The sequence below is a fragment of the Castanea sativa genome, chromosome 2, assembly GCF_040712315.1.
Source record: "Castanea sativa cultivar Marrone di Chiusa Pesio chromosome 2, ASM4071231v1".
Lineage (NCBI taxonomy): Eukaryota > Viridiplantae > Streptophyta > Magnoliopsida > Fagales > Fagaceae > Castanea > Castanea sativa.
The window spans coordinates 42,290,962-42,435,140 of record NC_134014.1 but is presented as its reverse complement, the minus strand read 5'-3'; the positions used below and the strand labels follow the sequence as shown (position 1 = coordinate 42,435,140).

General features: G+C 36.7%; 10 protein-coding genes and 1 long non-coding RNA gene across 14 annotated transcripts in view; 7 read left to right on the top strand and 4 right to left on the bottom strand.

Annotated features, from left to right (window-relative positions):
* The window catches only part of LOC142625364 (serine--tRNA ligase-like), a 2,783-nt gene extending 1,068 nt beyond the window's left edge, over positions 1-1,715 (top strand). Inside the window, exons 3-7 of the mRNA XM_075799041.1 lie at positions 159-354; positions 648-751; positions 831-1,014; positions 1,372-1,488; positions 1,608-1,715. Coding sequence (XP_075655156.1) covers positions 159-354; positions 648-751; positions 831-1,014; positions 1,372-1,488; positions 1,608-1,715 — 709 coding nt within the window. The remainder of the gene's footprint in view (positions 1-158; positions 355-647; positions 752-830; positions 1,015-1,371; positions 1,489-1,607) is intronic.
* A 4,574-nt stretch (positions 1,716-6,289) lies between these two features.
* LOC142624541 (uncharacterized) lies at positions 6,290-7,593 on the top strand. 2 transcript variants are annotated; one of them, XM_075798139.1, is made up of 4 exons: positions 6,290-6,644; positions 6,756-6,854; positions 6,946-7,166; positions 7,253-7,593. In XM_075798139.1, exons 1-3 carry the CDS (start codon positions 6,405-6,407, stop codon positions 7,147-7,149), a joined length of 543 nt encoding a protein of 180 aa, XP_075654254.1. In that variant the 5' UTR covers positions 6,290-6,404; the 3' UTR covers positions 7,150-7,166; positions 7,253-7,593. The 2 variants fall into 2 exon arrangements, with proteins under 2 accessions (XP_075654254.1, XP_075654255.1); XM_075798140.1 differs by having other exon boundaries at positions 6,295-6,644; positions 6,946-7,095.
* Positions 7,594-9,366: 1,773 nt separating this feature from the next.
* LOC142623993 (uncharacterized) lies at positions 9,367-21,688 on the bottom strand. The gene is made up of 5 exons (XR_012842260.1): positions 21,506-21,688; positions 21,196-21,336; positions 10,616-10,667; positions 9,922-9,968; positions 9,367-9,704 (listed from the first exon to the last, which is right to left on the bottom strand). It is a non-coding gene; the product is annotated as an uncharacterized LOC142623993 (long non-coding RNA).
* A 4,821-nt stretch (positions 21,689-26,509) lies between these two features.
* On the bottom strand, positions 26,510-26,875 carry LOC142625363 (MFP1 attachment factor 1-like). The gene has a single exon (XM_075799040.1). The coding sequence runs from the start codon at positions 26,873-26,875 to the stop codon at positions 26,510-26,512; it is 366 nt and encodes a 121-aa protein (XP_075655155.1).
* A 7,248-nt stretch (positions 26,876-34,123) lies between these two features.
* LOC142624611 (WD40 repeat-containing protein HOS15) lies at positions 34,124-45,649 on the top strand. Of its 2 annotated transcripts, none has more exons than XR_012842357.1 (14): positions 34,124-34,455; positions 35,449-35,594; positions 35,711-36,071; positions 36,180-36,274; positions 36,368-36,414; positions 37,002-37,149; positions 38,023-38,086; positions 40,747-40,905; positions 41,002-41,123; positions 41,502-41,576; positions 43,040-43,093; positions 43,181-43,278; positions 44,901-44,975; positions 45,073-45,649. XR_012842357.1 is itself a non-coding variant. In XM_075798258.1 (14 exons), exons 1-14 carry the CDS (start codon positions 34,395-34,397, stop codon positions 45,290-45,292), a joined length of 1,701 nt encoding a protein of 566 aa, XP_075654373.1. In that variant the 5' UTR covers positions 34,124-34,394; the 3' UTR covers positions 45,293-45,649. The 2 variants fall into 2 exon arrangements, 1 of the variants encoding a protein (XP_075654373.1); XM_075798258.1 differs by having other exon boundaries at positions 43,205-43,278.
* A 533-nt stretch (positions 45,650-46,182) lies between these two features.
* Positions 46,183-49,587, top strand: LOC142626149 (protein NONRESPONDING TO OXYLIPINS 2, mitochondrial-like). The gene is made up of 3 exons (XM_075799935.1): positions 46,183-47,140; positions 47,222-47,340; positions 49,254-49,587. The coding sequence occupies exons 1-3, from the start codon at positions 46,986-46,988 to the stop codon at positions 49,259-49,261; spliced, it is 282 nt and encodes a 93-aa protein (XP_075656050.1). The 5' UTR covers positions 46,183-46,985; the 3' UTR covers positions 49,262-49,587.
* A 435-nt stretch (positions 49,588-50,022) lies between these two features.
* Positions 50,023-53,027, bottom strand: LOC142625362 (uncharacterized). Its single transcript, XM_075799039.1, has 2 exons — positions 52,440-53,027; positions 50,023-50,145 (listed from the first exon to the last, which is right to left on the bottom strand). Exons 1-2 carry the CDS (start codon positions 53,025-53,027, stop codon positions 50,023-50,025), a joined length of 711 nt encoding a protein of 236 aa, XP_075655154.1.
* An 8,150-nt stretch (positions 53,028-61,177) lies between these two features.
* Positions 61,178-62,117, top strand: LOC142626159 (zinc finger protein 7-like). Its single transcript, XM_075799947.1, has one exon. The coding sequence runs from the start codon at positions 61,421-61,423 to the stop codon at positions 61,997-61,999; it is 579 nt and encodes a 192-aa protein (XP_075656062.1). The 5' UTR covers positions 61,178-61,420; the 3' UTR covers positions 62,000-62,117.
* A 23,490-nt stretch (positions 62,118-85,607) lies between these two features.
* LOC142626473 (putative indole-3-acetic acid-amido synthetase GH3.1) lies at positions 85,608-88,078 on the top strand. The gene is made up of 3 exons (XM_075800301.1): positions 85,608-86,056; positions 86,166-86,267; positions 86,361-88,078. The coding sequence occupies exons 1-3, from the start codon at positions 85,722-85,724 to the stop codon at positions 87,733-87,735; spliced, it is 1,812 nt and encodes a 603-aa protein (XP_075656416.1). The 5' UTR covers positions 85,608-85,721; the 3' UTR covers positions 87,736-88,078.
* A 14,621-nt stretch (positions 88,079-102,699) lies between these two features.
* LOC142623898 (E3 ubiquitin-protein ligase APD2-like) lies at positions 102,700-105,009 on the top strand. Of its 2 annotated transcripts, none has more exons than XM_075797380.1 (5): positions 102,700-103,039; positions 103,698-103,833; positions 103,929-103,998; positions 104,124-104,448; positions 104,534-105,009. In XM_075797380.1, exons 2-5 carry the CDS (start codon positions 103,750-103,752, stop codon positions 104,610-104,612), a joined length of 558 nt encoding a protein of 185 aa, XP_075653495.1. In that variant the 5' UTR covers positions 102,700-103,039; positions 103,698-103,749; the 3' UTR covers positions 104,613-105,009. The 2 variants fall into 2 exon arrangements, with proteins under 2 accessions (XP_075653495.1, XP_075653496.1); XM_075797381.1 differs by having other exon boundaries at positions 102,872-103,028.
* Positions 105,010-115,818: 10,809 nt separating this feature from the next.
* On the bottom strand, positions 115,819-118,365 carry LOC142625361 (uncharacterized). Its single transcript, XM_075799038.1, has 3 exons — positions 118,174-118,365; positions 117,142-117,948; positions 115,819-117,060 (listed from the first exon to the last, which is right to left on the bottom strand). Exons 1-3 carry the CDS (start codon positions 118,363-118,365, stop codon positions 115,819-115,821), a joined length of 2,241 nt encoding a protein of 746 aa, XP_075655153.1.
* Positions 118,366-144,179: the final 25,814 nt, after the last annotated feature.

The window sequence follows — 144,179 nt, the reverse complement described above, 5'->3', positions numbered from 1 at the left end:
TTATTGTCCTTTCACTTCTACTGCTTGTATTTATTACTCCTTTGTAGACAAATTGCTAGGCTTTGTATCACTAAAACAATCTCAACAGATATATGCTTGTATTAGCTCAAGATGATGTTAATTTGGTTTAATTACTATCCCCAATATGCGTGAACTATAGGTGCCCATATAGCAGGAGGCAGAGGCTTCTATTTGAAAGGAGATGGCGTGTGTCTTAATCAAGCTCTTATTAACTTTGGTCTTGATTTTTTGGAGAAAAGGGGACATACATTATTGCATACTCCATTCTTCATGAGAAAAGAGGTCATGGTTAGGTGTGCTCAATTAGCACAATTTGATGAAGAGCTTTACAAGGTAATATTTTTAAATTGTTGAAAATATTCCCTTGTCTTTCTTTCTTTGACTTTTTGGTTTCTAGCAAATTTTTTTTTGCTTTTCTTCTTTCTCTGTTCTTGTTTTAACTTTTGTGACCTCTTATGTACTTTTTACGCACTCTTTTTTAATGGTAGTAATTATCAAGAAAATAAAATGGGTGAGAAAGTGTGGGAACCTGGGAGGGTCTGACATCATAAAATCTTCATTCAATTTCTTTTCCTACATCTTGTGTACAGGTACATGAGCTAACTGAAGTGGTTGTCATTTAATAGGTAACAGGTGAGGGAGATGACAAATATCTGATTGCTACTGCTGAACAGCCGCTTTGTGCGTATCATTTGGAAGATTGGATCCATCCTTCTGAGCTACCAATAAGGTTGTAATATTCTTCCTGAAGCTTGTTCCTATGACTAGAAAGTAGCCTTTTGCTCATAAATAATTCAATTTTTCCCTAGGTATGCTGGATATTTGTCTTGCTTCCGTAAAAAGGCTGGTGCACATGGTCGAGATACTCTGGGAATATTCAGAGTTCATCAGTTTGAGAAGGTGGAGCAGTTTTGTATTACCAGCCCTGATAATGATGAATCTTGGGCCATGCATGAGGAAATGATCAAAAACTCTGAAGATTTCTACAAGATGGTGTGTTGAATTTTCCTTTCATCATTTTTAATTTCCTTATGTTTTAAGACTCCTTGAGTAGGATATTAATGAGGAGGTTAGCTTTGTGCATGCCACATGATATCGGTGATTCAAGGACAATTTTTGATCGTCAATATCTATATCTTTCCAAGTTAAGAATGCGGATATGTTTGTGTATTTTGCATAGAAATTTGTGTTTAAGTCAAGACATAGTGGTATACTTTGTGTATTGGTGGACTCTTTTCCTCTCCGCATTTCATGTAGGAGAAACATGAGGTCCTATAGATGAATCTAATTTAATTTAATTTTCCTCCTGCTTTTCGCTCTCTGAATATAATTTAATTTTCCATGTTTCAGCTAAACCTCCCCTATCAAGTTGTTTCTATCGTTTCTGGTGCTCTGAATGATGTAGCTTCAAAGAATCTTTCATGTGGATTCATATGCATGGCTAAGAGAAGCCAAACTTGCAAATCAGTAATTTCCATTCCTTCTTTCATTGTCAGTCCAATATAACAATTTAATCTATCATATATTTTTATTTTTTTTACTCTAGTGTTTCGCATCAACCAGCTGATGGTTTGTGGTATTCACAGGGCTCTTACACTCTCAAGATGACACTGGAGGATGGTAACAATCAACTGTTGACCTGCATTAGCTTCAAATTCAGTATCAGCTTTGGATCTTCTGCGTCTGATAGTTGAATACCTTGCTCATGTTTGCGGTGTTGCAATGTGGTGTTGATTAGAAAATGACTTGTGGCCATGAAGCTACAAGGTATCCAGTTTTCTCATCCTCATAAGCCTTGTCAGAGTCAAAATCATACTGTTCCTCCCTGCTCCCACAATGGATGTCAAAATATATTGGTCCAAGATACAGTGAACTCTCTTATTTGTATGCTTAATAGGGACATTTCCCAGACAGAGAGGTCAGATAGTGAAGATGTCAGTGGATTGGTCGAAGAATGGCCTTCTAAGAAAGACATAGGCCATATGTTTGAGTTTATAGCATGTTATGTTGCATGTGAAAGAGCTAATGTCTCAAAAAGTGTCCTGAGTCAGATTTTAGAATACTTGACATCACAAAATAATTTTCCAACTAGTGTTTCCTCTCATCACATAACTTCAACAAGAAGGGAGAAGCAGGGGCTTGCCCTTCTAGATTTTATATGGTTTGTGGTTTGAAATTTTGTTCAATTGTTGATCTCACTTTTTTTTTAGTTTGCTTAAAACAAGTGAGGGAAAGGGTGATTCAAATCTAGGTTCTCCTCGTAAAAGAGACCGAGCATATTCATTGAGCCACAAAGCTCTTGGTTGATAATCTCACATTTGGTTAAATTTCCATGATGACATCAATGAGTTATCTGCGGGGTGTTTGGGTTATAGAGACTAGTTACAAAGATTTTATTTTTTACTTTTATAATTTGTAAACTCCTTATATAGTATAAATTGCCTTAAGCGGCCCGCAATGGTTTTTCTTTTGGAGATGTTTTTTCTACTTTATCATTTGGTGCATTGCCAATTGGTGGTTAATAATCACAATCTTGCGGAAGACAAAATTGAGATAAATTGATAATTAATCAATAATTTCGGTGGATTTTCAACTAAAGGATCTAAAAAGATTTCAACCATGAATTTAAAATATGGGATAAATATTGCCACCAGTCATTTCAAATCAATTGTTGTCAAATAGGGAAGTTTATTGATATGCTAAGGTTAAAATTTGTATCTTATTTAAAATTTACAAGAAAAAGAAAAAGAAAAAAAAGAAACAAAAGCAGAGAGTTAAGGCGTGACGTGTAGGAAATTATTTGATTTGAGAAAAAAAGCTCGGTGGTTTAGTTGTTTCAAATGTTAGATCTGTTCAGTGGGGCTCATGGAACCTTTGGAAGTGGAATGCCAAAGGATGATCAGAGTCTTTGATGACAATGGAGATGGACGAATTGATTTCAAAGAATTTTTCAAAGAATTTAAATAATGACATTCAGTATTACGTTAGAAAAGCGAGTTTTACTCACGGAATATTGAGTTTAGACCATAATTTTCACCAAGCACTTATAATTCTTGCAAACACTAATACAAGTACATCTTTTCGTAACATACCAACAACGAACAACAGGGAAAAAATGAGCAAGTGATTTCCTATAAACTTAGCCAAAAGTAATGAACAATTCATCTTTAGATTTGCAAAAGGTGCACGTACAATAGGATCATTTGCCCTCATGATCAACAACATTTTGTATTGCACAAAACGTGTAGACATCAACAACAACGTTGAATGTTCGTAGGTAGAAATTTTTGGAAGTCATCATTGCTTGAATCTGAGAAGTCTGAAATGTCACTTTCATCATCTAACGCAGTAATTTCATTAATAGACTTCATGGCTCGCTCTTGCGCCTTCCCCTTTAGATGCTTCCTAGCTTTTTGGACTGCATGAAAACGGTCTAACCGCCTTTGCATTTGATTGTTCTCTTGTTCAAGGCGAGCAAGTATGTTGGCAGGCTCATCTCTAGGTAACTCGGCTGAGCGTGCCTTAGGAACTCGTAACCCGTGCCATCGACAATACACCTCCAACTCACACCTCTTCTCGTATAGGGTTGACCATGGTGGTTCTGCTACGGTGAACTCCATTGCGGTGGTATCTGTACTTAGTTTTGTAGGTTTGCCGACCATGATGTGGCCAACGCTTCCAAGACTCTCGTACGTGTATATTGGCATGTTAACGAAATCTCTCTTCTTTCCAACCCATTTCCCTCCATAGTGGTCTGTGTATGTTTGTAGTTGTTGATCTGCTGGAACTTGTGATAATTCATTTGTTGAAGTAGATTGAAACTTGTTTCTACGTGTACGAGATGATGTTGAGGCGTTGCGACTCATAGCTTACTCAACCTACAAAGTTAGTGGTGTAGGAATAAGAAAAGAATTGTGGTACATTTATAACCTCATTCCACTGTGTATTCAATAATAAAATTTAACATATTCGGGCTTGTCATGTCAATACGAGTGGAAAACCACGATACGAATTTTTTGTTCAAATGTTCCCAATGTCATAGTGAGATTCTCTTATTCTGGGCGATAGTTGCGGTGTATCGCCATGACTATTCAGTGAACAGTATTCATGTGAAGAGTATTTAGCATGCTTGTGTTTCATCCGACATGAACTTGACAAGACAATACCGAGTTGTGTTAAATGCATCATAAACTTTTCAGGGGTCTTCTGCATCCTTGAAAACAATGCATTGCAAAATGATGCAGATCTGTGTATTGACGTGAGTGTGAATGATATGACTAGATAGGGTTCAACAGTGCCGAGCTATTGAGCAGCACATGTAGCACTATGAATATCAGTGTAGCAATGGTGGACAGCTGACCCCCAAACTCGAGAATTTGTTTTAATAAATTTAGATTTTGAATAAGGGCTCTCAACCTAAACTTGTTGTCTCCAATTATATATGTAAGTACACAAAGATGGATCGAAACTGACCAAAATGGAACAAAGTGGACTGAATGGACCAAATTAGACCAAATCAGACCAAATTAGACCATCATCATCATCTCCATCGGCATGAACATCATCATCCTCTACATGTGTAGAATACTCATATTGAGCATCCGGAATCGCAACTTGTAACTATGTCTTTCTTTCCTCAAAAGTTGTAACTATATCGACAAATGCCCATGGGATTGCCTCTTGGTGAAGGAGTGGAAAAGAAAATTAGAATACATTCACTTTAGGGATGCATAGATACTTTTAGGTATTTCTTTGTAAATGCAGACTGAATTCCAATGACCAATCTAATTCAATCATTTTTCTGTAATTTGTGCAATTGAGTACTTTTTTTTCAATGGGTGCAGCGGAAGTTGTGCACACAGCATTTTTTTATTCAATGGATGAAAGGTGAATACAACAATTTTTTACTTAAATGGATGGAAGGCTAATTAGACTGGCCTAAAGAAACTGCGAAGTTGCCAACTAGCAGTAAAAACTAAAAACAAAGCCATTCTATAGATACAACTTTGGATATCTTCCTTGGAAATATCAGGATCATTCTTTTGTTCACTGGATGCTTTTCTGTTGTACCTCCAGTGATGATATAAAAAAAACATTTGGTTGTAGTGGTAGATGTTTTGAGCTTAGTAAACGTTTGGTTGTCCTTTTTTTTTTCCATCATTGTCATGGAGACTTATGGTTTGGCTCCTCATTTTTTTAATAGATTTGTTTTTATCCGGTTAAAAAAAGGTGCATGACCCAAGAACCTCGGGCCAATCCAGATTAGTACTCGCGCTTCAAAAACTCGGGTACTTTTCACAGTACTCAAGCACATGAAGCTCGAGTCTTACTCGGGCATAACCCACAGCAGTTCCAGTGTCAATCCAGATTGGTAACTGAGTTTCCTAAACTCGGGTACCAGATCGTACAGTACTCGAGTTCTTCAAACTCGAGTACTTGGGGACATGTTTTTAACATTGATATTCCACGCTGGCATGCCACGGTGGAAGTGTAAAATTCAGTACTCGAGTTTGGTGAACTCGAGTACTGGAAAAAGTGGTACATCCCCAATTAGTTCCGAAACAGTGGTTTCTGCCTAAATTTTTTTAGAAATGGTGGTATTGGGCCGATTTGGCCGCAATTCTAGCCTAAGAACAGCATGATACTGCCATTTTTATTTTTTATGAACAAAAAGAGTAGGAGGGATTGACTAGAGTAGCTTTCTTACCTAGGTGTTACCATAGTAAAATCATACCCGCTAGATCCAAGCTTGCAAGCAAGGAAACCAATGAGCTATAATTGTTATTCTAACCCCATTAGAGCACTAGTGGGTATTGAACCACGGCGTGGAGTTTTTTTTCAAGTGCCTTCTTTTGCGAGATTTAAACCTGGACGCAACATGATACCGCCTTATTCTGACCCATGTCATGAAAATTCATGAAATTGACAAGGATTTGACCAGGGATTAACGAATGTACCTTGATTGATTTCCCCAGCACAAAAAAAAATGGAATAGCTGATGAGGGATAACCTGACGATCTTCTCTTTTTTTTTTTTTTTTTTAATTTGCCATTCTATGAGCTTTTCGGCCCAATATAGTCAATCACACAATGTGATAGAGCTAGTCAAGTGAGCTGTAAGCCCAAACTAGAGCTCAAATTCACATCCTAAAGGCATCGGCTGGTTACTCATTTCAAGCCCACAACACGCCTGTATTTCATTTTTTAATCTACTTCTAGAGAGCACCACTCCTGTACAACTCCAGGCACACGGTTTTTACGTGGCCCCTAGTTTTCAATGTCCTCCCACTTTATATAGTTCCCAGCAGACTCTCTCCATCAACGGAGAGAGTGAGAGGAGTACCATCATAGAATAAAACAAGACCAGACAAAGTAAAACTCACAATGGTGGGGCAGTATACGGTGACTAAACCAAGCCGCAGCGATGAGGTGTTGGATGTAGATCAACAATTGAGAATTGCAAATGAGATCAAAGCTCAGTTCGAGTCCATCGCCCCCAAGCGTCCTGTCAAGCCCAACAGAAGTGAACCTGACTCGTCAACACCAACCCCAGTGGAGTGCACAGCCGTAGACCAAAACATTCCTGAGCTTAACAAGTTCCAGGCCCTTCAATCGCAATCTCACGTCTGTCACATGCTGCACTTAGATTTAACTTTCTTTTGTGTGTGTGTGTTGGTTGTTTCTTGGATTTGTGGTTCTTGTAATTGGACTCTCTGACTGTTGTAAGATCAACAGGTTATGCTTTCGGCAGAGGGAGTTACTGGGGCACAAGAAGAGTATGTGGAGACCCAGTACTACAACGAGTTGCACTCAATCGATAAACAGCATCACACGGTTACATATCAATTTAATCATATATATGTTTCGGTTTTGAATTTTTGAATTTTTGTTTTAAATTTGGCTTTTTATTTCTTTTTTTGAACAGACTGGGAATGGGTTTATAAGGGTGGTGGGAGAAGTAGGTGAAGGTGGATATGATATTCAGTTGCAAGAAGGAACAGGTGGGATGGCGCACACAGGCTTTAGAAGCAATCCTGCGACAAACGATTGGGTACCAAATATTGATGAAGATCAGGTACTGGGTGTTCCATATTTAGAATCTCATAGAGGAAGAGGATTTATAACATAATAATCAAGAAATAACTGGTACATTCTTCTGGTCTTAGAGTTTTCCATCTTCGTATTTTCTTTCATTAAGTAACTATTTTGTTTTGTTGGTTTGATGATCACAGGGCTTTGTCTCCTCAAAGCCAAATCGGAGCGAGAGTTCTTAGATCTGCTGGGGAAAAGGCTTTGAGAAAGCGACTTGTACCTAATTTCCATCGACTCTGATCTGTAAAATTGGATAAAGATCGGATAAGGATGTGTTAGGTGGAACCGAGGAACATTAAAAATTTCCAGTATTGGCTTTTGAATCATTGCAAGCAACGACTTCTGCATTGTTCTTATCCTTACCTCAAAAAAAAAAAAAAAAAAAAAAAAAAAGTTGTTCTTATCCAACTGCACTGTACCAATGTGAAATTTAATAGTAATTAATTCAATGATCTTGGCTTTCGTCATTGTTAAAGACCAATAGCTGTTTGCTAAATATTCAGCAAATTTTTTTATTTTTTCAATGTGGTTGTCAGAGAACAAACAACAATAGAGAGAGAGAGAGAGACATTTCTCAAATCAGGTTGATTGTATGGTTCAGCAGCAATAGAAATTTTATGATGAGACAACCTATTTAAGTCCCAGTGAATCAGTGATCCCAACTGGAATATTCTGCAAAAAAAAGTGACCCCAATTGGAATGGTCATTAGACTCATTACTTATTGTGGGCGAGCATTTTCAATACTAGCAAAGAAGCAAACATCATGGCTGCAATCCAATTGCTAATCAGACTCCTTATTCGTTTTTACGATAGTGGCGAAAATCACGAACCACTGACAAAGGTGTTAATCTCTAAATTTGCAAGACATGAGAGGAATTGAGAGGTCGAGCTGTGCAGCCAGCCAACCTTATTAGGAGATTGTAGAAATTCCGATCTTCTGATGATATATTCAATTGGGACATTAACCCTAAGGCACACATTAAAGGGTTGTTTGGTAGAGTAGTTTGAAAAATGTTGATAGTAGTTTTTTGAAATGCGTCTGAATAAAAAAGTATGTGAAAATGTGTGTAATCAATCTTATTTAAAATGTAAAAATGTGAGTTTGAGATGTAGTACCAAACAAACTCTAAGTTATTTATTTTTAGAAATATTTTTTCAAAAATTGAAAAAATTATTAATGTTTTTTCAATTTTCAGAAAATAAAAAATAATTTTAAAAATAAATGGGTTCATTTTCAAGGAAAAAAACACTTCATTCCTAACAAAACTAAAGGTTCTTCAGGGACTACCCTTATTCAGGTGGCAAATAGGCGGGTTGAGTTATAAATGGGTTAGGTGTGTAATTACTCATTTATCTATTTATGATCCGTTTATATATAAATTAATTATCTATTACCTGCTCAACCCAATTAATTAGTAACCCCACCTATTTAACCCAATAATACCTCTAAAATTAATTGAATACCCTATTAATTTCCAAAATTACCAAAATACCCTTAAATACTCAAAACAACCCAAATACCCCCCTATACTTTCAAAATTACCAATATACCCTTATACATCCAAAATATTGTCCATATGGGTTTATTTCTTTGTTGACAAACTGTATTTGAATCCAAGCAGTACAAAGTGGTTTTGTAGCCAGCTTTGAACTATATAGTATATACAGAATGAAAATAATTCAAGCACAAAGCTGCATGCAGACCTTGATCATATGTACTGAATATGTTATCTAACTCAACATGCAATCTTTCCTCCACCAAAATAAAGGTATATAAACTAAAACCAATAACAAAAAACAAAAAAAAAAAGGACAAAAGTTAGAAAAAAAAAAAAAAAAAAAAAAAAGAGAATGAGTCTTGCTAGTTAGCCAATTAGAAGAAAAAAAAATGCAAATTCTAAACAGACTTTAACCAACCTCAAATATATGAAATAAAATCAGTAAATTAACTATAAACCCAAGTACATAAGCATGAAGAGGGGTTCCAATTACAGTAAAAACCAGATCTTTATCTCACAAAACCAAAGCTTTGGGTAGAAACCCAACACAAATCCAACAGCAGAAAATGACCCAGGTGAAAAAAACAAGAATAGAAGGTAAAGTGATGCAAAACCCATGAAGAAAAACTATGATTGCTATAATGGTTCTTATCCAAAGATGAAGTCATGGAAGGCAAATAGTGATAATTGCAGAGTCATCACCAGAAACATCAGAGTATCAAGAGAAATTCTCATTTTTGCCATAGACTTAATATAGCTAAAATATTTTTTCCAATTCAACAAATTTCTAAATATCATTCTTCTGTTCAGATTAAAGAAGGAATAAGGATGGTTTCAAAACATATCAGAGCACCAATTTTAAGTACCAAGGCTGCAATTACAACTAGGACATGTAAAAAATTGCAGAGTAATCAGCAGAAACAATTTTTTCAATTGCATTCCCCACTGAACCATCCCAAATTTAATGAACCAACAACTGCCTAAAATAAAACTAGGGCTTCCAAGCAATCAAAAACAAAAGATTAAGGCAAGCAGGGATTGGCACCATCCTTTATGTCCCATGCTTTCCGAAGTACTTAAGCTTTAGCAAATCTGCAAACCAATGTGAATAAATTTAGTCTCACCTAACACACTCAAAAAAAATAAAAAAAGACATGTAAAAAATTGCAGAGTCATCAGCAGAAACAACTTTTTCAATTGCATTCCCCACTGAACCATCCCAACTTTCATGAACCAACAACTGCCTAAAATAAAATTAGGGCTTCCAAGCAATCAAAAACAAAAGAGTAAGGCAAGCAAGGATTAGCACCATGCTTTATGTCCCATGCTTTCCGAAGTACTTAAGCTTTAGCAAATCTGCATACCAAGGTGAATAAATTTAGTCTCACCTAACACTCAAATAAAATCAAAAAAGACATGCGAGCACAGGACAGAACAACAGACCACCTCTCTCCCACTTAGTCGCTTCCATCTTAGGTTCAATTACTTTAAAATTGTTGGCAAAAAATTTGACATGGACTTATGCCATATACAAAATTAAAAAGGATTCAAACAAATATGCTGTCTAAGTCATTAATCCCACTTATCAACTATCTCACTACCCAAGTTGGCTTATCTCATGCAAGATACTATATTTCAGTAGTTTCATGATTTACAGCAAATCCTAACATTTTCCAGCAATTTAACAAGTATAAAAAATGAATAGGAAATTATATATGCGAGCAAAAATCAAAATCCTGCTATTAGGACATTGAAATATACAATTTGACTTATTGCTTAGGACCAATAAATCAGCTTTTTGCATCCTGTACAGATTGCAGAAGTTCATTCTCATTTTTCTTTGAACGAAGCTTAAGAGACTAATACTTGTAAGTTGAAACATAAACTTTGCATAGATTGTCATTTTGCTAGATAATTCAACAGAATAATATTTGATACAAACTAATCTTCAATTTAGAACAGTTTCTTCAAAATTGTGACACTAGACTTGTAAAACCACTCACCTACTTAGCAAATGTCAAGAACCACAGGTCCACAGCTATCATGGTCTGATGACTACAACACAGAACTTACAATTAGGGAACCAAAAATGCATCATATCATCAGGCATTTAATTAGAAATATATTAAAAACAACAAATAGTCCCAAAAAAAAAAATTACTTGGCATTTAATTAAACCCCATCATTATATGTAATGTGTCCAAAAATGCATAAATGTTCAAAATCCTCCACAAGGTGCTCATCATCATGATCAGGTATAACTAGCAAAGTAAAAAACTAGTAATATTTCAAAATCATTCCACACTTCAGAAGTCCTACCCCTACTTCTTTTGCTACCACTTGAAACTATTTGTTCAAATTCATCCATCCCCTCGGTTACAGACATGGTTCACCTTAAAAGATAAGACAATAATGATGATGCCGAAAAAATCACCAGTGAGTTGCAAGCACTCCTCAAACCAAAGCAATACCTGCGAAAAGAAAATAGAGAACCTAAAAGAGAGCACCGGTGTGGTGCCGGCCAAAAACCCTCCGAAGGTCAAGTTAGAATCTTATTTCTTCAACCCTAGAATGCCAGAGTTAAGAATATTGTGCGTACCTTAGAATCTAGGGTTTCTGGGGTATTTATATTGGGTAGAATTGCCTTTCCCTTTGGGATACAACTTCCTTATCAAGTTCCTTTCCATATAAGAGTTTTCTCAATCGTGTGCCGCAAGAAGTCCAAGTATACACGCTTGCGTGAAGATAAAGCAAAAGTCGATTTAAACATATCAAATGACTGGCAACCTGAGATCTGCAATTAATTCATATATGACGGATACTCAGCAAAATCGAACCGTCATATCGCATCGTCTACGGTGTCGATCCGTCTACATATTATCCGTCCCTTCAAGTTCAACAGAAAGACCCGTCTCCTATTTTTATCCCCTTCAGTTGCCCCCTTCAGTCCTTGGATCCGTCTTTGAAATCTGACAAATTCGTGGACTGACTCAAAGCAATGTATTGAGATGGGACGGTCTTCATGTACCATGACGGATCGACACGTGGACTGCATTTCTGGCGTAGGACACGTGGTCCTTGTGGATTGGCTGTTCCCCCAAAACAAGGCATCGCTTCGTATTTCGTGCCCTTCATTCTATAAAAGCCAGCCATTTCTCCCTTCATTTTCTCTTCCTATCAAAAATTTGTGAGCAGAACGCAACCGTCATAGCTATCGTGCCTTCTTGTCGTTCAGCAGATCTATCCGTCGTTCCTCGCTAGAAGCCATCTCGATTCGGTATGTACTCCAAACCTTTCTCCGTCTTTCTTTTTATTTCATTGTTTTACAAATATGTGCTTTCTCTAGATCCGTCGGTGTCTTAGGTTATACCGTCATAAATGTAGGTAATGTCTAGTGCGTCAAGTAACCAGTCGTTTGTCCGCGAGAGGGCGGGCTACGATGAAAGGTTCCCGTCAGGTCCAGGAGATCCTGACACTTCAAGTGAAGAGAGGAATCCATCCAGTACCTCTTCTTCCCTTGATGGTGGTCTGGAGACGGAGAGTTCAGAGTCGTCCAGTAGTAGCTTAGACGGTGTGGATCCCCCCGTCCAGTCAGTGATTGGCCCAGATGGCCTTAGAGAGTTCATCATGCTGCCTCTTTGGACGGTAAATGACTTTAGGTCATCTATGACTGAATCTCATCTCAACACACTTAGGACCAAGTATCAAATACCAGATAACATCCGTCTACGTCTTCCCGAAAAATCCGAAAAATGTTACTATAGAGGGGTAGACAGTGTTGGGATCTACGAGCAAGCCTTAAAGGCGGGCTCGATTTCCCTTAAGTTCTCTCCACTGTCGTCTCTTCGCACCTTGGCCTCGTCTGTCACTCCAAATCTCCCCAAATGCCCGGAGGGTGTTTATTGGGGTAGAAGTTTTATAGCGGGCAATGTCCGACGGCCCGAAGGTCGACGGTGGAAGAATTCTTCCACCGTTATCGTCTAGCAGATCGTCAAGTCAAAGGGGATGTATAGCTTCTTGCCAAGAAGCCCATTCGAGGCTCGTTAGTGATACTCCGTACTCAATAGAGACTGGAAGAGTCGTTACTTCTTTTTGGAAGGGGACGAATGGATGTGTCGTCCAGGGGATAGAACTTACATGCCCGTCGACACTACATGGGGCATAATGCCTCCGTCGGGTATGCATTCCTTTTGTTTCCGTCCAGTTGATCTTTGAAAGTTTGTTGATTCTTTAAAATATAACCGTCTTTTGTTGCAGCTCGGGACCGTCCACAAGTTGACTTAGAGCAGTGGAGTTTTTTGGAGAAAATTTTTAACAAGACGAAACTGCAAAAGAAGACTTGGGCTCAACTCGTCACCCTTGATACTCTACATTGGTATTGTGACGGACCCGGACCTTCATCCGCCGCCCGTCAATACGATAACAGGGTCCGAAAACGTATGTTCGTCGAAACTCTATCCATCTTCCTTAAGTGTATATATATATATATATATATATATATATATATATATATATATATATATATTTTACCCTTGCCTTTCTCATCCGTCTTTGATTTACAAAGATGGACGCCGCCAAGAGGAGAGCCTTCATTAAACAATAGGCCATAAAGAAAAAACAGGAGGTGGGTCAATCAAAGGGGACGGTCCCACTTGTACCGTCAAAGCGAACTCAAGAAAAAACGGACCGTCCTCCAAATAAGCAAAAGACCACGCCTGAACCTGTCGTGGCATTGGAGGCAGGGAAATCGCCCGTCAAGCATGGAAAGGGCAAAGGCTTGATGAAGGGTCCAGTACCCACCGGGGAGAAACCACCCGTTCTCTTTCGGGAGGATTCAAATTGCGCCCTTGAGAAGCTATCGTCTATCCTGACGGCCGATGACTACGAGGACCTCGGCAATCATGCGATAGAGGCGATGGGAGAGACGGGCCTTTTCACCATTGCATAGGTAATTTTAAATCCATCTTCTGGTTTCGTCAAGTTCTTTTTATCCGTCATTAAGATGGCGTTTGTATTCCCAGGCAATGCTGATGATGAAAGGGTTATTTGGCCGTTGTCTCAATCACGAAACAACCATGGACCGTCTAAGGAAGAAGAACAAGACGATGGAGGATGAGCTTCATGACCTGAAGACCCATAAGATCAATATGGACAGAAAGCTCAAATGCTCGAAGCAGGTCAGGGGTGAGGTTGAAAAGGAGAATGAGCAATTGCGCCAGATTTTGAAAGACAAGGAGAAGGAGCTGACGGACACAAAAGCAAAACTCCAGGATGCAAAAGAGATAGCCGTCCAGGAGTATCGCGACTCCGACCTCCTTCTGGCGGAGCTTGGGAGCTCCTTTGCTGATGGATTCGACGACGCCATCCGTCAGGTTAAGTCGTCGTATCCTGATCTGGACGTATCCCATATCTCGATTGAAGCTCAAGGGCAAACACTTGCACAGTCCGTCCGTTCAGAAAGCACAGACGAAGTGTTTGCCGTCACTGCTCCAGCCGACGGGGATGAAGCTCTTCCTCCAAGTCAACCAAACGACGGCCAGATGATTGAGAACCCTTCTCCAAAGAATTAGTTTTTTTTTTTTTAAAGAATTCTTACAGTTGTAAGCAAACTTGTTGAACCGTCGTTTGTACTCGTACAATTTAACTTGTTTAATCTTTATTTGCCTATTGACTTGCTCATTATCCGTCGCACATTATATGCATATTTTATCTTAGTTAGACAACCCGTCTGCTGTGAAGAATTGTGTATGTCCGTCCTTTCTTTGGACTTTTCTTTCAGATGTATTTTTCGAGACCCGTCCACTTTGTGGACTTTAAAGTTTTCATTGTTTGCGACGGTCCGTCCACATTGTGGACTTAGTGGGATTCATCCTTTGGATGATCCGTCCACTTTTGTGGACTGGTAGGGTTTCATCTTTTTGTGATCCGTCCAATTTGTGGACTTGTAGGGTTTCATCCGAACTGTCCACTTTTAGGACTCGTAGAATTTTCATCCGTTGAATGAATCATCCACTTTTTGGACTCGTAGAATTTTCATCCGTTGGATGATTCGTCCACTTTGTGGACTAGTAGGATTTTTATCCGTCCACTTTGTGGACTTGGAGAATTTTCATCCTTTGGATGATCCGTCCACTTTGTGGACTAGTATAATTTTTTCATCCTTTGGATGATCCGTCCACCTTGGACTTGTAGGTTTTCATCCCTTTGGGATGGTCCGTCCACTTTGTGGATCAGTAGAATTTTCATCCTTTGGATGATCCGTCCACTTTGTGGACTTGTAGGTTTTCATCCATTTTGGATGGTCCGTCCACTTTGGGGATTAGTAGAATTTTCATCCTTTGGATGATCCGTCCACTTTGTGGACTTGTAGATTTTCATCCCTTTGGGAAGATCCATCTACTTTGCGGATCAGTAGAATTTTTAACACCATGCATATAAAAATTCCTCTCACTATATCAGTTCAACAGACGAAATTGTTTATGGAAAAAACTTGGGTTCTAGTAAGTAAAAACTATGAATGTTTAAAATTAAACTGAAAATAAGGTGGTAGACATTGTCTTATGACTGCCGCACTACTGGTAGTACTTCCTTAGGTGCTCCGTGTTCCAGGGATGGCCCAACTTTCTTCCGTCTAACGTCTCCAAGTAGTACGTTCCTTTCCTATGCCATGAGATAATTCTGTATAGGCCTTCCCAGTTAGGACCCAGCTTTCCATGGGATGCATCCTTCGTCGCGCCAAGCACTTTTCGTAATACCAGATCTCCCACCTTGAAGTCCCAGTGCCGAACCTTGGAGTTGTAGTGTTTTGCCATCATGTCCTGGTACCGCGCCAATCTCTGTGCTGTTGCTGCCCTGACCTCATCCATAAGGTCAAGCTCTAGACGCAACGCTTCATTATTCTTGCTATCGTCATAGCTTTCCACGCGGTAGCTCGTTAGTCCCACTTCTGCCGGTATGAGAGCCTCAGTACCATACGCCAATCAAAATGGTGTCTCTCCTGTTGGCGTTCTTGCTGTTGTTCGGTACGTCCACAGAACACTTAGTAGTACGTCCGGCCATATACCCTTTGCCCCCTCGAGCCGAGTCTTGATAATCTTTAACAAGGACCGGTTCGTGACCTCAACTTGTCCGTTGGCCTGTGGGTGGGCGGGTGACGAGTAGTGATTTTTGATTCCTAGCTGAGAACAAAAGTCCCGGAATGCATCGTTGTCGAATTGCTTCCCGTTGTCTGAAACGAGCACTCTTGGAATCCCATATCGGCAAATTATACTTCTCCATACAAAGCTGCGAATGTTTTTCTCCGTGATAGTAGCAAGAGCTTCTGCTTCCACCCACTTGGTGAAGTAGTCAATACCAACCACTAAAAACTTCAGTTGTCTTGCTGCTATTGGAAATGGACCCATGATGTCCAATCCCCATTGTGTGAACGACCACGGAGCCGTCATAGGTGTGAGCTCCTCCGTTGGCCGTCTAATGAGATTACCAAACCGTTGACACTTATCGCAGGCTCTAACGTACACATGGGCATCCTTTTGCATTGTCGGCCAGTAATATCCTGTTCGGTAGCTTGTGCACCGTAGACCTTGATCCCGAGTGGTTTCCACAAATTCCTTCATGAACTTCCCTCATCACGTAGCCGCCTTCCTCACGGCCAAGGCATCTTAGATATGGTCGGGAGAACCCCTCTTTGTAACAGTATGTCTTTAATCGTGATGAATCGGGCACTTTAACCTTCAATTTCCTTGCATCTTCTTTGCTATCTCAAGTGTACTTGCCGTTCTTGAGGTACGTCAGATTGAGTCGTCCAATGCCTTGGTGCCTACTTCCTGCATTCGAACATTATCTAATAGCGATGAATGTTGGACGAAGGACAATACCTGTTCTGGGGTGATCATAGGTTCGGCTGAAGCAGCCTTTGCGAGTCGGTCTGCCTCTTGGTTCTCTTCTCTTGGGATCTAAGCTATCGTGAATTGGAGGTCACTCATTCGACCCTTTACTTCTCCGAGGTACCTTCTCATTCGTTCATTCCTACAATCATAGCCCCCATTAACTTGACTGGCTACGATTTGAGAATCGGAGTAGACTACCGCCTTCCTGGCCCCAGCCGCTATCGCAAGCTCCAACCCTGCCACCAGTGCCTCATACTCTGCTTCGTTATTTGTAGTGGGGAACTCCAGACGGATCATGCACTCAATCTTATCTCCTTCCGGGGTGTGGAGTACGACCCCGATTCCTCCCGCATGCTTATTAGAGGATCCGTCTATGTGAATTCTCCATGTGGGCGTCTCTTCTGCCCTCTACTCCTCAGGTGTAGTGAATTCCGCGATGAAGTCTGCCAGTACTTGTCCTTTCACAGCCGTTCGTGGCTGGTATTGGATATCGTAATCACTCAGCTCGATGGCCCATAAAGCCATCCGTCCAGCAGTTTCAGGATTGTTCATTGCTCTCCACAACGGCTGATCTGTCAGGACTTTTATGGTATGTGCTTGAAAATAGGGCTTGAGTTTTCGAGCTGCAGTTACAAGAGCGAAAACGAGTTTCTCCATCCATGGGTATCTCTCCTCTGCGCCTCTTAGCGCCCGGCTGATGAAGTACACTAGCTTTTGTATCTTCCCTTCCTCTCTGATGAGAGCTGCACTTACCGCTGTTGATGAGACGGCAAGGTACATGAACAATTCCTCCCCCGGCATGGACGGGCTAAGCAATGGCGGGGCAGAGAGATATGCCTTCAACTCTTCAAATGCCCTTTGGCATTCATCTGTCCACTCGAAAGATCTCCTTAGCGTTCTGAAGAAAGGGAGACACTTGCCCGTTGCTCTCGATACGAACCTATTTAAGGCTGCTATCTTCCCTGTCAGGCTTTGCACTTCCTTCACCGTCCTCGGAGGAGATAGCTCCATAATCGCTTTCACTTTTTCTGGGTTGACTTCAATGCCCCACTGGGACACCATGAATCCTAAGAATTTTCCAACAGTAACTCCGAATGCGTATTTGCTTGGATTCAGTTTCATTTTATACGTCCGAAGAGTGTCGAATGTCTCCTGGAGGTCCCTCAGATGATCGGACACCTTTGCGCTTTTCACCAACATATCATCCACGTAGACCTGGACGTTTCTGCCAATTTGGTGCGCGAACATTTTGTTCATTAATCGTTGATACGTGGCTCCCGTGTTCTTGAGCCCGAACGGCATCACCTTGTAGCAAAAAAGCCCTGGCTTGTCACAAATGATGTTTTCTCTTGATCAGCTTTATCCAATTTAATTTGATTATACCCCGAGAAGGCGTCCATGAAGCTCAACAGTTCATGTCTTGTGGTGGAGTCTGCTAAGGTGTCAATGCGCGGGAGTGGGTAACTGTCTTTAGGGCATGCTCTGTTCAGATCCGTGAAGTCAACACACATTCTCCACTTCCCGTTTGATTTCTTGACCATTACCACGTTGGCCAGCCAATCAGGGTAATACACCTCCCTTATGAAGTTTGCTTCTCGTAGCTTCTGTACTTCCTCTGCCACGGCTCGATTCCGTTCGGGGGCGAACACACGCTTCTTTTGTCAAACTGGAGGGAAAGAAGGTGATACGTTCAACTTGTGGACTATGATTGTTGGATCTATTCCCGGCATGTCGTCATGGCTCCATGCAAACACGTCTTGGTTCTCTTTGAGGAATAACATGAGCGCATGTCAGACCGTTTGGTCGACTGAGGTTCCGATCCGGGTGGTTCGGTCGGGCCTCGAATCATCCAGTCGTACCTCCTCCAATTCCTCCACGGGTTCTGCTACTGTTCTCTGTTCCTCGATGTTCATTGCCTGTACATGGTCATCCATCTCCATCATGGCCACGTAACATTCCCGTGCACACCGATTTTCGCCAGCTTCCTCCAACTTCGTGTTCAATGGGAAACTTGATCATCAGATGGTAGGTAGAAGTGACGGCTTCCATGTGTTGAGAGTGGGTCGTCCGAGTATGGCATTATACGCTGAGGAGCAATCAACCACTAGAAAGGAAACATCCTTGGTTATTTGCTGCGGGTAGTCTCCTACTGTCACCGCCAATGTGATGGATCCTAAAGGATGGACCCGGGTTCCTCCAAAGCCAACGAGGGGCGTGCATGTCGGGATCAGGCGCTCTTTAGCAATCCCCATCTGCTGGAACGCGGGGTAGTAAAGGATGTCTGCTGAGCTCCCGTTGTCCACTAGAACTCGGTGGACGTTGAAGTCTCCTACCTGTATACTAACCACAAGCGCGTCGTCATGGGGGTGGTGAAAGCGCCGGGCCTCTTCTTCAGAAAACTCGATACTGGAGCCGTTCCGTCGTGTTCTTTCTAGTGAAGAGCCTGTCGACTGGACACTTTGTACCTTCCGTAAATAGGTCTTTCTGGCCTTTTTAGACGACCTCGTTGAAGTACTGCCCCCTATTATCATCTGTATGTCTGCTACCGGTGGTCTGGGACGTTCGTTTTCTCGTCTAGGATTCTGCTCCTAGGGTTGATCCGTTCTCTCCTTCCTCACGAACCTCTGCAACCTTCCTTGCCTGATAAGGGCTTCGATCTATTGCTTCAGGTCATAACAGTCCGTCGTATCATGGCCGTGGTCACGATGAAAACGGCAGTATCTATCTCTTGGCCTCTTGTTCGGATCTCCCTTCAACTTGCCCGGGAACGTCAAGGTTCCTTCATCTTTGATTTGCATTAACACCTGGTCAATTGGGGCTGTGAGGGGGGTGAAACTTGTAAACCTCCCCGAAGGTGGTTTGGATCTCCGGTCTTCTCGTCGATCTCTGGTTCTTGCCATTTTTCATCCATTATCTGGTTTCGTATCTTCCTTTCTTTCCCTTTTTCTTAGCTTATAGTCGTCTCTGGCCAGCAAGGCATCCTCCGCGTTCATATACTTTGTCGCCCTGTAATATACATCGGACATAGTCTTTGGGTCATTCTTGCATAGAGAGAACAAGAACTTACCCTCTCGTAGCCCGTTCGTGAATGCTGCCACAAGTATCTTGTCATCTACCTCGTCTATCGAGAGGGATTCCTTGTTAAAGCGGGCTATATAAGACCTTAATGTCTCGTCTTCTCGTTGCTTAATACTCTGTATACATGCAATAGACCTCTTGTGTCGATGACTTCCAATAAAGTGTGATACGAACTGTGCGCCTAGTTCCTTAAAAGTGCCGATGGAATTAGGCGTCAGCCTACTGTACCAATCCCTCGCAGGCCCTTTCAAGGTGGTGAGAAAAGCCCTGCACATGATTTCATCGGGTACACCCTGAAGATGTATTAGGGTTCTAAAAGACTCCAGGTGATCCAACGGGTCTTTGGATCCGTCGTAGTTTTCCACATGAGGCATGCGAAACTTTGGAGGAACGGGGCATGAATTCACTAACGCTGTGAAAGGCGAATCCGTTCTATGGACTAGGTCGTCCAGGTTGCTGGATACCCGCCCTCTAAGGGAGTTCATTATCACATCCATGCGTTTCCTCATCTCCTGCATTTCGGCGGCTATGTGAGTTGGCAAAGTGTCTGAAACAGATGGTCGATTGGTTTCTTGTCGCTCGGGTCTAGTTGGAGCGTTACTGCCCTCAGGTCTTTCTGCGTTCCTTCCTTCTGGACTAGCGCCCTCCTGGTCTTCCTCTGGTGCACTTGGGTGTGCGGTCCTTTGTTGCAATTGTTCTTCCAAATCATGATTCTGCTTGGTGAGGCGCTCAACCGCCGCCGCAAGCGTTTGGACCTGCCTCTCTAGAGCTATGGCGTATGGTTCGCCACCTTGGTTGTTGTTTGTTGCCATCGATCGAGTGAGTACCATGCAACTCTTTGTCTCAGGAATAGAGCGAGGCTGAAGTAATCGTAAGATTTTCTATTTCCCACAAACAGCGCCAACTGATGATGCCGAAAAAATCACCAGTGAGTTGCAAGCACTCCTCAAACCAAAGCAATACCTGCGAAAAGAAAATAGAGAACCTAAAAGAGAGCACCGGTGTGGTGCCGGCCAAAAACCCTCCGAATGTCAAGTTAGAATCTTATTTCTTCAACCCTAGAATGCCAGAGTTAAGAATATTGTGCGTACCTTAGAATCTAGGGTTTCTGGGGTATTTATATTGGGTAGAATTGCCTTTCCCTTTGGGATACAACTTCCTTATCAAGTTCCTTTCCATATAGGAGTTTTCTCAATCGTGTGCCGCAAGAAGTCCAAGTATACACGCTTGCGTGAAGATAAAGCAAAAGTCGATTTAAACATATCAAATGATTGGCAACCTGAGATCTGCAATTAATTCATATATAACGGATACTCAGCAAAATCGAACCGTCATATCGCATCGTCTACGGTGTCGATCCGTCTACATATTATCCGTCCCTTCAAGTTCAACGGAAAGACCCGTCTCCTATTTTTATCCCCTTCAAATAAAAATGACAATTTCTACAAATATATATTTCAAATCAACCAAAATCACAAAAGGCAGAAACATAAGTGACAATTTGAACAAAACCCAAAAGGTAAAAGTGGATAGATGCAAATCATCAAACCCCCAGAAAAGAAAAAGACAATAACTTAGAACTCAAAACCCAATTGAGAGAAGGATCTTAATCTTACCTTGAAAATCTTAACGGGTCCAAAGCCACCTTCACTGAGCTTGTGAGTTGTGAAAATCTTTAGTAGCAACTAAGGTCTCAAAGGGAAATAGCTTTTGTTCTTGTTGAGCTATCTTCTCCAAGTCTTTTTCATTGCTTCCCTCTAATCAAACCCAAAAAAAAAAAAAAAATCATGGTCAGCAACAATCACAAAACAATAAAAAAAAAATACAAAAACCCCAAACCCGAAATTTTTTTGTCTCCGAAAACCCCAAACCCAAAATTCTCGAAAACTTTAACTTAGAAATTAACCCAAGAATTGAGTGACTTACCTGAGATCTCTGATGCCTTCAACGACCTTCTACGCCACCGTTAAAGCCCGACCTCAAATCGCTATTCAGGTACCTTCCATCTCTCTCTAGAATTTCCTTATTTTTGTTTGGATACTAAGAAAATCAGAGGGAAAGTGTTTAAGGAGAGTGACACTGAGGGCCGAATGTTTTGGTTTAAGGAGGCTATATTGTTTATTTAAGTTTTAGATTTTAGAAGGGTTTAATGGGTTTATTTAAATTTAAATTTTAGATCGATTTAGTGGTTGTTAGTGTATTTATCTATTTGGACTCATCTAATTAAATAACCAAATAAATTTTTATCCATTTAACTCAAATATTTAAATGAGTTTGGTTAAAACTTATCCAAATAAAGTGAATAATAGATGAATTTATAAATATGGATAAATATTGCCACCCCTAACCCTTATGTACATATTAGATAAAGGTAGTTAGTATCCTTTTTATTTATTTTCTTACAAGAAGTAAAGGAGGGATTGTTTTTCTTGTGGAAGAGACACGACAATACTACTTAACTTTGAGTTCCTCAAGGTTCAAAGGTTGAACTAATACCAAACAGCTGGGATAAGACCATATTTCTTGATCAAATATGTATTCCAAATTGACAATTTTTGTTGTGCGACTCCAACCACATATGGGTTAGCATAATGATCCATTTTCGTTACTCTAAAAGATGTTTTTGCTTCACCAAAAGTCTTATGGCTCAACTAACATTTTCTAGTGTGGAAGACATCTCAGACTTAAATATCCGTACCACCAAGAATTATCAAAAAATGAAAAAGGTAGCTTTGCTTATGTACCATAGTAACTGCTACCCTTTAGAACAAATTTATATGTTTGGCTCCAACAACCTTCATTACAAGTTCGGTTTATCACTCTACCCACAGGAAATAAAGCACTCTACCTACATGAAATAAAAGCCCAAGTGTATCCAAGAGTATCCAAAAATGCTTCAATATGCTCTTATTTTTAATTATAATATATAAAAAATTATAAAAAAAAACTGTTTTTTTTGGTAATTAAAAAAAAAGGAATTCTTTAACAGTAATAAATTAGGAAAACGATTGAATAATGAATAACCTGATGTATTCTAGTTATTAGAGCTAAACGACAACCTCTGTCTTTATGATATGTTCTCCATTCATCAATGCATTCAATTTGTTTAGGCCTTTTTTTTCATGTCTTGTTGTTGTTGTGTATAGCTAGGTGCTTCTGTCTTGATTCCGATTGCTCCTCTTGCTCTCCTTTGGAAACACAAGCATTATGTTCAATATGAAGCCTAGATTGTGGCTGTAGGATGTACTACCTACTACCTTTCCAAACGGTTGGGACTATCCAAACGGTTGGGACTATCCAAATGGTTGAGACCTTTCAAAAGGTTGAATAGTTTAGAGAAAAAGGTGGAAGAATTTATTGCTAATTTGAAGGTGGTCAAAGAAAAGATCATCAGTTTGAGTGATGATGTGGAAGAGACTAAGGGAAGGGTCTTATTATAACTAGCATTTATTAGCAAATAGCAACTGCTAGTGTATCTGCTATCTGGAGCTGGAATTAGAGAGTGATTACAGTGGTTCATGAGAGATCCACCTTTTGAACATGTTATAGCATTCCTTAGGCATTTCATCTAGAGCTGTGTGACCCCCTCCCTGCAAAAGTCATACTAATTAAAATTCCCCTCACTTTCACTTGCAAAACAATTATGGTTGAATAGTAATAGCACTCTTGCCTTTATGTAGCATATGTGAGGTGGTTTGAGAATCCCCTTGTGAATCTGCATTAAAATTCAAACAATCAAAACTTGAAATAGAACTCTACATTGTAAACTACATCAGTATAACTATAGGATAGGCCTACCCTCCAACTTGATCATCTACCAACCATTGACGCCACTCATCAACAATGGACAAATTTAGAGATTTGATCCACAATTGGGTTCCTATGTATGGAATGACCAAACCCCAACAAAACTATTGCACATTAAATCAAAGTTTAAGTGGGATCAACGGGTTATAGTATAAGCAATATACCCTATTACACTCATACCCATTAAAGTCCTAACCTTATTCCTAAATTTCTTTAAAGGGAATTAAACAAGAAAATTTTCCTAGGCAATCCCATAAAGGTGAAAGTATTCATGAAAATAAGCTATATTTATAATTTATGCATGACGCTATTTGCTTATTGCAAATGATCCAACATATGTACCTGATGGTTGCCCTGGTTCGATTAGCCATGGATATGCTACTACAGTTGCCTTGGTCACGGTAGGAGCGTCCACCCTTCCCTTAATCTCTTCCACATCATCACTCAAACTGATGATCTTCTCTTTGACCACCTTCAAATCCACACTAATTTCTTCCACCTTCTTCTCCAAACTATTCAACCTATTGAAAGGTCCCAACCATTTGAATGGTCCCAACCATTTGGATAGTCCCAAGCAATTGGAAAGGTAGTAGGTAGTACATCCTATAGCCACAGTCTGGGCTCCATACTGAACATAATGCTTGTATTTCCAAGGGAGTGCAAGAGGAGCAATCGAAATCAAGACAAAAGCACCTGGCCTATACACAAGAACCTCAAGAAGACATGAAAAAAAAAAAAAGGCCTAAACAAATTGAATGCATTGATGAATGGAGAACATATCAGAAAAACAGAGAAGTTGTCGTTTAGCTCTAATAACTAGAATACATCAGGTTATTCATTATTCAATTGCTTTCCTAATTTATTACTGTTAAAGAATTCCTTTTATTTTAATTACCAAAAAAGAATTTTTTTTATATATAATAATTAAAAATAAGAGCATACTGAAGTATTTTTTTTTACTGTTAAAGAATTCTAGTAACATTGTTTGTATTTTTTGGAAATATATGTGAGTGAAAAAGTGTATGAAAATACATGTAATTTTGTTTAAAAAATGAAAACGTGTATTTAAACACATGTACCAAACGAGTCCTATATTATGGAACAAAAAGTTGAGTAATTGTTGCTAATACAATCTAGTTTAGATGACTCCTCTTTCCATTGTAGGAACAACCTAACAAGATGGAAGATGTGGTTGTGGGTTCAATACTCTACGTGCATGCATAATTACTAATTATAAAAAATAAAATAAAAAACTTACGCACAAGTTGAACCATTGTATTAAGCCATAGGCAATCCTCATTTTTGTTTTTCTTCTTTTTTTAATATGTAAATTTTGGCCTAAGGAGGAGGGAGAAGGGGGAATTCCAACTAGTGATCTTCGCTCCATGAGGCGTAAAGCCATAAAGAAAACAAAGCAACATCAATCCTTGTTTCAATTAATGTTATACACTCCTTGTTTCTCCACAAAATCAATTTAGACATTTAGGATCCATTTGGATACAGCTGAAAATTGAAAACATTATTGGCCTGTTTGGATGTTTAAAAAAGGAGGGGAGTAGAGTAGAGGGAAGGGGAGTAATTCAATTACCTTGTTTTGGAGTTTTTTAAGGAAGGAGGGGGAGGGGTTTGGAGGGGTTTGAAGGGGTTTCAACTACTTCCAACCCCCTCATTTTTAATTCCCCAAAATTGGAGAGATTTGGAGGGAGAGTAGAGCACATAAAATTATTGATAAAGTAAATTACCTAATTTACCCTTATTATATTTATAAAATTACAATGTTAAAAATAAGGGGAATGGCTAATTACTTCCTTCCCCCTTACTAATTATAAAAACATCCAAACAAGGTGGAGGGTAATCATTCTCCTCTACTCTCCTCCCCACTACTCCCCTCCCCTCTACTCCCCTCTACTCTCCTCTACTCTCCTCCTTCTCTAAACTCCCAAACAGGCCATATAGCAAAATAATTTTTAAATGTGTGAATAGTATCGTAGAACATTTTTTTTTTTTTTTATGAATCAAGTGTTTGTGAGTCTCATAAATAATGCGTGAACAGTGCACTCTGTCGGAGAAAATCTGAAACACGTGAACCCATGGAAAAGTCAAATTTTATGGCTTAAAATTTAATTTTTTTTAAAAAAAAAAAAATTGAAACTGAACCCAAACAGATACTTAGCATGTGCTAACAATTTGCATTACTGAAGTATGAACTTCCACCTGGAGTTCCCTTCAAATCAAAACTCATTCAAAGCAAAGAAAGCATCTTCCCCCAACTCCCCTTTTATCCCATCTGCAATTAGTCACTTATTCCATATTTACAACCTAGTACCCCTTAGTTTCTTTCTTTTTTCTTTTTGCTATAAAAGGAAATTACATTGAACCAAACTGGATGACACAAGCTCTGTGGAGGGCAGAGGGACATGGGGTAAGCTTTTTTTAGCTCAAAGGAAAAACTTCAAAGAGAATAAAACAAACAAAACATACAGTGCAGGAAAAGCTCCGGATTGAATGTCCCAGAAACACTTCAACAAAACTCCTCTTTGCCAAAAGATGAGCTACGTTATTATTCTTCCAATGGACCTGGGGTAGGCCTAGCAACCCATAAATGTATCTCTCACAGACCATTTTCCTAGCTCTAAGTGCTGCTTAATTGGCACATCTATTGACCCTCTTCATAGAACATTGTACAATGTCATAATATATCTTTACATCATCAACAATCGACGCAAAATTCCAATCGGAAACAATGTCTTGCTTCATGATGGGATATATAGACATTGTTGCATCTCCATCCATTATGATTCTGTTCCAGTCACTTATCGCACTACATCTATGTTTGTTCCAGAACAAAATAGTTCATTGATCTTCCAGATATATTTAAAAGGTTTAAAAAAATTGTACAGATACTAAATGCTTGCTATCCCTTCATTTTCAAACACACAACTTCAAATTTACAATAAAAATAACCATACAATACAAATCGCGATACTCAAACAACCCGTATCGCATTCTCTTATAAAGCAAAATTATCTACAAGGCCGATCATCGATTCCGCAAACACATAGCATACAAGCATTGCAATCAAAAACCAAGAAGAAATTCAAATCAGATTAAGAAGATTCGGGTTTACTTAACAGAAGGGAGTTCCTCAGTAGTGGCCTGAGCAGCCCTAGATTTGAGCATTTCCAAAGCTCGCTTGCTGATCTCCTTCGCGTACACACTAAGGGTCTCGATTTTTCCGTCCACGTCACCATCGGCGACAGAGGAAACGTCGGCGGCGGAGAATGCCTGGTCTTCAATGATGCGGGCGGCGGAGGAGGCCTCGTCGGCGGGGACGGATTGGTAGAGGTTGGAATTGGAGAGGATGGAATCGGAGGATGATAGGGTTTCGGAGAGGCGGACGATCACGGCGTCGCGGATCCGCTGTGAGGGGGGCCAAATGCTGAAGGAGAATTTTGAGTTTTCGGGTTTGGGTGCTGCAGCGTCTGCCATTTCCCTGGTAGTCAAGCATGTTTGATTTTAGGAAGTATTTTAAAATGTTTATTATCATTATTTTTTTTAATAAAATTAAAATATAATTCATTAAAATTCAAATTATACTTTATTTGGTAATTTTGGTTACTGCATGGGTCTATACTAAGTTTAAGTAGAGACAAAATTAAAGAATAATAAAGTAAAAACATATCTTTTAACTCCATTAAAACATTGCCTACAAAATAGAATTAGCCTTCCACTAACGTACTTATTCAGAAACAAACTTTACGTTTAAATTTTTGTCTTTTTTATTTTTTTAATTGGCTGAAATTTTTTAAAACCCACGTTAAAAAGTTTTTTTTTTAATTTTTTTTTTAGAAATCCACATTAAAAAGTTACTATTTTTTGGGATAAAATTTAATAATTTGCATCGATTATAATTTCAGGTTACTACATTTTTCAATTACAAAAAAACTTAGGGTTGCGCTGAGTGTTATGCGTTTGTACCAAATATTAAAATTATAATTAATGCAAATTATTAAATTTTACCCAAAAAATAAAAGAGCATCTGAGCACACGCGTGAGCACCTACTTAGATGCTAGTTTATTAAATATTTGTTTTTTATAAAAATTGGAACAAAGATGACAACTTTAAACACCGGGTTCCTCTTTGGTCTTCAATTCTCTAATTCTAGTTCAAATAAAGTCACATTCTTCTCTGAGCAACTCTAGGAGGAGGAGGAAAAAAAATATCAAAAGAAATTTAAACATGTAATTTCTTAGGTTTTTTACTTCTATTTAAATCATGTCTTCTTTCTTTTTTCTTTTTTTTAAACATCATATAATATTCAAGTTGTGGCCCATGATTTATTATTTTTAAGAAATTTACTTACCTAAACAATGGCACAGTCCGGAGCCGCCAAGTACTGGATGGAGCCACCGATCTCGATCTCCTCTTTCCTTCTCTTGAACTCTATCTCTCTCCCTTGATTTGTCTCTCCCTCTAGCTCTCTCACTCTCCTCTCCCTCTCAATCTCTCAGGGCCCGTTTGGTACATGTTATTAAAAACTGAAAATTGTTATTTGAAAACATTTGTAAAAACACGTGTGGGTGAAAAAGTATGTAGAAATACGTGTAATATTGTTTAAAAACTGAAAATTATTGTTTGAAAATACAAACCAAACACCACCTCAATCTCTTAATCTCTTTCTCTTTCTCTCAAACTTTCGGTTAGGGATGACATGTCTAGGTTATTTTTTAATTTAAAAATTAATAATATATTAAATATTAAAATAAAGCCAAAACGGCACCGTTTTGGGGCTTAATAGCAGTAAAAAATGTTAGAAAAATATTATGGAGTGAATAAGAAATTGACATCTAATGTGTCTACTTGAACATTATATTGAAGTGGTAAAAATCTTTGAGTCCAACATAGGAAATGATAGAGAATATGAGTTTTGGGTTGGATATTGGATTGGGCTTGAGACATGTCTAGATTGGACCCATTTATCCAATTAATAATAAGGGTATGTTTGGTAACTGTTTTTTCCCCTTATTTTTTGTTTCCAAAAACAATTTTCTATTTTTGAGACTAAAAAACTTATTTGGCAACCCAAAATAGACAGAAAATAAAAACTATTTTCAAAACTCAATTTGTGAAAGAAACTAAAAACATGCAAAATGCTATTTTCAGTAAATGAATCTATCTCATTTAATGAGTTAATATTAGAGTTCAAATCCTAGTAACAACATATTTTAGTATATTATATTTTTTTCTTCCAAAAACTATCTTTTTTATTTCAACTAATAAAACATGTTTTTTTATTTCAAAAATACTAGAAAATTGGTTTTTCTTTATATTTCCCAAAACAAGTTTTTGAAAATAGAAAACAAAAATACAAGAAAACCATTTTTTCTTTAGTTACTTTTTCATTTTCTCATAAAAAAAATTTCAAAATAGTTTGTTAACGTATGCACATAGATAATAGCATATCTTAGTAAAACCCTTTCTAAATTTAGTAATTATCTATTACGTTTTTTTATTATTTATTCCTTAAACTTAATATTTGTATCGAATTAGTGCTTTTGTTCATTTATGTTTATACAGTAATACCCCTTTGGTCTTTGCTGGAGTGAACTTCTAAAATTTAGAAAGAAAATTTTCCTTCAATTCAATTGTAAAACTCGCTTGTGTGATCATTTCACAAGCAATTGAATTTCGCTTAAGCGAAAATTTACAAAATAGGTATTTTTCAACTTATATTATCTTTCATTCTTCCACTTACTTTAAGGAGGTTGCTTGAATTGCAATGCTTGCATGCGAAAGAGGAGTTTGTGGAAGAAGTTCACTAAAGAGAATTCCAAAAGTTATGGGGTTGGAACTTGGAAGGCAAGTGGGTCATTTGGAGCGATTATAATAAAGAGTTTAATTGTACAGGAGTCGAGTCTTGTAAGTAGATCGTTATAATTGTTTTTCCTACAATGAATTTTTTACGACACTGGTCCTCCAAAGTGATTTTTCTATTGAAGATAATTGTTTTTCCAAAGTGGTTTTCCCTTTTGATAACAATTTTTTGTGGGTGCCTCACTTTATTATTATTGCTTTAAGTTTGGTATTTGATGTATATGGCCCAAGTGTAGAATTCAAAATGAACTTGTTGAGTTGAATTTTTTATATTGTTGCATAATTTCTTGAGCTCTAAATAAGACTTTCGACTAGTATACGAGCACTTCTAAAAAAAAAAAAAATAGTATAAGAGCAATTAGAATACATAAAAGGTCTAAAACAAATTTTTTCAAGCATAATTAATCATGACCTGAAAAAAATGTTGGTTTTCAAACATGTACAACAAAATTAGAAGAAGCCAACAAAAAGTTAAAGGTTCTCATTATATTTAAATATAAATATAAACTATTTTTTTCTTTTAAAAGAAAATATAACTATAAATAGATTTTATATATATATATATATATATATATACACATTTACTATCTGTAATCACACCTGTTTATCTAAATCTAAATATAATAATATCTAAAAGTCAAAACATAGCATTTAATGTTATTACGTTCTTGTTGAGCCACACCATTGGCCATGTCACCATTTTTTTAATTGATTTTGATCTAATTCGATTCATTTGGTTCACTTTGGTCTCATTCAGTCTAACTCACTTCATTTCGGCCCACTTTGGTCCATTCTAATTCAGTACACTTACTTAATAATAAGAAAATACATGTTTGGGTTAAGACTTGAAAGTACCTATTTTATATCAAAATTATTAATGTGTGTGTGTGTTTGTGTGTGACAAAAACTGTTATTATTATTTTTAATAGTCTAATTTAATGATTTGTGGTTTAAGCTTTCTTTATGTTTTTCCACCCTTTATTTGATATTAGTATTTTAGTAAATTATACAATTTCAGTGTTTTGATATGATGTAATTTGAAATTGAATAACGATTGACTTTTTTTTTTTTAATAAAGGGATAAAAAATTGAAAATTTATGATATTAAATTCAATATCAATTCTTTGATGAGTTTGATATTGATGTGAAGTAACACCAAATTGTAGCCTTTTAGTTGTCGAAAATCCTTGTTGAATGAAAATGTAATATTCAAGCCTATAAGACATGGAAAGTATGATATCAAAATGTATTGGGTAATTTTTTGACCTATTGGACCAAATTTAGATGTAGGTATAAAATAAATTGTTGAAATAATTAATGAGTTTGCAATACAAATGATAAACTATATAAAAAAAATGATTAATTTTTAATGTTTGTTTTAATTAGTACATATATTTGTATCTCCATATTGGAGTTGCATTATGCAGTTTTATTTTGAGTTTTGAAAGTTCTCTTTTTAATATTTTCGTTGTGTTATGCTCTTCCATTTAGCTTTTTTCAATGTTATTGTTTGTATATTGTTTGTGTTTGTTTTACTTAGTTTCCAATGTAGTTTAAGAGTTATCATAGTTTTCATAATCCACTTACTAAACATATATAGATGTGAAACTATAATTTTGTAGCAAGTTTTGAAGGTATTTTGTAGTAGCACAAAAAATTACTTCCTTATATGTATGATTCAAAAAATTAAAATTTCATTTCATATGGAGATTTTAGATTAAAATGTTAACTAATATCCATTTGTTAGCATTTTTTTTTACTACAAATAATATATGATCATTTTATTCAAATATCAAAACACACATATGCCTGTGATACTAGAAGACCCCACAACAAGGTCAAGTGATAGACTCTTATGGTTTGTTATTAAACACAACTCATAACAAGACATGATCTTTTAGAAGAAAAAATTTGTTGGATAATACTCAAAATAACACTAATGATCATGTTCGAATTGCACACCATTTATGATCATATCATAAAAGCTTAACAAAACATGCATTTCATCTAAATATATTTACTCGTCTTCTATGTAACAATTAGAGATGCAAAAGCAACACATAATCATAAAATATAATGTAGAATATGATTGTGAACTAATTTTTTATGATTTTTGTAAGTGCACAATTGCACCTGGTCCCAAGAACAGTTATGGGCTCAGGCCCAATGAGCCTTAAACAATATGAATTTGTAGAGTGTGGGCTTGAAACCCAGGTTAGAAGCGTGTGAGGATTAAATGACAAACTAAAGATTGCAAGTAATTGGAAACAACAAGGAATATCGTAAATCAGCTTCCTCGGATGTAAACCGAGAGTTGTTCTTATATTATATCTTTCTCTTTGTTTCTTTTTCTTTTTAGGTTACAAAAAGTCCGTCCCCTTTTTCTGTCTTAGATTGCTCTTTAAATACTACTCTTTTGAATATTTTGTACACGTGTTGTCTCACCTCCCCCTTAGCCTAGATATTTCTTTTCTCAGTGCCTTTGAATAGTAACCAGAAGTTTCTCTTCCACTGTTCAGGTGTCACTTCCCCATAAATGCGGCTAGAGTGGTAGGTGCAGGGTCTTTAATGTGGAGGTAGCAGCCTTTATCTTTGACATTTCTTCAACACTGGTGCTTCTGGGCCGTACTAGGGTTCACCCCTTTTAACCATTGGCCTTAACCGTGTCATCCCCTAATCTTTACTATGAACTCCCGAATTCTTCGGTGTTCATCCGAGGGTAAGTTCACCCTCGGCTGGATCCTCGGATCCTCGGCGTATGGGCCGACCCATAGTACTAACAAATTCTAAACCCAAGAGCAGGTCGGCCTTCCTTAACACGGCCCAAAAGGCCCACATTCCCATCAGGATCTTTTTACCCCCCACAATTTTACTTTTAGTTGGTTTTCTATAACCTTATAACCGTATGCAGGTTATTTATTTATTTATTATATAATTTGCTTTTAGAATTCATCATACTACATGCTCAATGGTTAATATATTCACACTTGAGCATTCTACTTTATATGATGGACAAAAATGTTTTAAAATCTCGATTTTGATGAAATTTGGTAGTGGCTAATAATATTTGTATTACTTTAATTTAATTTTAATAAGATATAGATAAACATAACAAATCAAATGAAACTCTCTAATGGCCCATTTGGATTGAGGGAGAAGGAGCGGGAGTATAGTAGAGTAGATTTAGTTCAAAATTAAGTCTATTTTAAATCAACTCTACTCTCCTCCACTCCCTCTCCTTCTCCCCTCTATCTAAACGGGCGTTAAGGTTTTCAAACAATAATGTCAGCATCTGGACATTTATGTAACGGAGATTCCAACCATAACAAAAAAAAAAAAAAAAGCTAATTAAAGAAACAACTAACCACTCGATGTTTTACATTGCCTAGTAAATAGTAAGTAGACACAGAAGCTTTCTAATATCTTTTATATTATTTCAACATGTGATAATAATAAGCTTTAAAATCATACTACTAAATTCACATGACAACTTATTTGCATATAAGACAATGAAATAATAGTCCCTCAAAAAAAAAGAAAAAAGAAGACAATTAGATAATAGATATGAGAGGCAAATTTATGAAATGATTTACATATTTAAACATGGCCAATCAAATCAAACTATCTAAGATTATGTCAGCATCCGCAATCCACATGCTAATTAATAGATGAAGATGGATTTATGTGATGCAGATTTCAATCATAACAAAAAAAATTAAATTAAGTTCAAAGAAACAACTGACCACTCAATATTTTACATTGCTCAGTAAATAGTAAGTAAGCAAAAAAGTTTAATAATATCTTTTATATTATTTCAACAAGTGACGATGATAGGCTTTAAAAGCATACTACTAAATTCATATGGCATCTTATTTGCATGTAATACGCGCGCGCGCACACACACATATATATATATAATATAACTTTTTCATATAATTGCGAAGACAACAAAATAATAGATATGAGAGAAAAATTTATAAGATGATTTACATATTTGAATGCATGAATTTCTCAAAAATTTGAAGTTCCTAATTTTATTTAACTACATATCATTTTGTTTCCATGTCTTTCATAATTTCAACCAAAAATTCACTAATTGGCTTCTTAGAATAGGTAAACCCGTTTAAGTCAAATAGAACTTAGGAGATTGCTATAACTACTGTCCTCTTAAACTTTTAAATGATTCATCTAGGCACATGGAAACTTTTTACTATTAACGTGTGAAGCGCATCTTGCAATGTATAAATTATTCAACGTACCATGACAAATATATATATTTTAAAAAATTTACAGTTGTCTCCACTTTTTGACAAAATTAATTATATATATTTGCATAGAAACACTTAAAGTAGTTAATATGATAAAACAAGGCGGCTAGAAACAAAATCTTTAGTTATGTGAATGAAAGAAGCACCAATTTTTTTTACCAAACAAAAAAAAAAATATTGACACAAAAATTTTTAATTGTCCTACGCGTGAAATTACTCTTATTATTTTTGTTCTTTTAGAAACAATGCGAACAATTATTTTTGTTGTTTTTTGGGCTCCTCTCCCTTATTCGGTCAGAGTGGGGCCTCACACAACTCACCAAGTGAGGCCCATCAATCCTCCGGAACATTGATTCAGGTACGGCATTTCAGCCAACACGATGCCAAATTGCCAATAAGGCAAAAAAGAAAAAAACAATTTGATAGCTCCATAACATTTCTATAATAAATTTAAAGTAATAAATTGTTAATAATGATTATTTTTAAATAAAAAATTAATTTTAGTATTAAATTTAAATTTATTGTAAAAATATTATAAAAATATTATGAATTTAACGTCACTTAAAATTAAAAAAAAAAAAAATCATAACCCGTGAGTTGCTGTGGCCAAGCAGTAACCGTTTGTCACGGGAAAGGAATTGCTAACGTTACGGTGCTTGTTTTTACTCATTATCGACAATCGAATCAATACACTACCCCCCCTTCCCTTCCGTTCACGATTTTTCCAGAACTCCTCCTCCACTCTCCGCCTCCATCCCACTCCTTCGCAAACCAAAAACCCCAATCTCTCTCTCTCTCCAAGTCCGCATGTTTGTTTAAGCTTTGTACCCACAGCCACTGAGCTCAGTGACTCCGCGACGAGACGATGAACTCCATCACTTCCGTCGAATTGAATTACCTCGTCTTTCGTTACCTTCAAGAATCAGGTAATGTTATAGCTCCTCTAAATCTTCTCTTTCTTTTGGTTTATTTTTCTGTTCTCTTCTCCCCAATGTTGATTAGTATTCTAGGGTTTGTATAGGAAGCTGTTCTTAGAAGTATAATAGTTGCAATTTCCGAGCGAGATTTGTGTTTGTTGCTAATATAAGCAGTCTAGGGTTTGATTAGAATGAAGAAAGCTTGCGTTTTGGTAATAACTTTTCCTATTGTCTGGTCGAAGCTTGATCTTTTATGTAGGTTTCAATTTTTATTTTTATTTTTAATAATATAATGTAGCCGTAGGTATTTGCAATAATTGTGTACCAATGGTTGCGTTAGGGTTTTCAGATGCTACGCCTGGCTTTGTGTAGCAGAGTAAAATGTGCGTTAATTCAGCATATTAAATATAGTCTTACTTAGCATCTTCAGAAGGTTCTAGTTTTAGTGATGGATTATGGCCTTTCTTAGAAGAGAAATAATTAGAAATAGACGAAGAAAATGAAGTATGTGCAGCATCCACACATGCTTATAATTTAAATAAAAAACCTGTTTTAATTTAAAAATTAGTTATATTGATTATTAATATGGAGCTGAGCATTATCTCTAAATCAGGCAGGTTTGTGGGACATGCACTTGGTGTTTAAGGTCCCTTGTAATTGTTGGAAACAAAGTTGCCAAAATGGCTTCACTATTTTAAAATAAAAAATACATTTTGTTACCATAATCTTTAATTTTTTTCCAGTAGTAAACGAAAAAATCCTTCAACTTGTTTCCTTCATTCACATAATGAGATTTTTTTTTTGATAGGTAAATGAGAATAAATGAGAATTTTTTTTTATAATTAATTTTCGTATGATTTATTTAGCAGTTTGATGAGACATTATGATTTATTGCAATGCTCTTTTTTTTTTTTTTGGGGGGGGGGGAGCTCTTAATTTTTTGAGCATTCTAAATCCAGTGGAAAATGTATATGCTAACTGCTCCTTGTCATACTCTTTTAGGATTCACACATGCAGCATTTGCTTTAGGATATGAGGCGGGTATCAACAAGTGCCCTATTGATGGCAATTTGGTTCCACCTGGTTCTCTTATAACATTTGTACAAAAAGGACTTCAGTACTTGGAGATGGAAGCAAACTTGAGTAATGTTAGCATGCTTAATTCTTTTGCTTGTCATCTGTCTTCCTGCATGAATTTAACCACTTTTGCTATTCTGCTTATCTCATAATTGAACTCGATCAATGTTTGTTTTAAACTTGTCAGAGTGACACAGACTTGGTTGAAGATTTCTCATTCTTACAACCTTTGGATCTTATCACAAAGGATGTCTATGAACTGCGGAAAATCATAAATGAAAAAAGGAAAAATCTACAGAAGGATAGAGATAAAGATAAAGAGCTCGACAGGGAACATGAAGGAGAACGTGCACGGATAAGAGATAAAGAAAGACATGAAAGGGAGAAAGAACGTGAAAAGGATAAAGAGAGGGCAGAAAAGGAAAAGGAGAGGGCAGAAAAGGATAAGGAGCGAGAAAAGCAACACGAGGATCACACTGACAGAGAAATGGTTACAGATGTTGAGGATAAAGTTATTGTAAAACCTGAAGATAATGGTGTATTTGCAGGTAAGTTTACATTGGCATTGAAAGTATTTCCTCTGTTTTCTTGACCTCTCTTTGTATTATCCTTTATACCAACCATGAAGTACAAAACTCTCTGGATGTGTTTTATAGGACCAGAACCAATGGATATCTCTACAGACTTGACTTCTCAGGCATGTGAAATTCCCAGTTCTGATGTGACAATTTTGGAAGGACATACTTCAGAGGTTTGAACATGTCTCCAATGTTTCTGCACTTTTTTGTCCCCCCTTCGCCCACCTCACTCTATTATTTGATATTTTTTTACTTTCTACCTTCAGGTATGTGCTTGTGCATGGAGTCCAACCGGTTCTCTTCTTGCATCAGGGTAATATTTCTTTGTTGAATAACATACTTCTTGTGTTCGTTCATTGTGTGTATCTATAGCTTAGTTTAAACATCTTATGTATATTCTGTTACATGCATCTTTCATGTCAACTAATTTGATGTGCTTTCATATTGCGATCCTTTTTCGTTATTGCTGCATTTCAGACTTCCTACATCTTAGTCCTTTTGCGTAGTGAATTACAGGTTCCACATTGGATATGATCTTCCAATTGAAGCAAAATCATTACGAAGGGTTACTGAGAATTGCTTTACTTTTTACTGGAGCAAATAGGGTTTTCTAAGGATTTCTTGTGTGATTATATCAGCTTCTGCATTAAGTCATGCTACTGCAGATCATTATATTATTCAGAAGTAGACTTTAGTATAGAAATGAAGTTGAATGCATCATTAATTTTGAATGAAATGATCATCTGTTTTGATTTGGCAACTAAGAATTATAACATATTGCATGTGTTAATTTCATTGTTATTCCTGGAATTTCAGATCAGTTTTTGTTATGGTATGGTAACATTATCTAAGGTTGTGAATTTTAATAGTTTTTGGCCGTATGCCTGATAAAACTTCTAGATCCGGAGATTCAACAGCTCGTATATGGACAATAGTGGATGGTAGCTCGAGATCTACTTCTAATGGTCCTTTGAACGTGCTGGTGCTGAAACATGTTAAGGGTAGAACAAATGAGAAGAGTAAAGATGTCACCACACTTGATTGGAATGTTAGTTTTATCTCACTATTCTGACTTAAGTTCATAATAGCTGCTAATTATGCTCTGGCTGAACCCACACTATTGTTTAGTTATACTATCAAATATATTCTCAAAGTTTGCATGTCATAAGCATGTGCTTTTTTAAAGCTTAGCTTTCAACTTGTTGGCTTTTATTATTCTGTACACTATGGTGCTTTATTTTTAGGGTTGATACTTAGTTTGGATGGGAATTATCTCCTGAGAGCCTTGCTTCTGAAGCATAGAATGAAATAGTCCAATGCTAGAAGAGTGCCTAACTGCCAAGAATTTAGCATGGTCCATGTTGATTTCATGTATATGGAAATGATTTTAATTATAAAAACTTAATTTAGTTATTTCATTATCTGATACATATTATTCATTATGTACTTTTCATTGGAAGTGTTTTGGCTCAACAACAAAAATAGAACCTATGTTATTGCCTCACCATTCTAGATTGTATTATCTGTTTGAAATCATGCTACGGCTGTAATTTCAAAGATTCAGTGCTACTTGTATCAATCAGGCAGGAAAGGACACCCAAAAAGATAATAGAGGTGGCAGCTTTCTTACATACAGCATGAGTTAGTAACATCTTAGGTATTTGGTATTCCACATCAATGTGGAGAGGGAACAGTTCCCTCCTTTTTGTAAATGATAAGAATGTGCATTTGTATATAGCGGTACTTTTGCATTACTAATATATATATATATATATATATATATATATATATATTAATGTACCTCTTGAAAAGGCAAGAAATGCACTTTTGAGATGCTATTTTGATGGTACCAAAGGCTCCTGCTGATGTTGTCACCATTTTGTATGAAAAATTTGTGATACTTTTGCCTGTCCTTAAGCAGGGTGATGGAACACTACTTGCAACAGGTTCGTATGATGGGCAAGCAAGAATTTGGAGTACAAATGGTAAGATGTTAAAGCATGATATGTTTTTAAGTATATGCTTACCATTGAAGTGTGTGTGGTTTTTTTTGGGGGGGAGGGAAAGGATAGTAGGAGGAGTGTGCATTTCATCTGCCATGTTTAAGGTCTTGTCAACTGATACTCAATTCAGTTGAAACCCAAATTACCTTGTCACACGACAATATTGTAGATAAGCACAAGCCATTTAATGACCTATTTAAAGCAAGGATATTTCTTATGTGAAAAAGAAACACTAGGATATTTCTTATGTGACTGACTAGATAAATTCCTTCTGCTTGGTATTCGTCATAAATTGTATTAACCAGTGTAGTCAAAGGACAAAGAGAAAGGTGACCTTAAGGCACCAAGTCCTTGTAGTGCCTGAGGCATGAGGTGCCAAACGGTGCTCACCCAAGGGAAGCAAGGCACCAAATACTAAATATAGTTCCTTGTATGTATTATGTACATTTAATGAACTCAAATAATGTATATCTAATACATTGGAATATGATAATTAAAAGAAGCATAGATAAAAGTAGTCAAATGTGTGCTGCATGAAGAAAAAAGAGAGTAATATAGAATTTTATGAGCATGAAAAGTTCATAATTTGTTGTCTTCAACTATTAGAACTTTCACACACTCTTTAGCTGCTTCAGGGACAAAGTAGGCTATGCACAATTTTGAAAATTTCAAATTGGTTGGAGGCTCAATTCATTGATCTAAGAATAGGCTTTACATTAGCTTATATAGAAAAAAGTTCAGTGAGAGAGAGGGAGAGAAGTATAAAATAATGAGAAACAACATGCTTGGTAGCTGATAGTTGAGGTCCCAAGGCCTAACAAAGGCAAGAGGACAATTGTTTGCTTGGTTTTGCTGTGTTGATTGATGAGTCTCATTTTGTTCTGTTTTGTGACTCTCTCTCTCTCTTTCTAAATGTCTGGTTGTGGCTGCCAGCATAACCCTCACTTACCTACATAAAAGTACAAAACTGCTATATATATAGGCTTAATTTCATTGAAGATCTCACCTTCAAAGCACGGACACCCCAAATCCCTGGCTTTTCCATGTCGGAGATGTGTCAGACACGGACACTTTGGGGACTATTTCATGTGTGTTCTCAATGGATATGGAGGAAAAAATAATTTTTTTATAAAAATAATTTCTTTGATTTTATATATGCATTTGGTTTTGAAAGTTGTTAACTATTTTGAAATTTAAAGTAAACGTAAAATATGGTTGTATGTATATATATTTTACTTAATTTTTGTATCCCCACTGTGTTGTGTCTTAATTTTTCAAAACTTGCCATGTCTTCATGTCCCATATCATGTCGTGTTTGTGCTTGTTATCTCATCTCAAGCACCTTGCAATCATTTGAAGAGAGGAAAGTGCCTCGCTTTGCTTGAGTGTCTGGAGCGCCAGACTTGCCTTTGACTGCACCAGTATTTAAAAAGTTTTTGGCGTCGTTCAGTTCCCCCCCACTCTACTTGGCAATGTTACTGCCACAGTAGTTTGTGCATGAGCTGTGCTGGCACTGATGTTTCTTAACTGTTAGAAGTCTATCAGATACTTGTGCTCACAGCCTCACACACATGCATATATATGTTTATGCTAGAAATCCTGGTCACCAAACTAACTTGCTATTTGCTAAAAGATCAGTATCTCAAAAGGTTGTGAGAGAAGAATGTGGATAGAATAAGTGAATTATGAAAGCATCATGGTGATTTGATTTACACAATGTCGAGTTCCTTGCACAGCTAGGATATGTGGTTAGCGAATTTTCACTAGTTCTTTTTTCTTTGAGTTATTTCTTTTTTTTCTTTTGAGTTTTTTTTTTTTTTTTCTTTGAGTTATTTCTAGTGTGGTTGGAGGAATTTTTGTTTTTAAAAAAAAAAGGATATATGGTTAGGGAATTTTCAATTGAAGTTCTTTTTTCTTAGATTTCTTTTGATTTGTTAAAGAACATTGGGGATGTACTTTTTCCTTTTTCTTCCAATATGTACTTTTTCCTTTTTCTTCCAATATAATATTTTTACTTACCACCCCCCTCCACCAAAAAAAAAAGAAAAAAAGATTCAATATGAGCTTTGGTTATTTTACTCATTCTTGTTGGTTTTTGTGTTTGTTTGAGATAGCATATTTTCATTGGTTTATTTGGCTTAAAAGATAAGCTAGGCAAAAGTACAATTGTACCCTTTTTTTTTTAGGTTGTACATAGTCCAAATAAACTGAATGGCAGATGCATGGGAGAGGCATGGGACTTTTATTCCATTTTCAAAGATCCAGTTTTCTCTTTTACAGTAGGGCAGATGTAGTGTTATTTTTTCCCGTTTTGTTGTGTTGTAAATATTATGTATAATATCTCAAACTGTTATAATTATATGGATATCTCTTTCCCCAAAATATACATGTCCACACATACACACTTACATAACCTAAGCATATAATATCTGCATGTACGGACTAGGCCAAATGTTTATGAAAATTTTTTCCTTGGTTGGTTTGATATCTTTCATGTGTTACCTATCAAAAAAAAAAAAAAAAACTTTCATGTGGTGTGTGTCATATTTATGCGGGAACATTGTATTGTAATTGTATGCTAGTCTTCATTGCATCGCACAAATATATTTGGTGTGCTGATTTTTGTTGTTATCATTGTTCAGGTGAATTAAGGAGTACTCTAAGCAAACATAAAGGACCCATATTCTCTCTAAAGTGGAACAAGAAGGGTGATTATCTTCTTACAGGCAGCTGTGATAAAACTGCAATTGTATGGGATGTGAAGGCAGAGGAATGGAAACAACAATTTGAATTTCATGCAGGTGTTGCATTTGATTGAATGTTAATACTCATCAGTGTTTGTCTTGTGCAATAATTTTCTTTGTTTGGGTTTAAACTTGAATATTTGTATCATTTAGGTCCAACACTTGATGTCGACTGGCGCAACAATGTTTCATTTGCAACAAGTTCCACAGACAATATGATATATGTTTGCAAGATTGGAGAAAACCGCCCTATCAAAACTTTTGCTGGGCATCAGGTTTGTTCCTGAATTCTACTGCTCATATTGCTTCCTAAGTATTGCTTCTGTACTTTTCTATTCATGGCCAACCTTGGGGCTTAGTGTGGATTTTTGCTGGGAATTGCCAGCTCCACCTTTAGGAATGTTTCAGTTTACTCAAAAGTTATACATCGACCCTAAGATTAATCAACTAGCAAATCATGTATTTACCAGCTTAGTGCCTACATTAGTGGTAGTAGTTACTAGAATTGCCTCATTGTGTCTAAATCTGTTCTTTTTGACTATCAAGTAGCGAAACCTGTTGATTTTGATTGGCTTCTGAATGTTTGGAAAGCATTAGATCAAACTGTGTGTAAATTTTTCTTAAAGCTAATTATGAACTTTGTGCGATTTCAGGGTGAAGTTAACTGTGTCAAATGGGATCCAACAGGTTCTTTGTTGGCCTCGTGCTCTGATGATATCACCGCAAAGGTTGTTTATGCTGCTCCTTCCTTTTAGGAAATATGATTTACAGCTTATGTTTTATTTTTATCTTTATAAGTATTTACTGCTTCATCATATAAAAAACAAAAGCACAGGACTTATCAAAAAAAGTACAGAAGGGACCAGAGCACACAGGCAGTGTGCTAGGGGCCAACAAAGAAAACAAAATTATAAAGCAAGAAAATTACAGCTATCAAGTAAATCAGCCAAAGAGTTAAAAGTAAAAACACCCGAGGCATTTGTCCACTCAGATAAAGTCTGGAAGAATAGCAGCTTCAAATGAATAAGTATTCCTTTCCCACCAAATACTCCACATGAGACAATGAGGGAGCATGGCCCAAATCGCTGCATATCTATATTTGTTAAACTTACTTGGCCAGCTTGCTAGAGGATCCACAACCCCATTGGCATAACCCACAGAACGCCAAATAGAGAGCACCAAATTCCACAACTCTCTAGCAACAGGGCAGTGCATAAGTAAATGATCAACAGTCTCCTCATCTCTCTTATACATGCAACACCAATCGATCACCATTACTCTACACTTCCTCAAATTATCACTACTTAAATCCTCCCCAATGCCACAATCCAAAGAAAGAAACTAACCTTCGTAGGTACTTTCAGCTTCCATATAGACTTCCAAGGAAAAGAGAGTTGAGTAGAAGAATGTAAGGCCCTATAAAAGGATCTTACATCAAAAGTCTGCTTGGAGGAGGGAATCCAGCAAAGCTCATCCACTACATTCTTTCTCCTCAGGCCAGAATAGATCAAATCCATAGAGGAGACAACCAATTCCAATTCCCAATCTTGTGCTGGTTTAACAAAACTGACATTCCAATGATAACTATCCTCTAAAAGAGATAACAAGTCTGCCACTGAAGCATCCCTGTTACAAGCAAAGCCATAAAGTTCAGGGAAGTTGTCTTTCAGAGGAAGCCCCCCACACCAAGGGTCATGCCAGAATTTTATAGAAGAGTCATCTCCCACCTTAAAGTTAACAAAATGATAAAAGTGTCACACCTCTTCCTGATCCTCTTCCAAAGACAAACTCCGTCGGGCCCCTGCACAGAATTAGAGCACCAAACCCCCCTGCATCTTATGTTCCATTGACATAGATTTTCACTGTTGGCATTATATACATGTGCATTTGTTTGTGTGTCTGCACTTTTGTCAATGCAAGGGTTGTTTATGGTACTAGTAGTACATTGATTTGCATCTTATGTTCCATTGACATAGATGTTTTAGCATTATGTGTGTGTGTGTGTGCACCATCTTCAACTTGTATTTCAATCTTCAAATTAATTTAACCTGTTTCATACAGTTTAATCACATTTCTTCTTGGCTTATCTTGGTTCTTGTCACTCCAAAATATATATATATTGTTCTGTTGGTTTTTTTCTTTTTGGTGTGTTTTTGTTTTCAATTTCAACTAATATATAGCAATGTTGTAGATATGGAGTATGAAGCAGGAAAAGTTTGTTCATGACTTAAAGGATCATGCTAAGGTACTGTGGAGATTTTGTTTTTCTTTTTAATCTCAATGTGTTTGCCTCCCAGGATATGCACTTCTGATCTGACTGGATTGTTCTCAGAAACATTGAATAATTGTTTTGCAGGAGATATATACTATTAGATGGAGTCCCACTGGACCTGGTACAAGCAATCCTAATCATCAGTTATTGTTGGCAAGGTATATGCTGTTGATTTAATGAGTTTGAATGCCATTAATTTTCATCTACTTTTATGCATTTGCACCGGTTATGTAGTTAATCGATTTGGTAGTTCTGGAATTGCTTTTTTAGTTGATCATTTACTTTTTTATTCCTTGAAAAGTGAATTTAGTATGGATTATGATTATGGATTTGTTCTAGAAAACCTTTTAATGATAACAAAATTTTCATAGCGGCACAGAATTATTAAAAACTTGCAGCCTGTAGGAAAGCTCAATTGATTATATGAGGTGCTGTTACTTTGAATCTTTAGTACTCTTGACTTGTATTATTAGTCTTGACTCATCTTATATTGTTAAAGAAGTTTGTATTTGACATCTTGATATATACAGAACACATTGAACTTTAATTAGTTACATGCAATATTATTAAGAGGTAGAGTACATCAGGAGTTGTTAGGTGAAGCCGCCATTGTGTTGAAAATGTTCCATTGCCATTTGGTCTTCAATGATGGTCAGGTTTATTTTCTGTCTGTAGACTTCATAATTTTTTACTTGGCCCATCTTCAACTCCTGTTTGTAGTGATGGATAACTTTATTGCATTAATATATCATGCTGGTTTCACTATTATCTTTTAACTTTCTTATCAAAAAAATATATCGTGCTGGTCATTGTATTTCTTCACCCCCACCCCCCTTTCATTTTTTGGTTGAGGAGGCTGCTTTTGGGTTAAACAATATATGACTGGTTTAGTTTCACATTTAGTCCTGAACCTTCACCCCATGATTTAAAATGGTCCTCAGGCTTTGAAATGTTTGGTCATTAAAATTCTAAGTTTATGTCTAATGTTCATTGTTGTTAGCTCTTACTGTGATTCTCTCTACTCCAAAACAAAGTATTTGAATAGCCAATCCTTTCTCTTATATGCTGCTATCAAAATCCTTGGGATTTCACTGAACAATCTCTACTCAATCAGCAGGAGTTAACTGCAAGGACTTTTTTGAGACAAACTTTTCTTTTTGATAAGTATTTTTTTGACATAAACTTAAAAATGTAAGGACTAAAATGAAGCATTTCAAAGGATAGGAAATTAGAATGCTGCAACACCCATGAGGGTTGACATGCATACTTCACAAATGATTGATTCTTTTCCAAATATTAGTCCTTGGAGTGACCAGCAATTAACAGAGGGAGAGATTCACTTAAATGAACTAACATAGGCATAAATTCTTCAAAGCTCAAATGCAATTGAAAGATGAAAGTCCAAAGTTTGAACTCACCTTCTGTATAATATCCGTGGGATTGAAGAGTGTATGACTCAGAGGAGAGAAAACCTCAATTACAGCAGTAGATGCATAGAACTGTTTATATTTTAAAGAATTTGAAACATGGGGCAAGGGTTGAGGACTAAATGTGTAACTAAGCTTATATTACTGTGTTAAGATAACTAAGGTTTTGCTATGACAAGATCTGAATAAATTTTTTTGTGCATCATATTGCATGCACACACACACGCGCGCGCGCAAAGACTGTTGAAATATTGTGTTGCAGGACATATTTAGGTCTTCATTCTTATATTTAGGTCTTCATTCTTATTTTACTTATTTCAGTTAAATATTCTGTTGGTTGTGTTTCTATGTAGTGCATCGTTTGACTCAACAGTGAAGCTATGGGACGTGGAACTTGGGAAACTTCTATACAGCTTAAATGGACACAGGTACTGGCCCTTGCTGCTGTCATTGATGTTATTTGAAGGTGATTATCACTGATGAGATGCTTTCGAATTTCACTGATGTCTTATATTGAAACTTCAGGGATCCTGTATATTCTGTTGCATTTAGCCCAAATGGTGAGTATTTGGCCAGTGGATCTCTTGATAAATCCATGCACATCTGGTCATTGAAGGAAAACAAGATTGTCAAAACTTATACAGGCAATGGGGGCATATTTGAAGTTTGCTGGAACAAGGAAGGTGACAAAATTGCTGCATGTTTTGCCAACAATACAGTTTGTGTTTTGGATTTCAGAATGTAAGGTCTTGGAAAATGCTCTACAATTTCCCTGGTTTTCCAAAGCCCTAGGACCTCAGGAATGATAATTAACTTCTTAGTTGGTCTTCAAAGTTTAGTTGTAGAGATGTTACTTTTGATGGGGATGGGTAAAAATGTATTTTGGGTGGGTAGGTTTTGCTTTTTAACCGTAGATCAGGCATTACTCACTTGTGTTGATCGCTTTTGTAATTACATTTACTCAATTATCTGTCAGGCTTATGCTTGGTAGGAGTGAATTGTAAGTTTGTAACCCAATTATGTACAGAATTATTTTAATTGGACCATAATTTATGGTTTCTAGTCTAGCATTTCTTTTTCCAATGATAGTTATTTGGAACGATGTTTGTTACCCAGTTACATTTCGTTTACTATGTTTATTTCAGTTTTTCTTTGCTGAATGTTTATCTTTTCAGTTGATGTTGAGGAATGAGCCCAACTATCAGCGGTCAAACAGATTAGGCAAAGTTGGAATCTGATGGTAATTGGTTTAAAAAAGTTATTCAAATTATACGATCAATGCAATGCTAAGTATAGTAACACTGTAACAATGATATATTACAGTTCATTAGTAATTCTCACAAGAACATGATCCGTATTGCAATTCATCAGTAATCCCCACAAGAACATGAACCGTTCACAAAGTGGTGAAATCGATTACGGTCCCTCGTTACATTCTTACGTCCAGTTATCCTTGAAATCAGCTTGGTCACAGCATGACAGTCCAGACGTACACGGAGGTTCTACACAATCTTTATGGTAGTTCCGGGTTGAGTACTGATGAGCCCAAAAGCCATAGCTAGCTTCACACTGAACTTCAAGGGATTGTTCCTTTTGTCTCTCCCCTAAGTCATGTGACACAATTTCTGTTTGTGGGGTGTAGCCGTGTGCCTTGAGCCAACCATTTCTCTCCTCTAGCATCATGTAAATTTCTTTGCTGTTTGGGTGTTTCTTATCTCCAGCAAGAAACTCGTGTACCTTATTATTCACCTCAATTGAGCTACAGCCAGGTTCCTTCTACACTCTGTCTTTCATCAAGGTCCTCACCCTTGCCACCCCATCCCAGCTGCTAGCAGCTGCATATATGTTTGATAAAAGAACATACGTTCCTGAATTTGCAAGGTTCTTGCCAACCAGAAACTCTGCAATTTCCTCTCCCAAAGCAATGTTATCATGCAGCGATCCACGAGGTTTTTTTTTTTAGTGGTCCTATTTTGTAGAAAAAAAAAACATATTAATTTTATATATATAATTTTTATTTTAAAAATCTAATTTATAAGTGGATAAAGTAATTTAAAAATTAACAAGAAAGTGACTAATTTTTAGACTATTTTTAGTGAGAGTTAGAGTTGCATTTTTACTGGAGTGTCCTTTAGTTTTGTCTCTACTTAAACATAGGGGTGCATGAGCAATTTTGAAAAAAAAAATAAAGAATCTAAATAGGAGAAACTCTTTAAATAATAGTATAGATAATAATTAATGGAAAAAATATTCGAGGCTCGAAAGGAGTGAAGGATCGAATTCTTTCCGTAGGCAAAATGTGCCTCCTAAATCCAACAAAGAATTGGGCTGGGCTTTGTAACTCTAGGGTTTTAAACTAAAAAGTCTTAAACCCCAATTCAGCTGACTTCAAACTTGGGAATTCCAAGTGGGTGAAGAAGAACTCTTCATTTCAGAAAATGGCTGGGCGCTGTGGATCGCTGTCGAGGTCTCTGCTCTCCACCGCCAGAACATCAATCCGATCATCTTCTTCCTCCTCAACCTCCCTCCCCCGCCTCCGCCGTTCGCTTCCACAACGCCTCCACTCTCGCCCACCCCTCTTATCCTCCACCAGGTATTCTAATTTCTACCCTCTTTTTTCTTTAATTTTAAAAACAATTGAATTCTTAATTTATATATACAAATATTTGGCAAGGACTATGGGAGAGCTAGGGTGCGCCCAATCGCTGATGCCACTGCACAGCGCAGTCGCTGCGGCTCGACTCACTTCCCACATTTCCATCGAAGCCCGTGCTTTCTGCGAGTTGTCTCAGGGTTCGTAAATTTCCCAGGATCGCTCATTTTCTCTTTGTGAGTCTATATTTTGTCCAGTATTTTACATATTTATATTATGATCCATTCTATAAGGAATTGATATTTGCAAAAAGGTTCTGATTGTTAGCTAATTAGTATTTGAAAATGGGAAGTGTTATATATGTAATTATAGATTAAGGTTTTGTTAGAAAAGTGTGTCTGTGAGGTGGCACTGGTTGTTGTGGCTGGGCTGGGATTAGCTAGGTTGTCTTTAAATTTCTGATTTAGGTTTATTTACCACGTGTAACAGATATGCATCTTGCCCCATTGTTGGTATCTTTGAGCGTGATGAGTGAGTGGGTCTTGAGTTGTTAATTATTGGGTGGGTTTAATTGTGTTTGATTAATATTTAATTTAGACGAAAAAGCAAATTACACTATATTTAGGTCAATTTTGGTTTTGGACCTAATGTTTATTTGTTACTTTTATATTTTATTTCCTAAATTTTGATGTCGTTTTCCATGTTGTCCTTCCGTCAATTAAATTATTGATTGTTAAATGCCAATTTAGTTTAAAACAACACAGTTTTAATGTATTAAAACCATTTTGTCCCGTTAAAAAAAAATTATTTATTTATTTATTTTGTCTCTCTTTTCCTTCTCTATTTGTTTTTTGTCAAAAAAAAAAAATGTTTTTTGTCAAAAAATATTTATTTCTTCTTTCCCTATACCGATCCCCTTTCCCTATACCGATCCCCTTTCCCAATCTTGTCTCCAAACTAAAGTGGCGGAGCTTGATATTTTTTGGTTTGGGGGGAGGGGGAGGGGGAGGGGAATTAGTAAAATTGCATATGCATATATATATATATATATTTTTTTAAAATGAAAATTATAAGAGAGGAGGAAATTTTTTAAAAAAAGCCGCCTCCCTCTGCTTGTGCTTTTACCCACCTTGAACTACAACATACACTCATCACTAGGGATCCGCGTTAGAACGGTGCTTGATTTTAATGTTTTTGTTGTACTATATCATATTTTTCCATCCATAAGTGGACCTTTTTGATAAACATTTAGATGGTTAAGGACTAAACTCAAACATTTGAAAGGTTAGGGACCATTTTGAAACATAGGGAAAAGGTTGAGGGCCAAATGTTTAATTAGAGTATTAGACCTTATTTTAATTAGTTTTATTTAATTTTGGAGTCAATATTATTTTTTATTTTAGGTATTGCTGGTTAATTAGCTTAGTAGTATTTTAGTTTTTAGAGTCAAGATTTTATGTAATTTAATAAATTGGGATTTCCCAAGTCATTTAGAATTGGGTTTTCTTAGTCAATTAGAATAAAAATTAAGGTTTTCTTATGTTAGTTAGAATTAGGGTTTAGTAGTCTATAAAAACATAGTATTGTCCTCTTATGGAGACAGATTATTTTGATGATGAAGAAAATTTCTCTTGAAATTCTCCTAATGTTCTGGTGTTGACGCCAGCCAACCCTAGGTGCCAACTCCTAGAGGTTCTCTCTTCTTTTGTGCTGACTCCTAGGTACTTTTATTTTCTCTTCTTTGATATTTGTGTTTCATCATTTTGGTTTTATCATGCCTCAGTGTTTGCCTGTTTGGGTTGGGTAGGGAGTAAAAAGGTTGGGAATGAGTGTTAAGGAAAAAGAGAGTAATGGAGTTGATAGTGGATCATAATTGTGCTTTGCAATATGCCATGATTGATCATATTAATTTTCCTAAGTATCTTAGGAGTCATCCTGTTTAAATTTCTAGGTCACGGTTGAATATTTATCTTGAATAAGAACCATAAATGCGTTAAACTAATTTCTTTGAGAAGTTCATCTTTTACTTATGATAGAGCAATGCTTTTTGTGTCATGGGAATTATATAGAACTCTTCTGCTGATAAATATTCTGGTCATTTGCTGTCCTATAGGTACTTAAATACATTGTAGCTCTGCACACCAGGTGCTATGTCATATGGGGTTAGAAGTACATCCTGTTGGAACTCCGTGATTCTTATCTTGATGGAGGGTGTAGGGAGTACTTTTAGAATGTTGCTTGATTCAATAGGTTCTATTTCAAGAATTTGTCCTTTTTTTGGCTGTATAAACTCACAAAGAGTTCCTGCTTTTCATTTATGAACTCAAATGAGTTCTTTTTTGTTGTATCGCAATTTTTATCATTAGAGACTACTTGTTTGACTTTATGGAGCCCCATAATTTTGAAGTTGGATATTTATCAACACCAACCAAGTCTTAGTTCCAAAATTTAACTTCAAAGGAAGTTTCTAGAATTTATTATTGGGCATCACTGAGACCCAAGAATTTAATGGAATGCAGCTGAATTGGTACAAACGAACACATGCTTCAGACAAGTGCAGGCAATCTGATACTTTGTTATGTCTTTAGGGTTTTTTGTGTACCATGATGGGAATAAGAAATGCTAGGTAGCTGGCTCTCTTGGTTGCTTGTTGGTCGTCTATGTTGATTACCCTCACTTGAACAGCACTGCCAAGTCATTGGTTGTTTTGATGAATGATGAATCACTATCTTTTCTTTTCTTTTTTCTTGTTAAATATTTTTATTGATGCATAACCATTGTCAAACCCTTACTATGCATGAAGGAGAATGATTCATGAATCATGAAATACATTGGTTGGCAAATAGAGTTTTTCTCTCCTACTATCTCGTACATGCCATTTATCACGGGCATAATTGCCTTAACCTTGCGTGCCTGTACTCTTTCAATTGCATTATGTGGTTAACTATTTCTTCTAGATGAGGAGGAATAAGATTGACTTGACTAGGTATACTGTTGAGAAGTAACTGTCATAACAGAACAGGGCTTGATACAGGTTGAAAAATGTATTAAGGTGCAATTTTTTTTTGGGCACATGTATGTGTTAGAATGGTGCCAGGCACCGAGTCCCGCACCACTATACATCTATAGTTTCCTGTCTGCTTTTTATTTTGGATGATGCAACAGAATGTTTATCTTTCAATCTGAATCTTCAAGTCGGAAGTCAGGAGGCAGAGTAGTTCCTAGTTGGGACAAACTTTACTATCTGTGTATATTGTGTTATTGTTTAAACAAGTCATGTAGTTCATTAAAAATGTCATGTGACAAAAATTACATATGGATTTCTCCAAGCTTCCAAATACCCTATCTGTTTGCCATCAGTTTTTTTCCCTGGCCTTTTTTTTTTTCCACATTTTTTAAATCTTCATTTTGTTGTTTTTTTTTTCAAGGTACAACCAATATTTAACCAAATTTTAACAATCAGCAGAAAGTTACCTCCAAAGGCATACCTAAGTATTATGGATAAATGCTTCTGCAATTATCCACATTAAGCCTATAGGAAGTTCATGACTTCATGCATGTCCTTGTACATCATCCACCAACTTTCTGTTTACTTAATTTGAGAAATTATTCAAGTTCAGAACCCAGGACGTCATGAATTGTATCATTCAACCAAGTTTTATAAGTTTTAACCCCTCTGGCTTTCTTGTTTATTCAACCTGTGGTTGGTTTTCTTGTTTTCGATTAAAAAAAAAAAGGTTCTAAATGTGAAAAATCTAAGCTGGCTGAAAAACTGAAATCTGTTCAGGGACCTATGGTGAAATTGGGTGATGAGAATGTAGAATATTCTCCCAAGTTGCAAGTTCTTGCTCATAATTCTTCATTATTGAAAGCTAAAAAACCTTTCTGCTAGTTTTGAAAGTTTTTTGGAATACCAAATAGAGGAGAAATGTTTAGAGGACTTGATCATGTCGGTTTCTGCGGGAACCAGATCCAAATGATCAACAAAGATGCCAAGGGCTGCGTTGGATCGCTTTCTTGAAATGAGTCATGAGCAAAGTTCCTCATATTCTCACGTCATCACATTCCACCAAAAGATTTACCTCAAGAATATATCAGAATATGCCAACAAAAAGTTTTAGTTCTGGATTCTTGGGTTATAACTTATAAGAACTATCTCACCGCATGGAACTACTTTGAGACCAATCTTCGTGAAAAAAAAGAAAAGAAAAAGTATTAGCTTTAGTAATGATCGGTTTGGATCACTACGTTATCGACTTATCATATTAAATGCCAATCTGAGAGGCATATTTCCTTCCTACTCGAATCAGCACTTCCATGGCACATGATATTAATCGTTGCTTGCTTGGATCTTTGTCAACAGAATGCTTTAACTTGATACCCAGATAAGACTGTGACTTGATAGTTGATATCACTGTTTTAAAAACCGGACCGGACCGACCGGTTCAACTGGAAAAATCGGTACAGTCTGGTCCGGTTAAAAGCCTCAAAACCGGTCAACAACCAGAAATTTTTTTAAAAACGGTTTGATGTTCGGTTTGGTTTTTAAAACCATGGTTGATATGCATACAATAGACGGTGGAAGTGCAAACATGCATTGCCTTTGTCTAACATGCTAGATAGCCATATTCCTTACCTTTCTGTTTACACGCGCACACACACAAATAAATTTAAAGCAAAAAATAAAAAACGTATCATGGTTTTAAATACCGAACCGGACATCAAACCGTTTTTTAAAAAATTTTCGGTTTTTGACAGGTTGTTGACCAGTTTTAAGGCTTTTAACCAGACCAGATTGTACTGGTTTTCCCGGTTGAACCGATCGGACCGGCCGGTCCTGTCTGGTTTTTAAAATAGTGAAACGTATTAATTATACACACACACACAAATTGTGTGAATAACATTGCTTAATATATATTATTTTCATATATATATATATATAACTATTTACATCAAGTTAGTTTTTGGACAAAGTTTGAATACAAATTTGGTTGTTGTCCTAGACTCTAACTTCCTTTAACAAATTAATATGTGTGCAATGCATGTGACAAGTGTTGGTTGGGTTAAGTGTGATTAAGCAAGTCATGCGTAAAAAAAAGTACACGTCAAGATGGCTCGTTTGTATTTGGTCATTTAAAGTATGACTCGTTTTTAATTTTTTCCAGGATTTGATGTACTGCCTCTCGGAACATCGTGTTAACCACTTGAGCAGTAGTAGATTCAGATTGCCTTGCAAAATCTCTCTGAAGACGGTTATTGTTGTGTCCGACCTAAAATCCCTCCTATCTTGAGGGACCACCTTAGCCTTCCCTTTCCCTTGCCGTTGATCCTCCTTGACTCTCTTGTACTTGTTGATATGGTCCATGAGTTGACGTACACTCTTAACAGGTTTCCCAGTCAAAGACTTTCTCAAACCGTGCTTGGCAGGTAGGCCGATCTTGAATGTCCTTATAGCCATATCATTGAAATTCCTATCTATCTTGTTAAAAATCTCCCAGTATCTGTTAGAATATGTCTTTAAGGTTTCCTCTTCTCGCATAGTCATAGACAACAGGGAGTCCAAAGGCCGAGGAACTTTGCTGCAAGTTACAAACCGAGAACCAAAAGCTCTTGTAAGCTCTTTAAAGGAGTTAATAGAATCCCCCCTCAGACCATCGAACCATCTCATCACCACGGCTCCCAAACTGGATGGGAACACTTTGCACATCAAGGTCTTATTCTTCGAGTGAACAGTCATTCTCTGGTTGAAGTGGCTAACATACTTCACAGGGTCTGTTCTGCCATTATACATGGTGAATGTTGGCTGAGTAAATTGTCGATGAAGTTTTCCTCCTTCAATCCTACGGGTGAAAGGTGACTTAGAAATCTGATTCAGAGCCCTACTCATAGCGTTGTTGCCCAGGCCTTTGTGAGGCAGACTCTTCCCTCTCTGTCTATCATGACACTCCTCATCACACGAAAAAGACTCACTGGGAGGAGTCTTTGATCTAGGCTGGTAGCTTTTATCACTATCATCACCAGAAGAATGGTTAGAGCTTGAAGGAGTTCCTTTGCGTCGCTCGCGGCGTAATCTCCTTCACAAACGGTCTATCTCCAGCTGTAGGCTTCTAGTGTTTTCGTCATGAGAGATGTGACTCCCACCTCAAGATTGGTTCCTACTGGTGTGTGTGGTGTGCACACTAACCTCTCGGTCCTTTTTTCGATCAAGATTGAGAAAATTATCTTGACGTTGGGAACCAATAGACTTTTCTCGGTTAGGCCCTAAACCTACCATGGCCGAATGTTGATCTCACTAAAGCTCAAGGAATTTCCCATAAACGGCGCCAATTGTAAGGGCGTGTTTTGGATCCTAAGCCCAAGAAGTAACAGGATTAGGGTGTAGAGAGCCCAACACAATGAATTTGAAGAGAGTGTGCTTAAAAGCTAGGCTTCAATGGATTGAACAATGCTCACATTGGATTAGATATAATAAGAAAGTAAAGAAAAATAAGCTTTTCTAAAAAAAAATCCTTCCTCGGCAAAATTCAAGGAGAGTAGTTATTGAATATATTTCTTCAAACTGGATTACAATTTCAATTCTTGGTTGCTACAGTGCCTTCTTCTACAATTTTCAGATGCCCCTTTTTCCTAGAGGGTTTCTTATGTCATATAGCTTTATTTCCGTTGATCTTGACCCTCCATTTGTTGATCATGAAGGCCACCACTTGAGTGCTTGTCCCATTAGACGTTTCCCTAAATCTTCTGTGAGTTGCAGCAACCAAGACAGTACTGTTCAAGAGTCTTCTACACATAAATGCGGTCAGAGAGTTTGGTGGGGTGCAATTAATATGGTGGTAGCTTTCATCCCTTCAGTCACGACAAGACTAACCCCCTCCCTGAAGCCATTTCTCTACGATGCGGCCTTCTCGGGTAGTGTTCCATTAACGCGATTAAGGCTCGTCTCCTTGGCCTCGCCATCCGAGGGTAGGGTCTTCTCAGCATCAACGTGGCCTCCTCGGCCTCGGATATGACATGTGACATTGTTACCTTATTAAATTTCTGCATCCCACAATGATATATATATATATATATAATTGAAACCTTTGAAACTCTCACAATTTTTCACGTCAACACAATATTTAAATAAAATTATTTTTTTAGTTCAAACTTAACTAGAAGTGAAATTCTATTTCTCTAATAAGTCCAACTTAAACTCAAACTCATCATTATCATTTTTTTAAATAAAATTATTTTTGTTTGATCAAAACTTAATAAGAAGTGAAACTCTATCTCTCTAACAAGTTCAACTTAAACTCAAACTCACACGTTGATAATCTATATAAAAACAAAAATTATGATAGGACTCAAAAAAAAAAAAAAAGACTAATGTTGAAAAAAAAAAGACTCACGTTGGTAATCGTGGATTTGGTTTTTTGGTTGAAATTTCTACTAATTATTTTTTTATACTGTACATGATAGATAAAACATCTCTATTATACATAAAACCGAAGTTTTTGACGCTCTCACAATTTTCTATGTCAGCACAATATTTAAATAAAATCATCATTTTATTTAAATAAAATTATTATTTTTAGTTCAAACTTAACTAGGAATGAAACTCTATCTCTCTAATAAGTCCAATTTAAACTCAAACTCATCATTATCATTTTTTTTTTAAATAAAATTATTTTTGCTTAATCAAAACTTAATAAGGAGTGAAACTCTATCTCTCTAACAAGTCCAACTTAAACTCAAACTCACATGTTGATAATCTATATAAAAACAAAAATTTTGATAGGACTAAAAAAAAAAGACTAACGTTGAAAAAAAAAGAGATTCACGTTGGTAATTGTGGGTTTAGTTTTTGGGTTGGAATTTCTACTAATTTTTTTTTATATTGTACATGGTAGATAAAACATCTCTATTTTTTTGGAGAAAAATCAAAGATGCAACTTATGTCTTCCAGCCTAAGGAACGATAAATTTTTATTTGCTATGTTATATATAAATTTGTTGAATTTGGTTTGGTTCTGAAGTAGAATTTGGGGATTCTATAAATTTTGAAGTTTTAAGTCTTGAGGTTTTTGGTATTTGTGTCTCAATAGGTTGATCTTAATTCTTCACCTCAAATGCTTTTTATTTAGGTTCATGTGATTTTTTTGTTTTCTTATTAAAAACTATATTTTTGGCTGGTTAATTATTTGTTTGGATTAATTTCAATTAATTATTTTTTTCAAAATGTCTATTTACTCATTGTGAAATTTTCTTTCAGAGTCAATAGTTTTTTCATGCATCGCACATGTTAGCGACTAGTATAAACTAAAGGGAAGCATTATTTCTTGATAGGGAGTTTTCCAACAGATTAAGATCCACTATGCAATTCACCCTTACCCACTCACAATATGTTTCTACTTTTTTTTTTTTTTTTTTTTTTACTTTACTCATTTTTTATATTTAATGGTTGAGATTTAAAGTTCAACTTTGAATTTCAGCCATTTATACCAATTACACCTGATCTCAATCCCTTTTCAACATACACCATTTGATGAGTTGGGCTGTCCACGGGTCGGTTCGGGTTGGGTTTGTGCCCAACCCGGAACCGACCCGCCAGAATCGGGTGGAGAAAAAATGCACCCGCCACCGACCCGTCGGAGTAATCGGGTCGGGTGGTTCAGATCATCAATGGGTGGGTCAGTCAAAGTCATAGATCTGAGAAGACAACGAGAAAACGGTGAAAAAAACACAGATTCGATGAGGAAACCTAGATTTCGGTGAAGTTTTCCAGATTCCGGTGATATTTCCCTTAGATCTGGTGAGATTTCGCAAGATTCGGCGAAAATCTCACTAGATTTGATGAGATTTCGCCAGATCCGGTCAAAACCTCACCGGATTTAAGGAAAATATCGCCGCAATCTGGGTTTTTTCGCCAGATTCTGGAAAAATATTGCCGGAATCTGGAAATTTCTTGGTCGGTTCAGTTTTTTTGGGTTTAAGGGGAGGAAAATTGAAACCGACCTACCGGAATCGGTTTCTGGTGGTGAAGACCCGCTGCTTACCCTCTGGAGCAGTTGGGTCGGCCGGATTCGGGTCGGATCCAGTTGGTTCTTCGGGTGGGTCGGGTTACCGGATCCTTCTGGACAGCCCTACTAATGAGCATCCGATGAGCAAAGGCTTACCCGTCCGACATGAGACACTTGCTAGACGTGTCCTCCTTGTCAGTTATGACTAATGAATACCAATAGAGTGATCATACCGACAATAACTTCAACCATATAATCGTCTGATACCTGAGACTCGTCCAACATACATGCCAAGTAAGCTAACTAAAACTCAAGCCGTAGTTTGGTCACTCGGTTAATATTATGTATCCATCACCTATCATGTCAGATGAGTGAAAACACTTTGCTCCTTGAAGATAAATAAATATCACACTTGACATCTATTCACATGTAGAAAACGCTACACCAAAGGGTCCTACCCCACATCCACTAAGTATAAGGGACATTGAACCTAATGATCTCAATGCTACTAACCCACGATCTCCATTACGTTGATGCCTACAGTCTACTGAGCGTGGTCATTCTAGACCCCTATATAAACACCAAGATATCACAATTTCTATGTACATGGAACACTATTTCCTAAGTCTCATGCTCTTAGAGTTTTTGGAGATTGTTGTGAGTTTTTAACTTAACATTCGGAGGGACTTTAACCGGTACCACACTGATGCACTTTGTAGGTATTTCACTCTTCAGGTTTTCAGACATTGTGAGTTCGGACGATTGATTTATTGACGACTTTGTGCACCATCATTTTTCATGGATGACTCATATAATAAGAATATCTAACTTCTAACTGCGAATCTGCAATTTTCTTTTCTTTTCTAACTGTGAAGTTTTTCTATTTTTAGGAAACACATATCTTTAATTGGTTTTGGCTTTAGGAGATTTATACATACAAGAGTAATTAGTGAAAAAATAAATAATATAGTACCTATTCACATTAGTTATAAATTTATAATTATATATATATATATATATATATAAGGATCCTTAGTTACAATTTGTATATAATTTCATTTTTTTTAATGAGAAATCACACTTTATCACCTTAAACTATATCTTATATTACACTTTGCACCACAAGCTTTTGGAATGCACATTTTGCACCTTAAACTATTTGTTACACTATGCACTCCAACGTTAATTAAGTTTGTTGTTAACTTGGACAAAAATTCAAAGTTTAGGGTAAAAAGTATAATAAAGAGTGTAGCGTAGGGTGATAAAGTGTAAGTTCTCCTTTGTTTTTAAGGGGATTGAGAAGAAGAAAAATTAGGTCTTTTTACGTGGTGTCATATTTTTCCATCCAAATTAATAGGAAACTTGATGTCGGGGTGCAAAGTATAACAAGGATCACAATTTAAAATACAGAACATGCATTCAAAAAGTTTAAAGTGTAAAGTGTAATTGGAAGTATATTTAAGTATGATAAAGTATATTTTCCATTTCTTAATAGAAAAGTAAGAGGGAGAGAGAAGATTTTAGAAGGTCGGGGGCCATGGCCCCCCCTCCCTTCACCAATACAACTATCTATTATTAATTTTTGTTTTCATTCGTTCTTACTATTTTTGGCTTGTTTGAAATACCAATCGATATGACAAGTCGAGAGGATTTTTGATAACCTACCTTTAAAACAATATTCTATTGTCAAAAACAAATAAAAAAAATGGAGCCCACCAAATGTGTTTGTGCTTAATGACTATTTAAAAAAAAAATCAATTTCAGAAAATTGTTTTAAACTATGAATAGTTTTCTAAAAACACCTTTGGGGTGTTTTTTGTTCTTGATTTTATGTTGTTAGTGGCATTTTTGTACTAAAATCAACTTAAACAACAACAAAAAAAGCAAAGTTCTCTCTCTCTCTCTCTCCCCAAATGTGGCTAAGGGCACGCTGTTCTGAACCACCAATTGGCGGCAGCAGTTCGAGACCAACCACGATTCCAACAATGAACCAATCTCTTTCTCTCTGTGTGTGCGCACACAGGCTATAGGATTGGATTTTTTGTTTAGTTTTGATAATTGTGTTTTGCAAATGGCGATTTAGGTGTGATGGAGGGATTGGCTAGTGGAGGATGTTGTGCAATTGTTTTTTTTTTTTTCTTTTTTTTGAGAATTCGGACCCAGGGGGCCAGGCTTCTTTTTCTTTTTTTAATAATAATAATAATGATAATAATAACAATATTATAAATATTGTTGTTGTTGTTGTTATTATATATTTTTCTTTATGAAAAAAATGACTGAGAATTAAAAAAAAAAAATTTAAGAGAAAACAAATGTCAAACAAGCTTTCAGGGTGGAAAAATATTGAAAACTGTTTTTGAGAACAATTTCTCTAAACACAGAGAAAACAGTTTATGAAAACACAAAACCGAAAATAGGGATCGAACAGACTTTGACCTCAATCCAACGACACAGCCATTTTATCTTTATTCATTAATGAAGCTTCTGCATCACAGTTGCCTTCATCAAATCTCTTATATGTGGGGAAACCTTTTTTTTTTTTTTTTTTTGAACACCAATATTCTGATTTCTCAGAATAAGCACAAGTGGTTCTCAATGCGCTTCTAATCCTGTACATATGGATAGCCCACTAGTTGAAGGCACCCACAAAGATCCTCTTGTTAAAGAGAAAGCCAACTAAAAACAATTGACAACCCATCTTCATTGCATACCTTTTTTCAGCATTATTGTCAATAACTTGGCCCCCCGAATTCCCTCAAAATATAGTATGAATTCCATCAGATTTTATTAACATTAAATATATAATAGCATCCCCCTCACTCCACTGTCTTTATTTCTTGTCATATGCTACTTATTGTAAAGAAAGGCGTTTCTTTTGATTACGATATATGCACAATCTTTAGTGGCTGCAACTTTGGTTTGGCATAAGACATAGAAGTAACATGAGTGAAGGAGGCAAGATGGTGCTAAAAGAGAATTTGCCTATCCATTGTAATTATTCTTTTTTTATGAGACTATAGGATTTGAACCGCATCATCTGCTAACAATATCCCAATGACCCGTAAGTTATACAAACTGTACTAATAAGCGTTTGGATACTTAATAATGTTTTCTCTTTTTTGCTTGGTGGATAGACAAGAATAGAAACAACGTGGCCGTTATGGCTTTAAGCAAGTATAGTAATTATTCTCTTACACTCATTGATTTGCACTCTATACTAGGGGTGTCCATAGCCCCGCCGGACCCGACTCACCTAAGCAATTCGACTAGACTTGATCCGATTCGATTGATATAGCTTTCGAAGGTGGATCTCTGCCTTCAACATCCAATGACAGCAAGTCGAGTGATAGGTTACCTCCTCCAAAACCCAACCCACCCTATCCTATTGACAAGGAAATTAAATTCTAGCAAGATCTTCTAGATTCAGTGAGATCTCCAACGAATCTGGCTAGATCTCACTTGATCTTTTTTGTTCTAAGCATTTTATCGTCTTTCTTTGCTGTCGTCCATTGCTAGTGACGACCAATCCGCCCACTACCTGTGGAGAGCTCGATTCGTCAGATCCATTGCACCTTGTTAGTCGACAATGGGTTGCAGTTTTCTCCACCTGATTAATTCAAGTCGGGCACTAATCTTGGACTAACTTGTGGACACTCCTACTTTGTACACATAATGTTCATAATTGCCTGCACGATGTCTACATTTAAAACAAAAAATAGATGACGTGTACAAATAATGTATAATAAAAAGTGTGATAATCAGTACCCAAATAAATAAACCTAACCCTTGCCAAAACTAACATCATTATCCACAATTGAAACATAAAATTAATGATTTATATGAACACTATATAATAAAGAGTGGGCTAGAATCAATGCCCAAACAAATAAACCTAACCTTTACCAAAACTAGCATGCTGCTCATAGTTATGAGCATAAGTGTTAACACCTCCATTGAGTGGTCCATTGTTTTATTGCGGAGCAACTTGGGGGCTATAATGTTTATAATTGCTTGCAAGATGTCTACATTTAAAACAAAAAATGGATGATGTGTACAAATAATATACAATAAAGAGTGTGATAATCAGTACCCAAATAAATAAACCTTACCCTTGCCAAAACTAACATCATTATCCACAATTGAAACACAAAAGTAATGATTTATATGAACACTGTATAATAAAGAGTGTGCTAGAATCAATGCCCAAACAAATAAACCTAACCTTTACCAAAACTAGCATGATGCTCATACTTATGAGCATCAGTGTATAACACCTCCACTGAGTGGTCCATTGTTTTATTGCGGAGCAACTTGGGGGCTATAAAATAGGGTATATAAGATACAAAGCATATGTTAGTGTGTTTAGACTAGGGTTTTATTATTATTATTATATATATTTTTTATCCTTATAGTTTATTTGTTAAAAGTAAGTGACTTTAAAAAAAAAATTTTAAATAGTTGTATATGAGAAAATAAGCTAATAAAATAACAAAAAAAAAAACTAGATATTATTTCACACTTTTTTACATCCACTATATTATACACATGTGAAATAGTAGACTTAAAGTCCCCTCCACCTCCCTTGAAAAATAAATCCAAACCCACTACGTTAGACCAATCCAATCAAGCTGTATCATTTTGTATCCTATCCAATTTACAAGACATGCAAATTAAGCGAGTCCATTAGAATTTAGATGGAGACGTATTTGTTACATTTACGTTGTTTGTATTTGCTCCAATCCACATTAATTACATTAATTAGAACTTCATTGGGAGATGTTTAGGGGTCAAATCTTCATTTTATAACAATTAAACTATATAAGTTTTTTTTTTTTAATTATTACTATTTTTTTTTTTTGTGAGAGGGAGTAGGGTGGTAAGAAACGACAAGGATACTAAATTATTTATGAATATAAATGGCATTGTCAACAGTTAAGCTGCTGTTATATATCAAGTTAAATAGAATCATGTAGTTGATGCTACGACAGAGTTGAAGAAAAAGATGAAAGGGAATCCTAAGTTTGATGTGGCCAACACCATTAGATGACACAAGCGTTGGCCCCACAATAATTAAGCATCACCGGCAGCTGCGAGCACCAGAGATAATTGAGGATGAAGCTCAATAATCCATTGCCACTCCCTTTTTAGATACCTCTCTTATTTGCCATTAACTTCCACCTTGGATTATCCCTATTTAAGAGCAAGAGCCCCACTTATTCAAGCCTCTGTACCATAAATTTCTCCATTAATCTTCCAATTAGATTGAAGACTTCGTTGCTGCTATGACTTTACAGAGAGAGGAAGAAGCAGACAAGGTACAAAATAACAACCAAGATACTGAGTCCAAAACAAGTGACAACGATGAAGTAACTGCTGGAGATGATAACTTGGGAGAATGGTTGAGTTTAGGCCTCAACAGAAATGAGTCCTTAACAGTTGGACATTCTGATTCCCATTCAAAACCTGCCAGTAACAAGGTTTTCTCATGCAACTTTTGCATGAGGAAGTTTTTCAGTTCACAAGCCCTGGGTGGTCACCAAAACGCACACAAAAGAGAGAGAGGAGCTGCCAAAAGATTTCAGTCTCACAAGACGATGATGACAACAATGGGGTGTCCTTTCAATTCCTTAACGACACGATCACTCGGTGTGCAGCCTCACTCGCTTGTGCGCAAGCATAGTACAGAAGGGTCTTCCACGGTAGCGCGATTTAGTGAAGCTAACACAGGATTTGGGACGACTTGGACACCCTTCATGGCAGAAGAAGCAATGGATTTGACTTGGCCAGGAAGCTTTCGCATGGACAAGTTGCCAAAGCTATCATCGGAAGTAAATAAGCTTGATTTAAATCTTCGGCTTTGATACATTATCCCTCTGGTTTTATCTCACTATATGTTATCTTTCATTATAAATTTCAACCATGTAATATGTTGTTGCATATGTTGATCCATCAAATAAAGTAAATATATTAACTTTAGGTGTATTGACTAAGGAGCAATAGTCTTGCAACTCTGTGTATCTCTTATTCTGAAGTTTAAAGGGTTGTTTACTCAGTTCTCATCACTAGATTCTTATAACTCAAATGTTTAAACTTATCTATTTGAAAAACTCAAATGTAAAACTTATATCTCATATATCTTCTCTATTTTTACCTTAATTCACTTTACAATTCGTTTGGGTACAAATTTTTAATCACAAAAACTCAACTCTAACTCCAAACATGTGGAGCCCACGGGTCAGATTTTTTCAACGGTCTTCTTTCCTTATCCGCGTGACTTTACATGAAGAAGATGAAACTCACACCCAAACCCAACTCCATCACCAACGACAATCCCAATGGCTACACAAAATCCAACCATACAATCCCACCTCCATCACAGCCCAAGCCTCATATACAACCACAACCAAAAATCCAAACCTACCAACATAAAAATGCATAGAAAACCCAAATTTGAACCCAAACCCAAACTCAGGAATCCTTATATCGGAGACCCAACATCACGAAATTACGAAATTGAGGAGAGAGATATGAACCGATCTGGCAAAGGAGAGAGAGAGAGAGAACGATCGTGGTGGTGGCTTGTGGTAGCGGCGACTGACGGTTTGTAGAGGAGCAGTGGAGGTTCATTGAGGAGAGAGATCTGGGTAGAAGAAAAAAATGAAGAAGGAGAGGAGAGTTAAGCAACTTGAAGGCCGAGACTGAGAAAGAAAAAGATGAACCAGACCTCCATGGTAGAGGGGCTCAATCTTCAATTCTTGGAATGCAAGAGGGATGTAGGAAGAGAAGACAGTGAGATAAGAAAGAAACAAAACTAAAAATAAAAGAAAAAAGCGTTTGGAGAGACAGTCGTTGGGTGTAGTCAATGTGAGCTAGCAAGGATTAGACAATACACAGACAGTGAGTGTGAATTTACAATATTGTTTTCATTTTCACTCACCCATCACTCATTTTGTTTAGTTATGGGTGATGTGAATGAAAAGAAAACTTGGATAAACATGTGCCGAAACCAAACAGACTTTAAATTTCTTATTTTCTAACTATTGGATTACTAAAAAAAAAAAACAAACAAAAAAAAGGGAGGAAAATTTCTCTTTATGCCTTTTAAATCATATGAGACAACTAACTACTTGTTAAAAATTATAATAGAATCATATGTCGCTAATAAATTAAACTCAGTTCAATTGTTTGTTATTACACATTTCGTTATATAACTCGCATTTTGTTGATTGATTCATGCTATGATGATAATGCATTAATGATACTGATGAGAATAGAGATTTATTAGCGCATTTAATACTCTCATAATTTCTAGAAAATGCACAAAATTTGCATTTACTACTCTCATAACTTATAGAAAATGCACAAAATTTCCAATGATCTACTGAGTGAAGGAATAATATCAACAATATTAATTAAAAGAAAAAAGAACAAGATAAAGAAGATGTTAGAAAACAAAATACTCGAATTATTATATCGAGCTCGGGTCTTGGTGTAATGATAAATGTCTTCTACCAAAAGTAACAGATTGAAGGTTTGAGTCCAAAAATTAGCTACTCAAAAAGAGGGAAAAAAAAAAGAAAAGAAAAAGAAAAAAGAGTAAAGAAGAAATGAAGCCATATAGAGTTCAAAACCCCTATCCTAACCATCGAATTATTAAAAAAAAGAAAGAGGAAGACTTCACATTTGGGTCAAGGGTTTTACAAGGGGCCTCGGTCCAGCCAGGATCCGCACCCAGTTCAACCTTACGACCAACAACAGAGTTCGCTTCTATGACCCATTAAGAAAAGAAGCAATTAACATACAGTTAGGCCTCAGGAGAATCAGAAACCCATATCGTCTAGACATACCCAATTGGGTAATTCACCATTCCTAGAATGGCATCAAAAATCGGGTTTGTAACCCAAAAAAAGCCCAAATCTAAATCCAATAAAATCTTGCATCCAAACGCACGGATTTATCTTATCATGATTTTGATCAAAATGAGTTGGATCAGATTCGGTCAATAAAGAAATGAATTGAAAATACACCGACTTAATTTTGCACTAACAATGTTTATAATAAACTAAATATAATTAAGCACTATAACTACTCAACTGTCATCTTAACTTATTTTAATTAAATAGTCAACTATTATCCTAGCTTATTAACATTTGCTAATGCATGTTCCATGCTGAAGTAATGAAATTATCGTATCTGTCATATCTCTTTTCATTAAAAAAAAAAAAAAAACCAATTCCTTTCCTTCTTGTGTGATCTTCCTCTCTTCTCTCTCCCATGATCAATCACTATTGCTTTGTGGTCGTCTCCGTCCATCGTTTTCATGTTTCTGCTATATCAAAACCATTCTTTACAATAAAACCTCACCCTTCTTTCTTGTCGGCTAAAATGAAGATAACCTCGAATGTTAAGGGGCAAAAGTGCACTTATACCTTAACAATTCTTTAATATATATACCTAAATAGATATTTAACAAAAATAAATGAAAAGGAGAACTATCCTGCAATGTTTTAAGAAGAGTTTTTAATTATGCAACCAATGCTAGGTGGAGATATCTAATTCTTGAAGCAAAAAAAAAAAAAAAAAATCATAGATTGGCAATATCTTGTAAAAAATTAAAAAGAAGTATTTATCCATGTGGATTTTGTGAGATTATATATAGGAACATATTGAATGTTAATGTAACTAAGTTTGTTACTAAGTTAATGGATAAATAAAATTAGGACAAAGTTTTGCTACGAACTTGATTGTAACTAATGAATATAATTCCACTCAATATTTTTTTATCGGATGTAAATTTTAATAAATCCAGAATTGGATTATATTTTTTCTTTTATATTCTTCATACTTGTAAAATTTGTAGAAGATAAAAGATCAATAATTATGTCATTAATCAAATATTTAAATTTTAAGTTTTTTTAATCTAAAATAATGCATAAAAATAAGTTTATGGATCAAATAGAAAATAATATTTGATTGATACAAAATTTAACATACATGTTAAAAACATAAAGAACGTGTAATCCAACAATTATGTTATAAAAAATGTAATCATGTTAATTTTTTTTAGTAAAAGATGTAGCCATTAACTATAACTAAATTTGTAATAAAATTTTGCACATAAAAATTATGTTATTTAAAAATTTTATTAGGGCTTTCAAAAAAGAAAAGAAAAGAATAAAGCGCATCTAGAAAATCCTGTTTGTTTCTTACCTTTTTCTCAAAGAAAAAAAAAATTCCATTGCAACATAAAGACTAATATGATAGCACCACTCTTTTCATCTCTATATATATATATATATATATATATATATATAAGTTGGGTTCAAGTTACACCTGGTGTAACTCTAAGCAATATTACACTATTCAATATTTTTAATTGGATGCAAATATTGACAAATTCATCGTCAGATTACATTATTTTTGTATATTCTTTATACTTGCAAAATTTCAAGGTGATTAAAAATTAATATCCATGTCATCAATCAATTGTTAAAATTCAAATTTTTTTAGTTTAAAATAATGCATAAAATATGAGTTTATGGATAAAATGGTAAATAGTATCCGATTGATATGAAAATTGACATGCATGTTAAAAACATATAAAACATATAATTCAACGATTGATTTTTTAAAATATTAATTAAATAACAATTAAGTTATTGAGTGGTGTAACATTGCGATGTTACACCATGTGTAACTTGAACCCAACTCTCTCTCTCTCTCTACACACACACACACATATATATATATATATATTCTCTCTCTCTCTCTCTCTCTCTCTCTCTCTCTCTCTCTCTCTCTCTCTCTCTCTCTATATATATATATATTATAGGTTCAGCATTTTGAAAGCCCAATGTAACATTTACATTAATTGGCTAACACTTACCAATATTTATATTCATTATTTTATAGGTTTCAGCATTTTGAAGGCTTAATTTACTTCATGTTCATGTTGCTCTTCTATTATTAGTTTATTAAAATCATTGAAGAATGAAGCAGAAACAAAAGAATACGGGAAAAAGTAAAAGCTGAGCGGCTGAAGCACTTACCCAACATGTGCAAATTTCGACCACTAGTAGGGCAGCAGGTAATTAAATGGTCAAAGAGATATGGAATCAATTAACCTAGCTATGATGGTATCCTATAACAGTCATGTGAGGTTAAGAACTTAGATCAAATTGTTAATTATATGCCTTTGACCACAGGTTAGAATCGAATATAAGCCTACAATGATCGCTTACAACAGCCATGTGACATTGGATAGTAAAGAGTTCAGAGGTCTTGACCAACATTCGCTACCAAAACAAAGATGCAATGACTACCATGGTCGTTTCAACCAGCCTAACGTGGCTATACAGACAGCTATATTGAACCTCATTTGTTTTAATGTTTATGGCAAAGGGCTACACAAAACGTTTTAAGAAGTGAGATGGTTTTGAAAGCTATAGTAGGCTGCCCTGCATGCCGAACAAACTTGTCACCTATGATCTGGCCCTTTACATGGATTTTTCTATGACATGATTTACGTTCCATGTCGGTATACTGTGAGGCATAGACTAGCACTTCGTAATATTCAGAATAGTTTCTTGTGCTTCGTCTTGACTTTATGTTTTTTGTTTCCTTTTTTTAATGAATGAATAAGATACCCTTTACTAAAATGAGAAATAGAGATGGGAAGCCACACATGCATGTGAAGGGATCTGAGAGAAGGGAAATTTTGCTCCTACAAAATACATGAAAGTTTGTTTCTCATTTTACATGGGAATCTGGCCAAAAATTAAATAGAGAGAGAGAGTCTCCTCCTAGTCTTTTATGTTGTGCTTAGCCTCACCAGTTCTTAATTAGAGTCTATATATGGAGTCAAGTCAACTGATTAAAGAAGGGTTTAATAAACTTTTAGTATGATTTAGTAAAGAAAACTGCAAAACATTATATTTGTACTCCACAGAATTGTCTAGTTATCAGTGCATTTGAAGAGAACAAACGGACCCACATGTATCAGCACAAGATTCTTTTAGTTTCAAGATATCAATGACAACCATGCACATTAAAATTGAAATCCATGATTAATTAGTAGGAGGATCGATTAGCATGAAATATGCAAGAGCATTGAGGCATGGTACACGACGGCTAGGAAATATGAATACTAAGTAAAAGAGGAAAAACATTGAGTGATCTAAAAAGGCCTTATCCTTCTACTCCTGCTCCCTTAAATAATTAAATAAAAACTTACAAGTGCTGAAGTGCATGCTTAACTATTAACAAGATTAGGAAGAAGAAGATAATACAGTGCTTCAAACTTGAGGTATTTTTCACCAAAAAATAAAAAGAGGGATAACTTTTCTGGGCAGTGTAGGGTAAGTAATGATCGTTGCAGTCGTGGACCTCCTTGAATGATAGAGAGAGAGAGAGAGAGAGAGAGAGAGAGAGAGAGAGATATGGCTTTTATTTTCGTCTTTTCTAGATGCATGCACGAAACTGACTTGGGTCTGATATGCCGTGCACGGGAACCATTGCAAATGTGATTTGTTACATGTTCACATCGCAACCCTTCAAGTTATAGAAGTACTAAATCCAATTCTTATCCATGCATTCACATACATAGGCATGAGCCACATCTTCAATCTAGGCCTCAAATTCTGTCAAAAAGCTTATAATTTACTTTGACTCACAACTCAAAAGTAATTATTAGTAGTACTATTCATGCTTCACGCTTAAAATCTCATGGTCTACATTCTGATTAACTAGAGAATTTTTATGCCAATTCATTAGACTTGATCCTCTTATGGAGCATGTATGCATAGGCTTGACTTTTCCTTCAAATATGATACAGCAACAGAATGTCAATGTGGTTGAATGGCGGTATTTCGTTTAATCTTTAAGGCGTTTATATATTTGGAAATCAATGATCAATCTGCAAATTGAATTTAATTGTTTTATGAAGTAGATAATAAGATGTCTTCTTCTTCTTTTTTTTTTTTTTTTAATGAACGAGTTTGACCCTTCAGGGACAATATGTCTTGTACTCCTAGTCCTATCTGCTTATTTAAAATTATCATCAGCAAGTTTTTTTTTTTTTTTAAATTAAAATTATATTCATTCAATAATTTCCCGCAGCATGTCAACATCTTTCTAAGCAAAGCTGCTGTAGTAGAAATGAGCATCATTCACAGAATCTCTTTGTGGAAATTCTTAAAGATATTGTGTTCCCTTATGTTCATCTCCTTATTTTTCATCTTCTTTAACACGTACCCAATCTATCTCTGCAAACTAGTCGGCAAGTCGGTGTAGAGTATATATCATGTATTTTCTCAACTGTTAGGGTATGTTTGATAGATGGTAATAGACACTGTAATGTAATAGTTGTCCTATAGTTTAACTATTTTTTTTAGTTTGGTTATATTTTTATTATAAGGAATTGTTATTTCTTAAGAATAACTATTCTTCAGTAAAATGGTTTTTTTTTTTTGAGAAACCAGTAAAATGGTTGTATTAACTATTTTTCAGTAAGTGAAATAATTTCAAAATTTAATAAATTTCCAAATAAAAAAACTTTCCATATACATCTAACAATTATAAAAATAAAAAATCATAAAAAATAACATATATCTCTCTTAAATTTTAAAAATAAATTTTTTTAAGGAGATATAATTGTATGGGTAAAATATTTTCTAAAATAAATCTTAAATTTTATTTTAATGTTATAACTCACAACCAAACTTATGAATATGTTTAGTTATTAAATTAAAACACATTTTATTTCTAGTAATAAAGATTACAATTCATGTCGTAATCTCCATTCAATATACCAAATGTACCCTTCATTTTAGATACTATGCTTGTCATATAGAAATTTAACAAGTGTGTAATGATAAATTATCAATTGTTCCAAAAGTTTATATTGTTAAGAGATTGTGAGTTTAATCATTTAGTCATAATTCTAACACTCCTCCTTAACAAAGAGCAATTATAATGAAATGGACGCTACAAGTTAAAATTCTATTTATTTTTCTGAAAAAACAAATCCCTATTAATAAGTTGAGTCCAACACGTGAGATTTTTAACATTTTAAATAAGAAGTAAAGTAAAAACATGGATTTAACTCAGGATTTTTAACTTTGATATCATGATAAATTACGAATTGTCTCAAAAACTTAAACTATTAAGAAATTATAAATTTTAATTATTTAATCATAATTCTATCAGGGTGGTATTGCTAAAAAAGAGAAAAGAGGCCTTGTATCTGAATGCTTCCAACATCAGACCATTAACAATATGTCAAAAAATAATAAAATTGATTTGGATACAAAAAAAAGAAAACTAAACTAGAAAGTCTAAGTAATATAAAAAGATTGTTAGACATGAGCGCGGATAATAGTAATATCTTGATAAATGGTAAAATGAAGAAAACTCAATAAAGTTGATAATGATAATGTCTTGAGTCTTGTCCATGTATCAGTTGCTTTATGAGCGGTATGGTACATTAATCACGAAGAGAAAGATTACCAGTTAACTAAAGTGTACATGCGTGTGTGGCAAAGACAGCAAAAGTACAGGCTGCAACTAGTGAAAGATGAGTTGCAACATTAGGCACAATTGTGAATCTAGTGTTGCAATATCGAAGAAAGTAGGTCTGCCTTTTCAATAAACTTGTTCTCCATTGAAAGATGACATGACTCTTGGTGTGTGTATTAAGCAACATAAATACAAATAAATAAAATAATTGAAAAAAATCTAGTGCGCTTATTCTTACAAAAAAAAAAAATATATATATATATATATAATAACCTTATAATTAATAATTAAGTTGCTAATTCAATTGACAAGTCATGATCTTTCAAGTTAGTGATTATAATATTGTAACTTGTGGAAATGAATTTCTGTAACTTAACAACAAACTCTTTCGAACAAACTTTAATTTTTACAGTTCATTTTGTGTAGTAGTTACGGCTTCCAAATGTACCATGTTGAATTTGATTAAAGAATTTAAATTACAAAACTTAAAAGAACTGCAATTAAGTTTTATTCAACTTTATAAATGTTCGTCAGCACGTACACAAACTGAAGAAAAAAAAATCTTTAGGACAGCCCAACAGCAACGCATGTGGATTGTGGAAGACATCTTGCCAACACAATTTAAGTGGTGAATCTTTTACCAGTCAGACGCCACAAGACTTTTTAGATTATTAAGAAAAAGAGGACAAATTCGTTTGGGGCACTAACATTAACAAGTACTACATGTTGTACACGGTTGTATTTGTTGAGTAAAGTTAGGGCACAACATGTTCGCAACACAATAAAGTTTAGGTAACAATAAATTACTAATGATGGGTAAAAAGAGTAATATCATTAGACCCAAATGAAAATAATTAACAGTAGTTACAAGCATTTGCATTAGTCAAGGTAAAATAGAAAAAAAGTTTAGTGCTTAATTTTACACATTCAAGTCCTAAAATCACCCACACCAATCAAGCTAAAAATTTGTAAATTTGCAAAGTTACTACAATAACAGTGTAAATTTACACTAGAACTGTTCATTTTGCATATAGATTTTTATTTTTTCTTTACGTATTCTAAAGGTGAAGGAAGATAGTGAATAATAGTTATATGTGTGAAGAAAGAAAATAATTAAAAATAATAATATTTTAATGAAATACAATGTAAAATAAATAATTTGACAGGAGTGTTTTTTAAAAATGGTTGTGTAAAATAAGAAAGTAAACTCTTATATTAAAATAAACATGAATTTTTGCACAAACTTATACAAATGCTATAAGTTTTGTTTTTTTTGTTTTTTTTTTTGAGAAATGAAAAAGAAGACTCACATATGTTAATCATTGTTTCATGCTCTACAGTATATTTGGTATGCCCATAGGTACCACCAACTCAAACGGAACCTCGGAAAATGTTTTGTTTTAATCAGTGAAAGAGAATGCTGTGATCGAAGCACTATTATTTGTCTGGAAACTTTCCGTAATCGTATTTGTTTGGACCGCTTGAGTTGAACGAACCACTTCGCGCATGTGTACATTGCACTAGAAATCATTGGGATCTATAGCTGTACGTGTAGCCCAATCAATGCATGACGAATGCGGAAACAGGCCAAGATTGCGGTCCTACAAATTGTTTTGCATGTTTACCCTGTTTTCCTCGTTTTTGAAATTAACCATTTTACCGTGAAAAAAAGATAGGAACTCAATGCTATGCTACCTTCTATTTTTCGAGGGTATGGTAGCATAATGTATTTTCAAGTATTTTGATATCAATTATTTTGCAAGAAGAATAAAAATTGAAGTTAAAATTAAACCCTTGAAATAAACGAATAGAATCATTGTGTACCATACTTTAGAGGCGCAACGAAAGAACCCAAACAAATCCTGAGCTTTGCGAAGTTGTTGAGAATCTATTTATAAACTTCTCTTTCTTCAGTAAACATTTTCCTTTAGTTTCCACCAAAAGGGAAAAATAAAACTTTTTATTTGAATTTAAGATTAAGGGAAAAAAAGAAAAAATAGTTTGTTTAATTCCTTGAAAACTTTTTGTTGTCTCTATTCAGTAACAAATTTATTTGAATTTTGTTTTCATTTTAATGTATCTTTGCGGTACTAAATTGTAATTTGGAATGATTTACTTAAGAGATTTGGATGGTCTACATTTTCTAAAATACTTTACCAAATAAATTTCTTTAAATCTTAACAATTTTTTAATGATTTAATGGTCTAGATTTTGTCATTTTAGCATTTCACACTAACAATAATTTTAATTGTTTTGTTTGTAACATTGTTTATTATTTTAAGGACATTGTTAGTGGAATGTTGACATAACAGAATCTAGACTATTAAATCATTAAAGTGTGATTAGAATTTAAGGAAATCTATTAATAGAGTACCCTAGAAAATGATCTAAAGGATGTGAGTCCTTACTTAAACTTCTCTCTCACATTTGAAAAGTTGCATGGATAAAGATCTCATGACCTTAAGGCGACCTAACTAGCCCATAAGATCCACGTGACAGGCAGTTTGGATGAGAGTGCTGATTGTGCACTTTGTGACCCCCATGCGACCTTAGGGAGCATCCAAGTTGCGAATTGCACGATTTATGTACTTTGCTTCCTAGACTGATCTTGGCCAATGTATTTCTACCAACACACACACATACATCTTTAAGGCATGGCAAGGGCTTCTAATAAGGGTTTAAGCAAACCCTAGAAATCATATAGACATCCAAGAGAAGCCTCATTGAGTGTAAGAAAAGAGAAAACCTTTATTTAGAGAAAAACACATTACATCCTCTCTTTTCCATCTCCTTCAATATTTATTAAGATTTTGCATTCCCTTTCCTCACCCATAAACACAGACCTTCCGAGTGAGAGAAAGCTAATAGAAACTTGAGAAGCTACATTCAATCCAATTTCTATTGGTGGTGTTTCTATTGGTGCTTCAATGGAGGGTCTCCGGTAAGGTAGATGAAGAAATGACTTGAGGAAGTTGATTGCTAACTGAAGCTTAGAGGGCTTGAGTATATTGGGAGAAATAGGCTTGGAGGATTTATGTTCATTCATGTACTGCAACTATTCATTCTAGTAGAGATTTCTGACGGGTGGTCGGAGGAGAGGTTTTTATGCTCAATATTGCTTGGGTTTTCCTCTTCCTAAACACGTCTTGGTATTTAGTGTGGTTTGCTTGCTTTTTCCTTTATTTCCTTTGCACTTTGTTATTGCCATGTTTTGAGTAGTGTAGCTTGTGTTTAGTTTTAGTCTTGGTATTTAGTGTGGTTTGCTTGCAATAATATGTTTAGTTTTAGTTCAAATTAGTTTAGCTATAAAAAGCTTGCTTTAGGGTTCTAAATACTTGCTAGGGTGTTTATAGCATCTTTCAGTTCTCTTTCTTATCTGTTTCTCTTTTTATGGAGATCACTTACAAGTTACAACTAATTAAGAACTAGAATCCTTTTATTTCTCAAGTATTCAACATTGCATAATTTATGATGCTAGATTGTTCAGCTTGTTCATATCAAATATGTCTGCTACCTATCAATGGGGTAATCTTGTCCAAGCGATCAATCTTCAAACATAAGTGATAATTCCCAGCTTTGTTCTCATTTTACTTAAAACTTAATCTAAATAAGATCTAGGTGATGGCTTTTAGGTTTTCTGTCCCTTCTTTTTTTCTTCAATTAAAATTTTTATTATATAGTTTTGGTTTGTAACCACTTGTGTTGGTTTAGGAAATACCTTTTGTTGAAGGTAATTTACACTTAATAAAAGAAAATAATTAAAATACAATGATTTAATATATTTTTTCTGTAAAAAAGTTTATAATTTGAATCAATAACTTCTTACAATTTGTCTTGACCAATTTTCATATTCTTAAAATGCTAAAGGATCGTTTCATTATCAATCCTATTACAAAGAATAATTTAACCAATTTCAAAACATTTTTAAAACATAAATTTATAATTTTTTTTTTTTTTATCTAAAGGTGGGACAGTTAAAATAACAAGAATTTTGTACTATTTAGTAAAGTGTTCAACTAAACTTGTCAATACTTAATTAAACTTATAGAATATATAATATTAAAAAGTAAAAAATTGAAACCCTAAAAGAACCATTTCAATTCTTTATATTAAATTATTACTTGCATTAATTTTTTTTTTAAAGAGAGAAACTGTGAATTAATGTAATATTTAATATAAGTAATTGACCAAGTCAACATAAATGCAACCTTCCCCTAAAAAAAAAAAAAAAAAAAAAAACATAAATGCAACCTAATATAAGATTTAAGTTTTATATAATTTTTCCATTGATTATAACCTAAAGAGGGAATGAGAAAAATCCCACCTTTAGGGGAGAGAGAGGGGCGAGGGTGTTGATCTGAGTAACAAGCTGTAGGGAATTTTTTTTAGACACCATGTCAAAAAGAAGGAAACAGAGGTGGTTATTTCTTTAGTTTTGGGACCATTTTTTTTTTTATACATACTATTCTTTATCTTTTTCTATCTTATCTGTTCATAAGTGTCTAAGATGTTAAAGATCTCTACTATTCTTTATCTTTTTCTATCTTATCTATTCATAAGTGTCTAAGATGTTAAACATCTCTGGTTTCTTTTTAAATGCTCTGAAGTTATGTTAGGTTCATATTTTATATGTTGCTACGTACGTACAATTGCAAACAGAATATCATACGCTCTAATATTATTTAAGCTTAATTTTTTTTTTAAATTTTAGTGGGCATATAAGTTGCACCCACTTCAATACTATATGGCTATGCCAATAGGAGGAGAGCGGAACTAATTATCACTTCCTTTATTTTTTATGCTTTAATATATGATATGAGGGATGAAAGAATGACTGTAGAATATATGATAGGAGAGCGGAAATATATGCTTTATTGTTAAATTTTCTTTCTATTTGTGTTTGACTGTAGAATGAATATGAGAAAAAAAATGATAAAGTATTTATGTAAATTTAACAATTGTTGGGGTTTAGACCTCGGTCAGTGGATTACTTAGAGAAATAGCCAAGTTAAAAATTATTATAATTATGCAATTTACCGATTCAAAAGTAAATATGTTAAGTATGTTATATCAAGATAAATAATAAGATTTGACTTACCTCCACTACTTTTTAACTGAACATTTCTTATTGTTTTAAATACATATTGACAAGTAGTTGTGGGTTTTAAGTTTCTCATTAAAATTAAAAGAGATTCTAGTTAAAAAAAATACTGGAGGTAAATTAAACCCTAAATAATATGCCACCAACCGCACAAAATCAAACACAATGAAAACAAAGATATGCAAGAAAAATTAATAAAAAAACATTCCAAAGAAAAAATCATGCGGGGAAAACCTTCCCCAAATCCCAACAAAGCAAATTCAGTATAGCAAGAGAAATTATTACAATCTCAATAAAAACATTTGTCTAGACTCCATGACATGTAGAAAAATTACAGCTGTAAATATTTTATTGAACCAAAACATTTGGACTCATCACCTATATATATTGCCCCCACAAATGACGCACATGTGATCACAATTGGAACCTTCGATCGACTCCAAGAACATCCTAGAGATTTCTTCACATCAGCAGCCTGTACTCATTGTCTTCAATCACCGTGTTGGATCAATCTCTAGACATCGATCTCAAGTATTTAGCTTGAATCAAATTTTCTAATATGGAACGACAATATCCTCTCTAGTGTGCTTTGATGTTTGTTTTAAAACTGACAGTAGCTAGGGCATGAAATTACAAGTACAATCGAATTTTTGATATTAAAACACCTTAGCCACAAATTTCGATCAATTAATTAAGTAGTGATAAAAAATTTGTCGAACTTCAATCGAAGAGCTGTCGAACTCTGAGAGAATTGTACATTTGACTTATTTTCTTGCACAGATGAGTTGTTTCTTTATCACTTCATATAAGACACGTTACAAACTCAATTTTGACACGCATCATGGAATTCCCCAACACTATCCTACGACCTTAACAACAAACAAGTAAGACAAGTAATAAAATTTATTTAGACAAGATAAAATTTTAATAAAGCTAAAAGTGGAAGATAATAACCATTATTTAGACCTGAAATCCTCTCTGTTCAACTTCCTTCTATTTTAAAAAGCAGCGAAAATAAAGAACTTAAATTTGAGGGGAATCTATCTCTCTCAAAGTCTCCCAAATTCTCTCTCTCTCTCGCAAATATTTATTAAAAAAAATCTAAACAATGGAATCATTGGAATACAATCTCTTACCCATTTGTGGATTCCAGTTAGCTCAACTTGTAAAACCTTTAGTGGTTGAATAAGTTTTCTTATCCTATAGCAGTGGTTTGAAAACGCTGTAATAGGTCTACCTATACCAGCAGTTTCTAAAACCACCGCTATAGGACTCCTATAGCAACAGTTTAAAAAGCGCTACTATTGAATTGATGTAATAAGACTACCTATACTAACGGTTTTTGAAAGCACTGCTATAGGGTGACCTATTACTGCGGTTTTGAAAAGCGCTAGGAAAAAAATGTTGGTGCAGGACAAGTTTTATGTAGTGATTTGGTTTGTTCTTCACCTTTTTTTTTTTTCCCTTTTTAGTTTTGGCCAATTTCTTTTACTCCCTCTCAATTTAGGGGCATTTGGTTCGTCGTGATATTACATTATTTTAATTTTATATTAATGTTATCTCAATACAAGAATATAACATTACATTATTTAAGAAAGTAAGGAGATTAAGATAATGTGATATATTTTGTAATTTTAAATTATGGTAGTATTAAAAAAATAAAAAATAAATAAAAAATTTTAATGTCACATCATCATAATGTGCATCATATTAAAGTCACGTTACAATGAACCAAAACTCTCCACTGTAAATAACATTTTATATTCATCAGTTATTACGCATGTATGATGTATCCAAAGGACAAGGCCCTAGCACTGCACAGAGATGATAACTTGTCCCGCCACCTGCGTCATTCATGATGATCCTGATGATCTCCAACTTGATTGTGCCTGTCGACTTCAATGCTAGCTTCACAAGCTTCGAATAATATGGATATCAATATATTTGCATGACTGGAAGAACGACAAACTGGGGAAAGCTTTGAGGGTCAAGGTCAAGGACCCTACATGCATGTTGCATGTTGTTAACAAGGGACCACACTAAATCACTAATCTAGGGTAGATTTCGGTCTGCTAGCCTAATGCTTTGTATAATTACATTGTTGAATAGTGGCCCCTATTTTTTTAGGGAATAGGGGTACCTTATATGCTTCAGGTTTGGGCATTTTAAAGGTGCAATAGCCTAAGTTGATCAGTGGGATGGCCATTTTCAAGATTTTTCTTTAGTGTAGTATTGCCCTAGGGTTCGTTTTAAAAAAATAAAAAAAATTTTGAAGGTTCTTTCCAGCATGCGGATTAGTTCTCCATCACATGGGTACGAAATTACTAATTGAAATTTTGTACCTTTAGTGCCCTTAAATCATCCAAAAGTATAAAGATCAATTCTGTTCAAGAAATAAAAATATAAATATAACTCTATATATTGATGTCTAGTTAACATCGTGTTGAGTATACATGTATGAGTGAAGTTTCACATTAAATAAGTCCAAACTTGTAAGTCCAAATCCAGTTACTATTAATCCTAAATTCAAGACATACATCATGGTGGACTTAATCCTAGTTTAACATTTTCCGACATGACCGGTGCCCCATTCGATCACAATCAACTAACTCAAGACTCAATGACATGAATCCCAGATCTGATTAGGTATATATGGATGGAAATCTTTCAAACGATTTGGTCTGCATGTTGATATGAGTGCATAAAAGTGCAGTGTACTAAACTTGAAAATTCAAATTGGTTTTCTTGACGCCACCGATCATCTACTGCTTCAAAGTGACAAATCCAGTTACTCCAACCAATCACCTTGACCATATGTTTGTTTGTTGACAATAAAAAAGATTAAAAGTCAATTAGTTGGAAAATTTAAGAGGTTTTAGTCAGTATTTTGTCGTAGTATTTCAGGACAAGAGGCCTGGCTGGCCAAGTGGATGTTTAACTGAATTTTGACGGAATTGTAAAATCTAATTTGATGAGAATTTTCAATTTGAAGTTTCCATGAACTGCCTATAAAACTACTAGCTATATAAATTAATTATGCTTAGGATTAGGATAAAGATTTGGGTTGCACTCGTTTGTCGTAGACATAGACATTGACATCATGCATGCTTGAGCACGGTAAATTGGTATGGCCTTATTAATTATTATTAAGTGGTAGATGACTAGATGGTAGTTCGGGTGTCAAGTGTCAACCTGCATGAAATTTTTTTTCTATAAACAACTATTAACAAATCCTTTTTTTGAGAAACTACTCATCAATCATAAATCACTTTTTTTTTTTGAGAAACCACTAAATCATAAATCATGATCTCATAACCTCATAACCCACGGTCATAGCTTTTTTTTTTTTGATTAATTAGAATTCTTTGTTCGACAGCTGGTTTTAATATAATATAGAAAAAAAAATCTAGTGATATTCTGCAGCTGGTTGACATTTTATTTGGGTGTTTAAAAATTATGAAATTGATATTTTTTTAAATATTGGTTAAGTGCATATAACGACCCAAAATTATGGTGATATTTATAACTTATGCCTAAAAGTTTGAGAATTTGTAATTAACACCTTATAAGAATTTGTGTCAATAACTTAATATGCACCCAACCGTCCAAAATAAGAGGGTTAAAGTTAAGGGAAAAAAAAACTTACATACACACGCAGTTTTTTGAGTCATGATTTTTATGCAAAAGTGATGATGTGTGTACTGTATGTGTGAAATAGATATTTTTCTGAAGTTAATAGTCTTGTCACTTGTGGATGATCTTCAGCAGGCAAAAAGATGGATCTACGATTTTCAAAACAACAAATCATAACTAAATACCTATAAACCAAAGTCTCCCATCTCTCGTACACACACAGACTCATGATAATTGTGTTTTGTTGTGAGTTGGAATTATGGTGTCGATTGGGATGGCTTCAGGGACAATATGGATGAGTTTTATTAATCTCTCTATAATAATAATTCCAAAACTTATAATAGGCCAAATATAAGGATTATGACACCAGAAATTGGCTATAAGATCCACTTTCTCTCTCACGAAAATATTTACAAGTTAAATAAACTTTTTTATTAGCTATATATCCTTAAACCCCAATGCCAAAATTAAAAATTAGTAACTATAGTCTATAATCGCTAATTCTAATTCTAATCTACATCTATGTCCTTAAAATAAATGTCGATTTCTTTTTAAGGGCATGCAAGCCGATGTGAATTGCAGAGGCCACAACAGTACGTCTAACACAGCAATAAGTTTGCAATACTCTTAATTTGCTAAGTCTAGTTCTTCCTAGCTATCTCAGAAAGCAAATGACAAAGCGAAAAATTACGAATGCAGAGCACTTTTTTTTTTTTGCCCCCATATTAAGGAATATATAATGACAATTCCATTTGATTCAACCTGTGGGATGCAGGTACAAAGGTTTTTTTTTTTCTTTTTTTTCTTTTTCTTTCTTTTTTGAGAAACCCTTACACCTGCTTCCCACAGGTTGAATCAAATGGAGTCTCATTATATATGTTCTTTTTTGGGGCTAAAGGCTAAACTGGAATCTCATAATATAAAAGCGAAGTAAATTGTCGACAAATATTGCAAACGACACAGTAGCTATACTACAATGGACCACCAACTTCAGGGTTTACTCAATATGACGAGGCTTTTATAGTTTTATTAGGACTATTCTTTCATTTTCATCTACACTATTCTTTCATTGCAATGCGAATGACTTTTGCAGCACTTAAGAAGTCACCTGCTGTCCATTTTAGAGCCTTAAAGACTAATTTCACCTTCAAAAATGTTGTTTTTTTGGTAAGTTCACATTCCAATTTTAGTTAAGAAGAAAACTAGATTTCGTCTCCAATCAGAGCTACATGAACTATTCATTCCAATCAGTGAATCTCTATTTGAATTGAAAGCCTTATCGCATTCTTATTTCCATTTCAACGGGACCATTGGCTCATTCGTAAAGATGGGGATTTGCTCCCTCAAAGGCTCAAACTTTCGCTGTCAAAATATCGATATTTATTTTGCCTCAATAGGTAATTAATCTACTGGGTTTATCCTAAAAGAGATTATTATTTAATCCTTAAATTCATCATGCCTTAATTTTTCAATATATTTTTTTAGATAAATAATTGTTGAAATAAAGATGAGGGTATTCCAAGAACTTTAGTTAAAATTTTCACAAGATTTACACAATTACAGATGACAGAGTTGAGGCTTATACTCTATAAGTCACTTTTTTTTAAGACGATAGGCACCATCTACCAATTCTTTTGGTGTAGCAAATCAAATAGTTTTGCACTTTGTCCTATTATACAAACAAGCCCAACTATTTAGTTATATATTCTTAGGTCAAGACTTTGTAACTCAATTGATACTTTCTAATGTTGAAAAAATTAGAAACTAACACTAAGCTCCAAACAACTTCGTTAGTTAGCAACATTTCCAAATTACTTAGGAAACTAACATCTCAATTTTAAGAAACTCGATTTTACTCTTCGAACTTGAGTTACAAATTCTCGAGTTTCGTGATTTTTCCAGTGGAACTCTAGTATGAAACAGTCGAATTACATATTGAAACGACAAAGAAGAACAAGGCAGTGAAGAAGCCAGAGAACAAAGAATTTAAAGAAGAAAGAACGCAACAAAGAAGACAGAGATTAACTAAAAAATAAAAAGAAGATGCAAATCAACAAAGAAGAAGAAAGCAAATAAAAAACAACAAACCCAAACCCCTAACAGAAACAACGAACCCAGACCTCCCTAACCACCCACGAACCCAGATCACCCTCGGCTCCGCCCCCGAACAACGAAGGCTGGGACTAAACGGCGAAGGCTCCAAGCGGCGGTGGCAAGGACTCCAGGAGAAGGATTTGTTGCCGAGCTTTTCTTCTTCCTCATTTGTTTGGTTTTCCTCTATCACTTTTTTCTTTAAATGTACAGAGCAGGAACTTGAGTGTTTTATACTCGAGTTCCACTGGAAAAATCATAAAACTCGAGGCTTTGTGGCTCGAGTTGAAAGAGAAAAATTGAGTCTCTTAGACTCAAGATGTTAGTTTTTTAAATAATTTGAAAACATTGCTAACTAACGAAATTGTTTGGGTTTTGGCGTTATTTTCCAATTTTTCTATTTCTAATGTTTCTAAATTCCAATAGAGACATTCAATATTCAAATCCCTTTTCTCCCATTGTAACTATCAAATTATGAACAAAAAAAAAAAAAAAAAAACAGTTATGTAGTCTCAAAAGTCTACATCACTTGTAAGATAAGAAACACCTTAAAGTAATGTGTTTCTTACCTAGACATAATGGTATAATGATGTGATAATATGGGTATGAAAGATCAAATTTGTTTTATTCTTGTGTTGTTATCAAGATAAATGAGAATAATTATTCAGGGTGGACCTAGGATTTCAAGTTAGGGGAGCCAAAGTATAAGAAAAAAAAATCCAAATAAGTATCCATATAATACTAAAAAAACTATCAACCAAGATCAATACAGAAAATCATTATTTCTTAATACATTAAGATGCAATCATTTACTAACAAAGACAAAAAAATACAAAATAATATTGTTTCTTAAGAGCACCAACTGTTGCAAAAAAAAAAAACCAAAACTTACTTTTGCTACTTTAATATCGCATTTAAAATGTCTCGTACAATAGTATTTTTGGTATTTGGTGTTCTAAATACTAAATATTTACCATTTAGAACACCTAATGCTAATACGAGACATTTTACACTGTAATGCTAGGCCTCCTTGCCGCCCCCCCCCCCCCAACCTTAGGTCTGTCCCTGAATTATTCCATTATAATTATTTCTTATAATATTGATTCTTATTGCACTGTAACAACCATTTACAATGTACCAAACGTTCTTAGGCCTCTTAAATTAGAAAGACAAATGTATTTTGTTCAATGTATAGTCTTTTTCAACTTTAATTAATTTTAAAATAATATTAAAATTAGATTAATTAATTAAAAATGGTTAAATTTCTGCTCTGTTTAATTAGCTGGAAAACATTTTCCAAAAGTATTACTTATTTTCATGCGTTTGAATGTGACTTTCAAAATAATCTATAGAAAAGAAAAAGAAAAAATAGTTTGTTATGTTGCTTTGATTTACACAAGAGCCATTGATATTTCATGTAAGTGTGGTGGTGGTTTTGGTGGCAGAATTAGAGGTGGTGTGGTGGCAACTGGGTTCTAGCGGTGGCAATAGTGATAGTAATGAAGCTATTGTAGTAGCAACTAGTAAATAGCATATATATATAGTAATAGTAATAGCAATAGCAATATCAATGGTGGACAAAGTATCGTGGTGTAGGAGACTTGGAGTTTTTTATTAGGGTATTTCAATTTATGACATCCGCTTTTGATAATAACTCTTTATCATCAGACTAAGACACTAATCAGTTTTTGGTGAAAGCGAGAATTGAACTCAAATCTCTTATTTAACAATTAGAAACTTTACTAATTAAGCTAATTAGAACCCACAAAAAGACTTGAAGTTGTGTTGTGAAATCGCCTTAACATATTACCACTAATTATAAAGCACATTTAATGCTTTTGAAAGTCCAAATGGAAAAGTGGGCATGCATATTAATGTCCATGATTAGTTTTTTTTTTTTTTTTTTTTTTATACCAGATAAAATTTCTACTTTAACATAATCTAAGTATATATATGTGTGAAACTCCCTCCTGGAGACTTGAATCCCGGCCCTTACCCCCTACATCTTACAAGTATTTATACTTATGAAGTAACCATTGCACCAAGGGTATGCAGTGGTTTTTTCCTTTTTTCTACTACATCTGATTAGTGTAAAACTCTTTTAAAACTCATAAAATACAAATGGAAAAATTGAAATGCCTTTGTCCATGATTCGGTTTTACTTTTTTTTTCTTCCTTCTATATCTGTTGAATAATAATTAAATTTAAGAGATGTAATTTATAGACATTATATTCTAAAATATATGACGAAAACATTAATTTTAAATTGGAAAATTTGAGTGTAATATTAAAATTTGAGAGTAATATTAAAATAGTTTGTATCTCTAACATTATTCTAAATCAATAGTGTGTTCTTCTCAAAAATAAAAAATAAAAATCAATAGTGTGGGTTTTCTAAAAATAAAATAAAAATCAATAGTGTATATTTGAGCCTCAATTTATTTATGAGTGATTTAAGGATGCAATAAAGAGCCTAACTAAATGAATTGACACATAGAATTTATCTAATACATGTCAAAAAAAAAATTTTTTTGGGAGAAATTAATACATGTCAAATATGATGAGGTATGTAAGGGAGTGGGAGGGGTTTCTTTTATTACAAAAAAATTAGTGTGTTTAATAAGGAAAAAAATGCGTGAAGTTTGTCCAAATATCCCAAAAAGTAAAAAAGTTTTAAAAGGTGGTTGAGCATTTAAAGGAGTTAATAGTTTATACAATTTTTTTTTTAATACAAAATAGAATTTCTACTCTAACATAATCTAAATGTATATGTGTGTGAAGTTTCCTCTTAGAGACTTGAACCTTGGCCCTTACCTTCACACCCCACAAACACTTATACATGTAAAGCGACCATTGTTAATGCATTGATAACTTTAAAAAAAAAATTCTATTAGTTTCTACTTAAGATAAAATGATGTGGTGTTGAGTTTTAATCTCTACCGTTGATTTGTTAGTGAGTGATGTAGCTATTTCTCTTTATAACAAAAGGAGATATTTTGTTAAAATTTCATTGGAGGTAAAAACCAAAACTTGAAATCGTGAAATTGATTTTAAAAACCGAATGGTTGTTTTAAGCGGTGTCTTGGAGTATGAGCACGTTGGTTTGGCATTTTAGAGCATTCACAGCAGTGGAGCTAAAAAATTAGCTTTTTAGCTCCACCAAAAGTTACTTTATCTATTTTACCTATACATATCTACACACATACTGCAGCAGTGGATCTATTTTAGCTTTCAACACAATAAAATAATATAAACATCACAATAAAATAATATATCCCACAACTCAAAAAACATTCACAACACCAACTACAATAAAATAATATTTTTTTTGTTTAGCTCTCATGAACAGTGCACATCTATTTATAGATGTGCACTGTTCATTAAAGCTAAAAAAAAATAGATTTAGCTCCACTGCTAGAGCATACTTTTTGGTGTTTGAAGAGCTAAAAAATACCAATATACCAATATACCACCACTGTTGTGAGTGCTCTTATGTCTAAAGTTATAACACATGTATTAACGAGAGTAAATTGTGAAATTGTCTTCTACAATTATATATAGTATATGATTAAATATGATATTATAATTAAAAAAGATATTAAATTAGATTAATCAATCAAAAATACAATTTAATCATTTTATAAAAAATACTTCGACAATAATGTTTAATATTTTAAAACAATAGTTTACAAGTATTTCACACTATGCTTCAAACCAAAGAGTTTTTACTTCTTTTAAGTAAATAAAATCAAAATCAATGGTTAAAGTTCCTTTGGATTCCTTTACTATTAAAGCGTGAGAAGCCACGTAGTATCAATCCTCTATTAGATTCCGAATAATTTATTCTGAGTATTCCACAAGAGATGGAGAAGAAAACAATAATAATGTAGTGCAACAAACATAGAGGTAATGCTAAAGTTAACCTACTCTAATTATATAAAAATCCTACGACAAGCCTAAAAATGAATAAGTACAAAGCAAAAATTCTATCGAAATCGATGTTGAAAAAAAAACCAACGAAGTCACATCCACGTGATTGCTGTACCCCAATATCTTTTTGCAAATAATTATCACTAATTAATATTCTTATGATTATATATGATTAACCATTTTAATATATATTAAATACTATTTTATACAAACACACCAAAATAAAATATTTATCATACTAATTTTCAAATTTTGTTTCTTTGAAAATCTATTCCACGCAAAACATAAGTTGTTTACTGGTATATTTATATTCATATTCTCTAATGAAATTATTTGGTGAAAAAGTCGACTTCAAATATGTTTGGAATTTTAAGATTAAACCATTAATTAATATATAAATAACATGTACGCACATAATTCACTTAATTTAATTAAATAAAATTACATATGACAAATATAAATTATCTTTTTTTTTAATCAGTTTTCAGAGCCAAACTCCATCGGATTCGCAATGAAAACACCCAATTGGTAGGATGTTATTACAATAAAACCTTCCTGACCATACTTGCCACACCTTCTTACCTCCCAACACAATTATATAATAAGTAGAAATAAATAAATAAACCTTTTGACTCCTAGTTAGTTACCCCTCAAAATCATTAACCTAAAATATTCTCTCCTACATAGTCCTAGAGTATAATTTTCTTTTATCTGACAATTCAAAGTTAGGTACTTAGGTTCTCCCCCGTATGCAACACGAATTTCATACCTTAATTTAGTCTTCAGCCATCTCCACACACAACTCTTGAAGCTGGCTTCGTTTTTTTAAGTTTTCACTAATCAGCCGGCAGCTGTCATTGTCGGAGAACAACAAATTCACCCCGAAACGGCCGCGTGGTTCGGCTGACGACTAGGCTTGTACAAGAGACCCTGCTGATGTGGCAAGCACACGGCCCCACCCTGTCACACGACATAAAGACATTCATACGTGTTCTGGGCCCCGCGTGTTACCTTTTGAGGTTCCAGGTTCTGACACAAAAAGTATATTTTTTAATTTAACGTGGTCGCTCAAATCAGCAAAGCGCCGGTAGAGCCCTTCCAAGTTACCATTGGTCCCCGGCATCGTATGACGTGGAAAATGACGTGGACAAACCAGTTTTCATCCTATAAAAGCATGCTCGTTCACGAGCTATAAACTCGCACTTATACATTTTCTGAACTTTGCTCTTGGGACTAAAAAAAACCTGTCTTTATATTCTCAGCTTTCTCTCTCTCTCTCTCTTAGCCCTTTTGTTTTTTGAGTTTTATCAACAATGGCCGTTGGGGAATCACAGTCACAGGTCGCTTCGCCAATTAGGCTTGGCCCTACTGTGTGTGAAAAAGACGCGAAGGCTCTTCAGTTCATCGATGAGATGACAATGAACACTGACGCTGTCCAGGAGAGGGTTTTGGAAGAAATACTGAGTCAGAACGCTGAGACTGAGTATCTCAGGCGATACCAACTCGATGGAGCAACGGACCGTGAAACGTTCAAGTCGAAAATCCCCGTGGTTAACTATGATGATCTCCAGCCTTATATCCAACGTATCGCTAATGGTGATCGCTCTCCGATCTTATCCTCTAGTCCCATCTCTGAGTTCCTCACCAGGTGAGTTTCTTAGTTGCTGTGACTATGTTTTTTAGTATATTTTTTGAGTTGTTACGTGATTTTTTTTTTGTTTTGCTTTTGGGTTAATGAAATTGTGATGAATTTGCAGTTCTGGGACTTCGGCTGGTGAAAGAAAATTGATGCCGACGATTTATGAGGAGTGGGATCGTCGCTCGAAACTGTACAGCCTTCTCATGCCGGTGATGAACCTGTAAGCACATAAATCTTTGACTTGTTAAATATTTCTCGTGTGGCACAAGTTTCACGTTTAACTCTTTTTCTTAATGGTTTTTTTTTCCAACAGATACGTCCCGGGTTTAGACAAAGGGAAGGGACTTTACTTCTTGTTCGTGAAAGCTGAAACAAAGACTCCAAGTGGGCTTTTGGCACGTCCCGTGCTCACCGGCTATTACAAAAGTGACCATTTCAAGACTAGGCCATATGATCCCTATATGGTTTACACCAGCCCAGACGAGGCCATTCTTTGTGCAGACTCGTTTCAAAGCTTGTATACTCAGATGCTTTGTGGCCTCTTGATGCGTGAGGAGGTCCTCCGACTTGGTGCCGTGTTCGCCTCTGGCCTACTCAGAGCCATAAGGTTTCTACAGCTTAACTGGAAAGAACTTGCCCATGACATCTCAACCGGAACTTTAAACTCTAAAATCACAGACCCTTCTCTCAGAGAGTGCATGTCCAAAATTGTGAAACCAAACCCAGAACTTGCTGAGTTCATAACCAAAGAGTGTTCCGGAGAGAATTGGGAAGGAATAATCACAAGAATTTGGCCCAACACAAAATATCTGGACGTGATTGTAACAGGTGCTATGGCTCAGTACAGACCAACACTTGACTATTATAGTGCTGGATTACCACAATCTTGCACTATGTACGCTTCTTCCGAGTGCTACTTTGGGCTTAACCTCAAGCCAATGTGCAAACCTTCTGAAGTGTCCTACACCATCATGCCAAACATGGGTTACTTTGAGTTCTTGCCACACGACCCGAACGCTCCGGCGCTTTCTCGTGACTCACCTCCACGCCTTGTGGACCTTGCCGACGTAGAGGTTGGAAAAGAATACGAGCTCATAATCACCACCTATGCCGGACTCTGCCGATACCGTGTGGGTGACATCCTCCAAGTCACCGGGTTCCACAACTCGGCTCCTCAATTCCGGTTCATTAGAAGAAAGAACGTGTTGTTGAGCATCGACTCGGACAAGACGGACGAGTCTGAATTGCAAAAGGCGATTGACAATGCATCAGAGCTCCTAAAAGAATTCAACACTAGTGTGGTTGAGTACACAAGCTACGGAGACACTAAGTCAATCCCAGGACATTATGTTATTTACTGGGAGTTGCTAGTGAAGGATCCAGGCAATTCACCAACTGAAGAGGTTCTGAACCAATGTTGTTTAGTCATGGAAGAGTCAATGAACTCGGTTTACAGACAAGGCCGAGTGGCGGACAACTCAATTGGACCACTTGAGATCAGGGTGGTTAAAAATGGCACATTTGAAGAGCTCATGGACTATGCAATCTCTAGGGGTGCGTCTATTAATCAATATAAAGCACCAAGGTGCGTGAGTTTCACCCCCATCATGGAACTCCTGGACTCCAGAATAGTCTCAGTGCATTTTAGCCCTGCTTTGCCACATTGGACCCCGCAACGAAGTTGTTGAACAGCCAAAAAGTCCATGCCTTGTTAATGTAATTTAGCTTTTAAAAGTCTCTTTGAATTTGCAGGGTTTGTGTTCGTGTAATAAGTTCAGATCATCTTCTGTGCGCATGATGTAATTGTCTAATGATGTGTTTGTTAGTCCATCGTAAATTATCGTTGTCTTTCTGTCTTTCTTTCAGCTTTGATAAAGTTGAGGAAAAGACTTTGAAAATGTAGGTCATGAACAGCTGTTGTTTCATATATCTTGGATTTGGTGGCAAGAGTTGTAAATTTGCTTATATTTTAAGGGTTGTAATTTGGGTTTATTTGCATGGATTCTAGCGCATGTACTAGATATTCCTCTACAAGTTTGCAGCTTTCATTATTGTGCGGGTAGAAAATTCCCATGAAGATGCGCTTGGTACCTGTTTCCAAAAACAGTTTCTAATTTTAGACAGAAAAACCTGTTCTTGCCCCCAAAAATGATCATTGGTTTGTTCTTCGAATGGAGATTTCAAAGAACAATATTCCAAGAACAGTGAAAAATGAAAATAGAGAACGTAATAAAGATTTCCTCCGTTTCTGGTTTTAGAGAACAACGAAAAACACAAAAACCATGGATGAATGTTCTATAATAAGAGTCCGTTTTGGGAATTGGGATCAGCGATTTTTTTGAAATTGAATTTTTTTTAGTATGGTAAACAATGGTAAAAATTAATAAAAATAATACAATAGGGTTTATAAATAGTACTAAAAACTACAATAAAATATATAAATAATAGTAAAAATAAGTTGAATAGTAAAATAAGTTGACAAAAATAATCTTTGTCAAATGAACAGTAAGCATGATTTTGCCAACTTATTTTACTATTCAGCTTATTTTTACTACTTTTTATAGATCTCACTGCATTTTTAGCACTATTTATGAGTGGGTAGTACTATTTATAGGTCTCACTATACTATTTCAACAAACTTTTATCTTTATCTACAGTACTTTCAACAAAAAAATTTCAGTTTTAGCAAAATAAGCGGATCCTAAACAGATCTAAGTGCACAAAACCATGTATATTAAATAATTTTCTTTCCATTTCCCTGATGGGTTCTCTCTCTCCCCAAATCCCTTACCTTAATACAAATTTCGCCTCTCTTGAAATCCCTAACCCCTTCCACTCTTCTCTGAATTAATCCTCATTTTACTGTTACTAGCACCAACTTCGAGCTCTCTTCCAAGCTCTTTATTTTTTATATTCGCTTCTCCAACCTTAACAACGACAATAATTCTTAGAAGAAGCTGTGGATTGGACCTCATTGTTGTGATAGCAGAATCTCTAACATCAGTCTGTTTTATAGAAGGATTTTTAGATGGTGCTTTCTAACAAGATTGTTGTGGTTATTAACTTATTATAAATTTATTATACATGAATGAAGCCATGTGAAGACTAAATGGGGCCATGCCCCCCCTCCCCCCTACCTTAGATTTTATTTATGTTTTAAACTGTATATTTTTATACGTATGATTTTAAATTTTGGGGTTAAATTTTGTTGGCCCCCCAAATTGTATATCGCCAAATAAATTCATAAAACAAAATGGTTATTTAGTCCATTCTTGTCGTTGATGGAAAAAAAAAAATTCATTTTGCATAAAAAAATCTTTGTTTGTGAACCTTTTTTTCTTTCAAAACAATTATTTTTAATTAGTATTTTAGCTATTTCCTTTTTAGGACCCAAACATATAATAAAAAAACTACAAACTATGTGATTTGGATGTTGTGTTGTTGTTTGACTGAAACCTAAATGATTTGTTTGAGTGTTTTAATATTTTATATCTTAAACTAACAAATTAGACGAATATTGTTCACATTAGAGAATATGGATTGAGATTAGCTACAATAACTTTAATATGCAATACCTTTTTAATGGTTGTGATCAAAAGTTAAGAAGGTAACTTTTAATATCAGCCATTAGATCAAAAAGGTTTAAAAAGTTAAAAACTTAAAAGTCAAAAGAGGTAAAAAGTTGAAATTTTTTGTGAGTAATTTTGGGGTATTGGCTATGGCATCGGATCCAAATCCAAAAAATATAACGTTGAGCAACTGAGGTGGAGTAGTTTTAAAATTTTGTTTGTGTTTTTTTTTTTTTTTTTTTACAAAAAAAAAAAATACTTGGAAACCCTAATTAGTTTTTAGTTAGAAGAATAATGGATATATAATGAGATGATAAATAAAATTTTTATTTTATATGTAGACGATGAGAAAACCAACAATACTTGACTTTTCCAACCATAAATATTATCAAAACTAGACATTACAGCAAAAAATTAAAAAAAAAAAAATTTAACCTACTCTTTGATTTTGTAGATTAAAAGGGAAATTACAACATAAAGTAATTTATTATAAAATCAATCACAGAAGAATTTTGTGATTCAAAATAGCATTAAGTTTTAATTTAATAGCTTAATGGGGCTTTTTTTTTAATTTAATTTTGGAGGGGAGGGGTGGATTTGAACTAGAAGGTAACAATTAAACTACAAATCTCTTAGCAAAAGTAATTGCGTTAAAATGTATTAACAATAAATTATTTTGTCTCTTTATTTTATTTATATTTTATTAATACTAAACAGATGCTAGTTTAAAGTATCACATATTAATTTACTTTTGAATCTTAGTATATTTTTTTGTTTTCGAAAGATGAATTTTTTTTTTTTGTTTCATACTCCCCCTCTCCCCCCCCCCCCCACCAATCCCGAAAGCATAAGTTCTTTCTCCGTCCCTACTATTATAATTTAAGAACGATCTGATCATAGATAAATAATAGAAACAAAGAAAAAAAAAAGACAACAATGGGATTTGGAGCAATTTAATTTTGCTTTCATAGCAATTAATGGGATCCAACATAAGAAAAAAAAAAATTTTAAAACCAAAATTAAATTGCTAAATTGCTGTCATCCCATTGACGGGGGCCTATACTTTCTAATATCAGTTTGTTGTGTTGAGTTCGAAAACCAATTCCTTATCAACTTAATTTTACTTTCATTCTAGATTATAATAAAAAAGCAAAAGGTTATACTTTTTTTTTTAATCTTTCAGATTATATTTAGGAGTAAAGCATTGTATTTTTTCATTTCTTAGATTATATCTAGGACTAAAGTCAAAGTAAGTTTTGTCATAATTCCATTGATGTAATTCTAAAGTGATATAATAAAAACATATTTCATGGATGATTTTTTTTTTCTTTTAATAAAATAAGTAGCGAATCAATCATAAAACTCTTGATCTAAAGGATAACAAATATTTAGTTGATAACCACTCTCATGAGGACCCAAACCTTTAAAGGGTTCTCCTCTAAGAAAACAATCACTCATCCTCACAGCATGTACTTTGGGCACACTATTGTTTACTATAAAATCATCACTGTAAAATTGATTGTCTCTATTTTAATTGAAATGGGGAGGATACATATAAGCTTTAAAGATGGCAAATTGACCAATTACTGACCACAACTTACATACACTACTATAAGGCACCCTCCTCTCTCCTCTAGCCAAGAAGAAGCTAGCACTTACTGTTTTTGCACTGAAATTTCTTTCAGAGTGATTGTTCTATACTTTCAAAGTATATCAAAGTAATACTTCATTCTCTAATAAAAATGATAAATCTTACTAATTAAATTTATGATAGGATTTATCATTCATATAAAAGTAAGGACTAAGGATAATCACATTGTTGTAGTTCAAAATATTGAATAATTTTCCCCATAAGTGCGTATCATCTACTGAAACATGCCAAGAGTATATGGCTAGTACCCCCCCCCCCCCCCCCCAAAAAAAAAATAAAAAAAACCAGCAAAATTTATGCCTAAACTTTGGTTGACAGGAAAGAAACGATGTGACTAAAAAGGAAATCAGCAGGGATAGATTAAAGTACCTTTCCGTCCATGTGAATGTCTAGCTGACCTTCAAAGGAGTAAAGAGAGAAAGTAAATGAAAAATACTTTTAGAATGAGATGCAGTAATTATTCTATTAACCTTTGGTTTGCGTCCACTTTTCAACCGAAATTGTGTGGTGGGGGGATGTAGTAAAATAGTCATTGCTTCCTTTCCTTCCTTTAACACCGCTCCTTTTCAATCAAACATAATGCCAGATTCAATGATTCTTAAGTGAGGCTTCTCACCAGAAAGATCCCAATGGTTGCTAATACTTATGGACGATATTTCCAATGCCATCAATAAGAATTCATTCAAAAGGTGAGACACACAGAGCTTCCCTTTTCCTTACAGACGATACTAAAGTGGAGCCACCACCGGAAAAATGTTTCTCGCACTACAAGAAAAGACGTGAAAGCTAAATATTTTACTTAGTAACCCATGATTGGAACGTAATTGGGTACATCACAGTGGGACTTAAAGCCATTTTGGCTGTTAAAGTTAACCTTTGGATTGTCTCTAATGTCGCTCAAAGTGATTCAACCTTGTCAAAGTGTAATATTTGATTGTCACCTTGTCTAGTAAACCCTTATTACAAACTGTGTATCTTAAAAATACAGAGGTGTCGTCTCCTTCAATTCCCTGGTTTGAATGTAAACTTTGAACAATCCCTTCCTAACTATACATAAACCCATGTGCGTTTACTGTGTATAAAATTCATTCAAGATGCTTTATTATTATAGTCAAATAATTTTTCCAAATATCTTTACGAGGCGACCAAGGCAACAAGAAGAAGCTTTTGGTGCATAACGACGATGATGGCTATGTCCCCTCCATCATGGACATTCTTTCGGCCATATCAAAATGGGAAAGGTAACAGGGTGAACATTTATTGATCAGGGGCCAAGATAACACTTTGTCGCTTTCCGTTTTCCTTGCCACTTTATTTTCTTCCTAGTACAATTTTTGTCAAAGCATTCTTCACCGCACATGACTTGTCTTGTTTTTCTTCCAGAGAGTTATCAGTTATTTCTAGTTGCTATTTGATTAATAAATGGAAAGCATATTCAGAAATTTTGATTTCAGAAAATTGGATTGGATTAACTTATTTGGAGACTTCTTTTTACTGTTAACTGTCCTATCCTAGATTGTTAAGTGTGTTCTGTTTGTCTTGGTTAGAAATACCTAATGTTGTTTGTATCGTGTTTGGTTTAGTTGCCAGCAGAAATTGTTTGTAGAATTTTAGTTGTTTGAAGAATTATTATATTAGTTTACGCAGCTTTTGATGCTGGTTTTCTGTTCCTGCTATGCAGCCAAAGGCTAGCTCTTTTGAGGTTGAATAAAACTTGCTTATTCAGTTAAAACAAAGAACAAAATAACACAAACTTGGGATTGGGTTGGAGAAAAATTATTCATTGAACCAGAATGAGTATCTCTGGGATTTTGTTCATCCCCATAAGTAAGTTCACACTAAGAAATTGTCCTAGACCATATTTACACAACTTAGGAAAAAAATTACCCATCCTACACGCATACTTCATTGGCTTTTTTATGTAATTGGTCCTCTGTCCTCTGATATGAGCCAAAAATGAAAAGAACTTGCTGTCTAGTCTGAGAGTAACCTACAGTCGGGCCTAAGGTCCATCAAATGACCAAAAAAATTTAAAAAAGTGTAAAGCTATAAAAGAAAACCACATTTCCTTCAATTCCCAATAATTATTTTTGCTAAAGCTGTAAACTAGTAGAGCCCTGAAATTCCTCATTCGAGTGCCAGTCACGTCGAGAGCTATGGCTATAGCTTTGCCACTACCATAATATCGTGTAAGTATTTTTTAACTTAAATTATATATATATATGATGAGGATAATTGTATAAGTTACTAATACCTTAAGGTGGCTGATGGGAGTATCAAGCCCGTCAGCTCTGATCACCAAACCATTCCCTTTTTACGTCCGCGGCTCCGCCTCATATCTGACGGTGTTGGGCTGAAGGAAGAAAATCTGACGGAATCAAAGCTGAAGGTCCTAAGCTAACGACCTTACCGGAGACATACGTAGGCTAACGACCTTAGGAAGTAAAAGCTGAAGGGGATAACCCAACCTTCATCCATAGCCTGTTTTGTCTACCATGTACGTGCATATAAGGAAAGTTCTTACGCTACACGTTTGGCCTTAGTCAAGAAGATTCTTATAAGGAAAAGGGATCTAGATGATACGTAAAATCCATAAATTACTCTCCTAGAAGGAAAGTACTTCCCCACCAAGGCGCTTATTTCGGATTCATGCTACTATATATACCTCAAAACCCTCATAAACCACGGTACGCATAATTCACTTCAGCTCTAGCACTTTAGGGTTGTAAAGAAGAAAAGAAGTTCTAACTTGACGTTCGGAAGGTTTTTGGACGGCACCACACCGATGCCCTTTATTGGTCTTGTCTGTTGTTGTGCAGATGTTGTTTCGAGTAAAGTAAGGATCACGTGACAACTGGTAGATTTTAGCTCATCATCAATATATATATATATATATATATATATATATATATATATATATATATATATTAAAAGATAAGTTCAATTGTATAACTTCACAATAATTACCCCCTCTATACAGGGGCAAAGCCACCCCCCCAAATTTAAAATTTATCTTATAGCATACATGACAAAATAATATGGGTACACTCAAAAATTATAACCGACCCCCCCATTTGTTCCTCAAAGTTGTACTAATCCAACAACTTAAAGAAGTTTGACCTCAAATAAAATAATACTTGGCCCCTTCAATTATTCAAAAACTAGTAATTAATCCAATGGTCAATAACTAATTTCTCTAAATAGCATAGATGTCAACCCATTAACCATTTCAAAACATAACTTTATTTTTCTTCCTTCTTTCTCACTGTTGAGAAAACTATAGTTTACAGGTGCTTTTGCCTATTTTCCTCTATAATGCTGCCAATCCATTGTTTATTTCTTATCAACTCATTTCATCCCAATATTCTCAACACAGTCAAACAAAATCACTAGGTTTGTATTGGTGTTTAGATTTTTAATAATATGCTTTGCTTATTAAGGTTGTGTTTATTTATTTTATTTTTTTATATAGTTTTACGATGGTTTATTACTATATTACATTTGTCTTCCAGTTAGTATATTGTCAGTTTTTTTTTCGAGTTTTTTTTTTTGGGGGGATTTGAAATTAGGTGCCAAATAATTCATTAAAAAAAATTAAAATATAAGAAAATTTTAATAATATGAATAATGATGGGTTGATAATACTTAAAATAATAGTGGAATTTTCAATAGATTTATGAATTATAATTATTGTATCAACACTATGACTCGGCCCTCCAAGCAAACTTTTTTGGCTACACCCCTAGCAAGGACGGAATCAGGATTCAAACTTAGGAGGGGGGCAAGTTCTTTGTTCAAGAATTTTAGAAAGTTGGAATATTAATACTAGAGGTTGACAACGATGTATTATTAGCATTAATTTTTTAATTTCTTTTAATTTTTTTAAGTCAATAATAAATATTTATAATTAAGAGTTCTGTAAGTCAATTGGTATATCTTGATATTTTCAAGGTCTAACTGTCATCCAGTGTGAAAAATGTTCTCCCTTTGTTGTTCCATGTCATCCTCTTTGACTTGGGCACTTAAAGCACGCCTTGCAACAAGCGACTCACCCTCCACTGGATACTCCACTTCTTCATCACAAGCATCCTCAAGTGATGGAATCTGGTCATCATCTTCCTCGCTTTCAGTTTCCACCTCTCCATCAATACGTGCGATCATGGTCCTCTTATTTGGGCATTGTGAAGCAATATGACCTACTCCCAAACAACGAAAACACTTAATATCACGATTACGAGTCTGGGATTCGCTTACCTTTGTTGACACCGGGAGCTTCATCTCTCCTTTTTGTGGTTCTGGATTTGGACTTGAAAACAAACCCTTTCGTCTTTCCTCCCATTTGACCTCCATGAAGTAGAGGAGCCCGGATTTTGAAATGACCGAGTTCCTTTCCTTTTAAGTCGTCGTTCCACCTTTATTGCCATGTGCACCATGTCCTCCAACTCCACGTAAGTGCCGCAACTCCACCACGTTGGCAATGTCCCGATTCACCCCATTCGAAACCTTGCCATGGTAGCTTCTCTATCCTCCTCTACATTTGCCCGAATCATGGCAATCTCCATCTCCTTGTGATAGTCATCCACGCTCCTATAGCCTTGAGTAAGACTCGTAATTTCTCGATACAAGTCCCTATAGTAGTGACTAGGAACAAACCGCCTTCTCATGATTGCCTTCATTTCCTCCCAACTCTCGATAGGTCTCTCATGGTTTCTCCTTCGTTCATCACAAGTTGATCCCACCATATAATAGCATAGTCGCAAACTCAATGACAAAGAAGTTTTACCTTTTTCTCCTCGGAGTAATTGTGGCACTCAAAGATTAACTCCACCTTCTTCTCCCACTCCAAGTATGCTTCGGATCATTTTTCCCTTGGAATGTGGGTATTTTCATTTTTATGTTTCCTAGGTTCCTATCGTCCCATCTTGCCATCTTGGATCTCTTCGGAAACCTCCACCACGCCTTTCTCTCCTTGGCACAAACCCTCGCCTTCATTGTTCAAAGCTGAAGCTTGATCTTCTTCATCTTCAAACTCATCCTCGTGGTAGTCATCAGAATCATTCATGTGAGAACGCCTTTCTTGCCTTCTAGCATTAGGGCCTCTTTGGGGACGCTCCTCACGCAAAGTAGCAATAACAGTGTCTTGCCTATCCATCCGATCCCGAATCTCATTAAACACCACGTTCATGCGTTCAAATTATTGTTGCATAGCCTGTAAAATGATGGACAACTCCTCCCCTCCTTCCCTATTTGATGTTTCACACCTGAAAGACATACTTTTGAAACAACAGAGAATTGTTAGAAATAATTCCTCACAACACTCCCTCACGTGTTTGCACTCAAATTATGTCACTCCCACTCGTGTTTCACTCTTAAATTGGCTTTTTCCCGATATTAGTCTCCACTCTCTTGCCTTTTTCCACTCGTTGCTTCGCCTTTTCAGTTCTGCAATGAACTAACAAACTTGATCAAGAAATTCAACTTGTAGTGTTAAAAACAAATACCAACGGCAAGAAAATATGACAGAAACACTAAATCAAAGGAAGAGGACAAAAGAAAACGATATTCTGGTCTGAGAGATTTGAAACTACAAACAAATTTTTTTTTTTTTTTTTCAGATGTCTTTTTTTTCACGTTTTTTTTTTTTTTGGGAACTGGGTGCACGATTTTAACCTAGTGCACTTCAACAAAAACAAAAAAAATAAGAACGATGAATGAAGAACACAAAAGGAATAGGATAGGATGGTAACAGGAAACAAAAAAAAATAAAATAAAATAAAGGGATAGAAAACTGATTTTAGAACCTGTGCTCTGATACCAAATGATGCGAACCTCAATCGACATGCTTTGAGACCCAACAAAAATATTAGAATATTTAACCCAGGAAAGCTAAAAATCAGATTTATGATAGAAACCCTGACCCAACGTTTATAATCGAAACGCGAACCAAAGGTATAAAGTTTGAACGCCACAAGGAAGAATCCTTGATAAGCTCATAGTTCTTGAAGAACTAAAAGAGAGCAAAGCCTCACCTTTTCTGAATTTTATTCAACAATTTTCTATATAAACGTTTACAGACTTCAGAGCCTATTTAAGGGCTCCAGAAAACTTGACAGACAAGAAAATATATTCTAAAATAACTCCTAATTGATACCTTACCATATCAGGAATCAAGTTTGACCTAAAAAGCATTAAATGCACCTAAAAACAAGGAAAATACCTAAAAAACGTACTAAATAATAAAACCCTAAATAAAAGCTGATTTGGTCTGAAATTAGCAGATCCAAAATAGGAAAAAATCTGCCTTAACCGATACGTAGCCGGAAAGTCAATCGGCCATTAATTCATGCCATAAATCACTCCCAATTAAGTCAGATCAGCCCTAAATAGCTTGAATTAAATTTACTACACTTTCATCTTCCTTTGGGCCAAGCTTGGAACATCCTGCGTTAGAATCAGCCCAAAGCTCTTGAATCAGCCCATTAAGTGCTTCTTGGATCTTCTTGGATCTTGCTCTTGTAATAGGCCCAACTGGAACATGCAATGGATCCTTGAATGCTTGTTGATTCTCATCAGTTGAGGTAGCATAAAGATGTAAGATCTTTTCCTTTAAAAAAATTCCATTTTGAAAAAGAAGTAAAAAAAAGAAGAAAAAAAAAAAGATCTGTTAAACAATCATATGATAATGAACGGTAACTTTGAGTCTTCAACTATGTAATTAATAAAGTTTTTCCCATCACTACATTAATTTAGCTAAGGCACAAAGTTTATTACCAATAGACTAATCACACACATGCTTTGGTGGCAATTTAAGTAAGGCATAAAACAATGGATTGTTGTTTCACACGTGTATTATATTTATGCATGCATGCCAAGTGTGTCCCAAAGTTAATAAAATATTAAAAATTAATAAAACTCTATCATTCAAAAAATATAAAATTTTTTGACAAGTTGTGTTAAAGAGTAGCAGCTCTTTAAAAAAAAAAATTTTTTTCATGGGTTAAGTTAAAGACACCAACTAATCCAAGTTGCTGATGACACTAATTGGTATGTGGATGAAGTGATTAGCAGCATAAGAGTTATCTCTGTGACTATGGGGTGAAGTCATTTAAGAGGGTTTGAGAAAATCGGGTAAAGATTATTGAGTTTTTGTGATTTGTTTTGCTTGGATTAATAATTAATTTATTATAATTTTTTTTTTACTTAGACTGTGTCCAAAGATTTTTTTTAATTATCTGAATATGTGAATTGTTTTGTAGATTTTCCTTATTGTCTGGATTTGTAAATTGTCCAAATGTTTAGCTAAATGTTTTTCTTGATATTCTTGGAACAACAAGACAAGAGATGATTTAATAATTTTTTTCATTTTTGGTTTCATGGGTCAGCTTATAAATTTTTTGGGAGAGGGGGGCCAAGTATATTAATTTTAGAGCTAAAAGTAAATTTTTTATGCTAATATATATACTAGGGAATATTTTTTTCAAAGACTAGGGGGGGCATGACCCCATCAGCCCCTAGGTAGTTCCGTCCCTAGTCCCTGCCTCTATAGATCGTATATTTCTAAGAAATTTAATGGTTAAAAATATAATGTCATCATTAAAAATTTAATGTTTGAGAGAGAGAGAGAGTTTTTGGCCCTTAAAGTTTGAGGTTGTTTTTATTTTAACCCTTCATGTTAATTTGATTCCGCTTTCATATTGGCCTTCTACATTTCAAAACATTATTTTAGGTCTTCAGGTTTGATTTAGTTTTCATTTCGTTCCTTCATGTTTGATTCAGATTTTTGTTTGACCCTTCATATAAATGAAAATTTTGAAGCGTAAAAATTTATAAATAAATATAAAAAAATAAAACTCCAAATTTTAATAGCCAAAAAATGTACTTTAATCAAGAATTTTGATCCAAATGAGAGAACCCTTTTGAAAGACAAGTCGAGCAATTGTATACCAGACTACCACTTGCAAAAGATTGAGGGCTTTTTGGCTATGTGCCAAATTCTATCCTCCAGAACACTATCTCTGCTACTAGGACTAGAGAATTTAAACAAGAACAACCCCATTATCACTTGCAAACACTTCTACAGGTCCAAATTGACTTCACACTCCTTCTATAAACTTCTTGACTAGCATGAAAGAAGGGAGCTTTATCAAGAAAATGGCAAGAAACTCTGTCGGGGAAGTCAAGAGTAAGAGTTAGATAGTTAATTTAATTTTTTAATCATTAATTTTTTTTTTTTTTTTTTGTGTTGAGGAGATAATACCTTAGAGACTCTTATTAAATAGTTTTTTTACGAGGACTCTTATTAAATAGTTAATATAACATATATAGACAATACTTAACTGAAAGGATTCAGATCCTCTAGAGTTCCTAGGGTACTCTACCAAGTAGAGTTCATTAAATCCTAACCACTCTTTAATGATTTAATGGTCTAGATTCTGCCATGTCAGCATTTCATTAACAATCATCTTAATTGTTTTGTTTACAACATTATTTTATTATTTCAAGAATATTATTAATGAAATGCTGACATGGCAGAATCTAAACCATTAAATCATTAAAGAGTGGTTAGGATTTAATGAACTCTACTGGTAGAGTACCCTAGGAACTCTAGAGGATCTGAATCCTAACTGAAAAGTTTAAACTTATAAGTTTGGTCCAACTATGCTATATTAATCATATATGCTTCTTATTATTATTTTATATATAACTTCATTCACATGTATACACCCAACATATTGTATATAAATATTTTTCATCAAACTTTCCTGTAGTATAGTATGATTTTAAGGGCAATAAAAGTCTTTCATTAAAAGTGATAGAGATAGTTTTTTCACACAAAAAGATTCTACAAAAATAACTCATTTCTAATATGAAAATGACTGGAAAAAAAATTGTTATTTGTAATGTAAAAAAAATGTAATGTATTCTGTTTATTCAAAATTATTATTTGTCGGGTTGAATTTTTATTTATTTATTTATTTTATTGGATTGTCTGGTTGAATTTTGAATAGGTTAGAATCAGCTTACTCAAACGGGCCGTCAAAATAGTAAACAAGGACTCAGCCCATGATGGTGCGTCACCCTGGACCCATCTTGCGACCAGAGATATCAACTGGGGCCCAGACGGACCATCTAGAACCTTTTCATTTGTTTGCTCCTCTACCTCAAACCAATGGGAGTGGGCAAGTTGTTTCACTAAAATTAAAAGGGACGCGGGGAATAGACTATTTTCTGGCTGCTGAAAGCCCAGGTCTTCTTGTTGTCACATGGGGATGGCCGGATGGGATACATTATTCAAAGGACAGAATTTTAAGCTACCTGTTTAATTGGTACACATGGGGTTAATTTGAAAGGTGAGAATAAATAATGAGCTAGAAAGGTTAGGTAACTAAAGAAAGAAGTTGATTTTCTTAAAGAAAGTTAGATGGAAGACGCAGTGGGTTATAATTTTAATGGTAAATATTATGGGGTGTATGAGTTGGGTTGGGTTGGGTTAAGGAGTTTTTTCAACCCAACCCATTATGGTGGGTTAAAAAAAATCCAACCAACCCAACCCACGTGGATCAGGTCAAGTCGAATTTGACAAGTTTTTTTTTTAATTATTATTATTATTAATTAGAACAACACTACTACAAATGAGAGCAAATTTATAACCAAATAATTATGAGCATAACACTAAACAAACATAGCCTATATGAGGAAAATTTAGGATTTGAGTTTTATTTAGAAAGAGGGGCAAAAAAGTAAATAAAAAATTGTATAATATATATTTTTAAATTTTAATTATATATTAAATATATGTGAATCAGGTAGATTAAGCAGATTTGTGTGAATTTTATGACTTAAACCCAACCTGACCAATTGTTGAAAAAGGAATTTCATAACCCAAACTGACAACCCTTAAAAATTACCCAACTTGGTGGGTTGGGTTGTATTGGATTGATTTTGGTGGGTTGGCAAATTCGCTGCACACCCCTAGTAAATACTAGTTCACACATCCTTTTACGCTGTAACTTCAAAACACATTTTATATGCAATTTTAGTATGTGTAATAAACATCACCCTAATTTTTAAATGTTGAGGTTGATTCATTGAAAAGCTGATGTCACAGGCCAAGACTAATTTGCCGTGACAACCTACATTCACAACCATATACTTATACCATTATCAACCCTTGAATTTTCTAGAATATTTTTTATCTTAATTTATGTAATTAGACTTGTATAGTTTTAAATTGTACTTCATCTCTAGACCATAGGCTGCAACTCGTTTTGTTGTTCCCTTGCAGTAGAACAGAAACGGAAACTGATTTATAAAATCTCCGTTCCCTTTCTAGCTCAAGCAATTAAAAAAAAAAACGTGACACCTTAATTCTCTCAGTTCTATGTTTCTCCAGCTCAAGTTTGACAACCCCAATTCACATGGACAACTTGTAAGATTTATGCCCGAAATTCAAGGACTATACATTTAACTGAAAGCAATCAACATGCTTATAAAAAATGACAGTAATAATTGAGGGCAGTCAATAAGAGTATAAATCACTTACTTATCTCTTTCTCAAAGTCGTGTAGATTTGTATTTCAAGCAAAAACAAAAAACAAAAAAAAATTGCAACAAACTTTGTTGTAATCTAAGGCTACAATTCTATTTAATATATTTATTGGATGTGAATTATGATAAATTCACCATTGAATTACATTTTTTTCTTATATCTTACATGCTTGTAAAATATTGAAGATAAAAAAAAAGTGATAAATATATAATCAATGAAATGTTTAAATTTCAAGTTTTTGTAATCTCAAATTATGAATAAAAAAATAAGTTCTAGATTGAATAATAAATAACATCTTGTTAATTATTACGAAAATTGACATAAATGTTAAGCACATAAAGAATATTATATTCAACGGTTAGATTTTCAAATGTAATCATGTTAATTTTTTTTATGAGAATTATAATTTCATGTTATAATCAGTTTGTAACTAAATTTTGTCCCAAAAAAAAAATACCTTAATTTTTTTTCTTTTCTTTTTTGAGAAAGACACAAACACAAGAGGAGTCTTTTCTCTCTCTCTTTTTTTTTTTTTTGGTTGAGAAAGACTCACCAATTGAGTTAATTGGCATCTAAATATGGTTAAAAATGATCACTTAAAGATGTCTTCTCTTTCTATCCAATAAAAAAATTGACTTCTCTTGATTCTAAACTTCACGTTGGATCATAAAAAATAATTTGGGTTGGGCTCCACTTTGTACCAAAAGCCCAACCAAACATTATAGTTCACGTCGTTACTCGCCAGTCGCCAAACGCTTAGGAAGGTTGGTTGAGTCCAAGAGGAACAAGTAACAACTACCATTCTATACCCACTTCAGTTTTCCTTTCGTCCCTCGGCAAGCATACCATAAGATAATGTTCCTTTCCAAAATTGTATCGCTTAGAGCCTTAGACCAACCGTCCCATGCCCAAGTCCAAGTCAATCACTCGGCTGCAAGAACGTGAGGCCTGCCAAGGTTTTTTAGTTGCTACCAAAATTTGTAGATATGCCACTTGTATTTCTCATTTTTTCTAGCATTCATAGACCATAATGAAACTCACCTTATTTTCACAATCTTCAAACATAGCACCTGTTCTTGGTTATTGCACTTGATTTTAAGTCTTCCTCTGTAAAGGTGTAGCCATAATGCAAGCATTGTAAGTTCACTTGATGAAATGGGTGCTTTTTCCATGGATTCTCGAAGAAACCAGAGCTGACCTTGAAGATTCAAGGTATTTTTGAGGTAATGAAGGAGTCCTCTCTCTCTCTCTCTCTCTCTCTCTCTCTCTCTCTCTATTTTTCTCAATTCAAATGTCTAGCTAAGTCTGATCGTATTGAAAATGGGAAAAAAGGGCTGTAATGTAGATCTTAATTTGTCTGTTTCATAGACTAGAAAGCTGTATACATGCACATTTAGGTGCCTGCTGCTATTTGGTTTTTAAAGCATTTTGAATTCATAGAGTAGATCTTTACCAGTTGTTTTAGATTCTTTGCAAACACAATGGTCAACATTGGTGCTGTTCTAAACACTCCGTAGTATTATTTGAGGCTTGTAGCTCTGCTTAACCCCCTGCATGCGGATTGACGTTAACAAAACAAGGGGCCTCTTTTTGGACGAGTGATATAGATAGAAAGCAGATACCATGTTGTTAGCATTTGAAATGTATGCTTTCACCTTTGCAAGACAATCATGTGGTAAACCACTTTCAAAAATAAAAAGTGATGAATATTATCTCGGATATGCTTAAAATAGGATGTGCTGGATTGTGTTTTTCATGGAAATGCATAAATGATCAGAGTATTCATTTATTATAAACTATTTTGTATTAATCAATGCTCTAATCACTATTCAGTGTTTCATTCTTGCGGCATCATAGATAATTTTTACATTTTTTCTTCAGATATAACTTGAATTTGTGAGCAAAACAAGACACAGAAAAGACGGCCAAAACCATGTGTTCCACAATACACGTACTGAATCGTGTACAGGTCGACTTGGCTAACTCCCAATCCTTTAATTTAACCGGGTCCAAAGAAGTATGGCACTATCTTTTATCCCCTTATTTTTTTATTGAATTCCTTTACCGACTAGTCATTAGAAGAGAACTTATATTTTGCCCTGTCAATGACAGGACGATATAGATAAATGGTGCTTCGCGATTGCTTTTGTGGCTCGATTGTTTGTTTATGCTGCAATTTTAGGTACGTTACCTTACCTCCAACCCGTGATGAATTTCTTCCTAATTGAAAAGAAAATTAAGGTAATGAAATTGCATACAGAAATTAAAAGCTGATGTTAAATAATTCATGATCTTTCAATATTGCAGCATTGCTCGCGATTGTTGTATTTCTGATTATGAGGTATCTTGAACACTTGGAGGACCGGAGGATCGAAGGGGAAGGGGGAGGAACTGAAACAAATCCATTGTTGCCAGCAAAGACAATGCCAATCACATATGGAACTTGTGGAGAAGATTTGGAAACAGGGAATTCTAGTTGTAGTAGTAGCAGTAGTGGTAGTAGTAATAATACTAGTACTTCCTCGGAAGACTTGTATGATGGAAAAGTATGTGTAATATGCTATGATGAGCAACGAAATTGTTTCTTTGTTCCTTGTGGCCACTGTGCTACCTGTTATGTCTGTGCTCAAAGGTATGGATTGCAGTGGATTATGTTATTGACTTCTTGTATGATTCATTATATAAGTCTCTTACGGAAAATTCATTTTGTTTTGCAGGATTTTTAATGAAGAAAACAAGACGTGCCCAGTATGCCGAAGATTCATTGGCAAAATAAGAAAACTTTTTGCCTCTTAGGACTCTTTTTTTTTTTTTCAAAGAGTTTCAACCTATAGCGTCCGCTTCTAGTCATTGCTCTTTATTATCAGACCAAAACATCAATCAGTTTTTGGTGTAAACAGATTTTTCCTTTTATTTTAATTTTGCATGAACAAATATTTGTAATTTTTGAGAGAGGATTAGTAAAATATCACTGGGCTAGTTTTTTTTTTTTTTGGGGGGCTGAAGATGTCACTGGGCTAGTTTATAGCTAAGTAGGAAAAAAGTGAGAAGTACTATGTGAGGTGGAGTTTATAGGGTTTGTTTAATTCAGAATTCTTTTTCTTATTCAGCCCATTAAGACCAATCTGTTATGTATTGGACTTTTGGGCCTTCGGCTTCTGGCACCAGAGAAAAAAATAGAATTTGTTTTGGGGCAAGACTCACCTGTATTCCTCTACTCTTTTGTTTTTTCCAAACTTTTTTTTTTCTCCAAACATGGTGAGAAGCGTTGCCAAGAATTGATCCAAATGAAAAAAAGTACAGAAAAGAAAACGGAATGAATCAAAATGTTCATTCAATTTTTCAGATGTCTCATTTCACTTCAAGTCAAAATGCGGAAGATGGTAATCGAATTCAGATATCTCTAGCATTGTTCTTAGTGTATATAAATTCACAACTCAAACTCTGAATATAGAAAACCCCTGCTTCACGAAATGATCTGGAGCCCTTAATGGACCATTGTATTAATGAGGTTAATTTTTGGACATCTTCTATTTAAATTATGATTTGGTGCCCTTAATGGACCGTTGTATTGATGACGTTGATTTTTGGACATCTTCTATTCAAATTTTCACTTAAAAAAAGTTATTGTAGACATCTTTTGCCATTTTTGGACATTATATGCAATATATTATAAGCTTGTTTAAAAAACTTTATATACTACTTTCGTATTCGTGTATTTTAATAAGTATTACTATTTCCTTAAAAAAATTATTGTGAAATTAAAAGCCACACTTTTTCTTCTCAAAAAAAAAAAAGTCACATATTTAATATGTTAGTTTTTTATTTTAATATAGATACAATATATTCAAACCTAACATTTGCTTCATGATGATCTTTATCAATAGGCTGATTGATTTATAGTGAATGCAAGATTCAAATACACGTCAACAATAAAAAATTACTAGTTGAATTAATTAAAATTTACAAATATATATATATATATATATATATATATATATATATATGTATATAAAACCAAATACATTTGGTTTTTAGTTGACCTCATAAAAATTTTCACATAAGTTTTTGAGGACTCATAATTTTACACATCATTATTTTATTATTTGATATTAAATTCTTATTATTCCAGTTTATATTTTTAAATTATTTTAAAGGAAATTGACTTGAAACCATATTCTATATTATAATCTTGTCCGATCATACTTTTTCTTTAAATATTAAGATATATAGTTTCATATACAAACACAATCATAATCAATGTTTATCAATAATTACTCTAAATATTAAGTTTCATATTTAAACAAAAATAAATATAAAAATAAATATTTTATTAAATATTTTCTCCTAGTATATCAGAATTCATGCCCCTCTTCTTTTTTTCTTTTTCTTTTTCTTTTTGAGAGTCATATCTTTTTCTTTTTTTTGTCAAATTTGAGAGTCATATCCATATTATAGGTTAATGCCATTCTTGTAACGTTTATATAAATAAATAAATATAACTAATTTCAGCGTGAACTTTTTTTTTTTTTTTTTTTTTTGAGAAAGATCTCAGCGTGAACCTTGTAAAATAGAACCGCATGATATCTATATTGTAAATTATTAGTAGTGTGGCCCATGAGCCTAGTATGTCACTTTTTATCGAAAAAGTATGTCACTTTTTATAATCTATTGGGGCTTGACTTAGCAGTACGGTAAAGCGAAAAAAAGAAAAGAAAAAAAGTAAGTAAAGTAAAGCAAAGCAGTTAAGCTGTACCTAATTTTCGCGTCTATGTGGAGTGTGGAGACTTGATGAATGATGACATCGATGATTGATGAGTCTTATGGGGACATGCACTAAACAAAGGGTAGGGAGGAATGATCAAATTCTACATCATTAGGTAAACAAAGAAGATTATTAATTTTTTTTTTCTTTTAAAAAAATTACCCAACTCAGAAGTTCATACTTTATGGTGCAGGACTTGTTGTGGGAATAATTACTCAAAGACCCCTTATAGTTTTATCTTAATTTTCAATTGTGTTAATCTTAATTCTAAAAATATAATTTTAAAATTATTTCACTTTAAACTCTAAAGAAGTCGCGCTTAATAAAATAAAATAAAATAACAAAAACTTTACAAAAAGTATTCTTAGAACTTATTTAAAGTCCAAAATATCCCTCAATATAAATCACATATGATGTTTTGTATTAGGAAATTTTTAAAAAAACAACTTGAAAAATCTTAACAAATAAACACAGAATCATAAGAATATCATCATTTTTAGGATTTTTTTTTTTTTGGCACCAAAATGTTGTGTGGTATTTTAGTATCCGATACATTTAAATGCAATTTACTTGAAATTTTATTATTTTTGGTTCATACTAATTCATCAAGAGCACTAATTAAAATAATTTAAAATTTTCAAAATGAATTGAATATTTTAGACTTTAATATATAATTTGGAAACGCTTTTAAATTTTGTGGCAAATGAATTAAGTAATTATTCTTTTCCTTTCTTACACTACAAAAGATTGTTTGGTGCCAACTTATTTGCAATTTTGCTAATTGATTTTCGCTGAAAGTCAATTAAATTATGGTTATACTTAGAAAAAGTTTTTAAAAATTATACATAAACATATATATATATATATATATATATATATATATATATATATATATATAAAAGCTACTGTAGGTCAACTCATATTTTGGTGAAACCCCATGCAACATCTTCTGAGGCAAAGTAGAGGAAAAGAAAATGGGGGATATTTTTTTCAAACTCAAGCTTAATTTCATACGGATTTGCCTCATGCATGTATGTGAATTTTACTCATAGTCCATGTAAATATCTCAACCATCTATGTTTATATGATATGGGAGACATTATTTTGATCAAATTCACTGTCTTGCTTAGATTTCGTGGCAAGCTTAGCAACTACTAGATAATAAGATCAATGACCAATGCATGTAAACATAATTAGCTAATGTTATAATGAAAAATTATAAATTAATAATTTTGGTAGGCAGATTGGAGTCATTATTTTTGTTGAAGATGAAGACCTGCAAGTGTTGAAGATGAAAGCCTGTAATCACTATGCTACACGCAGTTTTTGTAATAAACAGAAAACTACAAGTCGCTTACTTGAATGTTAATGAGCATGTGATGTACACGTGACTTTAAGTTAGTTAGTTAGTGGAGTTGGCTAATAGTCTGTTAGCATAAGTTAGTTATGCTCTGTTTCTCTTTCCTTTCATGCTTTGTATATAAACCCCTATTAGATCAATAATAATCAGTTATGCATTTTCCCTCATTTTGGTTTTGCTCCCAAATCTCAGCAATATTTAATTAACTTAATATTTTTAAATTATAGTTATTTTTGTACATAAAAAATCATAGATGATTTTCACTTTTTAAAAGAATTTTAACTTTTATTGATATATAAATGCATGGTAAGGTATTAAAATAATTGTTTTGTATCTTTCATTTTGTTGATAAATGGATGTTAGTTTGAATTTTTGTTTTTTTTTTAAAAGAAATAAAAAGTTCATACTTTGGGACCTCTCAGTTGAAATTCTAGTTTTGTCTCGAACTTCATATGCTATAAAAGATCAAATTTAATTTAATTGGACGATGCACCTATGTGTAAGATTAATTTGTGTAATTAATCTTGTAATCAAATTTTATGTTTTAGTAGTTTTTCTTTTTCTAAGTTGTTTTTATTGGTTGTTCCTCAAGCTATGAGGGCTTGAATATCTTGTGAATGTACTACAAAAAGCAGGACCTGGCGTTTATGAAACGCCACTACAGGTCCAAAAAAGGCCACTATAGACCTATTTGGGCTATAGCAGCGTTTACTATAGTGGTGTTTCTAAACGCCACTATTTTACCATGACTATAGATCTATAGTGGCATTTATAAAATGCTGCTATGGGCTAAATTTTTTTTTTTTAAATGTTGTAGCACTGTTTTACAAACGCCACTATAGGGTATGGACCTATACTCGTATTTGTGAAACACCACTACAGCCAAATTAAAAAATATATATAGCAGCGTTTCACAAACGCCACTATAGTTACGGACCTATAGTGGCGTTTGTAAAACGCTGCTATAGGCTGTATAATGGTCATTAGAATCTAGAATACCAAACTCTGTTTGGGCGGAATGGGTGCTAACACCCTCCCATTCCGTAACCTAACTCCCGAACTTAGGTTTTTGGATAGCAAACTAGTGTTTTATCTTTTGTTTTGGTAGATTGTAACTAGGATCAAAGCTTTGTAATCTTTACATAGATTGTATCTAGGACCAAAGCCTTGTAAAGTTATTCTACCAAGATGTAATTGTATAGTCAATTAATGAGTTTGAGGTATTTTTGGACATGTAATTGTATTTTTTTTCTTATTTTTTTGTATAACAAAATAAGCGGTGACTTCACACAATTACCCAAAAGAGAGGTGTCTTAAGCACCCAAATCTCTTTTTGAGAGCATCCCTCAAAGAAAAGAGGTCTCTCACAATCGTCTAGTCCTTTTATTGTTAATTTATCTATTATTTCTAATATTACAATCTAAATTCTTTGTCTAATCTTTTTATTATAAACTAGCTTTTAACCCCATGCATATGCATGGATACACTTAAAAATATACAATAAGATGTATAATATAATTCGTAAAATATATAACTTAAATACTATTGATAGTTATTTTTATATTATATTAACTCTTTAAAAAATCTTGTAAAGATATTATTAGGTTGTGCGTTCCCAAAATAAGGCTATTGGGCCTAAGGGGAGTTTGGGCTCACAATCTATTTGTATAGTGGGCTTTTGGATTTCCTACCATGGGTGACGCTATGCTCAGCTGCCCTATTTCCTGAGCCTTCCCTCTTTTCTCACTAACACTACCCTTTCTTCCTTGGGAATGATTAGTATTACTTTCTTTTGTCTCTCCACTCTGGAATTGCCAACCCCTTCAACTGAATCTTCCTTGCCTATTTATAGCCAAACTCAGTGGAATGGTCATGATTATTTCCCTGGTGGGTGGAAGGAGGGGTCCAATACTATTACTCAGAAGAGGGGGTTTAGTTGGGAGTGGGAGGATGTGAGAGTGGCATTGGAACTGGCTCCACCGCTGGATTTGATGCTTGGCAGGGGCGTTCCCTAGGCAATGAAAGGGAGGTCCAATACCGTTTTGCCTAAGTGGATGTTTGGTGACAGGAAGGAGAAAGTGATAGTGGCGTTGGAACCGAGTCGGCCTGTAAGTTCTGTGCTCGGCAGGGGCACGCCATAGGCTGCTTTGAGCACTTTGAGCACTTTGAGCTCGAACCCCTCAGACGGCACGTGCGTTACCATGTGTGATCAGTGCGGGGCTCTTATACGAGTTAGTCTTCATGGGCAATAGGGCGATTGGGCTTGACGGGGGGTAAGGCCCGTACAATAGCCCCCCCTTGATTCATGCTCTTGATTCATGCTCTGCTTCAGGTGATGAATCAAGGATCCCGGGCAAGTCGTAGTGATGGCTTCCCGCGGACGTATTCTCTCGGCACACGGCCAGGGCAATTGTCATAGCAGATTTCTCGAAAATGGCGCTGTATCAGATCGTCACGTCAGTAATTAATATTTGGTAGTTGGCGAACCGCCCGACGGTTTGTGAACCGTGCCCACGCGTGTGGGGGGTTATCCAAGAAAGGGATTTGGGAGGGTTTTTCCCACTCCTGGCCTCATTAAATGCTTCAAGGCCCTATTAATAGCCCATTTTGAACTCCTTTTCTCACTTTTCGCATTCTTCTAGCTCCCAATCTCTCCTTTGCCGAGCTTTCTTCTCCTGCGCAAAAACTTCCTCAGTTCTCCACTCCCTAGAGCCCAAAGTAAGTTCTTTCTGTCTCTCTTTCCTTTTCGATTCTCTTCCATTTCATACTCTAGGAATGGGGTCTTCTCACCTACTTACCCCTGGGGCTGCCTTGGCTAGTTTTAGAGAGACCTTTGGCATCCTAGGGGATGTCGACATTGCGTATTGCAATGTGGGCGACCTCGAACTTCAGAGGGCTGCTAACTCGAACGCAGTATTCTTTCTGCTGATGTCCATACTTGAGGGTGGGGTTAGGTTCCTTGTAGGCCCTCTCGTAATAGGTACCCTAGGATTTTACAGTTTGTGCCCCGACCAGTTTCCCCCTAACTTTTATAGGGTTGTTAGTTGTGTCATCCGGTTAAATCACATGTTCGGGCTGCAGTTGAACCAGCACGACATAAATTTCATGTATAAACTGTGCGGCAACTTCACACGTGGTTATTACTTGAAAACTAGAGATACACGAGTCCAGCTTATATCCTGCCTGCCCGACTCTAATAGGAACTCGGCCGGAGAGTTCGTTCGGGTGCGTGGTAACTGGCATGCCAGTGAGCTTCTTTGCCCGCTCTTACCACGTGAAGTTGGCCGGTACCGACAATCCCCATTTGATTTGTTCTTGCATTTTACATATTTTTTCTTTTATAGCTGATCGGTTTGTTCCCGGACTTGTTGCAGAATCCAAAAGGTTCTTTCCGGACACTCGAGTTATACATGCGCGAGACCTCAACTTCGTTCTTAGGTCGAAGATCTTCGTGCACGACGACGAGCAACTTAGGGCATCTTATTTGATCCTCGGCGTCAACCCGATGTACACCACTTGGCAAAACTTCAGCCATGCGCTTTTGGTAGACAGCCCGCTCCTGTCGTACATCGATGTGCGGTACAAGATATTCCTTCCCCCCGGGCTCACCACAGGTGAGGCTCAAGAACGTGGCCCGCGCTATACTACTGCAGACGACATCGCGCCTATGAGGGACGGTTCTGCCGAGCGCGTGTCCCAAAGTCGACGGAGGCACGAAGCGATCAGATAGCCAGAGGACACTGCCCCCGTAGCCGAGGAACGAGCTGCCGAGCCAGTAGATATTCCGGGCATTACATCTGACCACACGGAGAGAATGGTGAAGCACAGGGAGATGACCCTTTCTCGGTTCATTCCTAGCACCGGACCTGCGGCTCAGACTCAGTCCCCAAAAGGAACGGGTCAAACTCCCCCCGGAGGTGAAAACAGGAAGAGAAAAAGGGTTGCCGAGAAGAACCCTCCTGTCCCGGGTGACCCTTTGCCGAAGACCCATCCCCGTGCAGTGGGCGGTTCCAGGCTTCCGGAAGGGCCGGTGGTCACACCCCCTGCAGTTCAGGTTGGAACCAACATGGCATCCTCTTCCCGACTGGGAGTCGGCTGGCAGCACACCTTCCGATTAGGTGATGAGTACTTGCCGGAGACCGCCAGCATCCGGCTATGGGACAGGGGCGCGGGGGGGCGAGTGGCCCAAAGTTTGGTGCAGGGCTTCATGCTGCCCAAGGATATCCAGTATTATGCGCAGGGCGATGACGAGACACTTGCCGCGCGACTACAATGGCATTCCATTGCGGTAACACTCTATTCCCCTTGGCTATGTACATTGCAATGAGTGTTTTTTTTTTTTTTTACTTCACCATTTGGCTACTATCCTATCTCCAGGCTGCGCAAATGACCAGCATTATGCACGAGCGGTTGAAGGATGCGGCCGAGGCTCTAGAGGGGGAAAAGGCGCTAAAGGCTGTTGCTGAGGCCACGGCCAGGGAAAAAGGGGAGGTTACAGCGGCATCGGAGAGGAAAGTGATAGATGCCGAGAATGCTCAGCAGGCCATCAAAGGAAAGTTGATTGTCCTGGAGGAAAAGCTAGGGGAGATAGAGCTCAAGTTAGCGACAGTGGATAGCTTGAGCCTAGCCCAAGCTAATGAAATTACCGGGCTAAAAGAGTCCCTCGAAGCCTGCGAGGAAAAGTGGTACAATGTCAGCTTCTTGGATGTTGAAAACTTCACGGAGCTGATCATTGACCAAGCTCGGCACCATGGCTTGGGGGAGGGATGGTTAGCTGCCCTTCAGGTGATAGGAGTAGCCACAGACTCTCCACTGTGGGACCCCAAGCATATCCCTTACCTAGCCCCTCCTCCCCCTATCGTTCAAAGTCGGACCGAGGCTTCAGATGAGGAGGAGACTCCGAGTATGATCGACCTCGTGCAGGATATTGATGCTCACATGGAGGCAGCTGACTCGGAGGTTACAAGCAACATCCGCGTTGGGGCCGAAGCTGCACCAGACCAGGTCCCACTGATAATCCAGACAACTGTGAGCGAAACTGAGCAGCCTGTTCCTCCCCCCCCCCCACCAACCAACCCTGCCGTTTGAAGACCTAGCCTTTCTTCTATCTCTTTTTTTTTATTAAATGTTATTATTTTTATTATATATTTTTTTTTTACGTTTGATGAGCTTAAATCGCCGGGCTGTGCGATGGAACAATTTCCCTGTCTTCCGGACAGTTATAATTAATGTCGTTTAAATATTGTTGTTTTAATTAATGTCGTTTACATGTCGTTTGTGCTTCCCTGTCGCTTGCTTGGTAACTGTCGATCCTATACATGATTAAAATTAGGTTGCCCATCATACCTTACTTTCTCGCTTTTGGGGGCCAGGAGTAGCCCCTTTGAATTCAAGCCATAGCGACTTATGTTACTGGACGCTCGGCGTCGCTGGCCATGCTGAGAACAAGTCCTTGTACCTAGGCGAGAATAGTGTAAGGTTTTCACCTGCTCGGTGATAGGAATCGGACCGAGGGCAGGTTTCTGTCCTTAGATAAAATAGCCTAAGGTTTTCACCTTCTCGGTGATAGGAATCGAACCGAGGGCAGGTTTCTGTCCTCAGATAAAATAGCCTAAGGTTTTCACCTTCTCGGTGATAGGAATCGCACCGAGGGCAGGTACTTGTCCTTAGATAATAATAGCCTAAGGTTTTCACCTTCTCGGTGATAGGAATCAGACTGAGGGCAGGTTTCTGTCCTCAGATAAAATAGCCTAAGGTTTTCACCTTCTCGGTGATAGGAATCGAACTGAGGGCAGGTTTCTGTCCTTAGATAAAATAGCCTAAGGTTTTCACCTTCTCGGTGATAGGAATCGAACTGAGGGCAGGTTTTTGTCCTTAGATAATAATAGCCTAAGGTTTTCACCTTCTCGGTGATAGGAATCGGACCGAGGGTAGGTTTCTGTCCTTAGATAATAATAGCCTAAGGTTTTCACCTTCTCGGTGATAGGAATCAAACTGAGGGCAGGTTTCTGTCCTTAGATAATAATAGCGTAAGGTTTTCACCTTCTCGGTGATAGGAATCGAACCGAGGGCAAGTTTCTGTCCTTAGATAATAATAGCATAAGGTTTTTACCTTCTCGGTGATAGGAATCGAACTGAGGGCAGGTTTATATACTTAGATAATAATAGCGTAAGGTTTTCATCTTCTCAGTGATAGGAATCGGACCGAGGGTAGGTTTCTGTCCTTAGATAAAATAGCCTAAGGTTTTCACCTTCTCGGTGATAGGAATCGGACCGAGAGCAGGTTCCTGACCTTAGATAATAATAGCGTAAGGTTTTCACCTTCTCGGTGATAGGAATCGAACCGAGGGCAAGTTTCTGTCCTTAGATAATAATAGCGTACGGTTTTCACCTTCTCAGTGATAGGAATCGGACCGAGGGTAGGTTTCTGTCCTTAGATAATAATAGCGTAAGGTTTTCACCTTCTCGGTGATAGGAATCAAACTGAGGGCAGGTTTCTGTACTTAGATAATAATAGCGTAAGGTTTTCACCTTCTCAGTGATAGGAATCGGACCGAGGGTACGTTTCTGTCCTTAGATAAAATAGCCTAAGGTTTTCACCTTCTCGGTGATAGGAATCGAACCGAGGGTAGGTTTCTATCCTTAGATAATAATAGCGTAAGGTTTTCACCTTCTCGGTGATAGGAATCGAACCGAGGGCAGATTTCTGTCCTTACCGTGAATGAGTCGCCTTTACCCTCGCGATTCTCTTTATAACTCTTGCCTGGTGACAATAACTTGAAATAAATAAAAAAAAGGGAAATCTAGCTGAATAAATGCATTCGTATTAAACATGTAGTAATGCAAGATTACATCAAGTTTATATCTTTGGATGGTGTCCGATCACTGGTAAAAAATTTTCAAATTGTAAACATTCCATGGCCGGTGGAGCGGTTTTGCCTCCAAATCCTCCAGATAGTATGCCCCTACTCCGGCAATAGCAGTCACACGGTAGGGCCCCTCCTAGGTCAAAGCTAGCTTTCCTGCGCTTGTCTCTCGCGTATTCCCCACAACCATTCGGAGTACCAGATCTCCCGTGGCGAACTCCCTCCTTCTGACGGCTCTATTGTACCTCCGAGCAAGCTTCTGTTGATACTCTGCCAGCCGAATGGTGGCCACATATTGGTGCTCCTCCAGCAAGTTCAGCTCCTTCGCCATCAACTTCTCGTTCTTGTCAGAGGCGAATCCCGACACTCAAGCGCTACACAGGTTTACTTTAGCAGGGATGACTGCCTCCGCCCCGTAAGTTAGAGAGAATGGCGTTTCTCCCGTGGATCTCCTCGAAGTGGTTCAGTATGCCCATAGGACGCTTGGCAACTCCTCGGCCCATCTACCCTTGGCGCCCTCCAATCTTTTCTTCAAACCGCTCATGATAGCCTTATTTGTCGCTTATGCCTGGCTGTTACTCTGCGGGTAGGCTGGTGTGGAGTACTGATTTCAGATACTGAGGCTCTCACAAAACTCCCGAAAAGCCCTGTTGTCTAATTGCAGACTATTGTCTAATATTAAAGATTCTGACATGCCGAACCTTGTTATAATGTTCTTCCACACGAATCTCTTAACGTCAACGTCTCAGATGTTGGCCAGTGCCTCAGCTTCTACCCACTTTGTGAAGTAGTCTACTGCCACCAGCATGAACCTTCGGTTGCCCGTTGCTTGGGAAAATGGTCAGACTATATCCAACCCCCAGCGGGCAAACGGCCACGAGCTGCAAACTGGGTTCAAGTTCCCAGCCGTTTGGTAGATCATCGGCGCGTGCACCTGACACTGTTCACACCTTGAGCATACTCGGTAGCTTCCTTCCTCATCTACGACCACCAGAACCCCTAGGTCATTGCTCAGTGCGCCAACGAGCGTCCCCCTACGTGGCTACCGCAAACTCCCTCGTGCAGTTTAGCTAATAGGTCTTTAGCCTGGCTGGGACGAAGGCACTGCAGGTATAGCCCTTCGAATGATCTGCGATATAGCTTCCAATCAGCAGATAACCAGTACCGAGCAGAAGTTCGTCGTACCCTGGCTGCCTCTTTCTCATCCTCCGGGGCTCGATCTTCTACAAGAAAGTCGATGATTGGATCCATCCAGCACTTCTCGGCTTCAATGACCTGTAGCATCAGTGTCTTGGCGGTAATACTTGGCTCGGGCACCAACTCCACCCTGATCAGCCGAGGTACCTCGTCAGCTATTGATGATGCTAGAGTTTCCAAAGAATCAGCGTGCCGATTCTGTCCCCGGGCTATCCGCTCGATCTTGACTGTCACAAAGTTACCCATCATCTGCTTTACAAGCCGCAGATATTCTATCATCTGGGGATCTTTGGCCTCGAAGTTCCCTTTGACCTGACTTACAATTAGGAAGGAGTCAGAGCACACTTCCACATCCTTTGCCCCCAGATCCATGACAACCCTTAGTCCGGCCAGCAAAGCCTCATATTCGGCCTCATTATTAGAAGCCCTAAAGCCTAATCTGAATGAGTGTTCTAGCTTCAGATTTTCCGGGGTGATGACCACGATCCCTGCCCCCGCTCTAGCCGCATTGGACGCTCCGTCCACAAATACCTTCCATGGCTTGACTTCTACTATGCAGGTTATGTCCGTACCTCTCGACGAGAACTCGGCAATAAAGTCCGCGAGTACTTGTCCCTTCACTGAGTTCCTCGGTTTGTATCTGATGTCGAAAAAGCCTAGCCGAGTCCCCCACTTGGCTATCCTCCCCGTAAAGTCAGATCTCCTCAATAATGTTTGGAGTGGGTACTCGGTCAAGCCGTGGACTATGTGGGCCTGAAAATAATGGGGTAATTTTTGGGTGGAATGCACGAGTGCCAGCACCAGTTTTTCCAGTGGTAAATACCTGGTCTCTACGTCCACTAACATCTTGCTGATGTAATAAACCAAGAGCTGTACACCACTATCCCACAGTAGTACGGCGCTCGCTACATGCTCGGATACCGAGAGGTACATATACAAGTCTTCTCCTGGTTTTGGGGCGGACAACGTCAGTGCTCGCCCAAGGTAATCCTTCAGATCTTGGAAGGCTCTATCACACTCCTCGTCCCACTGGAACCCCTTCCACTTCTTCAGAAGCTGGTAAAAGGGCTGGCATCAATCAGCGAACTTGGAAATAAATCGGTTAAGAGCAGCCAGCATACCAGTCAGCTTTTAAACCTCTTTCGGATTGCTCGGCGGTTTGAGACGTTTCACGGCTTCAATTTGATCGGGGCTGACTTCGATCCCCCCTTTAGTAATCAAATAACCCATGAACTTGCAGGATCCAACCCCGAATGCACACTTATCGGTGTTGAGGCGCAGCCGATGTCGTCGGAGTATCTTGAACACTTCTTTCAAGTTATCAATGTGCTGTCCTTCTTGCTTGCTTTTTATCACCATGTCGTCAATGTACACTTCAACTGTTCGTCCAATCTTATCCCTAAACATTATCGCCATCATTCGTTGATAAATGGCTCCCGCATTCTTCAAACTGAACGGCATCACGTTATAGTGGTAGTTAGTATCGGGCGTTAAGAATGTCGTCTTCTCCTGGTCTTTGGCGGCTAGGGCAATCTGGTGATAGCCCTGGAAAGCATCGAGGAAACTCATTTTTGGGTGCCTGCACGTAGCGTCCACCAATTGATCGATTTTTGGCATTGGAAATAGATCCTTCAAACATGCTCGGTTCAGATTGGTAAAATCAACACAAACTCTCCACTTACCGCTCTTCTTTTTCACGATCACTATGTTTATGAGCCATTCCCGAAAAAATGTTTCCCTTATGGCCCCCGCCTCTTTCAGCTTCCCAACTTCCTGTCTAACGGCTTCCACATGCTCCTTAGCAGACCTTCTCAGTCTTTGTTTCTTAGGAGGGCATAGAGGATCCACATTCAGCTTGTGAACTATGAACTCGGGGTCAACACTGGGCACCTCATATGGATTCCATGCAAACACATCCACGTTTTGTATGAGGAATAGCAGTAGCTACACCCTTTCCCCCTCATTTAAGCTTGCCCCTATCTGAAAACTCCTTTCACTTCCCGGTAAGATCTTCACGCTTACCAAATCCTCGGCAGCGTTGGTCCCCTCCACTTGGGGATGCTATAATTGCTATAGGGGCGCCTTCTCGGCGGATTCCCTCTGCTCTGTTTGTTTGTTTTCCACGGCTACCAAACACTGTCTGGCCGCTTGCTGATCACCCCTTATTACTGTAATCCCTTTGGCAGTTCGGAACTTGACTTTCACGTGCAAGGTAGACGGTACAGCCCCCATGTCATGTATCCATGGCCTTCCGAATATTGCCCTGTACGGCGAGAAAGAGACGACCACTATAAATGTCACCATTACCTCCTTTCCTCCCATGATAACCGGGAGCGAAATTTGCCCTTCTGGAGTCACCATATGCCCATCGAATCCTATTAAAGGTGTATCATACTTGGACAAGTCCCCTTTTTCAGGCCAAGCCCCCTGTATAGGTCTAGGTACATTACGTCTGCGCCACTCCCTTGATCTATCATTATTCTCTTCACTATAAAACCCCTTATTCGGGCCGTGACTATTAAAGCATCGTGGTGGGGCTGAGTAGTACCTTCCAGGTTATCGTCGTCGAACGCTATAGGTTGTCTACTATACCTCAGCTTCTTCCCCGGGGATTGTTCGCTCGCGCTTCCTTCCGTTGACACCACAGTCAACACCCCTTTGGCTGTGGGTGCTCTAATTGCCCTCGGTGCGGCGTGGATGACCTCTATCACTCCCAAAGGGGGTGGGAGAGGGTTTCGACGCAGCCGATCTGCCTGTCTGGTCTCCTAATTCCCTGTCTCCACCAGAAACTCTTTCAAATGCCCCACCTTCACCAACTATTCCAGGTGATCTTTCAACATCCTACACTGCTCGGTGGTGTGCCCTTTATCTCTGTGATAGGTGCAATACAAATTCTGGTTTCTCCTTGACGGGTCGCCCACCATCCGGTTCGGCCGCTTAAAATACGGCTCATTTTTTATCCTATCCATGATGCGGTGTACGGGCTCCTTGAACGTTGTGTTGACTCCCCCAACCGTCGGACCGGGCTCTTGAATTCTTAAATCCTTCCTGTGTCTAGGGTTGAAGCCGTTGTTCCAAGGATAATTGATTATCGGCTCCTTCCCTTTGGACTGCAGCCGATCATCTTCTAAGCGCTTGTACTCTTCGATACGCCTCATCAACTGCCTCATATCCTCAGGGGGCTTTAGGGTCAACGATTCTCTCAGCCCAAATTCTTCGGGTAAGCCCATCCGAAAGGTGCTCGCCGCGATCTTTTCATTACCCCCGCCGATCTCATTATACAACTCCCAATACCGACTGGCGTAGTTGCGAAGGGTCTCTCCAACCCCCATCTTCATTGATAGTAACGCGTCCACAGGCTGCAGCACCCGGCTGCAAGTTATGAACCGCACTTCAAACTCCTGGATCAGTTCTGAAAAACTATGGATCAAACCCTTCTTCATCCCGTTGAACCACCTCAAAGCAGTGGGGCCAAGGCTCGAGGGGAAAACCTTACACATCAATGCGTCGTTATGGGAGTGTAAGGACATCATCTGAATATAGTGACTTACATGTTCCACTGGGTCTGTCTTCCCAGTGTTGGAATTGAACGATGGGCGTGCGAACCGGCTCGGCATAGGCGCATTCTCGATATCTCTAGAAAACGAAGACCGGTCAGCTTGACGCAATGCTCGGTTCATGGTATCCATGGCCACATTACATGGTCGCTCCGCGTCGGGGGAAGTCGATTCACGGTCCGCATACTCTTGCGAACGGTCGCGGTGCCTACGAGACCCAGATTGATCCCCACACTTACTGACCTTTCCCTTCGTTCTCCCTGATCCCTTCTCCTACATCGACCCCGTGCTTGCAACTCCAAATCCCTGACCGCCCTGCGCAGGCGTTCGAGCTCTTGGTCCCTTCGCTCAAGCTCCTAGTCTCTTCTGTCAAGGTAGCTGCTGCCCGAGGCGTCAAACATTGTCCGGAGGGTTTGGTACGACCCTTCTTCGGGCCTAGATTCTTCTACCTCCTCATACCTTCTGTCCTCCTGCCTTTTTTGCCTTCTTTCTCGCCAGGTAGACCCCCGTGACGACCCTCCCGTGCCACTCTCTGCATGGGTTCTCTATCCACTTCCAGAAATCCTTACGAGCGTGCCAAGATAGCACCACAGCTACGTAGGAGTTTCCCACAGACGACGTCAATTGTGCGTTCCCAAAATAAGGCTACTGGGCCTAAGGGGAGTTTGGGCTCACAATCTATTTGTATAGTGGGCTCTTGGATTTCCTACCACGGGTGGCGCTATACTCGGCTGCCCTATTTCCTGAGCCTCCCCTCTTTTCTCACTAACACTATCCTTTCTTCCTTGGGGATGATTAGTATTACTTTCTCTAGTCTCTCCACTCTGGAATTGCCAACCCCTTCAACTAAATCTTCCCTACCTATTTATAGCCAAACTCAGTGGAACGGTCATGATTATTTCCCTAGTGGGTGGAAGGAGGGGTCCAATACTATTACCCAGAAGTGGGGGTTTAGTTGGGAGTGGGAGGATGTGAGAGTAGCATTGGAACTGGCTCCACCGCTGGATTTGATGCTTGGCAGGGGCGTTCCCTAGGCAATGAAAGGGAGGTCCAATACCGTTTTGCCTAAGTGGATGTTTAGTGACAGGAAGGAGAAAGTGATAGTGGCGTTGGAACCGGGCCGGCCTGTAAGTTCTGTACTCGGCAGGGGCACGCCATAGGCTGCTTTGAGCACTCCAAGCTCGAACCCCTCGGACGGCACGTGCGTTACCGTGTGTGATCAGTGCCGGGCTCTTATACGAGTTAGTCTACATGGGCCATAGGGCGATTGGGCTTGACGGGGGGTGAGGCCCGTACATAGGTATAAAATGTAAATTGTCCATTTTTTTTAATTATTGTGAAGCACTTTTTTTTATGATTCAATTATTCTAAACTCTTTGGTTTTTATACTTAATTACTCACTTGGATGAATATTTATAATGCGGTCCCACATTTAATTCTAAAATTAAGAAATAAAACTCTTTAAGAATAAATAATTTAGGACACATGGAGCAAAATTGAAACTTTAATTTGGAATTCTAATTTGAATTTCTCTCAGCTTCACCTATTATTATATATATGGCGTTCTAAAATTGTAGAATTTTTTTTTTTGTCCTTATCTTCTTCTTCTATAATTTCTAAGTTTATAAAAATTTTAATTTGATTATAATCCTTTCATCTAATCCTTTTATTATTAATATTAATTTCTACAAAATCATATCATCATAAATTGCTTTTCATTTGGATATGCTTAAGGAAAATAAATTCCTACAGCTCTTTTTCCAAACTGAACCATTCTCATATTTTTAAGGGCTCTTAGTTCTAAGGATATAAAGAAGAAGTAGTGTATTAAAAAACAAAAACAACAATACCGGCTTTTTATTTGTTTATTTAAGAGCTCTTAGTTCTAAGGTACAAAGAAGAAGTGGTGTATTAAAAAACAAAAACAAAAATGTCATACTTGTATTACTATAAAGATGCACTTCCTTGGACTAGTTTGCACAATTCTTGAATTACCTTTCTTCACGAGACTCTTCTTACATGCCAATCCCTTCACCATGAATTAGAGTTCTAAGATTAAAGGTTGTTGCTTTCCTCTCTACTCTCTATACGTTCGCTGCCTCCACCCCAAGCCAATCCCTTCAACGTGAATTAGAGACTCAATCGGCATGTTGCTTCGTCCTGAATCTTCAAGGTGGTTGCGTAGTATACTTCAATATGAGCTATATTTTCATGCTATAGGTTCAGGGATATAAAACTTTTTTTAATGTATTAAATTCATATTTTATAGATTTTATTTTTAACTTGGATAAAGAGTTGCATATTTTGTAGGGGTGTCAAATGGGTGGGTTTAGGGTAGGCATAATTGGGTTAGTACATAAAACCCATTTACCCATTTATTGCCCATTTTTTAGGTTTAGCGGGGTATATTTTGGTAATTTTCAAATTTATGGGGTATTTTGGTCATTTTTTAGGATTAGGGGTATTTTGGTCAATTTTAGGTATCGGGGTTATTTTGCTCATTTTAGGTTTTGAGGGTATTTCATATATTTTTTAGGTTTAGGTGGTATTTCGATCATTTTCTAGGTTTATGGGGTATTTTGGTAATTCTTTAGATTTTGGGGTATTTTGGTTAATTTTTAGCTTTAGGGGGTATTTTGGTAATTTTCAGTGGTTTTGGGGTATTTTAGAGTTGGGTGATTTGTAATTATGATAGTTGGATCATAATTAGGTCTAATTGGGTAATTAATCAAAACCCAATAAACATTAATGTTGATTAAGCTTAATTGGGTTAATATTCATTTAACCCAATTAATAATTGGGTGGGTTTAAATCTCATTTAAGTGGGTGGGTTTGGGTGGGCAAATAGATGTGAGTTGATTTTGCCACCCCTAATATTTTGGGGAACAAATTCAATTCTAAGTGCGTTAACAAATTCTGTTAATTTATAATGACTTTTTTTTGTTAAAAAATTTATGTTCCATAAGTTTTTTTTTTTTATGCATTGTAAATAATAATAATAATAATAATAATAATAATAATAATAATTGTACAAGAATTTTTTTTCTTCATTTTATAATATATAATTGTAAATAAATCGTCCAAGATTAAATCATATATTGTACTTAATACATTTTCCATGCATTGCATGAGTTAGCGAATAGTTACGCTTTGTTTGTTTTGCTAGAAAATTTTCTATAAAGATAGTGTGGGGGGTAAAAACTCTTGAATAAACATTTAGGCTTTGGGCCTGATTGACTGTTACCAGTTTGTTTTGATCAGGGCTTCTAGGCCCACAAGTCAGTCTGCACTGTGAAGGTCCGAGGAGTTATCTGAGGAGGAATGTCTCCTCGGACAGGCTCGACAATGACCCTGGGACTTACTAAAGAGGTTAGAGGCAAGCTTCTGGAAAAACTGATGGGTAAGAGGGTGATCCAAGCACCCTTTAGAAGCAAGAATGTGTGAGAAATATCTGAGGAAAAAGCTGTTACCACCACATTAAAGACCCTGCATCTACCTCCTTGGCCGCATTAATGGGGAAGTGACCTATGAACAGTAGAATTCAACCTCCCTGCTATTATTTGAAGACTTCAAGAAGGCGGTGGATGGGACAAGTGTCCAAGGGAAAAATTTGTACGACACGTGGATAAATAAGAAAAGAAGAAGAAGTATATAAGGAGAAGAGAGAGGAAAGAGAGGGGGATCTGCACCTTCTGCTGAGAAAAATAGGAACTAAGGATTGTAAACTTTGGCATAGAAAAAAAATATTTATACAACTCGTCATCGGCTTACGTCCGAGGAGATCTCTTTATCATATTCGTTTATCATTTGCAGGGATAGTGGCACTCTAGCCTGTTAATCAAACTTCCAATATCCCGAACCTAGATTTTAAATCCATACTCTACAAATTTTATTGTATAAGGCTCATTGGGCCTGAGCCTAACACTTGTTTTTGGGTCCGGGTACAATTGTGCACTTACAATTGGCGCCGTTTGTGGAAAATCTAGCGTTGAAGGAATTGGAACATCATGGCAGGTTTAGGTTCACACCATGCAGAATCTCAGGGATCACAGCCCGAAGATCTTTTTGAGCGTCTTAAGCGCTGGAGGGATCGAAAGGGAAGTGTTCATACCGTATATCCTGGCGCGAGTCATACGCATGGTGGAGGCAATGCCACCCATGAGGATGATGCCAGGGCCATGCAGAGGGAGATCGACCACCTTAAGAAAAAGTTACGCCGTGTCAGGCGAAGGCGGGCTTCACCCCCGTCCAATCCTTCTTCAAGGGAATCCCGGGGAAGCAATTACAGTTCAAGTTCCAGGACTCCCCCTAGCGAAACCTTCTCTTGCGAAGGGGATGACCTATTAGGCCGTAAGCATAGGAAGCTTCCCTCTAGAGGCTTGGGGAACGATGCTATGAACCGAGCGTTACACCAACTCTCTAAATCGCTCTTTTCACACAGGATTAAGAATGGAAGGCTCCCTAGATGATTCACCCAGCCTACCTTCACCATTTATAATGGCCAGACAGACCCGGTGGAACATGTGAGCCACTTTAATCAGAGGATGGCGGTGCATTCTCACAATGAAATCTTGATGTGCAAAGTCTTTCCTTCTAGCCTGGGACCTGTTGCTATGAGATGGTTCAACGGACTAAAGTCGGGGTCTGTCGGTTCGTTCAGGGAACTTACTAGGGCATTTGCGTCTCAGTTCATTGCATGCAGCAGAGTTCCTCGACCGTTGGACTCACTATTATCTATGGCCATAAGGGAGGGTGAGACGTTGAAAGCATACTTCGACAGGTATTGGGAGATGTTCAACGAGATAGATGGAGATTTTGACGAGGTGGCGATTAATACTTTTAAAGTGGGCCTTCCCACTGATCATGTTTTGAGGAAATCCTTGACCAAAAAGCCCGTACGAAGTGTACGTTGCCTCATGGACCGTATTGACAAGTACAAAAGGGTTTAGGAAGATCAACAGCAGGGTAAGGGTAAGGCGAAGGTTATCCTGCAGAAGAGAAGGGATTTTAGGTCGGACAGGTACCATAACAATAAGCCGAGGAGAGATTACTCTGGGCAGTCCGGCTCAGCCACTCCTCAAGCAGTTAATACTGTATTCCGAGAACCAGTGCACCAACTACTGGAGAAAGTCCGTAAGGAACCCTACTTCAAATGGCCCAGTAAGATGGCAGGAGACCCTACGAAACAAAATCAGAATCTTTTTTGCCAGTACCATCAGGACGTGGGTCATACTACTGAGAATTGTAGGACCCTTTGGAACCATCTGGAGTAGCTTGTTAGCGAGGGAAAATTGAAGCAGTACCTGTACCAACCTAACAGGCAAGGCAGTTGGTCAGGTTCAAATAATCAGAAGAACAACTCATCTCGGCCGCCCTTGGGAATGATTAATCATCTTCACTGCACCTGGCAAGACCAGTTCATGTCCTACTAGGGTGATGGCGATATCACACTCCCAGGCCGAGGAGTCGGGCTCGAAGCCGAAGAGAATTAGAGGGACTGTGCCTGTCTTGGGGTTCTCGGAGGAGGATAAGGTTGGGACCATCCAACCCCATGATGACGCCTTGATGGTCACTTTGAGGATAGGGAATTACAACGTCAAAAGGGTGATGATCGATCAAGGCAGCGCCGCGGATATTATGTATCCTGACTTGTTCAAGGGGCTAAGGTTAAAACTGGAGGATCTCACTCCTTATGACTCCCCACTGATAAGCTTCGAAGGGAAGGCTGTCATACCAAAGGGACAGATTCAATTGCCTGTACAGTCTAGCTCGGAAACGGTCGAGGTGGATTTTATTGTGGTTGACGCATATTCCTCATACACGGCCATCCTTGTCAGGCCTTGGTTGCACGCTTTGGGTGCTGTCTCCTCAACTTTGCATGTTAAAGTAAAATTCCCTTCGGGGGGACTCATCGAAGAAATTCTTGGTAGCCAAGCAGTGGCAAGGCAATGCATATCGATTGCAGTATTGCATCAAGCCAAATCAGAGTCCTCGGCCTCAGTTGTGAAGGACTTATAGCAATTAACAACTTTGGATGCGCCCGATGCGATGACAGCAGAAAAAGCCATGTGTGAAGATTTGGAGAGGTTTCTAATAGCCGATGATCCTGAGAGGTTCTTTCAAGTGGGGATACGGTTACCACACCAGGAGAAAATGGAATTAGTCAAGTTTTTGAAAGAAAATATAGATGTCTTTGCCTGGGATCCTTATAAGGTCCCGGGGGTTGACCCAAGCTTCATTTGTCATCATTTAAACGTCAACCCTGTTGTTGTTCCTAGGAGGCAACCACCTCGGCGATCCTCCAAAGAGCATTCCTAGGCTGTCAAAGAAGAGGTGCTTAAGCTCAAAAGGGCTGGTGCTATTAAAGAAGTTTTCTACCCAGAATGGTTGGCGCACACAGTCGTGGTGAAAAAGAAGAATGGGAAATGGAGGATATGCGTGGACTTTACAGACCTAAACAAAGCTTGCCCAAATGACTCGTTCTCGATGCCACGCATCGATCAGCTTGTGGATGCCAAGGTCGGACATCCTCGGATGAGCTTTTTAGATGCCTTCTAGGGTTATCACCAAATTCCATTGGCGGCGAATGATCAGGAGAAGACTGCTTTCATTACTCCAATAGGGAACTATCACTACAAAGTAATGTCGTTCGGGTTGAAAAATGCCGGGGCTACTTACCAAAGGATGATGACCAGAATGTTCGAATCGCAACTTGGAAAGACCATTGAGGTATATGTGGATGATATGGTAGTAAAGAGTAAGGCAGTGCTTATGCATGTAAAAGATCTCGACGACACCTTTCAAATACTTAGGAAGTACAAGCTGCGCCTTAACGCCTCAAAGTGTTCTTTTGGGGTGGGTTCCGGAAAGTTTCTAGACTACATGGTGACTTATAGAGGGATAGAGGTGAATCCGACGCAGGTTAGAGCCATTTAAGGCTTACAACCACCTTGGAATTCAAAGGAAGTTCAGAAGTTGACCAGGATGACCGCCGCCTTCAGCAGGTTTATCTCTTGCTCAGCTGACAAGTGCAGACCTTTTTTTCAACTGTTGAATAAATGGAAAGGATTCCAGTGTACCGAGGAGTGTGCTTTAGCTTTCCAGCAACTTAAGGAGTATCTTTCCCGGCCACCCATAATGTCTCGGCCGGAGATTGATAAAATCCTGTTTGCATACCTAGCTGTAGCCGTCCATGCCGTCAACCTGGTCCTTATAAGGGACGACGGCGGGGTACAGAGATCGGTCTATTACGTCAGCAAATCTTTGAATGAAGTTGAAGTGTGTTATTTACCTTTAGAGAAGGCAATTCTGGCTGTAGTCCATGCCATACGGAAGCTTCCTCACTATTTTCAGTCCCACATTGTGGTGGTTTTGACCCAACTACCTCTCAAGTCAGTATTGCGAAGTGCTGACTATTCGGGGAGGGTAGCCAAGTGAGGAACTATTCTGGGAGCTTTTGATATCAAATGCATGGCATGCACCTCGGTGAAGGGCCAAGTTCTCGCGGATCTGGTGGCAGAGTTCGCCGAACCATCATTAGAAGAAACTGCGAAGGAATCACACATGGATGAAAAATCAGTTGGCATGATCACAAGCAGAGGACCACCGATTTGGAACGGGTATGTTGATGGGGCAGCCAACCAAAGGGGGTCTGGGGTTGGACTTGTTTCGGTGTCCCATGAGGGAATTGTCTTTGAAAAATCATTGAGATTGGCGTTCTCAGCCACTAATAATGAGGCCGAGTACGAAGAGGTCTTGGTTGGTATGAATATGGTACGTAGAATGGGGGGAAAAGAAGTTCATATGTTTTCAGATTCTCAGTTAGTTATAGGCCAAGTGACGGGGACAATGGAAGCTAGGAATCTAAGAATGCAAGAGTACCTGACCTAGGTCAGGTGTTTACAATCCGAGTTTGATTCTTTTATCCTTTCTCACGTTTCTAGAAGTGGAAACACACATGCAGACTCGTTAGCCACTTTGGTGACATCCTCGGCTCAGTGTTTGCCTAGGATTATCCTCGTTGAAGACTTACTAGAACCAACTCTGACCACTGTAAGTGTCGTCCGTATCCATCTGGTAAGGCCCGGACCTAGTTGGATCGACCCTGTGGTACCTTTTCTAAAAAGTGACATTCTTCTTGAGGACAAGTTTGAAGCAGATAAGATTCGTCGGAAGGCGCCTCGTTTCTGGCTGTCTGAGGACCAGAAATTGTATAAACGCTTCTTCTCCGAACCATACTTGTTATGTGTACACCCTGAGTCAACGAAGGCACTTTTGGAAGAATTGCATGAGGGAATTTGCAGAAGCCATATTGGGGGAAGGTCCTTAGCCCATAGGGCTCTGACTTAGGGATATTGGTGGCCCAATATGCAGAGGGAAGCTCAAGACTACGCGAGAAAGTGTGACTAATGCCAAAGGTTCGCTCCCAACATTCATCAGCCTGGGGGAGTCCTTAATCCTTTGTCCAGTCCTTGGCCTATCGCTCAATGGGGATTGGATATAGTAGGGCCTTTTCCGAGGGTTGTGGGAAACAAAAGGTGGCTACTCGTGGGAACCATCTACTTCACCAAGTGGGTCGAAACGGAGCCCTTAGCAAATATTAGGGATATCGACTCCAAGAAATTTATCTGGAAGAATATTATCACTAGATTTGGGGTACCCCACACACTTATTTCAGATAATGGCGTTCAATTTGATAGTAAAGCTTTCCGGAAGTATTGTAATGACATAGGCATCACAAACAGATACTCCACCCCAGCTTATCCTCAGGGAAATGGGTAGGCCGAGGCCGTTAACAAAGTCATAATCAGTGGACTCAAGAAGAGGCTGAATGACGTGAAGGGTAGATGGGTAGAGGAGCTACCACATGTTTTATGGACGTATCGGACTACGCCGTGCAGATCCATTGGAGAAACACCATTCTCTATGACTTATGGGGCCGAGGCGGTGATACTTTTAGAATTTGGTTTCCCCACGCTAAGGACGAGTTCTTTTAGCCCAGAAAATAACGATGGTCTCCTGGAGAAAAGCTTGGATTTGATTGAGGAACGGCGAGAGGCCGCTATGGTCCAAATGGCTTATTATCAGTAGAAGCTTAAACGAGGGTATGATGCTCATGTGAAGCTAAGGCCACTAGCGCTTGGGGATCTGGTGTTGAGAAAAGTTGTGGGTACTGCCAAAAACCCATCATGGGGAAAGCTAGGACCAAATTGGGAAGGACCTTATCGGATCATCTCTATAGCAGGCATAGGATCATATCGACTAGCTGATCTAGATGAAAAAATTGTACAACACCCCTAGAATGTAAACAACCTACGAAGGTATTATTATTAATAAAAAGCACTTTTATCATTCGTGGTTCAAATTATCAATATGTACTTGGGTTTACCTCTTACAATTTCTAAGTATCAAACAGAAACTTGGTCATGGATGATCCTCGGACCACATATCTTGTGGAAATTGATATCTTATCATGTTTTAAACAGAACCTTAGTTATGTCAAGTCCACAGACCTTCTACTTTGGGAAAATTAACATTTCAAGTTACAATTTCTAAGTGTCAAACAAAAACTTGGTCATGGATGGTCCTCGGACCACATACCTTGTGGAAATTGATATCTAATCATGTGTTAAACAGAACCTTAGTTATGTCGGGTCCACAGACCTTCTACTTTGGAGAAATTAACATTTCAAGTTACAATTTCTAAGTATCAAACAGAAACTTGGTCATGGATGGTCCTCGGACCACATACCTTGTGAAAATTGATATCTTATCATATGTTAAACAGAACCTTAGTTATGTCTGGTCCATAGACCTTCTACTTTGGGGAAATTAACATTTCAAGTTACAATTTCTAAGTATCAAACAGAAACTTGGTCATGGATGGTCCTCGGACCACATACCTTGTGAAAATTGATATCTTATCATGTGTTAAACAAAACCTTAGTTATGTCGGGTCCATAGACCTTCTACTTTGGGGAAATTAACATTTCAAGTTACAATTTCTAAGTATCAAACAGAAACTTGGTCATGGATGGTCCTCGAACCACATACCTTGTGGAAATTGATATCTTATCATGTGTTAAATAGAACCTTAGTTATGTCAGGTCCACAGACCTTCTACTTTGGGAAAATTAATATTTCAAGTTACAATTTCTAAGTATCAAACAGAAATTTGGTCATGGATGGTCCTCGGACCACATACTTTGTGGAAATTGATATCTTATCATGTGTTAAATAGAACCTTAGTTATGTCGGGTCGACAGACCTTCTACTTTGGGGAAATTAACATTTCAAGTTACAATTGTTAAGTATCAAACAGAAACTTGGTCATGGATGGTCCTCAGACCACATGCGTTATGGAAATTGATATCTTATCATGTGTTAAACAGAACCTTAGTTATGTCAGGTCCACAGACCTTCTACTTTGGAGAAATTAACAATTCAAGTTACAATTTCTAAGTATCAAACAGAAACTTGGTCATGGATGGTCCTCGGACCACATACCTTGTGAAAATTGATATCTTATCATGTATTAAACAGAACCTTAGTTATGTCGGGTCCACAGACCTTCTACTTTGGGAAAATTAACATTTCAAGTTACAATTTCTAAATATCAAACAGAAACTTGGATTGCTTTATGTCCCAAGTTAAATTCTAAGTTAAGTTTTTGATCTTATATTGTTGTTTCACATATGTTTTGTTCATGGGTCATGATTTGCAAAGTATAAGCTAAGTACGTGTGCTTCTATTTAAAGTCATGACAAATTAAAATATTGCAAGTGGTGTTAATTGTTCCATTCATTCATTTTTGTGCTGATGAGCATTATTATACTAAAAAAATTGGATGGCAAATGAAAATCAAACCAAACAGTTTGTCATTAATTTCTATTAATGTACATTCCAAGCAAAAAATTTAAAAATTTGTTACATAGCAAGAAAAGTGAGAAGTCCTAGCTAGCCTAGACCCTAAGCTTTTGAAGGGAGGTTCTGCTCCGAAGTGCTGGCAGCCTCTATGCGTTTTAGCTCTACTTCGAATGAGGACTGTGCTTGTTTTCCCTTGTCTATCACCACAGGTGGAGGGACATTAGGGTCGGCACTTTGGCTCGTAGCCTTCTCGGCACCTTCACCTTGTTCCTTTTCTTTATTGGAACTCGTAGGTTCTGTAGGAGTAGGAATGGGCTCTAGGATCTTAGGAGGGAGCATGGAAGGTGCTGTCTCAGGGGTAGGGGCGACAAGAGGAAGTTCTTCTATCTCCTAGATGTCTAGGGGAAGCCAAACGATTTCGGGCTTCCTCAACTCGGAAGTTGAGGGAATCCCTGCCACATTTAAGGCTTCCTCCCAAACTAGCTAGCAATACTCTCGGCATAGCCCGGCGAACTCCTCAGTTAGCTGGTTTTCTATCGCCACTACCCCTTCCTGGTAAGCGGCCTTCTTTACGGCCTCCATGGAGTCCTTGAAGGTACAAGCCTCGTCCTTCATCCTGGCAAGCACCTTCTTCAAGTCGGAGTGTTCTTGTTGAGTTTTTGATAACTCTTCATCCTTTTGACGAAGAAGCTTGCGTTGCCCCTCCACCTGGGTCCTCATTGTCCTCAGGCTGGCCTCGGCACCATCTTTTTCCCTTTTTAGCTCCGCTAGCTGCGTGGTTAGCTTCTCATTCTGCGCAAGGGCCTGGCCTAAGGACTTCTCGGTCTCCTGCCTAAGCTCCAGTTCAAGTCCAGCCTTCTTCCAAGAATCCTCCACCCACTTCTCGGTAGCAAAGACTTCCTAGATAGCCTGTGGTGAAATATCAAAATGAATGCACTATTAGTAACACAAGTCTCCAGTACATAAGAATGTTTCTTACAATAAGGTGTAATGAAAAATAAGGCGAGGATAAAACTCAAATACTTACCAGGGCCAAGTCCCTTTTTAGCGAAAGGAACAGATGGGGCTGGTTCATCTTGTCCAGGGCTTCCATGTCCTTGGGCAGAAGAAGGGGACGTTCTAAGGCATCGGCCAGGTGGAGAGCATGGCCTTGTTGGAACGCCCTAATGTTAGACTGGTAAGAGATTGGTGCCCCGTCCAGCATAAGCTCGGGAGACCAGTTAGCCGGTGCACGGCGCACCTCAGCAAGGTCCCTGTTCTCCCCGCTTTCTACTAAAGAGGCACATTCCTTGCCCTTGCTAGGTTTTTGTTGCTGGGGTTGTTGTTGTTGTTGTTGTTGTTGTTGTTGTTGTTGTTGTTGTTGTTGTTGTTGTTTCGGCTTCTTCTGCCTTTCCCCATCTGCCTCCTCTACCTCACCCTTCCTTTTCTTCTTAGGCTCCGCAACGGGAGGCTTAGGATTAGAGGGAGGAGGGGGTGGGGGCAAGGACGGAGGGACCTGCGACCCACCTGCTCCCTTTTGGGAGACTCTCGCGCACCTTTTGTGCATCAATTGCTTTAGAGTGTCCATCTCTTCTTCTTCTTCTTCGAAATTGGAGTTAGGCTGGGCAATCACCAGACCTTGTATCCCCGAAGTCTCGGCGGGCACATGCTCATCGTCCGAGAGAATAACAAGTGGATCTCCTCGAGGCCTTTCGACGTCCTCGAGTTGAAATTGGTCTATCTCTTCGTCCAACGAGTGTTGCGAGGACGCTTGCTCTTCTCGGACAGCGGTTGTCTGGGAGTGCGCCGAGAGGGGAATCGCTGCAATAGGGCGTGTGTATAGAATGGTGGTAGGATCGTCGGGAAGTTTGCGGTTGGAAACGAAGCCTGGTCTTGCCACGTCTATCCTTCTGCGTCGCCTATCCCTTGCGATGATTGCATTTTCAATTTCTTGGAAGTCCACTGATATGGGGTCGTATCCCAGTATCAGGTGGGAGGCCCTCACTTGTAGGTCCTCGCTGACGAATACTTCGGAGCGGAGGACACGATTCAAGTCAGCAACGTTGCAAAGGCTGAGGTGTGGGCGTACATGTTGTTTATCTGTGAGAAAAAAGGCATTCGAGAAGACAAACATAGTCAGATTAGTGATAAACATTAAGACAAGAAGTAATAGTGTGCAATATGAATTAAAACGATAAAGGTAACGGGATTGAATCACGGGTAAAGAAATTTAACTCCTAAGGAGTCACACCTGGCTCTCCCTATTTGACTGGGCAATGAGGACCGTCATACCAGTTTCCTGAGGTGATGAGGTAGTCGTCCTTCATGCCTTTGTTGGATTTAGGAAGACAGGAAATCAGTCTAACTATGCTAGACCGGGATTTAATGTAATATCCTACATTTTTTAGTTTGTGACACTCATACATATAGGCAACATTGTGCCATGTGAGGTTTAGGCCAATTTGCTCGTTCAGAGCGTCGACACTACCTAAGGCCCTAAACACGTTTGGCGCGCACTGGTCTAGGCATAACCTATGGTTGCGAAGGTATTCACTGGTCACATTTCCCATAGGGAGAGTCATCCCACCTTCTATGAAGGCAATCATAGGAATGATGACTTCTCCGTCTCTCCTAGTGCTACCTACGGCTTCTATTGGGCAGTATCTCAAGCCTATGTCATTGGGAATTCGGTACTTGGCCCTAAAACCCTCCATACTGGCGTCAGAATCCACCAAACACTTAAATCTACCCATTTGGTGAGAGCGAAAATGAAAGTTAAAGGAAGAAAAGGAGTTTAAATGGTGGCCGAGGACAGAAGCCGAGAAGAAATGAATAAAGAAAAGCGAAAACTTACGGGAGTTGATTGTGCGATACTTCACGAGCTTCTGGAGAGAAAAGGTGATGATTAACACTTAGATGCGATAGATCTCTGAAAGAATGAATGAAGGTACAGGTTCCCAGGCATTTTGACGTGCGGGAGGCGGCCTCGAAATTAAAGTTCTCCCGCTCAAATTTTCAAATCCAACCTGGACCGTTGGATGTTCATCTCATCGTTGAACGTGGAGAACAGGATGTAACTTGCGGTCATAAATGCGTACGTTCCGGGTTTCGAAGCGTCAGAAGCGTTTTCAGGGAACGAAAGGACCCATACACGCGTGGCGATTTACAAAGCATGTGGGAGGCATGTTGGTCAGATCAAAACTCTATTTCTCTCCTCGGATGGGAGGGGTAAAATAAAGTTTTGAGGGGCTATTGTGGGGGGTAAAAACTCTTGAATAAACATTTGGGTTTTGGGCCTGATTGGTTGTTACCAGTTTGTTTTGATCAGGGCCTCTAGGCCCACAAGTCAGTTTGCACTGTGAAGGTCCGAGGAGTTGTCCGAGGAGGAATGTCTCCTCGAACAAGCTCGGCAATGACCCTGGGACTTACTAAAGGGGTTAGAGGCAAGCTTCTGGAAAAACTGATGGGTAAGAGGGTGATCCAAGCACCCTTTAGAAGCAAGGATGTGTAAGAAATATCTGAGGAAAAAGCTGCTACCACCACATTAAAGACCCTGCATCTACCTCCCTGGCCGCATTAATGGGGAAGTGACCTATGAACAGTAGAATTCAGCCTCCCTGCTATTGTTTGAAGACTTCAAGAAGGCGGTGGATGGGACAAGTATCCAAGGGAAAGATTTGTACGACACGTGGATAAACAAGGAAAGAAGAAGAAGTATATAGGGAGAAGAGAGAGGAAAGAGATAGGGATTTGCACCTTCTGCTCAGAAAAATAGGAACTAAGGATTGTAAACTTTGGCATAGAAAGAGAATATTTATACGACTCGTCTTCGGCTTACGTCCGAGGAGATCTCTTTGTCATATTCGTTTATCATTTGCAGGGATAGTGGCACTCTAGCTTGTTAATCAAACTTCTAATATCCCAAACCTAGATTTCAAATCCACACTCTACAAATTTTATTGTATAAGGCTCATTGGGCCTAAGCCCAACACTTGTTTTTGGGTCCGGGTGCAATTGTGCACTTACAGATAGTTTTCCATATTTTTCAGTGTTTGGTAGCACAAAAAAAAAACTGGTCAACGGAAAACTATCTTTAGTCAATGGAAAATCCTAATAAAAATAAAGCTTGTTTTTTATAGCTTGTTTTCCAAAAAAAATAAAAAAAAATTGGAAAACAATCTCTCTTTCTCACAGTACGCTCTCTCACTCTTTTTCTCTTCCCTTTTCTTTTTCTTTCCTCACACTCTCACTGTCACTAACTTTGGTCTCTCCTCTTCCATAGATCTCTCTCCCTCACTCTCTCTCCATATTTCTCTTCCCCTTTATAACACAGTTTTCTGAGTAGATTTTTTCCCCTCATTACTCAATAATTATTTCATTCCTCTCTACCAATTTACAAAAGAGAACATATTTGCAGCGGTAATTATTTCATTCCTCTCTACCAAAATCTCAATTCTTTACTTTGAATTTTAAACTTGATTTTATTTTTTCTCTAAGAAATTTTTGGTTGGATGGATTCTAGGTAGAAGTTTTTTAATTTAGACTAAAAGGCAAATTACACTATATTTAGGTCAATTTTGGTTTTGGTCCTAATGTTTATTTGTTACTTTTATATTTCATTTCCTAAATTTTGATGTTGTTTTCAATGTTGTCCTTCCGTCAATTAAATTATTGATTGTTAAATGCCAACTTAGTTTAAAACAACACAGTTTTAATGTATTAAAACCATTTTGTCCCGTTTAAAAAAATATATTTATTTATTTATTTTGTCTCTCTTTTCCTTCTCTATTTGTTTTTTGTCAAAAAAGAAAAAAGTTTTTTGTCAAGAAATATTTATTTCTTCTTTCCCTATACTGATCCCCTTTCCCAATCTTGTCTCCAAACTAAAATGGCGGAGCTTGATATTTTTTGGTTTGGGGGGAGGGGGAAGGGAGGGGAATTAGTAAAATTGCCTATGCGCGCGCGCACACACACACACACACACACACACATATATATATATATATATATATATATTTTTTTTTAAATGAAAATTATAAGAGGGAGGAGGAATTTTATTTTTTAAAAAGCCCCCTCCCTCTGCTTGTGCTTTTACCCACCTTGAACTACAACATACACTCATCACCAGGGATCCACGTTAGAACTGTGCTTGATTTTAATGTTTTTGTTTTACTATATCATATTTTTCCATCCATAAGTGGACCTTTTTGATAAACATTTAGATGATTAAGGACTAAACTAAAACATTTGAAAGGTTAGGGACCATTTTGAAACAAAAGGAAAAGGTTGAGGACCAAATGTTTAATTGGACCTTACTTTAATTAGTTTTATTTAATTTTGGAGTCAATATTATTTTTTTATTTTAGCTATTGATGGTTAATTAGCTTAGTAGTGTTTTAGTTTTTAGAGTCAAGATTTTATGTAATTCAATAAATTGGGATTTCCTAAGTCATTTAGAATTGGGTTTTCTTAGTCAATTAGAATAAAAATTAAGGTTTTCTTATGTTAGTTAGAATTAGGGTTTAGTAGTCTATAAAAGCATAGTATTGTCCTCTTATGGAGAAAGATTATTTTGATGATGAAGAAAATTTCTCTTGAAATTCTCCTAATGTTCTGGTGCTGACGCCAGCCAACCCTAGGTGCCAACTCCTAGAGGTTCTCTCTTCTTTTGTGCTGACTCCTAGGTACTTTTATTTTCTCTTATTTGATATTTGTGTTTCATCATTTTGGTTTTATCATGCCTCAGTGTTTGCCTGTTTGGTTTGGGTAGGGAGTAAAAAGGTTGGGAATGAGTGTTAAGGAAAAAGAGAGTAATGGAGTTGATAGTGGATCATAATTGTGCTTTGCAATATGCCATGATTGATTATATTAATTTTCCTAAGTATCTTAGGAGTCATCCTATTTAAATTTCTAGGTCACGGTTGAATATTTATCTTGAATAAGAACCATAAATGCGTAAAACTAATTTCTTTGAGAAGTTCATCTTTTACTTATGATAGAGCAATGCTTTTTGTGTCATGGGAATTATATAGAACTCTTCTGCTGATTTTCTCTTCCCTTTTCTTTTTTCTTTCCTCACACCCTCACTGTTACTAACTTTGATCTCTCCTCTTCCATAGATCTCTTTCCCTCACTCTCTCTCCATATTTTTCTTCCCCTTTATAACACAGTTCTCTGAGTAGATTTTTTTCCCTCATTGCTTAATAATTATTTCATTCCTCTCTACCAACTTGCAAAAGAGAACATATTTGCAGCGATAATTATTTCATTCTTCTCTACCAAAATTCCAATTCTTTACTTTGAATTTCAAACTTGATTTTATTTTTTCTCTAAGAAATTTTTGGTTTGATGGATTCTAGGTAGAATTTTTTTTGCACATAAAAGTGCTGAACAAAATAAAAATATAAAAAATAAAAAAGAAGAAAGAATGAATGAATGAAGTAAAAGACAAAAATTTTAAACACAGTGTCTATATGGTTCTAAATTGCTTTTACATAGGATAATCTTTTTCGTTGATAGATACATTATGCAGTTACTATGCTGTGATGATATATTATATAGATACATTAAATGAATACGTAATTTTGAGTAATATTCAAGACTTGTGGTTGGTCATAGTAGACAGTTAGTGTACCAACAAAAAAAGTAGACATTAAAAATTATTGTTATTTGTACTTATTAAAGTGTATTCCCTTGTTAATTTTATGTATATAGACAAATGGTTGATATATATATGTGTGTGTGTGTGTGTGTGTGTGGACGTTTTTGTCCATATATATGAGCAAGATGAGTGGTAGAGATCATGAAAATTTGACAACTAATTTTGATTGTATCTATTGTCAAAATTTTAGTATAAAAACCAAATTCATTCTTGGTTTTTTTATTATTTATATTGATTACATTAGTTGGTTTACAAAATACACATGTTTTAAATCCACAAGAAATATAAAAAATAAAAATAAAAATTTGCATACCAAACACTAGAAAACATTCTCAAGCTCATTTTCAAGGTCGTTACCAAACACTAGAAAATGATATAGTTTTCCAGAAAATGCTCTTTGGAAAATGAATCATTTTTCAGAAAACGTTGATACTGAAACAAACAGAGCGTAATATATAAAATAAAATCAAAACCCAACCCAAAAAAAAAAAAAAACCAGAAATAAAAAAGTGCCTATAGTGGCGTTTATTAAACACTGCTACAGGTCTTTTTTTATAAGCCCTTATTAAAATTTAAAAAAAAAAACCCCCCGAACCCAAAAAAAAACTGAAATAAAAAGTGCCTATAGTGGTGTTTGTTAAATGCTGCTATAGGACCCTCAATTTTTTTAGGGTTGGGTTTTAGCAATGTTTTACAAATGCCACTATAGGCCGTGTTTATTAAACAGTGCTATAGGTCCTTTTTTTCCCCTACAGGTCCTTATTAAAGTAAAAAAAATCCAACCCAAAAAAAAAAAAAAAAACCGATATAAAAAGTGCCTATAGTGGTGTTTATTAAACGCTGCTATAGATCCTTTTTTTATAAGTCCTTATTAATTTATTATTTTTTTAAAACCCAAAAAATAAAGAAATAAAAAAGTGCCTTTAGTGGCGTTTGTTAAACGCTGCTATAGGACCCTCAATATTTTTATAGGGCAGGGCTATAGTAGCGTTTTACAAATGCCACTATAGGTCATTTTAAGACCATAACCTATAGTGGCATTTGTAAAATGCTGCTATAGGACATTTTTTATTTTCTTTTTTGGATAAGCTTTTTTTTAAGACCTATAGTAGCGTTTTACAAACGCCACTATAGGCCCTTGTAAGAGGAGGACCTATAGTGGCGTTTATAAAACACTGCTATAGGTCCTTAGTTCTATTTTTTTATAAAAGACCTATGGTAGCGTTTTATAAATCCCACCTATAGTGGGTTTTTAAAGCGCTGCCATAGGCCGTTCGAAACACTGCTATATGCCAAGTGTTTTAAAATGCCACTATAGATGCCCTTGAACGTGACAATAGATGTGCTCATAGCAGCGTTTTTGACAAATGCTGCTATAGACAGCTTTTTTTGTAGTGATGTTTTAAAGATTGGGATGCTAGAACTTTGACGAAGTCGCCTGATCTAGTGTCGAGACCAAGTAGTATCACGCTCCTGACTACATCAATCAACAACTGTAAAACTTACATGGCTCTCCTTTATTCTCCAATACATTGATGTGTTTCTCAATTCAATCACCTACTTTGTTTAATGCATGGCAATGTCTCAACATATCGCACCTCACCATCAATCCAATGTATCATTTTCATGTTCACGCTAGACACATCAAGATTTATTACCATTTACTACCGCACATTTTTAGTGTGATGGTCATTCTACAAGTATAAATGCTTATAGGCTATGGGAGATAAGAGTCGAGATTCAAGTCTCTAAGAGGGAGCTTCACATACATATATACTTAGATTAGACTAGAATAAAATTTTTATCTTGTATTAAAAAAAAAAGGGTTTATTATCACTTTATTTGAGAGGAAAAAAAGTCTCTATTGGCTCACTTATCTAATTGGGTCCTTGGCGGCTTAACCTTTTCAATCCAAGTTGTTGGGTGAGCATTAATTATTAAGGACAACAATGGTAAGCCACATGAATAATCTAATTGGGTCCTTGGCGGCTTAACCTTTTCAATCCAAGTTGTTGGTGTGGGGCCAATTATTGGGGCTATAAGAGGCTGAGATGTGTATATGGTTTGGATTTCTGGATCTGAATCATCTGTAATGCTTGAATCTGGTTCGTCTTCTGAGGATGAATAGGCAATGACTGCTAAGGCTTGGGGAGAATAATCATCATCAAGTGAAAAGAGTGATTCCACATCTGAAAATGGGGTATCATCTGCATGAATCTGGGCTTGCTCCAAAAGCTTTGCTGCTTTAGCTTTCTTTGGACAATTTTTTGCAAAATGACCGGGCTTTCTGCATACAAAACAAACTTTTGAATTTTTTCCTTTGAATTGCTTTCTTCTGAGAAACTTCCATTTCTTTTTTCTGAAAAACTTCTTCTTTGGATGAGAATATTTCTTCTTCTTCCAAGAATACTTTTTGTAATGATCTCTTCTCTTGGTTGGACAAGAACAATTCTTATCATAACACTTAATCTGCAAATCTTTTCTTTTGCAATTGTCTTTGAGCTTGCTATGGATCTTGTCAATCTCCGAAAGAAACTTTCTTTGATTGCATAGTTTTTCCAAAGCAATAAGGACATGCTGATAGATTTCTCCAAGAGAGGCTTGCTGCAAGGTGATTTTTTGAAGATTCATCATGCGAAGAGTTTCATCACCAAGTGGTTCTGGAAAAGAATTCAAGAAAGTGTGCTTGGAATTGACATCATCCATGCCATTAAAGGCATAATATCCTGCTTGACATTCGTCAAAGTGTTTCTCCAAATCTTTTCTTTCAAAAGAACAACATTTCATCAATAGGAACTCATCTCTCAAGCTACTTCAAGCAGTAATGGGCTAATGAACCAAGAAATTCATTATGGAGGATCGTGAAAAATCCTCGAGTGTGTTACTCGGGCTGCTTGTCTTTCGCCTCGTATTCTCCAAGGTTAATCCACCATTGTCTCGCCTACCCGTGAGTCTTGCTACAAATTTGGCAATTATCTCGGGCAACCGTATTGTTTGGAGCTTGAAGTTCACTCGTACACCATGAATACATGTTGAAAATTTCATCATGCCATTTGGAAGGAGGACTCGTTATCAAGGGTGAACAGTGTTTTGAATCCGTGGTCGATGAGTAGGTTAATCTTGTATGATGATCGTGGATGACAGGTGGTGTTGGAAATATTGGTGGTGGTGGAGGTGGAGGTTGTTTAGGGCGGAGGACATCATCTTCTTCTTCCACTTTTGGATCACCATAAAGACTTCATCTAAGTCAAGATCGACAAGTCTAGATCTCGCTTCATCAATGACCGGGAGGACAAAGGGTTCCGTTGGTTCTCAAGAGTTAAAGTCTCCGAGAAATGATGATATCGGGTTTTGGAGGGTCGCATTTATGGCTAACAAGTTCATATCTCGGGGGTCTGGAGGAAGCACCAATGGTTGGGTCCGGTGGTTGGTATAATGGTTCTTTGTCTTTTTTTATGGGAGGAGGTTCATTTTTGTGGTTTGGTTGGAGGTTCAAGTCCGGGTTCTAGCTTCGAGGTAGTAAGTGTTGGGTTTGGTATGTTTGGGAAAGAGTCCACATGGTTTAAAAGGGTTTTTAGCCGGATGTGTCATGTTTAATGGTTGGAGGTTTTGGTAATGGGAAACGGGGGAAAATGGTGAGGGTACCGGTATGGACAAGATCTTTATACAAGGATTAACGAGGTTGGTATGGCATGTAAACTTGCATTGGAAGAGCTTGAGTAGCCGCTTTCTGTGAGTTCTCCAAAGACCGGAGTTGCATCAACAACTCGCTTTTTTTCTTTTTCTTTTGCCCAACGAGGGGGAAAGGATATAGACAAATCCTTTATCGTAGAAACAATTGTCTCCAATTCTTGTTCAATTGACATTATCTTCTTCTTCAAATCTTCAATGAGGAATTTCGAGGATGAAAAGGTATTGGATACCGCTTCACTAACTTTTGTTGGTTGTCAAGAATTTTTTAAAGGACTCGATTCCCCGTGCTAGCGCATTTTCTCGCCCGCCAATTGCGTGGCCGCTTCGCCGATGAGACCGTTTTTTACTTACAACAGAATTGGTTCCAACAGTGTTTTTTATCTTCCAAACATGTTTTACATTGGTTTAGGGTGGTCAAAACTTTCTAAGGGAGGAAAATTTTGTGAGTATGAGGGGTGATGCATGGTCAAACATATAACAGGTAAGGGCTTTTGTGTGTGGGTTTGACTCGGGAGGTTTAGGATGACATTTTTGTATTTTGGGAAGGACTTTCTTCGGTAATATGGGATTAAAGGTGGTTTCGGTTTTGTTGGTTTTGATCATGACTTTCTTTGCATGGGGAAAAGGGTGGAGGTTTTTGTTTTCTCGGATCTCGGGGTAAAGGACATAGTAATCAAACCTTCCCGAGGGTTCTCCAAGGAGGTCGACTTCCGGGTCTCCCCGCTTCATCTTTCTTTGAGAATCTGCTGGGAAGACTTCTTCTTTCTTCTTTTCTTATCTTCTTCAAATATTTCTTCTTCTCTGCATTCTTCACAATCACAAACATCCCACCATATATGGCCTGTGGGTGATTTTCCTTCATAGACAGGTTTTCCATTTTCTTGAAATGCTTTGATCTGAAGACCATCAAGACCTTCATAAGAAACTGGCTGGAGCATAGCTGTTGGAAAGACTGTCACTTCTTCTTTTTCTGGTGTGGTTGTTATAAATCTGACTTCAACTTCACCATTTTGGTTTCTGATGAAAAAAGGAGTGTGGGACTGGATTGGCTGAGATACCTGATGGAGAATCTCATACTTTGTAATCCATCTTTCTGGAAAAAGTTTTTTCATCTGGTCTTTATCCAATTGTCTTGGAACAAATGTGCACGTAGGCGTCATGCCTGGATCAACTTGGATCAAAAGAGCATCATTGGACTGGGCAAACTCTGGTATGGCTACATCAAAAGCATGGTTCTGGAGTCTGTAAGCAAGTTGGTAGTGAAGTGTGGCAGCAAAAGTATCTGGTACTTGAGAGGCTCCTGTAATCTGAACTTGAACTTTAAGAGCATCACATATGTGAGGATCTTTGAGAGACATGTTGAAATTGGGAAAAAGGGTGACAAAGACTGTTCCTGCATTAAGTGTAGTTTGGACTGTACCAATGACTGCATTGTGATATTCCATAAATCTAGAATCAAGGAGAGCAATTCTAGAAGCTATAGGGAGTCCTTTTCTGCCATGAAAGGTGAGTGCAAGTCTTACTGCACCAAAATGGAGGTGAGTATAACCTTGTCTTTGCCATGGAATTACAAACTCTCTGGGAAGAGCAAGAGTGATAAAATTTTCTTTCTCACTGGCTGGAATACTGAACTGGTCAAACTTTGAAGCTTGGACATACTCTTTGACACTAGAGGGTTGGGAAGGACCTAGAAATTTTTTTATGGATTTTTTGAAGGTTTTTTGGGGTTTATCAAACACAGTATAGGGATTTACAATGGGAAAGTCTGTAATAGGTATTTTACTATCTTCAGGAATATGGGATATTTCATATAAATACTCTAATCTATTTGCAGTAGATTTTCTAAGGGAAAGATCACAAGAAGTGGTAATGGTATCAGGGACTGCTGAGGATGGGACTGCTGAGGATGATGAACTGGAACTGGCCATGACTGTTTCTAAAATGAAGAACAATTTTCCTAAGATCTGACAGGACTAAAACGCCACTCCTAGGCTCATGTCCACTAGACTACTCAGGAAAAATAATTCTTTGACACTTTTAGTACAACTCCTTAGTTTCTACTTGATTATCAAATCTCGTTTTCTAATGTGATTATTACAGAGGATCCACAATTAGTGGCAACTGTTAATCACAGAGCATACTAATCAGGACAATAATTCAAGTGTACTAATCAAAGGAGAGAGAAACTGATTCTGAGGCTTTACCAGTTTTTGGAAAAGATTGCATGTATATGGATGTTGAGTGCAAGGTTGGCAACATAAAACTGCTAGTTCAGAGTGAAAGGTAGGCTCTGATACCACATATAGGGAGAAGTGGACGAAGAAGTAAGTGAAAGGAGACGAAACCAAATGTAAAAGACTAAAGGACGAAGGAGACTAAAATACAAAGAACAACAAAACTCCAAAACTAAATTATTTCATGAACTTAGGAAGCTACGAGAGAAGAAATGGAAAGGATGAAATGTGGATAAAGACGAGACAACTACAAGACGAACATGTGATAGTAAGAAGATCATTAGTTTATTAATTCGCATATATTGCTAGAATACTATAGAAAATAACTGCAGAATATGGGATAAAACACAGAACAAGATACAACAAACTGATAGATAGTATTATGTTGAACAAGTTTTTTACAGGACTGGAAGACATAGACTGTAAAATATTACACAAGCTAGCTGACTCTCTAATTTTTCTTCCTCTTATTCACTCTCTCTTTTCTGTTCTTGCTTCACTCTGCTAAACTAATGATACAAAGGGCCTTTTTATAGGCAAACATTTTACAAGAAGACGAAATAATTTACAGTAACAAAGCGTGAATTCTGAGTTCTTGCTTTACAGGTGTTGGAAACTGGCGGAGGACGCAGTACTGGCTGGCTTCTGCAAAATCTTCTTCTGACAACGGAAATCCTGGAACTGAAGTAAAGGACTAGTGATAATTCATGCATTCTTGAAAGGAGAGTGAAGCAAGAACAGAAAAGAGAGAGTGAATAAGAGGAAGAAAAATTAGAGAGTCAGCTAGCTTGTGTAATATTTTACAGTCTATGTCTTCCAGTCCTGTAAAAAACTTGTTCAACATAATACTATCTATCAGTTTGTTGTATCTTGTTCTGTGTTCTATCCCATATTCTGCAGTTATTTTCTATAGTATTCTAGCAATATATGTCATTAATAAGCCTCCATGATCTTCTTACACCCTCCTATGTTCGTCTTGTAGTTGTCTTGTCTTTATCCACATTTCATCCTTTTCATTTCTTCTCCCGTAGCTTCCTAAGTTCATGAAATAATTTAGTTTTGGAGTTTTGTTGTTCTTTGTATTTTAGTCTCCTTCGTCCTTTAATACTCTTTAGATACCAACAACAAAGATGTTTAATTGAAATTGTGGTGAGGGCCGGCTCTATAGGTGATGCAATTGATGCA

Bases quoted from the DNA above. Each gene is read 5' to 3' on its own strand.
- LOC142624541 (XM_075798139.1), top strand. From the start codon at position 6,405: ATGGTGGGGCAGTATACGGTGACTAAACCAAGCCGCAGCGATGAGGTG. The intron at 6,645-6,755 runs GTCTGTCACATG...TAAGATCAACAG, and splicing joins CCCTTCAATCGCAATCTCAC to GTTATGCTTTCGGCAGAGGG. The intron at 6,855-6,945 runs GTTACATATCAA...TTTTTTGAACAG, and splicing joins TCGATAAACAGCATCACACG to ACTGGGAATGGGTTTATAAG.
- LOC142625363 (XM_075799040.1), bottom strand. From the start codon at position 26,875: ATGGCAGACGCTGCAGCACCCAAACCCGAAAACTCAAAATTCTCCTTC.
- LOC142624611 (XM_075798258.1), top strand. From the start codon at position 34,395: ATGAACTCCATCACTTCCGTCGAATTGAATTACCTCGTCTTTCGTTAC. The intron at 37,150-38,022 runs GTTAGTTTTATC...GTCCTTAAGCAG, and splicing joins TCACCACACTTGATTGGAAT to GGTGATGGAACACTACTTGC. The intron at 38,087-40,746 runs GTAAGATGTTAA...ATCATTGTTCAG, and splicing joins AAGAATTTGGAGTACAAATG to GTGAATTAAGGAGTACTCTA.
- LOC142626149 (XM_075799935.1), top strand. From the start codon at position 46,986: ATGGCTGGGCGCTGTGGATCGCTGTCGAGGTCTCTGCTCTCCACCGCC. The intron at 47,141-47,221 runs GTATTCTAATTT...ATATTTGGCAAG, and splicing joins CCCCTCTTATCCTCCACCAG to GACTATGGGAGAGCTAGGGT.
- LOC142625362 (XM_075799039.1), bottom strand. From the start codon at position 53,027: ATGAGTAGGGCTCTGAATCAGATTTCTAAGTCACCTTTCACCCGTAGG. The intron at 50,146-52,439 runs GTGGTCCCTCAA...CTGTTATGACAG, and splicing joins AAGGGAAAGGGAAGGCTAAG to TTACTTCTCAACAGTATACC.
- LOC142626159 (XM_075799947.1), top strand. From the start codon at position 61,421: ATGACTTTACAGAGAGAGGAAGAAGCAGACAAGGTACAAAATAACAAC.
- LOC142626473 (XM_075800301.1), top strand. From the start codon at position 85,722: ATGGCCGTTGGGGAATCACAGTCACAGGTCGCTTCGCCAATTAGGCTT. The intron at 86,057-86,165 runs GTGAGTTTCTTA...ATGAATTTGCAG, and splicing joins ATCTCTGAGTTCCTCACCAG to TTCTGGGACTTCGGCTGGTG. The intron at 86,268-86,360 runs GTAAGCACATAA...TTTTTCCAACAG, and splicing joins CTCATGCCGGTGATGAACCT to ATACGTCCCGGGTTTAGACA.
- LOC142623898 (XM_075797380.1), top strand. From the start codon at position 103,750: ATGTGTTCCACAATACACGTACTGAATCGTGTACAGGTCGACTTGGCT. The intron at 103,834-103,928 runs GTATGGCACTAT...TGTCAATGACAG, and splicing joins ATTTAACCGGGTCCAAAGAA to GACGATATAGATAAATGGTG. The intron at 104,449-104,533 runs GTATGGATTGCA...TTTGTTTTGCAG, and splicing joins TGTTATGTCTGTGCTCAAAG to GATTTTTAATGAAGAAAACA.
- LOC142625361 (XM_075799038.1), bottom strand. From the start codon at position 118,365: ATGGTGACTCCAGAAGGGCAAATTTCGCTCCCGGTTATCATGGGAGGA. The intron at 117,949-118,173 runs GTAATAAGGGGT...GAAAGGGTGTAG, and splicing joins GAACTGCCAAAGGGATTACA to CTACTGCTATTCCTCATACA. The intron at 117,061-117,141 runs GTTTAAAAGCTG...CCCTTTTACCAG, and splicing joins CGCCGAGCAATCCGAAAGAG to CTTCTGAAGAAGTGGAAGGG.